This window comes from Trachemys scripta, chromosome 3 (assembly GCF_013100865.1).
Source record: "Trachemys scripta elegans isolate TJP31775 chromosome 3, CAS_Tse_1.0, whole genome shotgun sequence".
In the NCBI taxonomy this organism is placed as follows: Eukaryota; Metazoa; Chordata; order Testudines; family Emydidae; genus Trachemys; species Trachemys scripta.
Genome location: NC_048300.1, coordinates 21951501 through 22095679, shown reverse-complemented (window position 1 = coordinate 22095679; position 144179 = coordinate 21951501). Strand labels below are relative to the sequence as shown.

The 144179-nt window shown below is 40.1% G+C and overlaps 1 long non-coding RNA gene across 4 annotated transcripts; it reads left to right on the top strand.

Moving 5' to 3' along the window:
- Positions 1 to 36145: 36145 nt before the first annotated feature.
- Positions 36146 to 140828, top strand: LOC117874306. Of its 4 annotated transcripts, XR_004644936.1 has the most exons (10): positions 36146 to 36299; positions 57654 to 57727; positions 68109 to 68274; positions 70775 to 70865; positions 125567 to 125663; positions 126607 to 126667; positions 131619 to 131663; positions 136058 to 136135; positions 138249 to 138405; positions 140376 to 140828. It is a non-coding gene; the product is annotated as an uncharacterized LOC117874306 (long non-coding RNA). The 4 variants fall into 4 exon arrangements; XR_004644938.1 differs by lacking the exon at positions 70775 to 70865; XR_004644937.1 differs by lacking the exons at positions 36146 to 36299; positions 57654 to 57727 and adding an exon at positions 67021 to 67060.
- The last annotated feature ends 3351 nt before the right edge of the window (positions 140829 to 144179 follow it).

The window sequence follows — 144179 nt, the reverse complement described above, 5'->3', positions numbered from 1 at the left end:
TAAGAATAAAATTGTCAGACACATAGAAAAACATAAGCTGTTGAGCAATAGTCAACATGGTTTCTGTAAAGGGATATCATGTCTTACTAATCTATTAAAGTTCTTTGAAGGGGTCAACAAACATGTGGCCAAGGGGGATCCAGTGGACATAGTGTACTTAGATTTCCAGAAAGCCTTTGACAAGGTCCCTCACCAAAGGCTCTTAAGTAAAGTAAGTTGTCATGGAATAAAAAGGAAGGTCCTTTCATGGATTGGTTAAAAGACCAGAAACAGAGGGTAGGAATTAATGGTAAATTCTCAGAATGGAGAGGGGTAACTAGTGATGTTCCCCAAGGGTCAGTCCTTGGACCAATCCTATTCGACTTATTTGTAAATGATCTGGAGAAAGGGGTAAACAGTGAGGTGGCAACGTTTGCAGATGATACTAAACTGCTCAAGATAGTTAAGACCAAAGCAGACTGTGAAGAACTTCAAAAAGATCTCACAAAACTAAGTGATTGGGCAACAAAATGGCAAATGAAATTTAATGTGGATAAATATAAAGTAATGCACATTGGAAAAAATAACCCCAACTGTACATACAATATGATCGGGGCTAATTTAGCTAGAACAAGTCAGGAAAAAGATCTTGGAGTCATCGTGGATAGTTCTCTGAAGATGTCCGCGCAGTGTGCAGAGGCGGTCAAAAAAGCAAACAAGATGTTAGGGATCATTAAAAAGGGGATAGAGAATAAGACTGAGAATATATTATTGCCCTTATATAAATCAATGGTACGCCCACATCTCGAATACTGCATACAGATGTGGTCTCCTCATCTAAAAAAAGATACACTGGCACTAGAAAAGGTTCAGAAAAGGGCAACTAAAATGATTAGGGGTTTGGAATGGGTTCCATATGAGGAGAGATTAAAGAGGCTAGGACTTTTCAGCTTGGAAAGGAGGAGACTAAGGGGGGATATGATAGAGTTATATAAAATCATGAGTGATGTGGAGAAAGTGGATAAGGAAAAGTTATTTACTTATTCCCATAATACAAGAACTAGGGGTCACCAAATGAAATTAATGGGCAGCAGGTTTAAAACAAATACAAGGAAGTTCTTCTTCATGCAGCACACAGTCAACTTGTGGAACTCCTTACCTGAGGAGGTTGTGAAGGCTAGGACTATAACAGCGTTTAAAAGAGAACTGGATAAATTCATGGTAGTTAAGTCCATTAATGGCTATTAGCTAGGATGGGTAAGGAATGGTGTCCCTAGCCTCTGTTTGTCAGAGTATGGAGATGGATGGCAGGAGAGAGATCACTTAATCATTGCCTGTTGGTCCACTCCCTCTGGGGCACCTGGCATTGGCCACTGTCGGTAGACAGGATACTGGGCTAGATGGACCTTCGGTCTGACCCGGTACGGCCGTTCTTATGTTCTTATGTTATTATAGATGTTAACATGAAATGTCTAATTTGTTAAATAATACTTTGGCGTGATAAGGTCAAAAATGCTAAGTTAAATATATGTCAGAATCGAAAAGCTAAATTTATAACCGTCAGAGGAAAGACATTTTACTACTCTCTAAACTAGCTACAACTTGCTGTCCTGCAACTATAGTACTAGAAAATTATAATGGGATTGATTTACTTTAGTGCCTGTGCCTGTGTTTTATCAAACCCTACAGGAACATTTACAGCAATTGTACTTTGTGTAACGTAATATCTTGTGAACAGTCTGGTGAGAATGAGCTACTTTATTTGTACCAAATGTGTTGTTATGGCCCGATCCTGCTCTCATTGAAGTCAATGAGGAGTTTGCCATTAATTCCAATAGGAACAAGGATATGCACTTGATGTTATCAGAGCATGAAATACGCTAATATATAGAGAGAAAAGCATACGGAGACAGTTAATTAGCCAGTGCTGGACTTAGGACCTTCACTTAACTGTTTTCACTTTTGCAGCTGATTTCTTTTCTTCTATTTTATTTTTTTGCTGAACAGTGTTTTCAGTCAGACTGACATAATATGACTTTTATTTCACAAGCATGTGGTCCTCACCATTTGCACTACCAGGGAAGACACTAGATGAAGTGGCTAAAAAAGCAATTATCACCTTTCCCACCTTTTCACTTTTAGTTAAGTTACTTTGTTGAAGGCTCAGTTTACTACAAATGTTTAGTGGCGGGTTTTTGCAGTATCTCAGGCCTTGACAACTTTCATGAGAAGAGGTGGCACAATGTCAGCAGTAAATGAGAGTGTTATTTACATACTAATTAACGTTTGTACTAGCAGGTGATAGAATGTCATACACAATCCCCATATTCTGTTCAAATCTATTTTTAAGCTGTATATTAGGATTACGAATCTATGTAACCCATAAAGACGGTCAAAATGTTTTCTTATCTAAAAGACACTCCTATCCTGTAGTGTAGTTCTGCCCTTCAGAAGAATTATAGGATGGTTTAATGTGTCTCGGAAATCTTTTCCTGGATGACTTTTCCAGTTCATTTCAATGTTAGAAGTGTCAATTTCCAGCTACTTATCAGAAAGCAAAGTTTGCATTTTGCTAAAGCCTGGGTCGTCTTCTGATTGCTCAGAAACAAATTTCAATAGTATGTAATAAAGAGTGTTTGAATCCTAGTGTGGCATTGTTTGAGTTCACTATTAACCTCTCACTCTAGCACTTTGAGTGAGGGGGCATTTCCTTTTAGCAGCAGAAAATTACCTTGCTCAAATGCAAAGGGGAAGCTCCATAATAAACCTTTAAAAATAAAATAAAGTAAAATGAAATCATAAAAAAATCTGCTTCCCACATGGGAAGAAATAAAAATTGTTACTAGAACAGAAAGTTCTTCAAGCTGACATATGTACTGTCTAGTAACATACTCTGAATCCATATGTCTGCCATATATAGCAATCAAAGGTGTATTGCTGCTTTTTTGTAAGAGGTCACATTGTATACCTACTGTTCTTACCACTGAAGGAAACAATCAGGGACTGTGAGAACATTAGCTGTTACATAAAGAGTATGATCCATGTGGATAGTAATTAAATTAGTGACCTGGCTTCTGGCTCTTCATAAGGTTGAACTTTGTGAATATCCAAGGAGCCCATTGATTAGAGAAGTTCAGATTAACAGTAAAAGTGATCAAAAAGCAAACAAACAATAATGGTCCAGACCAGCAGTACTGCTAAGTGATCACTAGTTGCTAAGGAATGTGACTGGAATGATGCTGTAAATTACTGATTTCATTTCAGTGCATCTAGAATGGAACTGTGATTTAATTGTACTGTAATTGATGCCATTTGACAACAGTTGAAGTTTCAGGCTGATGTGTCACAAGCATCTGTATCGCTTACATTTGCATGTAGATAAAGGGATACAAAATGTGGCCAAGAAGCATTTTAGCTTAATGATTAATTTGATATATGGATGGTTCATTTCTCACTACTGTCTGTTCTATACAGGATCTTGGGCTTTAATATTTAATGGCTATTTCTGTAACCCCTACCAATGGTGTGTAGTGCTTACTCAGAGGATCAGTCCCATTCAAGTTAATGGAACCTCGGCTATATAGGCCAAACCTGCAGCTTCCCTTATGATTGTAATTAGCTACTGGAATAAGTAGACAGTGATTCCTTCCACATGACAAGGATATTAACCTATTGTAACCCTGACCCCCATCATGTGGGGTGGGGGGCTAAGAAATAAAGATCAGTCTCTTAGTAGCCCTCTTGCATGTCACATCTTTATTACAAGCATCAGTAAGGAATGATGAATCAGGCCCATAACCTTGAAAACACAACATCTCATCATAGGAGAAAGAAGTAAAACAATGTATTTTTGTGTAAACACCAGATTCACTCTGCATGGATCTTGTGAATCTGTAGTAAAGTGGCAGGTTTGATTTGCTCAGGTTCTTATGCCTGGGATATGCTTGATGTTTGAAACTGGTGACTTTTTATCCACAGAAAGGGGTTGCACTGATTTAACTACATCAGTTTTTCTATCAATTCACTGAAAATTGTGCATAGACAAGCCCCACGTTAATCCTGTGCTTAAGTGTTTTCTGGATCATTGCCAGTGTTCAGCAACTTGCAGGGTCAAGCCCTCATTGAACAAAGAAGGAGCAAAACAAAATACACTGAAGACATACTGGAATATTTTTTTTTAAATATTTCATAGAGTGTTTTGTGTCGTGTTATAGAAAATGCATACTGTATGTTTCCTTTTTATGTATCGGGGTGATGTTATTGTTTAAGATGGATAGAGCTGGTTGTGAAGATGCTCCATATTCCTGGGCCTGTTGTGGAGGATGACTTGCTCTGATTTCATGATTACAGTTGCTCATGCTTGATTTCTGAATATTTTTTTATGTATGTACCTAGGTATCTGGGGTGTACCACAGGGCATTTGGATCCTTGAGGGCCGATTTATTGGTTTTGTGCCAAGTTGAATTTTTGAAATTCTAGCAATTTATTCTCATAGGATTAAATGTGCCCCACAAGGTCTTAGGCACTACTTAAACCCCATGTTGAAGATTTAAGCAGCTCCTAGGGTCTTGTGGACATCCTCTGCCTGAGAGTACATTTCATCTATCTAGAATTCGTGAAAAGCTTCTGGTAGATTGATATTTCAAAAAGAAAGTTTGTTTGTTTTCAAATATCTTAATTTTTTTTAAATGCAGTAAAGTGCACTGGGACTTTTGAGGAACCCCCTCAAATTGTTCCTATTAATTTATGTTTATTGCTTCTATATAGCACTCACAAATGTCTATATATTTGCTTAACTAACTATACCTGCTCCCGTCTCTCTAATAATGGACAAATTCAACTATGTGGGTATTAAAATCTGTGGTTTGGGTGCATGTTGCACAAAACACTAGTAGATATTAGAGAGACAAGGTGGGTGAGGTAATATATTTTATTGGAGCAACTTTTGTTGGTGAGAGAGACAAGCTTTCAAGCCACACATAGCTCTTCTTCAGGTCTGGGAAAGGTTCTCTCACCAACAGAAGTTGGTCCAATAAAAGATATGATTTCACCCACTTTGTCTCTCTAATATCCTGGGACCTACACTGCTACAACTACACTGCATACATTAGGATAAATATTATTTTATCATGTACATATATATTATAGAATGACTTAAATTTCATCCTAAAACCCATAAATACAGCTCTTGGTCCCACTGTGGGTAACAAAGGGACCAGCAATATCATTTATTACCCTGTTGCTATTAACAAATAGAGTGTAAGAGTGTTGATTTACCCATTCACTCTTGAAAAGGTGTTGAAAAGAATTGCCCTACTTCTCTTTCCCTAAAGACCCCAGATGAAGGAGTGGGCCAGACAGTTTGCCCCTCAGGAAGCACAAACAAGCCATCATCCAAAGTTACTGGGAGGAGAAAGGTATTGCAGGCAACTAGGTCCCCAACTCAGAGGATGTCACTTGATATGGGGGGTTCCTTCTGGAAGAAAGGGAGAGCTGAATGAACCTTTTTTGAAGCTTTTTTGAACCTTTTCTGAAGCATATGAACCTTCCTCATTCTGTATAATTCTTAATAGTTTGAAAATATTTTCTTTGATTTTCATCTGCATGGATCAAAAAGGCTGAGTTTCCTCTTGATTCACCTTGAAACCCTGTGGAAATAAAAAGGTTTATGTAATTTCTGTCCCTCACTCAGACAGATTTTCTCAAAAGTGGCCCCACATTTTGCCCCCCCAAAAGCCCTTAGTGAATCTTTTTTTTTGATGGACCTGATCTGTATTTCAATTTTTAAACAAAACTCAAAACCAGAGTCGTTGCATGAGAGTTTGGGTTTCATTTTGTGAACATTTTGCACAGCATTACTTATACTGTGTTGGCTATATTACTGCATTATACTGTACTGCAAAGTAACTCCGAAACTACTACGCTGACTATTGAATCAAATCATACTGTACCAAGAACTAACAGTACAGTAATATTATACTATCAAGAACTCACTGTAATGTACTGTACTGGATATGGATATAGGGCCAAATTCTAACCTCAGTTATCCCAAAGTAAAGGTAGGAAACTGTAGTTAAATCCATGGATGAGTCATTCCTGGATTTACATTTGTGTGTAACTGATCTCAGGATCTGACACGTGTTCTCAGCTTTTACCATACCCAAAACAGATAAAACATGATAGCATATATTTGATATAGTTTATATTGCAAAATTTATAGAGCTAAATACTGCATATCTATTATCAGAATTGGCCCTTTGTTGTAACTGACTGGAACCCTACTGTCTCTAGAGAGATTTAAACTGTTCAGTAGATGGTCATCAGTGTTGTTGCATATGCAATATACATTCTTTGTACAATACCCATAATGTGATAGGGAATGCTTTTTCCTCCTTTAAAAATGTTAGAAATGGAAATTCCAGCTATTTGACACTGCAGTAACTTGCTGAGAGAGGGCTGAAGGTGTAGCTTTTTCTATAATTGTTTTGAGCAACTGTCTGGGTTGTAATATTGCAATAATTACATGATGAAGTCATAATTAAAAAGAAAAAAAAAAGAATTTGGGGCCTACATAATTTAAACAGGACCCAATTTTATCAAATGTGACCCATTAGGTTGTCTGGCCTGTGCCTTATAAGACATACCAAATTTTAAGCCGATAACTCAAATGGTTCCTGAGATATAAACTTGTGAAAAGTCACAATTTTGCATTGTGCTGAAAAGCCACCTTACAATACAGTGACTACCATAGCTCTTTAATATCCAGCGGAGTTCTCCTGCTGTGCTTTGTCAGTCGGTAGCAACATCCAAGTCTTCTTGTAAAAGTAATTCACACTTTTTTCACAACACTGTTGCTTTAATTACCACTGAACTCTGCTGTTGCTCAGACAGGCCTAGCAGGACCAAGAGAGGGTCAGCACCGCAGTCACTGCAAAAGAAGCAGATGGCTTTTTTTTCTTACTTTAATATTAACAAACCATCTTTGATTGAAATGTTCCTAGCTTCTGAGCCCTAGTCTTGTCTCTGTGCTCTCTTGGGGTATTCATTATCAAAGGATACCCACAGATGTCAATCTAGAAAAACATCAGAAATAATACCTAAAGTCCTAATCAGAAACTTCAATAAAGAAAAGACTTACATATCTTTGACATGCAAACAACTGATTGGATTTGTTGTATATGCCCACTGAATTTCTGATGGAAGTGGACAAACTAATCAACATATTGTACATTTTTAGGCTTTATAAATTATTGTTATGCATTCATATGCAATTCCTTCATTTTTCTCATATTTAGTTGATTTTTAACACCTCGTTAGAGCCAAACACTTCTATAGTAGAATAAGAAGGCACATTGCAAAGTTAAATTATAATTACAAAAAAATGTTTCATCTCTGTCCTATAGTATTGCCTAAGAAAATATCTCACATTTATGTAACTTCTTTCACCCCTAAAAGATTGTGAAGTACTTTTCAGATGTATAAGTCCCATTTTCAAACTCAGGTTCCTAATTGAGATGCCCAAATTTTGCAATTGGCCAGGTACATTAGAATGTAATTGCCTTAATGCCCATTTGGGCACCTAATTCAGGAGCCCAAGTTTGAAAATTGTCTCTCTCCCCTCTACATTTCATATAGAGGAATCAATATATTCACTGGTGAAATGCAGCAGCTTCTGTGGGGAACACAGGTGCTCTTTATCAGAGCACAGCAACATTACAGAATAGTATAGAGCAGGAAATGTGAATGAACTCCAGATCCAAATGACACTGCAGAAGAAATTTAGGTAGACAAAATTTAGATTTTAGGTTCCCAATGTTAGAACCAATACAGCACACCAACCCTCTAAAAAAATGCTGTGGGATCTTTGACAGGACCTCTGTTTCACATCTCACCTGAAAGATGGTAGTTCTAACTGAATCATGCCATTTAACTCTGTATTAGAGCACGGATCTGTTTCCGATTTGGAGCAGACTGCCACCTAAAGAATCTCCAATTAATATCACATCCTGCAGGGCTCTGGTTTTACTTGGAGACCTCTCAACCCATGAATTGACCAGGAATGATCCTGCTTAATTTATTAAATCTGACAAGTTCAAAGCTGGAGATGGCATAGCTACAATCTAGTAAAATACTCTAAAGTACAACATGCCATAATTAGGGATGAGATTTTTCAAAGGCGCAAATGGTGGTTGGGCACCCTGATCTCATTGACTTTCAATGGAAATTAGATAGAAAACCTCCCCCTAGATTGTTTGATAGGAAATAATAATAATAATTAATAAAAAAGCCAGTACAAAGATACCCCATTCACCCAACTTTAAAAAAGTTACACTAGTAGTTTTGAATAGCCAGATAACCCACCTATTTGGTACCCTAGGGGAATAATTCTAAAAATAACCTCCCTGTGTTACATTGCACCAAGCGTTTCTTTCTTTCTTTCTTTCTTTCTTTCTTTCTTTCTTTCTTTCTTTCTTTCTTTCTTTCTTTCTTTCTTTCTTTCTTTCTTTCTTTCTTTCTTTCTTTCTTTTATTATTATTCAGTACTGCACCCAAGACAGGAGGGTAGGGGGTTGTATATCCTATGGGTCTTTGTTTATGAGAACATTCGAGCTCTGAGTCTGTCCAGGGGATAAGAATTCTGGTTATCACATATTGAGTCAGTTAAGAGTAAATGTAGGCATGTGTATTATACAATGTGGTAAAATCCTCCCCTTACTGGGAGCAGCAATGAGTAGGCAGTTGCACGATCTGAACTTGACACATACAGCTGGCACAGGACAGGAAGTCTCACTATGAGTGAGCATAAAATGTGTCAGGCAGCATGTTACTGCTCCTCTCAGCAGGAACAGTGTGTATTTCTTAACCATTGCTGGCTAGCACTTGTTGCTGGTGGTAGCATAAGTGCTAACCAGTCGGGATGCTGGATATGCCCTTGCTGCTAGCCTGGTGTATCACCCACTTCATTCTATGGAGGCATCCTGCATTGCTGTTTCTGTGAAGGTATCCATCTGGCAAACATACCTCCCAGTGTGCTCTCTGGAGGTGTTCTCACCTGGCATGCTTCTGGTATTCTGCCTGGCTGTTTGTGTGGGGAAAGAAACTAACAGAAAGCAGGATTTGCCTCCTGTGTATTGGCATGGTATCGTTCCTTAGAGTATATTTTCTGCTTCCCTGTTGTCTGGGGCAGTATTTTCTAATTATGCTTTGGGCTGGCTCTAATGGAAAACATTCCTAAGCCATAATAAGTAAGGAAATTGAAATGAGTGGTTGATATATGGATTTGCAGTGGCCTGTATACATATAGCTAGATACATATAGCCAGCACACAATTTTTTTTTTTTTCACGGAAGGAGAAAGTTATCCACCAGCATTAGTAAAAAATAATCTTGCTTCTTAACATATTGCTGAATGATTCAGCCAGAACTACAATTCTCTCTTTTCTAACTCCAACTCTTTATTGCCTTCAGATTATGTACACTTTTCTGCAAGTGAGCAGCAGATTGCCTGCTCTGCAAAAAGACAGCCTCAGGTGGAATCACTTTCTACAAGTTCTTTATTTCTTATTAACTATGTAAAACTTCTTGGTCTTTTAACCATATGTGCAGCACTGTAAGAGTAACTGATCAACAATGTTCTCAATGAGTGACATTCCTGCATTAGGGTGGAGAGATTGTTTCTTAAGTTTGAATATAGCCATGCCAGTATTTATTACATTCTCTTTTCTGATTCTGTAAATTCATAGATAAGGGATGCAGTAAAAGCCAGAGCTGCCACTGCCATGAAGCCAATGAAACTTGTGTGGTTTAACCATTTAAAAAAAAAATACTTGGATTGTTTCCAATCTCATCTGTGCTGGAAAAAGTACCACAGATCACCCCCATCCTCCCCTATCTCTCCCCCAGACCTAACAGACCGCTGATGAATGTTGCCAAAATAGCCAAAAATATTCAGGTCCAAATTTATGAAAGGACTAGAAGAAGACAGTGAATCTGAGGTAGGCAAGAGCTGCTGCAAGTTATCTTACAGAGATGATGATCCAACCCCACTGGATAAACCTTGGGATCACAGATCTCATCTGGTGGTTCCCAGAGAGATGATGCACCCAGAACACAAAAAACCATTTACAACATTTTTTTTTTAAGAAAGAAAAAAAAATCTGAAGGAATTTAAATGAAATTAAAAAAAAATCAAAGCACCACTAGGATGGACAGAAAAAGAGAAAAAGAGAGCAATGTTTCAGACCATCTGGTCTGGCCAACTGATGCTCTGTGCACAACCTTAGGGGAGAGGGGACAGTAATGGCTTAAAGTCACCTTTGCACTTCCCAAATCCTAATAGCATTCATACTTGAACTTCTGCATAAACCAGAGCAACCTCAAGACTGCTCTAACTTACACTGACAGTAAAGTCACCCTAGGAGCCATTCCACATACAAGAGCCTTGGTGAATCACAAAGTACCATGCCCACTCCTTAAGCCTGTTGGGGAGATTTTGCCAGAACCTGGGACTGGATGACAAGGGATCTATCACTCGATAATTGCCCTACTCTGTTAATTCCATTTGAAGCAACTGGCACCGGCCACTGTCAGAAGACAGGATACTGGGCTAGATGGACTGTTGTTCTGACCAAGCACAGCCATTTTTATATTCTTTGTCCTTAAAAAGTGTTGGGCCCAGTTTCTGAGAAAATAGGCGTAATTCCTACTGGCACTTCTGGAAGAGATAAATAAGGAGAATTTAAAAGATCTTTAAAAGTTTTGCCAAGCTCTGTAAGAATATTGCACTTGTGAATGACCTGGGAAAGAGCTGAAGTAGAAATGTCACCAGCCAGCGGTGGAAACACCATAAGCAGGTTGAAGAATGAGGTGCTTAAGAATCCAATGGTTGTTTGGAATTTCTTTCAAAAACTAGAATTTTCTGGAGAAAGTCAAGGAAAATCTTCCATCCAAATAGCAGAAAGGTAGTAGTGACCAAATACAGAAATAGCTTATGGCCTCATCAAGTCTCAAGATCAGAGAAGTGTGAGATACAACAGTAGCTAACTGACCACCCCAAAGGACTTAATTATTTTTCCTGTGTTTTGGTCAACTGGGAGACTTTCCTGGGCAGTCATGGCAAGGGCTGGTGATAGCTGGGTCATGGGGAGAATGTGTGAGGAGGAAGGTAAAAAAAGCAGTCATAAATTTGGAGGGGGGATCTAGGCTGAGAATCTTCACCCCCATCAACATTGGAGTTACTCCATATGGCCTGACCACACTTCTGTTCTTCGGTGAGAAGCCAAGGGATATCAGAGTTTAACTGGACTATGAACAAAAACAACAAGGAGTCTGGTGGCACCTTAAAGACTAACAGATTTATTTGGGCATAAGCTTTCGTGAGTAAAAACCTCACTTCTTTGGATGCATAGAGTGAAAGTCACAGATGTAGGCATTATATACTGACACATGGAGAGCAGGGAGTTACTTCACAAGTGGAGAACCAGTGTTGACAGGGCCAATTCAATCAGGGTGAATGTAGTCCACTCCCAATAATAGATGAGGAGGTGTCAATTCCAGGAGAGGAAAAGCTGCTTCTGTAGTGAGCCAGCCACTCCCAGTCCCTATTCAAGCCCAGATTAATGGTGTTGAATTTGCAAATGAATTTTAGTTCTGCTGTTTCTCTTTGAAGTCTGTTTCTGAAGTTTTTGTGTTCAATGATAGTGACTTTTAAATCTGTAATAGAATGACCAGGGAGATTGAAGTGTTCACTTACTGGCTTATGTATGTTACCATTCCTGATGTCCGATTTGTGTCCATTTATTCTTTTGCGGAGGGACTGTCCGGTTTGGCCAATGTACATGGCAGAGGGGCATTGCTGGCACATGATGGCATATATGACATTAGTGGATGTGCAGGTGAATGAGCCCCTGATGGTGTGGCTGATGTGGTTGGGTCCTCTGATGCTGTTGCCAGAGTAGATGTGGGGACAGAGTAGGCAACGAGGTTTGCTACAGGGATAGGTTCCTGGGTTGGTGTTTCTGTGGTGTGGTGTGTAGTTGTTGGTGAGTATTTGCTTCAGGTTGGGGGGTTGTCTGTAAGCGAGGACTGGCCTGCCTCCCAAGGTCTGTGAGAGTGAGGGATCATTTTCCAGGATAGGTTGTAGATCGTGGATAATGCGCTGGAGAGGTTTTAGCTGGGGGCTGTATGTGATGGCCAGTGGTGTTCTGTTATTGTCCTTGTTGGGCCTGTCCTGTAGTAGGTGATTTCTGGGTACCCGTCTTGCTCTGTCAATCTGTTTCCTCACTTCCCCAGGTGGGTATTGTAGTTTTACGAATGCTTGATAAAGATCTTGTAGGTGTTTGTCTCTGTCTGAGGCGTTGGAGCAAATTCGGTTGTATCTTAGGGCTTGGCTGTAGACAATGGATCGTGTGATGTGTCTTGGATGGAAGCTGGAGGCATGTAGGTACGTATAGCGGTCAGTAGGTTTCCGGTATAGGGTGGTGTTTATGTGACCATCACTTATTTGTACTGTAGTGTCCAGGAAGTGGATCTCTTGTGTGGACTGGTCCAGGCTGAGGTTGATGGTGGGGTGGAAATTGTTGAAGTCCAGGTGGAATTCTTCAAGGGCCTCCTTTCCATGGGTCCATATGATGAAGATGTCATCAATGTAGCGCAAGTAGAGGAGGGGCGCTAGGGGACGAGAGCTGAGGAAGCGTTGTTCTAAGTCAGCCATAAAAATGTTGGCATACTGTGGGGCCATGCGAGTACCCATAACAATGCCACTGACTTGAAGGTATAAGTTGTCCCCAAATCTGAAGTGGTTGTGGGTGAGGACAAAGTCACAAAGCTCAGCCACCAGGCTTGCTGTGGCCTCATCAGGGATACTGTTCCTGACAGCTTGTAGTCCATCCTCATGTGGAATATTGGTATAAAGTGCTTCTACATCCATGGTGGCCAGGATGGTGTTTTCAGGAAGAACATCAATGCATTGTAGTTTCCTCAAGAAATCGGTGGTGTCTCGAAGATAGCTGGGAGTGCTGGTAGCATAGGGTCTGAGGAGAGAGTCCAAATAGCCAGATAATCCTGCTGTCAGAGTGCCAATGCCTGAGATGATGGGGCGTCCAGGGTTTCCGGGTTTATGGATCTTGGGTAGCAGATAGAATACCCCTGGTCGGGGTTCTGGGGGTGTGTTCTTGTAGATTTGTTCCCTTACTGTAGCTGGGAGTTTCTTGAGCAGATGGTGTAGTTTCTTTTGGTATTCCTCAGTGGGATCAGAGGATAGTGGCCTGTAGAATGTGGTCTTGGAGAGTTGCCTGGCAGCCTCCTGTTCATAATCTGACCTGTTCATTATGACTACAGCACCTCCTTTGTCAGCCCCTTTGATGATAATGCCTTAACTGAAAGTATTCAAGGTTCACAGAAATTCAATCCAACAGTTGAATGCTGGTTTGAAACCCCACTTAGACTATACCAGGATTGATGAGAATATGCCACGTTTCTCTCTTTCTCGTCTGGTCTTATAATCAAACCTGAACCTTCCTGAACTACACATGCCATTGGAATTCGGTTAGAGTTGGTCTCACTAATGTTTGTGGGTTAGCTTTTAATGTATACTATAGACATATATAAAACAGTATACGTTTATTCTTCAAAAAATAAAAATTAATTTATATACACACAGTGTGTTTGGGCAGCTACAAAATATATGTTCTTTCTCTTTTAAAGGGAAATACATATTGGTAAAGTGTATTGTAATGTTCTAAAAGCAAGAAGAAAACTTGATAGCTAAAACAATATAATCCTTCTGAATGTGGTAACAATTTTTAATACTCTACTATAGAATGAGGAATTCAGGCTCAGTGTTTAATAATGTGTTGTAGAACAGACAATGAATGCAGTCAGATCCACGAAAGTTCTCTATTGGCTTCATCCTGACCATCTGACCTTACTTTGCTACCACTGTACTTGACAACCATACCAACCCCACAAACAGGGAAGTATCTTAGCCTTTTCAGATTTAAGATACTGTTAAAGCTGATGAATCAGATTTCCCATATGTGGACATGACAACTATGAAAAAACTATAATTTAGGACATACAGTATTCTCTTTATCCTTTTATGTGGAATTTCACTTTAATGTGATGCAAATGATAGTAAGAAATACATTCACAGAATGTTAAAGCCTTCCTATTAAAAATTCTGTATGCATTTTATATTCTAATTCATGTACAGTCAAAAACCCTGATAAAATCACAGTCCTGATTTGACTGCTGCACTTATCGTATTAATGAGGATACTTTATGCCTTTTGAAAATTGGGATATAGTCCATTATGTGATTGTAAATGATGTGATTGTATCACATCAATTTGTTATTCAATCCGACCCCTCCCTTCAGTCAACTTTGTATATAAGAAGAGCCATTGGTGAAGGCATGCTTAGGATGGAAAAGCTAAACTTGAAATTAGTCTTTTCTTCTTTTGTCTTATTTTTACTTGTTAAAAAAAGAATATTTTTTTTCTGAATCCTAAAATTCCCTCTAACTCTAGAGGGAAATTCAAAAAGGAATTAAAAAGCACATAAAGGAGCACCAGACAAGGTTCCCTAAAGGTATGTACTTGCTTTATCATACAGCCACAACAAACTAGAGCAGCTCCATTAACTTTCTGGCTGGTCATGTAATGACTAAACCTAGGAAATCCTTCCGACCCCCCAAAACTGTAATATATTAAGGATTGAAATCTACTGTTGGTGTTGTTTGCAAAAAGGGGTTCTTTGATTGTGATGTATTTACAATTTTTAATATTTTCATTTTTCTTAATTACTGACCATCATTTATTCTGCCCTTTAGAAACACTCAGTGGGTGTAATGCATCGGAACAGCTGCAGATGTCCTTGTAGCTTTTTCTCTACTACCCTAGTTTCTGTTTTTGAATCAGTGTTGATATGCGTAACTTGGTGAAGGTCAAAAATCTGTTTTCCCCACCCTAGGCTACTATGTGGCTTGCCACTAGTAAAAGAAACTCCCTGACTGACACGATCAAGTTTTATAAACTTTCTGCAGTTTAAATCCCAACGCTGGGAAACTTTTCTAGCAATAGGGCTCCTAACTCAAAGACACACTGAATGCAGCACTATAACTAGTAAATTAAGTCTGCATTCTAGTGTTCTTTCCCCCCGGCTTCTAACCATTATGCATTTAATTCTCTCTGTAATGGGGTCTCCACCATTACCTTCTGAAGCTAGTACCACTCTTACTGAGTGTTAGTGGGTGTTCTTGGGAATGCAACCACCTTCACTCTGTTTCCCAATGGCTGCCTGTTGTTCTTTGTATAGTAAATGTTATCTTCAATTTTACTTCCCAGAGCATTTTTACATTTAATTTCTTCATAAAAAATTGTTGCCGCTGTCTTAAACTTCACTGAGGTAACATTGCTATATGCAGCAGAATATGCTCCAGTGTAGAGTTTATTAGAGATTTGAAACACAAATAATCAAATTGTTAACACACAAAGTGCAATCTCATATTTCTAACTTTTGGTCCTGTTCACCTAGGAACCTGATCTGAAGGCTTTATCAAGATATATGTTTTCCTTGAGTTTGGTTGTCATGGATGAAACTGCTGATGTTTTTTATGGTTCTGTCAATGTCATGCTGTAATATGAACAAATGTATTAGAACACTCATGCACACACACACACAGGAAATTAGCACAATGGAACATAAACATTTTTTTATTTTAAAATGACCTTTTGTGGTAAAGAGAAGGTGTTTCACTAGAATATATTTAAAGGTCATAGGAACCTTTAATAGTGGTAGATAAATTTTGCCCTATTTAAATTCAAGCCCAATAAGAACTTTATACAATCTTTTGGACAAAGCTTGCAACGTTCTAATCTCTGCAAATCCACTCTGTACCGTTCACTGCTCTTATTAATCAGTTCTACAGAGCTGTACTCTTCTCAATACTGTTACACACACTGCATTTTTATTCTTCAGCTTCAGCTTGGCCTTTTCTATATTTTTGCTTCGTCTTACATTCAATTACCCACAGCCTAGTTTGCAGAATAGGATACTACTGGCGGCTGCATTTAAGCAACAGCACATTATGTCATCTTGCTTCATATATTTCACTCCAATCTTTTCTAGGATAAAGCTCATTTGAGAAATCTTTCCTCCGCCTTTGGGGAGAAATTATTTGCCTTCTTTCATTTGGTCTGAAATTTGCCTTCTCAATGCCTTTGTTTAAAAAGAAAACTTATTTACATCTTCTTGGATCCTATTAGTTAGCTAAATTGCCTAATTGTTGCAGTTTTAGGAATACCAAGTCATTTTCTCTCTCAAATCATTGTGGCACTATTTTATGGCTTCCATAATAGCATTTAGTGGTCCAAATTCAGAGCTTACTTTCTTTAGAAGGTTTTTGTATTCATTCTAGTGTATACTGTGATATCTGAGAAGACCATATCCCTCCCATACATATGAAACTGGGATAAGCACTCTTTGAAAATAGAAGATATTACTCCAGTAAAAGATTCCCTCTGAAAATCTCCAGTGTCAGAATGAGTGCCACCTAAAGAAATTCACTGTCAGTCCTCAGAGATGGTACTTGATATTCAGTTCTAGATTAGTTTAGCATTACTGGTTCCTTTTAATTAATTTCTCTATCCAAGTTTTGATGGATCCCTCTCTCTCTCTTTTCCTGCACAGTCTTTGGTAAACAAGGGCAAGTAACCCCATTATGACATATTGCAAGAAGTCTTGCACCCTACTGAATTTTTCTAACACTTACTATGTATCAGCAGATAATAAAATAATTTTCTTTCTATGAAAGAGAAGCATACAACATGTATTAGTAACTTTCTGCATCTTTTCTTGCAACATTGATAAGCCTTGACTGATTTTGCCCAATGGCCAAATGTCACCTTAACCTAGTTAAGCACAAATCCCATTGAAGACAAAATTTCCTTTTGGGGACTGAGACAGGACTCTGTTTTTAGCATTGATGTAACCTTACTTTTCTTCCTCCTCTGATGACCCAGCATTTTGGGGTTCTGGTCACTGTCTTTCAATATTGTATCTAGAAAGTGAACCGGTTTTAACCGATCCTTTCTTTAAGAACCTGAAACAGATTCCATATGCCAGGTATACAGAGGAGGTCTCGTATATTAAAACTGTCATTTATACAAATTCTAATATCTAGGACTCCAGTTAAATAGAGACTAAAACAAGCATTGTCCAGGATTTAACGCAGTTAGTTTAAAAATAAAAAAGCAGCCAAGGGAGTGGAATTTTCAGAATAAAAAAAAAAGCAAAAAATTTTAGAAAACTTTAGGCTTCTTCACTGACATTGTACCCCAAAATGCTTAGTTGATAATAATTTAAAATATAAAATATAGTGGAGCCTGAAACTTCATTCTATCCCTTCCAAATTATTGTCTTTAATTAATATTATTATTGATCACATAATAGAAGATCCAGTCTGAGTGATATAAAGATTTGAAGATTTCAAGGCAAAGCTTTATAACTTAATTATGTTTCCCTAGGAGACTTAACATAATTCAATTTATTTTTCCCTTGTGTTTCATCAATCATTATATGAATAGAAGAGATGTCTGAGCCTCATTTCTATGTGAATTTCTGTAGATTCAAGAATTTTCAACTATATAGAGAGATTATTGGGAGAAAAAGAGCACACCTTCTATGAAGACACCAGTCTCCTAAGCCTCACCGATGATGATAGCATTGTCTTCTGTTGTTGCTCAGTCAGTAAATTTGCTGAATACAAACTGTTGAGCTTCACAGCTTTTGTAAACCAAGTTCTGCTGTGTTTAACAGGTAGAAATCAGGCCTACTTATTGTTTTTCTTCACTCTTTCTGAAAAGGCTTTATTGTACATGGAAGATGCATGGTTTTGTGTGTGCTTTTTCTCTTGCAATTTTTTTTTTTTGGACTGTTGATTTTGGCCTGTTTTCTATATAAGAACATAAGAACATAAGAACGGCCGTACTGAGTCAGACCAAAGGTCCATCTAGCCCAATATCCTGTCTACCGACAGTGGCCAATGCCAGGTGCCCCAGAGGGAGTGAACCCAACAGGCAATGATCAAGTGATCTCTCTCCTCGAATCCATTTCCACCCTCTGACAAACAGAGGCTAAGGACACCCTTTTTTACCCATCCCGGCTAATATCCATTAACGGACTTAACTTCCATGAATTTATCCAGTTCTCTTTTAAATGCTGTTATAGTCCTAGCCTTCACAACCTCCCCAGGCAAGGAGTTCCGGAAGTTGACTGTGAGCTGTGTGAAGAAGAACTTCCTTTTATTTGTTTTAAACCTGCTGCCCATTAATTTCATTTGGTGGCCTCTAGTTCTTGTATTATGAGAACAAGTAAATAACTTTTCCTTATTTACTTTCTCTACATCACTCATGATTTTATATACCTCTATCATATCCCCCTTAGGGGATGCTCTATATGATGCTCTGTTTCTGCCATAATCCATATCACAGTGTGAGACATAGGTGGTGTCAAATCCTGCAATTTCTGAACACCCAGCAGGCTCTGCATCTTCATTTGGGAAGTCACCAAGCCAATCATGATATTCATCACCTTTTATATGAGGCCTCCAAACCACTCACTGAAATGAGATGGAGTTTAATTTTAGGGCCTGTAACACTTTATTTGCTACTCCCCTTCGTATCCCAGTTAAGAAAGGTGTGAAACAAGGAGACATAGTTTCACCGAAACTCATCACTGTCTGCCTCAAAATGGTAATGAGGCAAATGAATTGGAAGGGTGGAATCAACATCAAAGGAGAACAGTTAAACCATCTCATATTTGTGGACGATATTGTGTTGATCGCTGAAAATACTATCCAACTACAGAAAATGCTGCAAAAACTCAACACAAAAAGCAGCCAAGTCAGACTGAAAATTAACCACTCCAAAATGAAATTTATGCACTCTGATACCTTGCCAAAAACCCAAATAACAATCAAGGGAGAACAAATAGAAGAAGTTGAGCAATATGTCTATTTGGGCCAAGAAATTAACATGTGCCACTATCAGGAAGGTGAACTCTCGCAAAGAAAGAAAGAAAGTTGATGCACTTTCATTTCTATCTCGGATGTCCTCCAAAGAAAAATCAACAAGGCAACATGTGCCAGCCTCTTCAACTCAACAGTACTGCTGGCTATGTTGTACAGCAGCAAAACATGGGCACTGACAAAGACAGAAGAGCAGCAACTGTCTGTCATGGAGAGGGCGATGGAAAGAAGAATTCTGGGAATTTCAATCCGCAACCACGTCCCCAATGAAGTGATCAGACAGCAGAGTGGAGTGCAGGATGTTGTTGTTGAGAGCAGGGAGAGTAAAATGCAATGGGCCAGGCATATAGCAAAGCTCACTGACAATCGATGGACTGCAGCTGTCGCTGAGTGGTATCGACGAGAACTGAAACAACCACTCGGCGACTTCTAAAGAGATGGTAAGATTTTATTGTGAAAAGACATGGTCGCACATGGAGAAGGAAGGCCAGGATATGAGAAGAATGGAAGATGCATTTTGATCGGAGCAATCTATACGAGGGCTAAAGGACCGATTGATCAAAGTGATCAAGGTGAAGGTGAAGGTGAAATCTCCAAGATGCTTTACATGTTGTCAGACATATTTTGTGAAAGGTCTTTTCTATGTTAATGAAGCACTTGTACCTCATCCTATATAGTCTTAATCATACTGATTCTCAAAGCAGAAAAATAGATGCTGTTTGGCTATGAACTAATTGCAAATGGTGATCACAGAATATCAGTGTCTGTACATTCTTAGCTGTTTAAGAGATGTCTGTCTGTGTTGGAGCTGTTTGAAGGTTGACAGTCAGGATAGCTGTTATTGAACTCAGCAGAGGGTGCTCCAGAGTTTGAGACCAACACACAGACACATGGTAGTGCAGAAATTTCATTACCTCCTCTAACAGTCTAACTTTCCTCACCTACTGTACAGTCTGGTTAGCAATGGTAGGAGGAATCAGAGATGTTCTATTGCTAGGGGGTTAGATGAAGGAGCTTTTTAAAAAATATCAAATAATTCCAGATCTGAGTCAGTGACTTTTAAAATGAAAGGTCTACTCTGTTACCGTTAATGGGCAGGCTTTCATAATTCCTTGCTATCACAGTACTAACTTCCTCTTTTCAAAGCCTTTCTGAACTTCTCATTGTCCAGCATTTGTATCCCTCACTTTAATGAGCGCTAAATAAGAATTATATAAGAATTTCAATAATTCTCACTGGACAGTTAATTAAGCAGCACTGAGTCTAAGGAGCAGTCAGCTATTACCTCCTTTTACAGACAAGTGCATCCACAGACACAAAAGGGAAGAGGTCAATTTTTTGTAAAAAATGATGTGTGGATTAGTAATTTTTCTCTGTAATAAATGACCTAGCTAACAAGCTGAAACAGTGAAATAAAATTTCACTTTTTTTGTCCCTTCATTTCTCCAATCCACTCTCTTGTGTTCCCTCAAGCTTCTTTCACACAGGAAATGAATTCCCTTTAACTTTTTAGGGCCTGAAAATGTTGAACTAAAGCTCTCCAAATTTGCTTCCCTCAGTAAATTGCATGGGGCATGGCCCTACCCAATCCTTCATTACACATTTTTTTTTAACAGCTTCTGTTTTTTCTCATATTTGATAGATCCTACCACAAACTTCAACTAGAGTGAGTGCAGAGGACCATAACACCAGTCTTACACACAAGGTATTTTATTAAGTCCAGCAGTTAAAAATGTACAAAGTTCCTAGTAATAATCCATTCATTCTGTTCTCGCCTGATTCTTGGAGTAAGCCTGCACAATTATTCAAATCCCAGCTTTTAGCTACAGCATACACCTCGCCATGGGGCTGTGCCTCTGTAATCTTGCTTTGGTCTTGCATGTCAAATGGAATTAACTCCCATAAGAAATGTATGCGAAGACAACCCAAAGTGTCTAATCCTGCTGCTGTCTTAAATTTCTGAAATTCAGACCTGTCATCTTTTTTCTATAGCTTTGTTGAAGTTCTCACTTATGCTTCAGTCCATCCAAAGATGAAGTTTAGGGAAATTTGCATTTTTATATATTTTTCAGTTGTTCACTCCTGTGGCTTTTTCATGTGTTCCCTTTGTAGGAGTGTCCCCCCTTCCTCCCCCCAGTCCTATTTTACACTTGCAGAATTTCTGATAGAGGCGGAGTCAGTTGTTTTTGTAGCTGTCAAGACACAAGTTTAAACCCAAGGAGCATTATTTGATGATTCAGAGGCCAAACCAAAACAGAAGCTAGGACTTGTGTGAGTGAGGAAATAATGATATCATTATTACCATACCTTAACAACTTAACCCAGCTAATCACAAAAACTAATTCTGCCTCAATTAAATCTCAAACTGCATTGCCTCCTTAAGGAATAAAATGCTCGCTGAAATTAGTTTTGGTTAGTCTAACTACACTGTTTGTGTGTTGTATTAAGAATAGATTAGCTAAAGAAGCAACCTTTCCAATGCTTCTGGCTTCTGCTCTTCTGTAGGGGGCATACTTTCAGATATCAGCAAAACAAGCCAGTATAGTAAATAAGGATTTTTTTTAAAAGAGAGAAAAGCATTATCATACAGAGCTTAATTTTCCACCTATTCAATCAAATATCAGCAAGATTTGATTAAACTTAGACAATTTTATATGAACTAGCCAAAATGCATTTACATAGAGGGGTCCAGTTTCAACATAAATTCAGTAAATAGCAATTACAAAATTATAGTCAAATAAAAAACTGTTTCTTCTAGCTGTCTTGAGTAAGTGAGGTTGGAAGGGTAAAACTGTAACTTATTGTAGTGGATATTTAATAAGTGGTAAGCCACAGCACTCTCCACTTGAAAGTTAATTACGGCCATCAAATGACCATACTTGTACAGAAAATATGTTAATGGTTTAACCATGGTAACAGTCACAACAAAGCCCAGCAAAATAATAATGGCTTTATGCATCATTTTCACTAATCATTACAGAAAGACTTATCTTTTAAAAAAGAGTGACCATCTCTTGTTTGTTTTCACATTTTTAGGAAGTAAGTGTATTAGCAGTTAATTTTGAGACTTCTTCACTTCACTGCAAACAGGCACTGATATTGAAATTTTGATATGTGGAGTAGGTCAAAGTGTATTCACTTATAATGAAATTATATAAATATGAACTATATTGTGCATGTCAATGCTGTATTTTCTTCATCTCTCTCTTTTTTGTTTTCTACATATGGGTTTTGAAGAAAAGACTCTTTAACTTGTAGAACTTTACCTAGTCTTTCAGATCTTTTTAATTTAGAAGTGTAATTATTGTGCGATTTTTGTTGTTGAATAATCATCCTCAAAAGTAGACAGGATAAAAGAACAGGAGTTCTTGTGACACCTTAGAGACTAACAAATTTATTTGAGCATAAGCTTTCGTGGGCTACAGCCCACTTCTTCGGATCCATGGGGAGATAGATTCAATGTTTGTAATGGCTCAACCATTCCCAGTCTCTATTCAAGCCTAAGTTGATTGTATCTAGTTTGCATATCAATTCGAGTTCAGCAGTATCTCGTTGGAGTCTGTTTTTGAAGCTTTTCTGTTGCAAAATTGCCACCCTCAGGTCTGTTATTGAGTGACCAGACAGGTTAAAGTGTTCTCCTACTGGTTTTTGAATGTTATGATTCCTGATGTCAGATTTGTGTCCATTTATTCTTTTGCATAGAGACTGTCCGGTTTGGCCAATGTACATGGCAGAGGGGCATTGCTGGCACATGATGGCATATATCACATTGGTAGATGTACAGGTGAATGAGCCCCTGATGGCATGGCTGATGTGATTAGGTCCTATGATGATGTGACTTGAATAGATATGTGGGCAGAGTTAGCATCAGGCTTTGTTGCAAGAATAGGTTCCTGGGTCAGTGTTTTTGTTCAGTGGTGCGTGGTTGCTGGTGACACTGACCCAGGAACCCATGTAAGTATTCTCACATTTCTTATCAAACTGTCTGTACTGGGCTATCTTGATTATCACTTCAAAGAGTTTTTTCTCTTACTTAATTGGCCTCTCAGAGTTGGTAAGACAACTCCCACCTTTTCATGCTCTCTGTATGTGTATATATATCTCCTCAATATATGTTCCATTCTATGCATCCGAAGAAGTGGGCTGTAGCTCACAAAAGCTTATGCTCAAATAAATTTGTTAGTCTCTAAGGTGCCACAAGTACTCCTCTTCTTTTTGCGGATACAGACTAACACGGCTGCTACTCTGAAAGTAGACAGGATATAAAATCAACTATCCTACTCAATACATAGTATTCTCAGTGGGTCAGATTCTGCAGTCCTTCCCCAGGAAAACTCCCCATTCAGGTCACTGGGACTTTTTATTGTTTTAAGGTTGAGGGATTGATTCTGTAAATTGACAAGTATCTTCAACTCCCATGGAGGCTGAGGGCACTCAGCATTTTGTAGGAAGCATGAGCCCTGAATTTAGCCCATTTTGAGTAAATAATAGATTATACAATACCTTTCGTTGATTGTATCAGAGGGGTAGCCGTGTTAGTCTGTATCCACAAAATTCCTATCACTAAAATTCATTTGCAAATTTAACACCGTTAATTTGGGCTTGAATAGGGACTGAGAGTGGCTGGCTCATTACAAAAGCAACTTTCCCTCTCTTGGTATTGACACCTCCTCATCAATTATTGTGAGTGGACCACATCCAACCTGATTGAATTGGCCCTGTCAACGCTGGTTCTACAGCGGAGGGCAATGAAAATTATTAGGGGGCTGGGACACATGATTTATGAGGATAGGCTGAGGGAACTGGGGTTATTTAGTCTGCAGAACCGAAGAGTGAGGTGGGATTTGATAGCAGCCTTCAACTGCTTGAAGGGAGGTTCCAAAGAGGATGGAGCTAGGCTGTTCTCAGTAGTGGTAGATGACAGAACAAGAAGCAATGGTCTCAAGTTGCAGTGAGGGAGGTCTAGGTTGGATATTAGGAAACACTATTTCACTAGGAGGGTGGTGAAGCACTGGAATGGGTTACATAGGAGGTGGTGGAATCTCCATCCTTAGAGACTTTTAAGGCCCAATTTGACAAAGCCTTGGCTGGGATGATTTAGTTGGTGTTGGTCCTGCTTTGAGCAGGGGGTTGGACTGGATGACCTCCCTGATGTCTCTTCCAACCCTAATGTTCTATGACTTGTGAGGTAACTCCCTTCTCTTCATGTGTCAGTATAATAATGCCTGCATCTGTAATTTTCACTCCGTGCATCTGAAGAAGTGGGTTTTTTACCCATGAATGCTTATGCCCAAATAAATTTGTTAGTCTTTAAGATGCCACCGAACTCCTCATTGTTTCTTTGATTGTTAACTCTCATTAATAATACCCTGCACTTGTGTAGCACTTTTCATTCAATGATCTTAATGTGCTTCCCACTGAAAATGCCTCAAAACATTTCTGTGAGGTACACTCTACTAGCTTGTGCATGTTTGAGTGATGAAAGTATATCAAGTAGTCAATGGACCTATGCTAATTTACACCTGCAGAGGTTCTGCCTCATAGTGTCTGTTACTCTGAAAAATAAAGGGTGAAATTATATAGATCCTAGTGGGTAGCAATAAGATAAAGTATTCATTCAGATAAAGCAAGTTATTTAGTGATTTTTGCCACTCTGTCTCTCTCCCCCCACTTTAATATGTGTTATTTACTCATATCACAATAGTCAAGAGTCTGTCAACATTTCCAACATAATCTGCCATTTTAAGGCATTCATACAAATACACATTTACCTATACAAATAAATTCTGGTTTAAAAACGTAGTATACATTTCTCTTGATGCATTCACATAGCTCTCACTATTAATAGCAATGTTATATTCATACTTCAAGGGAACAATAAATTCCATAGCTTTTTCCAGGTCAGAAATGGAACCCCCCAAAAATGTTTACACACTTGTTCCTGGCCTTCTTTCAAAGAAGAATAAGCATTTATCAATAGAGCTGACAGAATATTTTCTGACGGAATGTTTTTCCATAAGAAAATGGCTTTTGTCAAAACCAAAACTTTCCACAGGAATGTGATGAATTTGATGAAATTTCGCTTAGACACAAGGCATTTTGATTATGTCAAAATGTTCCATTTCAACATTACTGGACTGGAACATTTCTGATTTTTTTTAATTACTTTTCATTTCAAACTTTATTTTATATTACTAAAAAAAATAAAAAGTCAAAATTGAAATGAAATATTTTTATTTTATCTAAACAAAATATTTTAATTCACAGCAATGATTTTTTTAAAATTTCATTTTGTGGAAAATTTCGAAAGAAGACATATTTTGAAATTGGAGAATTTCCTAAGAAACTAAAATTCCAGTTTCCACACAGCTCTGCCTGTCATTATTAGGTATGTTTATTTCTATAACTCAAGACCACCTTTGTTTTGCTGGTTGTAATAAATGAAAATAGTCATTGCCCTTTTTGGGTTTATTTTATCAAAATGTCCAACTTCTTTTCTGATTACATTTTTTAAAGTGCTGGAGATAGCCACAATGTATCCACTGGTGGCTTGTCTACACAGTGCTTTAGTCTGTATCAAGGAAGTATAAATTTTAGTCCGCATCAGCATGTCATGTAACATGCCTGTGTGGATCATGCTAGCATGCACAAGTTTCCTAGTGTATGTTGAATGTAGTCCCATTTGAAACAATACATGCTAGTATGGACTAAAATGTACCTCTCTGGGGCCGACTAGACTTGAGAAGAGGCTGCTAGACAGACCAAATGGATGTTTCTCATATCCAGTTGTTCTTTTAAGGATTGCCTTAAAGTGCTGAACACTAACAAATTCCACTAACTTGCGGGATCAAAAACTTATTTATTATCTCAGGCTTGCTCTGTGATAAAACAAAATATATGTAATAATACTACTCACAGCTCAGTCCTTTCAGGCAACAACTACCACAATGAAACACTCAAATCTCCATGTGTGGGAATGTCCTGTTTCTTGGCTTGCAACCTTTTAACTGTCCCACACTAACAATTCTGCAAGGGTGACAAAATCAAGCATAACAAAACAAGGAGAAAAATGTCAACAGAGAATCCCTTACTTAGAGCCTAACTTTCGGCATGGGAATTAGATATGTCTTCTGTACTAGTGCTTCAAGCTACTCTCAGTGTTCACTAGCTGTCATCTCCCAATAGATACTTGTAGTTTTTTGCCCATCTGTAATAGGTTCTTAGATATTTCCTATTACTGTAAATCTTTAATGTATTTAACCCCACAACATCCCCATAAGATAGTAAGCTATTACGTCCATTTTACAACTAGAGAACGAGGCGCAGAAAGGTTAAGTGATTTGCCTTAGGTCAGATAAAGGGCCTCTGGAAACACTTGGACAGTGGTCTCCTGAGTTGAAGGTGAGACCCCTAACCAGTAGACCATTCTTCAACACGTCATCTCCTTTTCTAGAGATTTTGTCTGGCCTCAAATTCATCTCCTTTTCATTGGTGGTGTCAGCTTTTCCTTCCTGGTGGTTGGCTCACTACTGTGCTATCTCTGGACATCTTGCTACATTGCTAACACATGTGTGTAGTAACATTGTAAAGCTATATTCTCAGGGGTCCTTGGGCTATGGTAAAGGAACTTAAAGATAAGATATTGCTTAGGGTATTCATTGTTCATGGACATCATAAGTAATGAGGCCTTGTGAAGAGTTAACAGAAGATGAAAGCTACATGGCATGCTGCAGCACATGAAAACGTAATCAACTTGGCAAAGGGTAATACATATAAGTGAATGGCCAAGTTGAGGGAAAGCAGGAAAATTCTGGCTAATGTGAAGTGATCTTAAGGGAATAACTAATTGTGAAAGATTAATTAAATGTGAGAAGAGTGTAAGTGAAGATATGTATTGAGAATGTGAGAGCAATAGCAGAAAAGGAGGGGAAAGCTAGGGAGTGGCTCAGACTGTTGAAGAAAAGCCAAGAAAAGAAAAATAATGGGCAGAATTAGGAGTATATCCAGCAGGTCAAGTCTGTACAGTAAGTAAAATAGAGGCCTAGCTCCTGTATTCTCATAAATTAATACAGAATCTCTCCAGCTCAGTGAAGGGCAATGAGTGGGATCAGAAGCTTGGGCTCTGTCATAAAGCAGTTTGAGTGTGACAGGGTTGATTGAGTAAAGGTCCAATATATAGGATGAATGGCAATAGTGGAGCATGATAAGTTATAGAACAAACCCATTGCAGAACAATGAACCTATAAAACTGACCAGAATCCAAGAGGGAAGTAGCTGGACTTACATTGGCTACAGCTTTTTGGCTGCAGGCCTCTCCGTTGCACATAACTATGGAACTGATTTTAAACGTAGTGATTATTATTCAATTATGTGATGCTGTAACTGAAAGAAGGTATTTCCTCTATGGCTATCAATGTATGAGAAGAAAATACCATCTAAAGTAGAAGGATAGGCTCATGGAGTGTTGCTGGAACTGTGTCACAAGAAGCTCATACAACTATGCCAAGGTGGTGATGGAGGCTAAGAAATGTTTCTTCTCCTTTTCCATAACCTTTATAAAGTTGTGGCCAACAAACCTGTTCCAGATAGTGAACAATCTTTAACCAACATAGGTCGTCTTAGCCTAAGATCTGCTGTGAGGCACTTATGTCCTACTTCACAAAGAGGAGAACATTGCCTGTTCTGTTAAATTTGAGTCAGATAATAGAGTACCATCCCTTGGCCAAGCTTGGACCAGTCTCAGAACAGACTTCCCCCCAAATCTCTATTTCTATGATGACTTTCAGGAGCCCTGCCTCTCATGGCTGATGAAAGATAGTGGGGAGCACCTTGTTTAACTGCTAACAGAAATGGTTAATGTCTCTCTGAAGAGTGTAGACTATAGGTAACCTTTAAACACATTCCTCCTGTGGTGTTCCAGCCCTTGCTCAATAAGGTATCACTGGATGACAATAATCTAAGCAATTAATTCCTCATCTCAAACCTCCTTTACTTTGGAGAGGGTGTTCAGAAGCTGGTGCCATGCTTAACTCCAGCAATATTTTAGATCCTTTCTGGTCAGGCTTCTCTCCTGGTGGATGATTCACTTGGCAAGTGACAGAAATCTTATTTATTTCATTTAATATCTGCTAATAATGTTAGAGCAACCAATGTCCTTTGACACCACATGGACCCTGAGGTTCTACTAGCATGTCTGTTGAACCTGGAGTAGACAGAATCGTATAAATGTGACTGCATGATTTTCCCTATAAGAGATCCCAAAGAGTGGTAATGGGCAGCTGCTTATCCACTCCAAGGCTCCCAAACTGTCAGTCCTGTCACCTCTCTTATTCCACACTTATTGGAAGCAGCTGGAGGAAACCACAAGCTGTTATGGGCTACAATTTCACCAGTATGCTGATACCACGTAGCACTCTACAGTCCCTCCGGTGCCCTAGTGTCTGGGTGAAACAGAGGCACAAATGAAAAGCAGTTGGTTTAGGATTAATTAATTAATGGCAGAATAACACTGGTGCTGATTCAGTGAGAGAAATATTTTGAGAAACTGGCAGGGTCTGTGACCATCTCCTCAGCTAAGGATATCTGTCCACTGGTTATCCAAGTGATGCAATGCTGCATTTGCCTCTGCTCCTGGATAACAAACTGCCCCTTTCCAAGCTATGTCTAGCAAGATGATGATGATGCCCTTTCTGTCAGATGAATGCCTTACTTTGCCTTTCTTTACTCCAGGCTAGACTACTCTAGCTATACATCTTGAGCAGACCATGAAGAACACCCAGAAACTATGGCCTTTACAGGGTATGCTACTACAATAGACACTCATTAGTAGGGACATATCAGTGGCCTATTGCTATGTTACTCCTAAGTAGCTATTGCTGTTATGGGGAGTGTCGACAATTCACAGTAGAGAATGTGTTCCCAGGGGAAATGTTGCTCATAATGGCGGTTGCTCTTACAAGGTGTTGCTGCAAACAAGCATCTACTGTAACAAGCTAATGTAGGAAAACAAAAAATCACACAAAATATCCAATATCCTCTAAAAATACAAAAATCCTTAGTTAAACCAATTAAATTGGGGAAAATCAGAACTGAGACTCAAATAGTGTCTCCTGCTTTCCCTTCCCTGGATATTTTGAGGGTGGGATCTGGGGGTGATTTTACATAGCATTTATTCTCTATTGGACACAGACACAGTAGGGTGAGTTAAACTGAAGTTTCAGATTTTGTCCCATATTTTTGTGTATTTATGTCTCAGTTGTTCCTTCAGTGCTTTTTGAACATTGATGTCATTTAATCTATACATTCTGTATACATTCAGGCAAATCACTTTTCGCCTCAGTTCCTCATAGGGAAAATAATATTTTTCCAGGGCTTTGGAGCTGTGCTCCGGCTCCGCCTCCGCTCCAGCTCCAGGCAAAAACCTACAGCTCCACTGCTCCTGAGCTGCCCTGCGCTCCAGCTCTGGCTCCGCTCCAAAGCCCTGTTTTTCCTATCTTTGTCGCTCTTGTCCGCTTTGACTGCAAACTCATTGAAGAAGGGAATGTCTCTTATTACATGCTGATGCAATGTTTAGCACAATGAAGCTCCACTTTTGGTTGGGACCTCTGGGTGCTAGCATAGTACAAATAATAATAATAATACATGCAGCAATACATAAATATCTCAGTGTTGGAAATTTGTTTTTATTTTATTTAAGAGCACATTCAAGTAATCAGTGCCAACAGAAATCCAAAATATAGTTGAACATTTTAAGAAAATAACCCATAATAACCTTGCAAGCCAATCATCTTGGTTTTGATCCTGTCCCTGTAGCCGGTTTGAACATTCTCTGGACTTTCTCAGGAGATATCCAAAGGACACCTGAATAGCCCAGTAAGTGTTAATGGTAATTCAATAGATGACACTCTTCTCTTTGAGTCAATACTTCATAGGTGCCCCTGAATGGTGCTAGGGGGCAGTGTGCTGCTATAGATGCCTCTTTCCAGTGAAAATATTAAAATAAGGCATTGATTAGAGCTGGGCAAAAATTTTGGACAATTTTTTTTCATCCAAAAATGCAGATTTAGATTGATTGAAACATTTCACATATTCTTATCATGTTTGACTAAATTTTTTTTGTCATAAAACAAAACAAAATGCAACTAAATAAAAATATTTCACTTCTACATTTTTTAAACAAAATATTTTGATTTTATAATTCACAGTGAATTTCATTTTGAATTTTACTTCAATTTTATTTTTAATAAAATGTTAAACTCAAAATCGGGTCAAATTAAACATTTAGTTCAACCCCAAATATATATATATATTTTTTACTTTATGGTTTGCTGAAAAATTAACAGAAAAGGTGTCATTTTTTTTCAAATGTTTCAAACAATTTTCCCCTACTTTTTTCAGTTTGACCAACAAACTGAAAAATCATTTATTTGCATAGCTCTGGTCCAAATCAGTTGTATCTAGTCAATCTATTTTTTTTACATCATAGTGAGAATATCTGAATTCTACCCACCCTAACGCCCTTTGCAGTTTCAAGTGGATGCAATATGCAGCACTTCCTATCCTAAATTGTTGTGTAGTGGTGCTCTGTGTTGGCTAATGGTGGTTGCAATTTATCTTAGCAGTCGCTCCATTGCAGTGATGGAATGGGATGATCCCCCTGTAGGATTTGTATTTAGGTTAAGTCTATAAAGTGCTTTGGGATCCTTTTGGATATACTGTGCTATATAAATGTATGATGTTATGGTTATTATATCAGGATTGCCTCATTAACCCCACTGCTTACAGATCAATCCCTTTAATGGCTCCATTTTTCTTTTAGGCTGAATAATACAAAAATAGTACAACATGTTACAACAACTCAGATAAAAAAATCAAGATGTCCTGCAGCGTTATATTAAAATATTCATTTATCTTTTTAAAATCATTAAAACAAATGATTGGTAGGTTTATATTTATTTTGGTACCCCTTTTAGTGAAGAACTGAGATAACTGGAAGACAGAGAGATAGTTTGACTAACTCACCATCAAGACTACAAAAGCTTTTCCACAGTGCTAATTTAGGCTCTTGCTACTTTTAAACACTTTCCATTTCATAAATAAGTGGAAACTCTTTCTTCTTTTTGGCTGACTTCACCCTTTTTCTCCCTTTCCAGAGGGACCTATAAAGAACAGAGCTAAGGAAAGGGAAGGTGTGACAAAGCTTAGACAATAACATTATTTTAAAGTTTGACTGCAACAGCTCCCTCAAAACAGATGTTCTGCGACTTTACTGCCTGCTGTCGTGGCCCTTTCCTTCTCTCCTCTTTGATTGGCAGTGCCTTACATCAGCTTTTCACCTGTATTCTTCTGCTTTCTGGTAGAGACATTCCCAGCACAGCAATGGTAAGCAGTGGCACCAAGTAAGATATTTCTTGGGGCAAGGGGCAAATTCTGATCCCCTCTGACTGCCCAGCCCCGCAGCAGCAACCCCGTTCCAGTCTCCACTCAGCCTCCTCCCACTCCCACAGGGACCATGAGTCTTCCTCGGCTGAGGAGTCTCCCCTCTTGCTTACCACACAGTGCATGAGCTGGTGCTGCCTGGAGTCAAGTTCAGAGTGGACTCTCCTGCACTCCGTAATACACTGTCTGGACAGAGGGGTAGATGGGCTGGATTTGAGTGGTTTTGCGACCCTGTGCTCCAGGTTACAACACTGCTCCATGAAATTTGGCCAAGCCACCCTTCTGTATGGATAGATGGGTGGCCAGATCCAATTTCAGTAGTATTGCAAACAAACAGCTGGAGTGATGCTCCAGACTTCTCTGACAGCGTATTGATTTAGTACGAGACCACTGCTTAAAAGCAGTCAGGCCGTGGGCCCATGGCTCTGCAGCCTATGGAACTTTGAGCAAGTGCAAAAACTTTTTTTTTTTTTGGTGTGGGGAGGGCTAATGGTACTACTGATGGTAGGACGTCTTGCTGTACTGGAGAATAGGCTTTATTCTGCTCATAACCAATTTCTTTGTCACTTTGGGATATGTTTCCATGATAGCTTAGGGACGCATCCTGTTCAGATATCTGGATAGATAGAGCACTAGATGGAGAGCCAGAAGACCTGGGTTCTCTTTCTGACTCTACCACTGCTGTGTGACTTTGGACAAGTCACCTCACATCTCTGTGCCTGTTTCCCTTTGTCTGTCCTGTCTATTTATTTTGGAAGTGTCCTCAGCCCCTTCCATGGATTTTTCCCATCCAAGGGCATAGTCTAGACTATTATTATTTTTATGTAATCATTTAATACATAGTACCTAAAAGTATTTTAGACCCTTTCAGGACATGCAAGAAGACAGTTCTTTGCTCCAAGCCATTTAAATTCAAAGCCCCTGCTCCTGCCATCTGATGCACATGAGCAGACCCCTGCACCTGTGCTGAGTTGCACTGGCTTCAACGGGGCCCCATGAAGGCACAGGGGTTTGCCTACATACATCATACAGGAGGATTAGAGACTAACCAGACAACATACAGAAGAAGAGATGGGGAGAACTGAGAAAAAGGCTAAAAACCAAATGTTTGATGTGGGTTTTTTTATACCAAATACTTTGTCAATGTGCGGTGTTTGTTCCTTAATTCTTGTTAAGGTTGTTAACTCTTGTTAAGGTTGTTTGGCACATTATATTGTTTAGGTTTTATTTAGGGCGGGGGAGAGAAGGGATTAAAACATGCCCTCAGTTAACATTACCCTATAAACCCTATAGCTTTTCTCATTTCTTGCTTTTTGAGTCTTTAACATTACACAATTTATACTGAGGAAAGGATAATCTTAAGAGGACAGGATGTCCTTGGTTTAAGGCACAGACCTAGCAATCTGAGTGCTAATCCCAGCTCTACTCAGGCTTTCTGGGTGGCAATGGGTCAGATTTTAAAGTGGAAATAATACTTAGTATCATGGGGTGTGGATGTTGTAAGGCGGAACTCAATAAAGTTTGTAAAGTGCTTTGAGATCCTTTATTATAGCACCGTCAAGTACTATTATTGTTCTCAGTCACCTCATTCCATTTCCACCTGCCTCGCCCAAGAACATTCACTTGTTCAACACACCCTTCACAGTTATTTTCATCAGCTCCATATCATGACATCAGTGGTTACTCTAAGAAGACAACACTTTTCAAATCATATGGGCCAAGAAAACATTGTGGGCCATTATGATCCTTGATGCAAATGCTCTGAAGTCAGTGAATTTAGACAATTTTTCACTTGACCGGGATGAACTTGGCCCTACATTGTTAATGTGGTTTGTCGAGTATTTGTTTGTCATGTGAAAATACAGGACTAATCCAATGGCTTTAAAATATATGTGAAATAAACACCTTTTGCTTTGGGAGAAATTCTGCATCCATTGAAGTCAATGGCAAAACTCTCATTGACTTCAGTGAGGCTAGAATTTCACTGTGTGTGTGTGTGTTTCTAACCTGGTATATGGTATATTCCTCCACTTGAATATTATCCCATAAATACAAGGGTAGCACTTTTATAATGTCACTAGTAGCTAAAAGCCTCAGAATAGACAGACACAGCACAGATGACATCATAGTCTCTGGTATTTAATAATATTCAGAAAACGTATTGTTTCTATGTGGAGCACAGTAAACAGGTCATCACAGCTCATCTTATATAAACTGCTTTTGTAAGACAAAGAGAATCTGCCATTACATTACATCCCTAGAGCCTGTGGCTTAAAACTTATATGTTGGTCCAATAAATGGCATCAAATTATCTGTCTTATCCTTCTATTGAACGCAGAACACATGCTGCTAGGAAACAAAAAGGACATGCATTTATTTTCAAGCATAGGACTTTGGAACCACTTGGGAAGAATATTCTTGATTGAGAACCAAAACATTCCATGATGCTTAACAAACCTGCAAATTGAAAAATCAACATCTGCCCTGTGTAGCAACAATAGTAGAAGGACCTATAGCTCGAAAAATTCAAAATATTCCTTAAATTATATTTTTGTGCATTTACAAAATTACTACTCTCTGAATCAAAAGTCTCAAGCTGTTTTTATCTGAGAGCATACGTTGTGTCGATAGACAATATCTCAGCCTGTAGTCGTACATGAAAAGCCCTGCTGCATAGCATAATGGACAGTCCTGCGAACAAGAAGCTGCATCTCAGTGAATGCTCCTATAATAATATTTTAAAATAAATGATATGCATCATTAAATCACTGAGGATGACTAACTCAATTTTAGAAAAATCACAACTCCTGCAATCACAGTTACAGTTCTTATTTGAATATTTTAGCTTTTACCTGGGCAGCCAATAGAAGCTAGTGAAGCCACATTCTGCTTCATACAGATGAAGGCACTACTCTAAAAGAAACAGGAAGGAACCTGTGATTATGTAGATACAGTAGCACAGGCTAGATGGTTGTTTTTTTGTTTTTTTTTTTTGCCATTTTTCTTATTTACATATCACAGGCATTTCTTTATGAAGTTATTTTAAATAATTTATTAGATTGATCTCTTCAAAATTCTACCAAGGCTAGGGGAAAAAAATGTCTTCTAAACTTATTTAAGGTTTGTGCTCAAGCAGGGCATTTACCTGCCTCACTGCTGATGTTCTAAAAATACCTCCATGTCCATACTATTATCCATTCTTCACGTCCAATTGCTCTGTTATGGTAATAGTCAGAAGCACACCATGTAGTAATTACTTACAGCTGACTTAAGAAAAGAATATTCAACTCCCCCACTGTTCCACTAGAAGGTCTTTATGCACTATTAACTCATTCCTGTTTATTAATACTCTACTGGTAATTCTGGCTGTTGCTTTTTAGGTTTGTAATAGGGGGACTATTAAACAGCAATTATTGACCATATGGGTTGGTGAATATTTGTTGTTGGTTTTTTTTTATTAATCCTTTTAACTTCTTTTTAAGGAAGCCATATTACAACATAGTAGAAATGGCATTACATCTGCCTGGGACTAAGAACCTTGGCCATACTTGCCATTTAGAAAATGCAAACTTCATATTTCAGATATATCAGAAGAAGGTGCAGAAATACTGCAGAACAATTTAGAAAACATGAAAATCCTAAGAGGCAGGTACAGGGAAAACCTTTGTCTTTGTTTTACGGCTCTGGGCATTTTGTTTTTTGATTTTCTCTGCCTTTTATTTTTTTAAGATAAATAGACATCTGAGTTTTTTGCTCATTACATCTGTTCTAGAATTTCCAAATTTTAAACTAATAAAACCCAAGCTAGAAAAAGTGCAAATTATCAAACCTCTGGGTACTAGGCAGCAGCCTTTGTGAATGAGTCTGCCTAGTGAAAGGGTTCAGGAGGGACAAAATTATAGTAATTATGTCTCAAATAGCTGGGCTGGGGCAAGTGGGTCTTTTTTACTGCAGTTCTTGCCTTTGGCCAGTAGCAGCAGTTAGTACCCCTGTAGTTTCCAGCGGTTGCCTCTCTGTTTCTCCTGCTGCTCTTCGCTCCTTCACCTCCCGACTTTCCAGAGTTAGGGAGGCAGCCAGCTGTAGTTCAGTCAACTCTCTCACAGTTGGTGCTTCCCTCTTTTGCTGCCCCCTCAGGATGATGGAGAGGAGGAGCCAGGTGGGTTGGGAAAGGAAGTGGTAACTATAAAGAGGGTGAAGCAGAGGAAGGAGGGAAAGGGGAGCCTTAATGAGGATGGATGACAAGGGATAGGCCTACAGTGAGAGAGTGGAAGGGGGAAGCTTGAGATGAGTAGCAAGAAAGAAAGAAGGGAGATATGCCCATTAGAGGTTCCAGAGAAGAGCGCCCAACATCAAACACATTTGCTGTGGTGGGTGTTTGTGGGGAATTTGTGGGCTGTGTAAAGCCCCTACACACCACTTCTGATAAGATGGTGACATTGCAGTTGAGATTGACATTATTTAGAAGTTGAGAGAGGACATGGCAGCAGAAAATGAGGGACAGCATGGAGGAAGAAAGAGCCAGATGCAAAGGGCAAAGTACATCACCAAGCTCCCAATCTTGTAAATTGCTCTATGTGAGTGGATCCCTGTGCCCATGTGGAGCCCCACTGAAGGCAAGAAGGAAAGTCAGATTTTCAAGATGAAATCATTTCAAAGGCAATTTTCTCTATTTTTCACTCACCCTATTTTTTCTCCTAGCAGAACATTTTCTTAGGGCTTGTTTTCACTACTGGGAGATCGACGCTGCTGCAATCGATGCAGCGGGTGTCAATTTAGCAGGCCTAGTGAAGATCGGCAAAATCGATGGCAGAGCGGTCTCTGGTTGACTCTGGTACTCCAGCTCCCCAAGAACAGTAAGGTAAGTCGAGCAGAGAGCGTGTCCCATCGACGCAGCGCAGTGAAGATCCCGGGGTAATTCACATAGCTAGGTAGTGTAACTTAGCTCGACTTTACCCCAGTAGACAAGGCCATGATCTCTTAATACTATAGAGTTTGGTAGAAGTTCTCATACCTGTGTGTGTTTGGCTTGGATTATGATTCTTTGCCATATCATTCTGGTCTTCTGAGCTGATGACCAAAACCAACTCAATTTAGAAAAAAACAGAGGGCATAGTTGTTTCTGATCATCATTACATCATACATTTTCCAGTACTAAAATAACTAGTGTCAAAATAAAAAGTTTAATAGATAAAAAAATCAATTTTGAATCTGTTGTTGTTTCACTGCCAATGAGACACTCTATTGTTTTCCTATTATAAATTTGCATATGTTATTGTTTTATGAGTTAAAAATGCTTTTTTTGGTATCTCAGCTAGGTATCATACAGAATGACTTAGAAAATAAATTAGAAAAGCCTGTTAGATATGATGTCAGCTCCAAAACTGCTTCTAACCTAAATTGTAATGTAGATGAGTTAAATTGTCTACATTTACCTGTAGTCTTGTCAAGCTACAGAGATTTTTTAGTGTGATCACATAGATTTCAGGGAAGTGTGGACTTACACAAAGCTATGCTAAAAATAAATACTGGAGGTAAAAAATAGAATCTGTCCAGTCTCTATGCTATTAAAGCAGGATAAAGTATTTTATTCAGCCTGGGTCTATGATAGCAGAACAGCAACCTGTTGTTCACATTAAAAATAACAGTTATGCGAAACCTATGCATTCCTTTGTTCTCTGTTGCTGCCTGGATCTACATTGCAAAATCAGTGTGTGGCCTGAATTGTTGTTATGCCAGAAGTATTACCTCCTCAAGCAGTTATTCCTCTGAAGTGGTGTATCTCATCATAACACCAGTGTTCCATAGCATGCATTGCCTGCCTGATGGTTTCTGTGTGCAGTTTAAGGTGCTGTGTTTTGGTCTATAAAACCCTAAGTGGCTTGGACCTGCCTCTCCCCAGGTGAAATCCTGGCCACACTGAAGTCAATGCAAGATTGCTATTGACTTCAGTGGAGGTGTTGGAATTGGAGCTCCCTTGCTGTAGAAAACAGGGATCTAGCAAAAAGGTGAGGGCTTCTTGATTAGGGAACTTGCTCCACTCTGGCTCTGAAATAGCCTGGATTTGTTGGGCTTAGCAGAGTGTTTTAAACTCATCTATTTGGTAGTGCTTTTGGGGAGGGCTGAGGGTATGAGTGTAGTGGTGCATATTTTGCTATTTTGAGAGAGTCGCTAGTTAAGTGAAGTGAATGGAGCCTCTGCCATGCTGATGGGTGGTTCTTCCTTCTATAAATGGAAATCTGGAGTGAACTAGCCCATGAGGTGATCTACTGCTTCAGTAAGCCCCAGAGTGCGGGCCACATGCAAAATTTACATTCAGATTGATGTCAGAGCCTATCAAAGAGACTGCCACAGCTGCTGGGCTTAGCTGCTTAATGCCACACCTTGTAGGTTTCTGTTGCGGGGGGCCTTATTCCCAAACCCAAAACAAGATTTTGGTTCATTTCAATTAAATGGTCAGTTCCCTCCTCCCTAATTTAAACCTGGCCCAAAACATTCAAAAGTATTCTTTAAAAGCCACTGGGAAATTATATTTTTGCAAGATAAAATTACAGCAGATAAATGACCGTGTCACTGACATGTTACTTAATCTTAATACACTTTGGTAGATTAGTTGTGTTTAGTATTCTAGGTGAAACTGTAGTGTAGCACCAATCCTTGCACATGCTAAAGGGAAAATGGTGTGCTAGTGATTCAGTCGTTATGCTTGTTGCAGGGAAGAGATTAGAGTAGCGCTTCTTTGTCAGTTCATCTCCTTAACTAATAATATATTATTTATTACAAAGATTTAGTTTCTTAAACCTGTCTTCTTTTTTCTTTTAAAGATATCGCTTACTGTTTGATCTATAGTCTTTAAATATATATAGGTATGTGGGGCTGCAGCACAAGCTACATTTTTTAATGCCATCCAGTTTTATCTAAGTCTGCATTTTATGTTCACAGGGCTAGTTCAAGCACATCTGGAGTCCCCTGTAGCCCAGTGCATAAGGGGCCTTCCACTTCTGTCATCATTTATTTTTCCCTTCCCCTGTATAACCAGACATAAAGTATTAGTGTGAAATTAAAACTCTGGTCTATGTAAAAATGCTGCAGCTCACCTACACTTTTAGTATTGTGCACCCACACACACATACACACACACACACACACATACACGACTTCACCCTTACTGGGTCTGCCTACCACATAAGCCGTCTCCCTCACTGCCCTCCCCACACACAGCACCCAATCTCCCTCACTCTCAATGCACTCACTTTACAGATTACTGTCTCTGCAGGAGCGAGACCCTTTCACCCTCTTCCCACAGGACTAGGTTTGGAAGAAGAGCAGGAGCAGCCCCCGGAGATCTCCTCCTAGGTCTCCTCCTTGTATCCCAGGGTTTCTTGTCTTCCTCTTGGTCATCTGCAAGGAAAGTGCTCTTCTTTCCTGTACCTGTCCCAGGGAGTGAGGCAAGCTGGGCATTCAGCCAGCTGCCAGGGAAATAGCATTTAGTGCAGGGCCCAGATGTGTTTTTCTCCGTTCTCTTTGGGGCCCAGAGTAAATTCCTCCCTGTCAGCTTGTGACATGCTGGAGAGGGAGAAGACAGAGTGGGGAATTCAGGATATTCAGCAATGCACCCAGACAAGGACTGTGTTTCCTCCTGGCAGGTAGTGGTGGAGGCCCGACTGCAAGACAGAGTGGGGAACTTCTCTCATGTTCCTAGTATGGTGTTTTTGAAGGAGGAGGGAGAACTGGAGGAAGCTGCCACAGTGTGTTCCCAACATGCTATGTCAGGTCCACCAGCCTGTCATAAACTAGCCAATCAGAAAACAGTTTTTAATGCCAGTTATAAAATATAAGTAACTTTTTCATGGCATTTTTGTCTTCTGTATGATTTTGCATATCAGAAGCGATGTGTCCGAAGAAGCAGACAAAATAAGAACATATTTCCATCAGAAGTACAGATCAGAGTGAGTCACAGTGGGTGGAATAGGATGGGAAAGAAGGGAATTGTGTATCCTCTACAACTGCTGCCCTGTATTCTGGGCACCATGTCTGCATATTTGAATCTAGAATGGTATATTCTGTGTATATACACCTCTACCCCGATATAATGCGACCCGATATAACACGAATTCGGATATAAGGGGGTAAAGCAGTGCTCCAGGGGGCGGGGCTGCGCACTCCGGTGGATCAAAGCAAGTGCGATATAACACTTTTCCACCTATAACACGGTAAGATTTTTTGGCTCCCGAGGACAGCGTTATATCGAGGTAGAAGTGTAAGATTTTTTAACTCTAGATGTACAATGCTTTTTCATACAGTGGCACACTTATAGAGTGAGAGTGAAATAAGCACTGAGTATCTGACCCACAAGGGAAATGGAGGATTTCAGTTTATGTGGCAAAAATGGTGGAAGGAAAAAGGCACATTTTAAAATTGGTCTCCCCATCCTGTGCTAAATATCCAAATGTTCCATAGAATAACTGTAACTCCTAGTGGTGTCCTTTAAAAGATAGTCAGTATTGGATCTGTGGGTCTCCTTTAAAGATTTTTGTTTCAACAGATCTACTTCTTTCTCTCATTCCCTTGTTGTTTGACTCTGCCCTTGTCAGTGCTACTGTTCTGACAATCAACAGGGATAGCAGCATGCAACATTAAATCTGCTCATGGGAGAGCAGGCGAGACAGTGTCTTAAAACTGGGACATCTGGTGGTTCTACTGTTAAGCATAAGTGGAGAGCACTAGTTAAAATACTGGTTCAGTACTGTTCAATACTGTTTGGAAATGGCATGACTAAACAGCATTTGGTGGGTAGTAAAATGCAGTTGTAAAAAAAGTCAGTTTTATCACAAAACCACCTTCTCCCTCTTCACCCCCAGAATAACAAACTTTCAAGTAAGAAGTGAGCTCATGAAAACAGCAAAATTAAACTGGATTCCAGTTAGTAAAGGAATGTCAATGCAAGGCAGGGATAAGTTTGCGAGAGCTAGTATTATGTGTGGATTCTTGTATTTGATCATGAATATGTAGGGACATCCTTTCAATAAAAAGAAAGAGTTCTGGTAGGAAAGGTGGATTGTAAAAACAAAACAAAACAAAAATCCTCTCTCTCTCTCTCTCTCTCTCTCTCTCTCATATCGAACAAAAATACTTGATATGCAGTTTGCAATCTTGACAGCAAAACCAGCATGTCTTTGCTCAGTTCCCCTAAATGTTATCTGAGTTCATTCCATTAAAAATTAGGTTGTCTCATCACCTGAACTTGAGATAAAAAGTAATAAAGTAAATATATTAAATGAAAATGTAGCAATTAGACCAAAAGTTATGTTGTTTCATGAGTATCAGAACAGACCAATCAGTGAAAGTGCCTTTATATTTAGCTCACTGTAACTGTAAAGGCCTACTACTATGCTTTAATTTGACCAAACCATAGTATAAGGTTTGTTATAAGCACTGCATGACTTTTATTGCCTTGAAGATGAAAGTTCCTTTATAAACTGACATCCAGTTTTTGCTGACCCAATGAAATAGTATTGTACATCACATGTGCAATACGGACACCATATGTAATATTCCTCCAGATTTAGCCACTTTTGCGTGTATTAGACAGAACCTGGGACATGTTTTCATAATTTCTTTAATATACTGCTACCTCGATATGACGCCACCCGATATAACATGAATTTGGATATAACGCGGTAAAGCAGTGCTCCGGGGGGGGCGGGGCTGCGCACTTCGGTGGATCAAAGCAAGTTCAATATAACGCGGTTTCACCTATAACGCGGTAAGATTTTTTGGCTCCCAAGAACAGCGTTATATCGAGGTAGAGGTGTAGATGCTTAAGTTACTTTAATATGATTTTTTTCTGCTCTCCAAAAGTAGAATTATTTCTTTTATTAGGTCAGCATTAAGAATGGAAGTAGGACCGTATGGTTTCACCATCTTGTCTTTGCAGCAAACATTACCTTAAAAATGTTGTGCAAGGAATTAAGAAGAAACTGCACTGAGAGAAATGTTCAGTGTTTTAGCAGAGCGTAAGTGTTCCACTACTCTACATTACTCTGCAAGTTGCCTATGTCACTCTTAGTCAAGTATTAAACCTCTTTTATTTCACTGAAAGTCTTTTTTAAAACAAATGGCAAGTGTCAAATAGTGTTATCTTTTGAAATCCTGTTGCAGCAGTTCCACTATGAATTACCATGTCCATTCAAGACTTTTTCCGTTTCTTCCACACCTTTTTTCTTCTTCTGTCCTTTCTAGAGCTGAAAGAAACATGCTTGCCTTTAGTTTGCATGCATTTCGATAAACTTTTGCAGTGAGTTTTGTTTTTACAGTTTAGCAACAGCTAACCCCACACAAATGTTCAGGTTTTGAATTACAAAAAAATGGGAAGAATTTGGGCAAAATGAGTTTGGTAGAATTTGTTGCTAACTCAGTGAACTTCATCAAGCTTGTGGTAAAACTCACCATTTTCATTGATCATTTTGCTGCTTCTAAAAGCCAGAGAGAGCCCCGCCCCCCAAATATTGTCAAAAACCTTTTTTTTCTTTTTTAAGTGATATTGCTCAGAATATACTAGAGATGAAATTGTGTGTGTGTGTGTGTGTGTGTGTGTGTGTGTGTGTGTGTGTGTGTGTGTGTGTTTACCTTTGGGAACTTTTTCTTGGTAAATACATGATCATACAACCAAAACTTGGTTTGTACTATTTCCACTCTAAACCGGCAGTAGTAGAAGGGCATTTCTTTACATCAAACATATAGTTGGAAAGAGAACTGATATCAGCAGAGCTGGTGCTGAGAGTAAGGGGAAAACAAATGCTGGAGGATTAAAGGACTGCTCTGCCCTTCTTCTACAACCCTGTATGGGTGAGGGAACCTGCTGGCTTCCTCCTCTATGGCTCCTGTATGAGGAGCTAACACCTATGGTCCTCTCTTAACAAGAAGTCAGGAGACAGAGCCACAGAGTCAGCCTGATACTGGTGAGTTTACGGGGTGTGGTGCACATGGGGTTGTGTGAGCAAATAGGGGGAACACCTGAAAATGTCTCTGAGCACAGTAGTTGGGAAAATAAGTTCCTTCAGCTTAGGGCAATAAAGCACAATCTCAGGAACTATTATTTTCCTTAGGGAAATAATGTCCTCAGAGCCAGTCAGTATTTGTATTATATTAACTTTTCATGGGCTGCAGAGATCTCAGTTTTATGTAAACTCTGTACATATGTTGGGACACTAAAGTAAGTTTACAAATACTGCATTTCAAATTACACTAGAATCACTTCCAGGGGACCTGTTTTTTTTTTTTTTTTTCTAAATAGAAAGATTAGTTTATGTCTTGTGAAATGTATATATATAGTCAGAACTCTTGTGTATCACAGACCATAGAATTTCATCATGAAAGCATGTCTGTATAACTAGGTTTTATACCATGAGCAATTCTCCTCTAGCAGGATAGGAGTGAAGCCAATGGGTTTTATCCTGCAGGAGTAGGGAGGGGACTCTATTTTACAATTGGACGGATCTCTTGGCAGTGTTACAGACAAGGAGAGCTGCAAAAAGCAACTTCCAACTAAGACCAGCTTAACTCATCTCCTAATGGCTCAGTTCCTTTAGATTTGTCAGGTAGAGCTGCAGTTTAGAGATGGCTTAGTCTCAGCTGTATTAACATGGATGGTGCACATGCAGAGCCAGATGGTGTCCAGATCTCTGCTCCTCTCTCACTCTCCACATGCAAGGGAATATCAGCAACCTCTCCCTCCCCCCTTGTACTGCTGATCCACTTGCTGCCAGTGCTTGACTGAGCTAGCAAAATGCCCTCTCCTTGTCGCCACATTCACGGTGGTGATCTCTCTTAAGGGAGAACCCCAGGTTCAGACCCAGTCAACAGGATTAGCCAAAGTATATGGACAGAGATGCAGAACTCATGCAAAGGGACAACGCTTCTTCATTGATGGCTTTCTGCCAGGGGCCGAGCCTCAAAATCTCCACAGAATCTTCAGGGTTTTGGATCCAGATACAAGGTTTCTTCACCACTCTTATAACTAATGAATGCATAAGAAACTCCACAAGGGTGGAACCTAACATGGTGTTTGTCTGGCCATTACATATGTATCTACATGGTGGTGTGATTGGACCCTAGAATCTATCAGCTGCAGGCTTATTCCCTTGTCTCCAGGGTCCCCTCCCTGCTCCTGCAGGATAAAGCTCGTTGGCTTTACTCCTGTCCTGCTAGAGGAGAATTGCTCAGACACAATAGTAATGGGCATGGTATAAGAGCCTAGTTATACAGATGCTTTCATGACAAAATTCTATGGCTTGTTATATGCAAGATGTCTGACTAGATGATCTTATGGTCCCTTCTGGGTTTTGGCCTTAAAATCTATGAAATGGTCACTCCATATTTTGCTTATCTCCTCTTGACCCTCACCTGGAGTTCTTCAGATCCCGTCATCTCCCACTGAAAGAACCTTCCAAAACAGTTGCCCCTAGAGAGACACTGACAAATTCTCCAATGTTAATGTCACCACTGACCGTTACTAACTCTTCCTCTTGCTGTTCTTTAGCTTGCCTGCTTTAAATTGACTCCCCAGCAGAGGAAAGGAGGGCAGAGATTGAAATGTCTCTCAGAGGCCCTCCACTTTGTCCCTAACCAGCCTTACATTTACAACATATAACATAGAAACTCAAACATGCCTGATAGCATTGGAAAATGAACCTCGCAACATAGCCCCCATCACTTTGTTGGGCAAAACAGGCATAGTCTCCCAGAATAACTGTCGGATCTTACACCCGGACCCAGCATGGTTATATCTGACAGCCTAGATGCTGGCTGGCTGACTGACCAATATCCACCAAAAGAAGCTATTGAGCGAAATTCAGAATATTTTGCTCCAAAGTAGGAAAGCTTCAACTAGAATGACTTGTAAAGCGAAGTGGAAGAGGTTTTATATTTGAACACGTCAGCACCAGCTGCCTCCTTTGACAGCACCGATTTTAGCAGTATTGGACTTTCTACTAACTCTGAAACAACCTGGAGTTTCTATTAGTTCTGTAATGGTACATCTAACAGTGATATCTGCACATCACCCTCCTGTCCAGGGCCACACTGTATTTTCTCACTCTAGATTGCTTAAGGGCCTTATTCATGTTTTTTCTCCAGTTTGGAAGCCCCCTGCTGAATTCACAGAGTTAATGGGTGTTTGCTTTGAGCCCTTAGTAACCTGTTCCTTATACCACATGTCAATAAAGGCTGCTTTTTAGTATCCATTATGTTAGCTCGATAGCTACGGTAGATTCAGGCCCTCGTGGTGGTCCCCCTTACAAAGTGTTTCATAAGGATGGGGTTACTATCAGGGCCACATCTCAAATTCCTGCCCAGTATTGATTCAGAGTTCCAAATGAATCCATTTATTCATCTTACAGTTTTATTCTTCAAACTTTGCTCAGTTCAAGGGGAAAATAAACTTCATACACTTGATGTATTAAGGCAGGGCATTGTCATATTACCTTAAGAGAATAAAACCATTCTGGTACACACCTAGACTGTTTGTGGTCTGTGCTGATCAGGTTAAGGGTCAGACAATTTCCTCACAGAGATTATCAAATGTGGCCGCCAACAATATGATAATATGCTACGAGCTAATGAGGCTAACCACCTTAGAGCACATTGCACTAGAGCCCAGGCAACCTTTGCTGTTTGTTTGGAGAATGTCCCTATTTCTGAAATTTGTAAAGCAGTGATTTGGAGCTCAGTCCACACATTTGCAAGACACTTTTCCTTAGTAGAGGATTCCAGGCTGGATGTCCATTTTGGTAGGGTTGTCCTGCAATCATTTTTTAATTAGGACTAAGTATTCAGTTCCAAGCAAACAGAAAACTTTTTTGTTTGCATTGTTGTTCTATCCTTGTTGTTCCCATGATATGCGAGAGACAAGGTAGGTGGGGCAATATCTGTTACTGGAACAACTTCTGTCGGTGGAAGAGACAAGATTTCAAGCTTCACAGAGCTCTTCTTCAGGTCCGGAAAGGGTAATCAGAGTGTCACAGCTAAATACAAGGTGGGACAGATTGTTAAACCTAAGGGATTAACACATGATGCAAGAAACCACTTAAAATGAAGAGGGCAATTAACACCTCTGCAGTCTGAGGACAAAGGACAAATTGTTGTAATGAGCTATACAACCAGTTTATCTGTTGAGACCTGTTTCAGAGGGGTAGCCGTGTTAGTCTGTATCAGCAAAAACAACAAGGAGTCCTTGTGGCACCTTAGAGACTAACAAATGTATTTGGGCATAAAATGTCATGGGATTATAGCCCACGAAATCTTATGCCCAAATAAATTTGTTAGTCTCTAAGGTGCCACAAGGACTCCTCGTTGTTTCTGTTGAGACCATGATTTTTAGTGTGTAACCTGGTTATGAATTTAATTTTCCAGGCTCATCTTTTGGAGGTGTTGTAAAGGTTTCCTTTGAGAATGAGGACTGATAGGTCAACTATGGAATTATCATTTCTTAAAAGTGTTCACTCATGTGACAATGAGCTGCCTTTCTTCCACTACTGCGGTGTTCCACTCCTCTGGGATTCTGAAGCAACTGAGAGACAGTTGAGGCTGCTCCACTCTTTATGCCTTCGGGTCGGGACAGGGAGTGAAGATATCTGGTATCCATACAAAATCAAAATAATGCTGGCCAAAATAATTTGATGATAATCTGATTTTGCATACATGGGGTGCTTGAGAATCAGGAGTGGAATCCATGTGGACATCACAGCTCTGAGAACTACAGTTACTGTAAGGTAAATATCCATTCTTTATTGTTATTTCTTTTATCCCCTTTTTTGCCTCACAAAAGGTAATTAGGCCATAAACAGAGATCTGACAACTAATTTTATTTGCAGCAAAATTAATACATAAGCAAACAGATAATTTTAGTGGAGCAAAATTAAAATATATATATTTTAATGATGTTTTCAACACACCAAATCTCATTTCTCTCCTCCCCCTATAACTCCGTAGACTTTTCTACTTCAGTATGCATAGAAATATTTGCTAATTTTTGTAAACAAATGTTCTCTTATTGATTATTCCCGAATGTTCAGCAGGCCCTACTGGTCTCAATCCATGGTACAAAGTTGCTTTTTATTTCTTTCTTCTGTTCTCTGGCTCCCTTCAGAGAGGGAATAATCTGAGGGAAAAGACATTACCTTTCCTACAGCTAAATTTTCATTGACATTAATAGGAGTCAGGTGGCCAAATCCCTGCACACAGCTTTGAAAATTTAAGGTTTAGTGTTTTTTCTGGGCAGATTCTTACATTGCCAGAGTTCTGAATCATCTGAAAAGATATTAAATATGTAACTATACAATGTCAGCAGTGCCTAGAGAGTTTATCTCCAAAATTATCACCTGCCTTCAAAAAAACTATAACCCTAAAGTATTGATTGGTTAAAAGGTAGCTGATAAAGATTAAGCCAGCAACCCTGGCAGATTACTCTAATCAAATGAAAAGAATATTAACAGGGCTAGTCACTGTTCTGATAATGTTTTGTTTGAAATTCAGAGACCTTGTCTAAAGTTGTGTTTCATTCTTTTTGAATATTTTTGCTAGACATTAAAATAAATTGCAGGAAAGAGAGAGAAAAATATCGGAATATAAAACACATTTTAGGGAATGAATTTAGGAAGTTTCCATTTGTAGTAAAATGTGCATGGTACAGTATGGTAAACAGTTGAAACTTTTCAGAATCTTTATACAGTATGCGCAGTAGTCAGCCATTAGGGCCCTGATTCAACAATGCATATAAGTGCATGCATAACATTGAACATGTGAGTAATCCCATGCAAGTCGATGGAACTACTCGTGTGCTTAAAGTTACATGTGCATTTAAGTGTTTTGCTGAATTAGAGTCCAGGGTGGCACAAAACCCAACATTTTCATTTGCAGGAGGCTCATTTTAAATATTTTTTTTCTGTTTTTGGAAGGTCACAGCTTCAGAAAATGTGTTTGAAAAAAGCTAAAAACTCAAAGCAAAAGGCATGTGAAATCAGATTGTTTTACCTGATTGGGGTCAAACCCATTACAGTTTGGATAATTTCTTATCTGCTTATGTGGCCTTCATCACCAGAGTCCAAGTGCCTCACCAACAGTAATGAATTTATCTTCACAATGCCCCTACGAGGTAGGGAAGTATTAATATCCACATTTTGTACAGAGAGAGGAGGGAAGCACAAAAGGATTAAGGGTCAGAGTCTGATACCCTGGGCCTGGCTGGGTAACACCTTACTCCATGAGTATTCCTGTTGACTTCAGTTCGATGACTCTTGGAGTAAAACATACCACCCGATACGAGAAAGGGTATCAGAACTAACTCTAGACGGCTTGATCAAGGTCACAGAAGAAGTGTGTGACAGAGCTGTTAATTGAACCATTGGATCTCTTAAATCCAGTCCATGGCCTCAACCATAAGTCTATCCTTCCACTCAAAGCTACAACTAAAGCCTCAACTTTGCCCTAGTTTGCTCAAAAACTGGCCGAGCCTTGTTTGAAACTCCAACCAGGTTTGCTGGTTTTGACTTTTGTCAGCAACATTTTGCACAGCTCTGAAGGCCATCAACCTTATACAATATTCTGTAGAGTGAGATATTGTGAAATATCACTTGGAAAAGAACAACACTTGTGCCTGGGTCTCCAGTGTGTAACAGATAGTTTCATCCAGCCAAAGGCTGAGTTGTGGTTTATTCTATTTAGAGAATTTTCTGTTGAATTCCAGGATTGAGCTAATACACCATGTCCTAGGATATTGAAATCAGAGAGAGAGAGAGAGAGAGACTAGTACAGGATAATGGATTCATTTTCATCAGTCATGGAGGATATTATTAAATCACTAACTCTTATTGAAACAATGTGTCTTCCATTAATAATATCACTGCAACTTCATAACCTTTCCTACTTAGGAAGTCTGAAGTGGCTTGTAAAAGGCGAAGAAAAGGTTTTGGAATTGAAACTAATTGCCATGTAGTTGGTTTGTTTTTGTATTGTTTTTTAATTGCACCGAATTTTAAGGCACAGTGTATAAATGCGGGTTTAAAAGTTTTTATCAGCGCTGTAGACAAATTTGGAATTAAAATCAAGAACAATCTGAAATGTTGGGTTGCTCCACTTTTAAAAATAAGTTCCCTTCTCATTTGCAATTAAAATGTTTGGAATTTGCATAAAATGTGTGAAATTAGAGATAATTGAAATACAGTAGCTATAAATGTGTCTGCGCCATTTGAAAAATAAATAAAATGTCCACTAAAAGGGTGCTAAAGCCATACCCCCATCTCTTGTTTCTCACATTTGGCTCTCTGGTATTTTTCACACTTTTATAGCTAATTTTTATTGCAAAACAATATGTTACATTTGTAGCAGTTGTGGGAATGCAGAATAGCCCCTGGCAGCTTTGTAAAAAATGGAATGTTAGGAACACATTTAGAAGAATACAGTTTTCAATTTCATCCACAGCACTGGTGTCATGGAATCACATTAAGTGTGAGAAAGAAAGAAAGAAAGAAAGAAAGAAAGAAAGAAAGAAAGAAAGAAAGAAAGAAAGAAAGAAAGAAAGTGCAAATGTTATGGAAAATACTTTAAATAAATGTTCCATCCTCATTTTATTCCCTTTCTAATATTTTTGATGAGATCCCCCCAAATGCCCCCCGAGGGACTGCAGTAAAAGCCAGAACCCAGGTCAGAGCTGTTAAAAGCCCATGTTTAAAGTGCCACAGCTAAGAGTTAATCCTGGAAAACTTGTTTCTATTATATGGCATAAATAAAGGGTACCCCACTGGAGAATGCTACAGCACCTCTGTTTGGATGGGAGAGAGAAATCTCTGCTGAAGAACAAATTCTGCTGGTAACGCGGATTCGGCGGCATGCCTGCGGGAGGTCCGCCGGTGCTGCGCCATTGGTGTACCCGCCGCCGAATTGCCGCCGAAGCCGCGGGACCAACGGACCTCCCACAGGCACACTGCCGGAAGCTGCCTGCCTGCTGCCCTCACAGCGACCAGCAGGCCGCCCCCTGCAATTTTCTGCCCCAGGCACATGCTTGCTGCGCTGGTGCCTGAGCCGCCCCTGCTGAGCACCAGGGCATGAATGCCACAGCTATATTTTGCGTAACTCAAAGCACTGTCTCCAACGTGTACCTCAGTGGAAAGATTTTTCCTTTTCATTCTGTAGCCCAAGGCTATTTGGATCTTTTACCACCTCCAAACTGATGGCTATTTTAGCAGCTAATATAAACGTATCTTCAGTCAGACAACAGGGTGTGCTGCACATGGTGCATTCTCCCTAAGCGGCACCATCTCCTTCATATACTCCGAGTTCTGCTGGCCCAGCACGTTAACATTCATCTTTGTTGCCAGATCTTTGTTGTCTTGGCTGCAGAGCAAAATGCTTCTGATGTGCAAACAAGTTCGCGCAAGGGACTGTATCTTTCACAGATAGAACTGGAAATAAGGACCTCTATCATATTGCCAAATTACACTTTATTAGCATTTGCACTAGTGAATGCCTAACACTGGAATGTGTATGACTATCTTACCGTATATATGAATCATGCAGATATTAAAAAAAAAAAAAAACAGGAGTACTTGTGGCACCTTAGAGACTAACAAATTTATTAGAGCATAAGCTTTCGTGGGCTACAGCCCACTTCTGCATCCGAAATGGTCTGTAGCCCACGAAAGCTTATGTTCTAATAAATTTGTTAGTCTCTAAGGTGCCACAAGTGCTCCTGTTCTTTTTGCGGATACAGACTAACACGGCTGCTACTCTGAAAGCAGATATTTCTGTAACTCCAATCTTGGAACTCAAAAAATGTCATTCATTTAATGCCTCGTGCCTCTTTTTTAGTGAAGCTATACTCTGATGTCCTGTCATTTTTGATGCTGTGAGGTGTTTCTGTTACTGGGGAACACCAAATCGTTGCTTTGGTGTAGAAATGGGCAGCTATTCAAATACTCCGCATCTAAGAAAAACAACAACAACAACAAAAACAAAACCAAACACAAAAAACACCACTGCATTTTGATCTAATTCCATACAATACTGAATCAGGACACCTGGTTGAAGGTTGCTGCACCAATCTGTCAGTATTCCCAATCCTAGAATATCATTTCTGGAAAGAGTGTTTTCTGGAGGTGTTACTTGTGGAAGAAAATCATGCCAAAGAAAAAGCGTTCCCATGCAGGTACTGTACTATAGGTAAAGGAAAGAGTTATTTTAACACCTGGGCGTCCTTTAGCTGTCTACCTATTATCTGATACAGTCAGGCACAGGAACCTTGTGACACTCACAATTTGGCATTTAAATGATTTTATATATATAAATAAGATGAATGTGCTCAGAGCTCTTTTATCTCGACCCTACATCCCAGTAGCAGAGATGTTGATGTGCACTGGTCTGAATCGGGAACTTCACAACAAACCTTCCATGGTTCCTGCCTTTTGAAATAAGGCTTACTAGGGCGCGGCAGACTTTCAGCATGTTTTGTACAGCCCTGAAAATTTAAGAGCTAGATTGTACTGTCCTCAACTCACGGCAATGACTTAAAATCCACAAAGTCACCCTGCCCCATGAGGGACTGTGTTTCAGGCCGACACAATCGCTCTGGGGCCATTTTTTGTGCATGGGGCAAAACAAGGATGGGACCATGGTCACACACCCTCTTTGCCCCTCTACATCCTTTTTTAGTGTTCTCCTTAAGGGGGAGCAGAAGTGAGTAGTCCTAGTACTGTTCAGGTTGCACAACTATGACACTGTGTAAATAATAATAGCCAGCTGCCATTATATAATAACTGCTTTGGAAGGTGGGACAGAATGAGACGAGGGGGTGAAAGCCGGTGCTGAAATATTCAGTGGTTGATTAGATCAAACTCTGAAGAGACCAGTGCAGACGATAATCCTGCATTTAGTGTAGGGGGATTCATCAAGCAATCACCGTGTTCCTTTCCAACCCTATCATCTCTGAGTCAAGGTACAGGAATGCACAGGCAGTGCAGAAAGCTGAAACAGAGAACCCCAACACAGAGCTCTTCCACTGATTTCTGTGATGGTCTCCTCTCCCTCATCCATTTAATTTCTGCTCAATTTAATGTCCCACAGGGGCCAGAAGTCTGAGTGATCAAGTATAGAAACTGTCTCTCTTTCATAGATAGAAGACTAGGCTAGTCTAAACTTACTGACTGACATGCAAAATTGATCATTTCAAGAGCCTTTTGTATCACACAAAACTTCAAGCTGAGAACCCAAGGCATTTCCTTTCATCAACCTGGTTCTAATTTGATCAAAGCACTAAAAAAATTCAACCCACCTTATTTCCTGTCCAGCTCTTTTACACTTTACAGCATATTATATATCCATCTCCTCTCCCTGAATTTTAAGAAGCAACTAGTTATATAATTGGATCAACAGTTGCCAATCACTCCAGCGTAACATTACATTTTTACTGACAGCCTCTAATTTTGAAGTTATTTTTTACTATGAATGTGAATATATTATACTTGTATATACATTAAGACAATTAGAGGATTCCCTTAAGGAAAATAAGGGTTCAAATAGCACCAGCAGTATAGGTAAACCAACAGAACTGAAGGTTCACCCTTGTTGCAACCGTATGGCATGCTAGCAGAAGGAAGGCTTGGAGTACTATCAGTGTGGTGCTTCTATTAGTCCTACCAGAAAATCAGAATATTACTGCAGTAATGAAGCTGACCATATTTATGTGCTCATGCACAGTAGACACCAAATTTATTTTCTGGCCCCAAATCCTAATGGCTCAAATGAGAATTTTGTAACAAAACAAAACAAAAATTCTGCCTCAGAGCAACTCATTGTGGATACTGCATGTGCGATACACTATGCTACTTCATTATGCAATTATAATTTACATGTGTAACAACAGCAGGCACTATTTCATTTCAATAATTTATACAATTATATAGGATTGTTAAAAATGCAAATAATATTTTTCTCCCCTATGCTTGAGACGTAACAATGTTCTTTGAAAGACCTTGAATTTTGTCTGAGTAGCATCTCCATAAATAAAACTGAGTGACAACCTTTTAGAAAACGCCATGTTTTATACCATTAATTCACAGATAAGCATTGTTAGTCAAATAAGCATTTAAATCCCAATAGCCTGAATATTTCAATACCTAGCAGCAAACAAATAAATAGAATATGCACAATGGCAAGCAAATTATAGAAAATATTCCATAGAGTTGACATTTGAACTCATCACCTCTTAGGTAAAGGTGAACAACTATTAATATAATTTCATTATTACTAGGACCATTTTTTTGTTTGCATGCCATTCATTCCCCAATGTATTATCTTGAAAGAATTAAATCAGTAAAATGTAGCTTAAGCAATAATAATATAAAGAGAAAACAGTACGTTTTCTTTTGTTTATTGACCACTCCAAGCGCACGCATTGGTGGCACATACCTGTTTGCTTGACTATGTAATATAAAAAATAAACCAGTTTATCCTGAGCATTCTCATTCTTTGGCCTACTGGAAAAGCACAGGAGCAAAATATAGCTCTGAACCGTTGACTGTAATTAAAATGTTTTAACAATTTGCAGAATAAGTGAGAAAATTCAGCTGAAGGGACTTCTGAATTCAGATATGTGTGTTTGTTTTTAAGTAATCATGGATTATTTTTAGTAGTAGTAGTAGTAGTACTATTTTATTTATTCCATTCAACCTGTATTTATTTAAATAACAAATCAGGATAGGTGCCTGGCACTTCAGACAAGTGCTTGTTATACACAAGCTGATAAAATGAAGTAACTGGGTTTATCACTTTTGAAGCCTGTTTTACAGTACCACGTTTTTTTCTTTGGCAATTCATGCTGTTTTTTTTTTAAGTAATGCGATAAACCCACTTCAACATCCTCCTGTATAAAATTGATTGTTGATGAGACACATGGTCATCTTCATCTGCTGCTGTGTCCCTTTCTTTAAAACAAAACAAAACAAAACAAAAAATGAACAAAACCACAAGCAGTATGTGCAGATTGAATTTAGGATATTCTCCATGGGGGAGAAAAAAATCCATATAATCTACAAGAAAAATCCCCCCCCCTCGCAACCCCCTAAAGATGAGAGCAATATTAAAATTCACATTTTCATATCCACTACAGATTAATGTGGTTCAAGATAGATACTTAGTTCTCTGTTCGTTTCCCATGCACCTTCACAGTGAAGTTGATAGAAATTACTACAGCGGAATGCTTAAAGCAGATGTTATCCCATTAATTAGCTCTGGACCTGAGTAGGCTCAAGACTTTCCCATTTTCAGGCCGATAGGAATTGGTCCCAGTGAGCGTGCTCCATATCCACATTTAGTATCATCTCATAAACAGCAGTGAAAACACAGCAGGCCCTTGATGAAGATACATTAGCTTATTTCTAATTTAAAGTTATGTTGCTTAACCTTAATGTAATTGGTCACTGGTGACCAACTGTTTGTATAGTGAGTTGATGACCAAAGAGATGTAATAAATTATAAAACTCACTGCTTAAATGGAGGGAATGACTGTTCTGTTAAAAGCCTTGTGTGTAATAATGGTAAAATAATTGCACCTCAAACAGAATAGCTGTGAATCTGTTAATACTAACAAAGTCTTTCTCCGGGAGGTTAGTTTCATCCCTTTTTAAAGCAAGTATATGAAACACTTACATCTTTTTTTTTTCCTTTCTCCCAGTGTAATCTCTTACATTGACTGAAGAGTAAACTTTAAAAACCCAGGCTAACATTGATTAAAAATAAATTGGTAAATCAAGATAGGCTCTTATTTGGGGGTTGTGTGGATTAAAATAATCAACCAATTTCTGTGGTTAAAAGGAAACAAAATAAATTTGCACAAATCATTATATTCTGTATATCTATTAAGACCCACTGCTAGATATGTTTTAGAGAAGGGTTGATTAGCTGGTAGAATAACCAGGATAATAATCAACTATGGAGGTAAGTAATTGACACAACTTTAATGTTTAATAATGAATAGCATGCCAGGGGCAAAATAAAGGAAAATTTTCTCCTTTCTGAGAACCAATTCAGACCTAAAATTTCATAGGCCAAATATAGCAATTACTTGAAATTCCTGAACTGCTTCTCTAGTATTATAGCAAAACTAACAAGTCTAGTTAAAAGGAAAGCACACAAGTGGCTATATTAAATCAATTGGTTTCTATATGTTGCAATTTAATTTCAAACCTTGTCCCTGTTGAAGACTTAAGGGTTGATTTTAAAAATGTAGAAATGTAATGAACACACACTCTTCTGTGTCTTTTTGTAAAAAAAACCTAGATTGTACTATCTAACTGTTAATTAAATCAAGAAGAATAAGTTTATGATTTGCTTGTCTCAGAAGTGATTCTTCCTCTCTAAATATTTGCATTTAAAATTTGGGTGGCCTCCAAAAGCCCTAACTTTGCAGGAAAGGGAACAGTTTCTTTATTCTTTTTATTCTCACATTTTGTTTCTAACAAGGACCTCCCAATAATTTAAACTATTTAATGTACCTCAAAGATCATTATTTCCCCCTGATCCCTCAGAGAAATATAGGAGCATTTCTATTTACTGCTAACATTAGATTTACCTTTGAAGACTGGTTTACAAAATGGAGACATTAGCATGTGAAAGTTATTATTTTTTATACCACTGGGAATGCTAAGTTTTTGTGTTTGGTATATTAGTGTAAATATTGCCAGGTTTGTTATGGAAACTTGAAAAGCAGAGGCATGAAGGTATTTTGGTTTTAAAAACACATGTTTCTTTACCAAATAAAATATAAATACTATTTTGAGGATTGTCTTGAATTTATATTTAAAAGCAAAATAACAAAACCATGAATAAAAAATGCCCCTTTGAATTCTTAACAATCTAACAGAACTGCTCCACCAATGGAGAAGCAGGTGGGGTAATGCATCACAATTCATATAATTGAGGCTGTAAAGAAAGATGAGAGATATGTGCACTGTTTGTGTCACAGCAGTTGTGATCTGTGAAAATAACTTCTGAACAGCCTTTCTTAATAGTAAAAATGACTCTGTTGCTGTTCCAACTAAAAATCAATACAGCTCACAATTTTAATAAGGAACATGAATCTGGAAATGTGTTTAGTATCAGGTTATATAAACACACCCTAATGAGCTACTATAAAATCCATCACATTAAAGGCTGGTTTCCTACAAGGTATATTAGCTTAAAAATATTCAATATATTAGGTCAGTATACAACACTACCCATAATAAAGCAGGTCTGTCAAGATAAGATGCATGTTTTGCCCCTTAAAACTGTTATGTTTTGCACATTTTATAAGGTTCTTTGAATACATGAATAAGATAAGTTATTCCCATCCCTTTCTTAAGCAATCTCAGAAATGGCTGTGACCTGAAATTGGAAATCTTGTAAACACCCATCCGAAGAAAATGTGTGCAGTTCTGTCTTAAAGAGACGGTACATGTTTAATTATCCTAACTTCTTCTAGGAGAATACTATTAACATGCACATTAGCATCATCTCATTGGTTCCTCCTGCTGCTCCACCTTAGGGGCAGCAATAGGAGCTAATCTTATAGCTCCCATGCGCATAATAATGAAATTTTGTCTTGTCTCGAAGGCAGTGTTCTTTGGTCTAAAGTACAGCAGGAAACATTTCTTTTTTTAGAAAATTCCTGACCAACTCATTTAAAAAGATTTTAAAAATTAACGTTCTCCCTATGAGAATACCAGTGATTGCAAAATACATTGCTTTGACTTGTGAATGAAACATTAAGAAACTGTGCCAATAAATGTGCTCCATATTCTTATAGACATATACAACATAATATAGATGTTTGTGTATTTAGCTTTTTGTAAAACTGAGAGCAGTGGGTTTTGTTTTTTACAGTGTCTGTATAGGGTATTCTCAAAGAAATACCCTATACAACAACAAGATATAATTTTAATATAAAATATCTTTATTTTTTGCGTACAATATTCCACAAACTATAATAGGGAAAGAATGGAAAAAAAAACATACAAGCAAAAAAATACATGTGAATCCAAGGCTACTGAATTAAGGGAGGTTGTACCAACATTTCCCCCACTGTACATTATTTGTATTCAAGGTTTTTGAAATGACATTGTAATCTGATGATGCACCAGCCTATTATATTGTCTAGCAGGACAAATATCCTTGCGTTTTCTCTGTAGAACTAACACAATTTTTCCATGTCAGAGGTGCATAATATCCTGGCGGTCATAAGGAATGATGCTATTAATCCTCTTGGGCAATCTCCAGGTCTGATTATTAGGGAAATAAATTTGCATGCTGCATATGAGCTAGGTGAATCACCGAGAGCACAAATTATATTTCCTGACAGCAAGTTAGAGAATGGAGCCACATCGCTTTTTTATCTTTTTTTTTCCCCTCTGAAAGCTATAGAATTGCAATTCATTACATGAGATTGGTTAGAATTCAAGTCTCTTTTTAAGTTGATATTAAGTTGAGTCTGTTATCTCTGTGAAGGCTAGTGGGTTCCCCTGAGTATCCACCTAATCACTACTTAAAAAAATCGAAACGTATAGTTAGTGTCATGATTTAGGTACCAGAGCTACTTTATTTATCAGCACAGAGTGAGATAATTTCAATTTGAGGCTCTGTAGCCCTCATGAATTTAACTGTCTTGAAAGCTTCCCCCCCCCCCTCCCTTTTTTTTTTTTTTTCCATATTGTAATAATGGTTACTCTGGACACCTCTATTGCTGTGTTCCCAATGCATCTTACAGGATTGGTTGGGGTTTTTTTTTGTTTTGGTTTGGGTTTTTTTGTATTGTTGCAGACCTGATTTTTAACATGTTTAGGTAAAACATCACTCGCCTTTCAGTTAAGAAATTTGGCTGCATTTGCTATGCCAGAAGCACAGCCAGGCATGTCTGCCTTCAATATCAGTGATGAATGTATTTTTATTATTTCCACCATTTGGCATCTGAGAAACCTTTTTGCATTATTAAATCAGAACAGGGAGAATGATAGCAAATAAGAGGAGAATAAATGGCTTTATGTCCTAATGTATTAATTAAGCAGACATTTATTATAATCATGGTTTTATAGACATGTGGTAAAAATGTGTGATTTATCAGTGATATATTTACTGAGTTCTGCATATGGTAACATTCATGAGCTAATTTGGAGATTTCCACTTTTAACAGATTTCACTTTGAAATCCTACTCATTGGTGCTGTCCTGTACGTGCAGACAACAAGCATAACCAAGCCTTAGTGTGGTGAGTAACAATATAGCTGTAACCAGCATGGAGGCAAGAGAGGAATGTCTCGATTAAAGGTAAAATGTTCTATAAACCCATATAGATCAGATACAGCAGACTTGAATTGACTTTTGTGGGGATTCTGAAATGTCTTGTGTTACCTCAGTGGAGATGAGAAAAGGTTGAAGACATAGAAAATGTCTAAACTGGTAAGAATAGGAAGCATGACTGAAACAAAAAGAGACAGGTAGTATATCTGACAATGCCAAATCTAAAATGTTCTTAATCATTTACTTATTCATGGGTTACAGGCAGCAATACTGAGAGCAAAGGAGATACGTCTCAGACTTGAGGTTTCATATGCATTGTCAAATATATAGCAAAGGGGAAGGACTTTTAATAATCGTATGTAAAATCTGCTGAAGATTTGTCTATTATTGCATCAGTTTAGTTTCTTTGTTTCCTGATCAGGTCTGGTGTCATTTCTTTTTAGGACAGAGGTGGGGTTTTTTCATTTGGACTGTGATCATGCATAGGCAGGAAGTATTACACACGTTTACAAAAAGGAGATCGTATTTGAAGAACATTTAAAGAATGTCCACAGGGGAGGGACTTGCCTGCTCATAGTGTTATTTCCTATTCCTGAAGAGAAACATTGCAATCAGATAGCAGTGCAAGTAACCTTAATTTCTGGCTTGCACAAGGCATTGCTATTGGTAACACAGGGTGTTCATAGCTGTCCTGAAATAGGAAAGGGTTATAAGATGGGGAAGCTAAGAGAGATACTGCCACAGTTGAGATCAGAAGAGGGACTCAAGTTTCAGCCCACTACCCTATAAATGAGGAGGACCAGCTGAGGCAAAGCATTCTCTGTAAGGAGTTCAAGCTTCTGGAACACACTTCCCTGCGTTGGTCAATCAGAGCCCAAATTGGTTAATCTTCCAGTCATGATGGAAAGCCCATCTTTTCTTTCTGTTTTCTCAGGCTGTTGAAGAGGGAGCACAGTGGGGACTAGGTGGTTATATCCATGGACAGTCCTTCTGGGGATAGGAACCCAGAGCATAGGCTGAGCACCTACAGCTATGGTTAATATAAATTTGAATAAATAAAATAAAAGCAGCTGGCATTTTTATAAAAAAAAAAAACATAAAATATTTATTTCTTACTACAGACTGGCCATTTCTCCACAGGAGTAAAGCACAAATGATGTGTACACACCTATTAGCAAAACAGAACATTGTAGCAAGACACATGACTGAAACTCCTGAGGGCAGGAACCAAACGTCAGATAGTAAAGCTTTGCTTCAAAACTTTACACTCTACGTTCTCAGGGTAACTGATCAAAAATGCAATGAAAACACTGTCCTGGAAATATGGGAGAGCAAATCTAGATGAGAATTGAGAACCAGATGAGAAAGCAAAACTAGAATAAAGTGTAAAGAACAGAAATGTCTTCAACTGAAAAGGTTAAAAATAATTATTTCTCTGAAAAATATATGGTGAGGGGGTTGTTTTTCATTTTTTTCAGATTTCCCCTGTCTGTTAAATGTCTAGCTCTCTCTGTAGTCTTAATCCTTGTAACTAGTGGGGACTCAGCAAATGCACAAGGGAAGCCTGCTTAAATCAATTGTTTCTGTGTGTTCTGTGTTATTACACAGAATGTTATTACACCACAATGTATGTCAATGCATCGGGATTTAGTGGTGCAGATTCCAGTGCTGTAATGACTGAAACCCCACAAAAATCAGAGTGTTGTGCCAATCAGAGCTTTTAGCTTCATTATGGAGAGCTTTTCCTGAAGGTTCATAAGCTTCATGCAAATTTGTATAATACAAAGCGTGTACAGTGTTGATCCCAGGAGGGCTATTCCTCACCTCTTACTGACATGACCAACCTTTTTAACTAGTGGAATTCTAACTGGAAATTAGCTGCTTGCGTTAAGGAAAATAACTAAAATATCTGAACTCCAGTGTGTTCCATTAAACTTTTAGTAGTTAGTATGCAGTTGCTAATATTGATTTTGTTTTTAGCAGAATGAAGCCTGTGTTGTGAGTATTGGAAATATGCATAGCTTCTCTTCTGGCTTTATTTCTTGCAGTAGGTTGAAAGCACAATGGTGCATTAAGTCTAAAACAGCCTGTTCTCCTGCCCGACTCTGCTGGGACTTGAACCTTGGATGTTAACACACAGGACTCATCACTAAATCTGCAATGCTTCTTGATGCAGCCTTAAGCCCCCTGTATACTCCCCCTCCAATCTATGCCCAGAATACAACCCACAGTTAGATGTGACAGAGGGAAAAGGCTTGCTGCTTCTGTGTCACTACCTGCAGTCATATGTAGCTGAAGGCTCTGGCTTACATTCGAGGCGACCACAGTGTGCCATCAACTTCTGTGCAGTGACCTGTCATAGAATTTCACATGGCCTGAATAACTGACAGAACAGTTCACCTTTCGGGGAAATGTAATGTTTTCTGATAAGAAGCTTATGTTAGTTTTCTTAGCAAATAGCCTGAAAGCATTTCTGACTATGGCATTTCTAGATGTGATAAGTTGAAGGAAACATCCTTGACCATGACTTAACAAAGCAGGCCATTCGTTTAATGGGGTAGCTGTTTTAAGAAACGTAAATAAATGGCAACTTAAGGATGATATAAAATAAATGATCACAGAGACAGCCCAGAGCTGCATTGTCACAGAAAATACAAGGCACTATTTATGGAGCTGTAAACAGGGGAGGATGTTTACTATTGCAGCTGGAATTAAATCAGAAAGCCAGAAAACTGAAATTTGGAGCAGCGTTAGGCCTAATTTCAGAAGCTTTTTAGGCAGGTAACAGCATATACTGTATGTTTTGTTATTAAAAATATTTTGCATTAAATTACACATAAACCTTAAAGTTTAAAGAGCCAAATTCTACTGTTTGTTTCACCATGGCACCTCATTGAATCAGTGAAGTTGCAGAAGATAAACTGAGAGCACAATTTGGACCATAAAATGTGTGATTGGGAGGCGGGGGTGTGGGGGGTCTTACATGCAGATGTCAAACATTTTGTAAATGTATATTTTAACCCAAGTACTCCTTTGTAGATGGGCTGGAGTCAAATCCTTACAGCCAAAATACCCTTTTGTGGGTATTCACAGCTTGCAGCTGACCTCTCTTTATAATGGGCTGAACCAGACCCCTAGCTCTAAACTTCCAGGGTGTTCAAAAGCCCACTCTGATTCCTAATTGGGCCGATGGAGCCTATCTCTGTTCTGGTGGTTATTCTGGACTTGCTTCTGATAGTCATGCTAAGTACTACCTTATTCCTTGAGGGAATTCACTGAAACCAATGGAACAGCCTGAGGAATGAGGTACTATTCAGTATGAAACTAGCCCTTTATTATTAATTTATTATAAACTCTGCAAACCTTACCTACACTGTATATGTTAATCACAGGGAAACATGTGTGGCACATCTAAATTTAGTTTTATAAACTGCACTGCACACCCTTCAAACTGAAAATGTTTTCCTCCTCACTGTTTTACTGGTATCCCTAAACTATTACGCTGCATTTAAAAATGAATTGTGTGCAATGACATTACAGAAGGGGTTAGGCTTTCTGAGCTGCCACCAGTGACATATGACTGTAGTGACAGACAGTCAGCAGTATTCAAACTGAATTAATCTGAAAAAGGAGCAGACTTCAATGTGAAGTTTAGGGGGAGGCTGAACAGCTACATATTTACAAAAGGGATGTCACTGAACCGTCTTTCTACCCAGGGATAGCCTTTGGCTACTTAATACTTTAAAACCAGTAGTAGAAGGATTAAATACACCTGAAGTCAGGTCTTTGAGGCCATTTCTCTCTAGTGCTTTCTTTTCCTTACTTGAGTTGGACCTCACCAGATTTTTTTGAAGGCTGTGACCAGGGTTGATATTCTGATACCTTTTATTAGAATTGCACAGAAGTAAAAGAAGTCTCGCAGAGACACAGACTCCTTTTTCTGATGTCTTTGAAAAGTTAACACATCCGAGGCTACATAAGAAACAGACATCACAGAGGAGGAGGAGGAGGGATATGGTAATAAAGGTGATAGTGATACCTTCATTTAACAAATATGCAGTGTTAATTATGTAAACATGTAAGAACTCAAAAATCTTTTAATCATATGTGTCACACAACTGAAATATTTTACAGTCTTATTCAAGATCATAGGGTAATAATGTTATTTTACATTGGCTAGTTGACAAGCATAGGCCAGGGCTGTCTATCAAACAAAACTGTTGTGCCAGATTGTATCTTGGCAATAAGCACAAAAGAAGAGCCAGTCAAATTCTGTTTACATATTAATAGTCGAATCAGATTTCTGTACTACAGACATTCCCTTAACTGGATGGCTATAAAAAGAGAGGAAGGAGAAAGATGCTTGTGCTTGGGTGGGCCATATTTTAAACTAAGTGATTTTTACAGAGAACTTCTACTTCTATGAAGCTGCAGATCAGGTTTCTCAAATGCACCCAAGAGATCAGGTTCTCATTCTGAAGGAGGATTTAAGCAACAATAGCTTTTCTCTTTCTTCATTATTTAACACAGAAGACAACAAAAGGAGAATATATTTTTGAAGAATGACAAGATTCTACCACCCTGTTTCTTGCAAAACTTACAACCATTTTAGGTACATCTATGTTATAACAAAGTGGTCAGCTTGTGAGCAGCATAGGTGTAAGAACCATGGAGTGAAGAAAAGTTGGGAGATTCTGGCCCCATGCAGGGAACAAGATGATGCTTTCTTCTTTTAAGACATGCACCCAATAGTAGCTTTAATTCATTGCGACTCGTGCGGTCCCCATCTGCCTCCCCTTCCCTCCCCCCCACCAGCATTACTGCTATGAACAGAAAGGGTAAAATTCTGGCCCCGTTGAAGTGAATGGAAGTTTTGCCATTTAACGTAATGGGTCAGGATGTCACTTGGGAAGTGCAACACCAGATTAGACTGGTCCATCCAGTTCAATATCCTGTCTCTGATAGCAGCCAGTACCAGATGGACATAGGGACAAATAAGAAACCCCTGAATGCCCAAAGGGGAGATTTCTTCCCAACCTCCATCAGTTAGTACTTTGATTATGCCCTGAAGCATGAGGGTTTGCATTCCTTATAAATATCTCATCTTGGCCAAATTAACTGTTGATGTTCTCATTATCATTAAAAATGTCTAATTATTTTTTTCTGAATCATATTAAGCCCTTATTAAGCCTAAATTATATCTTGTGGCAATCTGTTCCACAGGTTAATTATGCATCACGTGAAATGCATTTTCTTCTATCTGTTTTTAAAATGTTGCATTTCAGTGTCATTGTATTATGAGACAAGGTAACTTGAAGCATGCAATTGACCTGCTGTATATCTGTCATTAACTCTCTCATGTCCTCTCTTATATGTGTTCTCCAAACTAACCAGTCTGTCCTCCTTCCACTCCTTCATTTTTGTTATGCTCTTCTATGTTGGCTTTGGTTTTTTTTAGATGGGTTGAACATAGGCTGGTGCAGCATTCCAATAAGAATGCACCATCAAGTTATTCAATGACATAATATTTTTAGCATTAATTTCTATCCTGCTCTTTCTACATTTTAACATTTTATTTTCTTCTTTGACCACTGCTGCCCATCGAGCAGCTTTATTACTGAGCTGTCCACCATGTCACCTACTTCTTTTTCTTGAGTGGGTAGTTAATTTACAACCCAGCAATTCAAATAGCATCCCAGTAGTTCAAATAATTCCTTCAAATATGCATTACCTTGCATTTGTCAACAGTGGATTTCATCTCCCATCATGCTGCACATCTGCCTAATTTTCTTAATCTTCTTTTGTCTTGATGACCCTCAATATCTTATGTCATCTGTAAATCTTGCCAGCTCCCCATTTTTTGCAGGTCACTAATAAATATATTAAATAACACTAGTCCTAATAAAGATCCTTGAAACACTCCACTGTTAGACTTTTTCCATTTTAAACAATCAACTATTTATTCTTACTCTGTTCTCTGTCAGCTTTATTGAATACACACATTTATTTTCAGAATGTTGGTATCGTTCTGCTGGAGGCACTCACTCATGTGGGCTAAAAAGTTGGAGGCTTAAGTCTCACATCAGACTTCAGGCTGATCTCCAGTGCTCACAAAGCATCCTTAGGGCTGCTGCACGGTTAAGGGTGCTGTCCTATCAAATGAGTTGTTAAACAAAGTCCCTTCTGCTCATATCTGGTGGTTCCCCGGTTAAAATGAAAGATCTTGTGGTGATTTTCTAGAATTCAGCATCCTAATCAACATTCCTTGTATCAATAAAATAGGGTTTGTTGTCCAAGATGCATGAATAATGGCTAAGCAGTCACTTCACTGCTGGAAATTAATTAATTGAGGCTAAGTTCTTTGGGATACTTTTAATATGCAAAGTTCTACATAATACCCAGCTCTGAGAACACCCACCAGTTGTAATAGAAGATTCAAGAAGGAAGACTGTAGTCAGTCAGGAATGCCCACCATTCTGAGGACTAAATGAGATGAGACCCTTTCACTAGCTTGCATCTTTTGGAGTCACTTTGGAATTCATACTACTGAGACTATGTGAGAGCTACAAGATAGCTTTCCTTCTTGTGCTGATTTATTGCAAGACTGGAAGTCTAACTTACTATGTAGGGGTCAGTAATGGTTTACAGCATAGTATACAATGGAATATTAAAGTTAGTATACCATGGTCTAGTAGAATAAGAGACACATGCAAACAACAAAGAGAACTATAGTATGAGCAAGCCAAGCCAAAGAGGATGGATAGACTGAAAGGAAAAGACAGTTTATATTTACAGTGATCTGATGAGTCCTGCATATCCATAAATGATGATGTCTACAAGTTGAGTTTCTGTCAAAGAAGCTAATGTAGATACCTGGAATGTTCAGTTATCAAGTACCATTTTTGCTTAAGCGCATTTGTGTTACATCAATGCCAGTGCTAGTGCTATGTGTGTGTACAAAGGAGCTCTTGGGTTTGAAACACTAGTAGTCCTTGGAACTAAAGGTTCAGATCTTGGCAGGACTGACTCAGTCGTCATCCTTCTGTAGCAGAAAAATTGAGTTCTGTACGATTTACTGTGTGCAAGTCTCTTAGATATAGGTTTAAGACTGAGGTGCTGTCCAGCCAGAGCAGACAGAAATATATCCCTGGGTCCTTTTTGTGAGGGTCTAGCGGGATGTCCATGGAAAAAATCTGCTCCTTACTCTGTTGTTCAGTTTGCTGTAAGACATTTGGTTGCCACCTTCCACACCAGATGTTTGCATACTAAAGGTGTTATATGTGGATAATTGTAAAGTACCTGGAGGTAAAATGTTCTGTATACAGTGATCATTATTGATTGTATTTGTTGTTAAATGGCAGCTGAAACACCAGAAGCAGTGACCTGCCTACTTTTGTTCTTCTCAACAGATGCAATTTTCCAATATCAATTATTATTATCTATGATATAACAGATAAAATATATATTATTAATATCTACCTATGGTACTTTTATGGCCCTCAATATTGTAGTGTTTGTGTGCCTCACAATCTTCATTGTATTTATCCTCACAGCACCCTATGAGGTTGGAAAGTGCAGTTATCCCCATTTTACAGACAGGGAACTGAGGCACAAAGAGACTAAGTGGCTTGCATAGAAAGCCTAGAGAGGAGCAGGGACTTGAACGCAGGTGTACCAAGTCCTAGGCTAGTGCCTAAATCAATGGGCCATCCTTACTCTCTTCCTCATTTATGCATGACCCTGAACATTTTAGAGCCATTTTAGTTCATTCGTATAGTAGCTATGATGTGTCTTCCAGACACAATAACTTACACTGCAGAGAGTCCGATGGGAGGTGGAAGAATGGGATGAAAATGTGGGAGGTTTTTTTAAGGCAATTCCCAACCCTAAACCCTCTTCTCTACATAGTTCCTGTGCATTCTCCATTTCCTGTCTCTGCTCCATTGTGTCTATTTGAATGGTAGCTCACACCTTAAAGCTGTTATTTTCAAGTTTTAATAATATTTTGCAACTCGTTTCCTGTTTCTCAGACGACAACCTTGCCAAAAGCATTCTTTGGCAGGTACTAATTTGGGTGACGACCACTTGATCTACATTTTTGGTGGGTAATTACTGAGTCAGAAGTGAGTAACTTTTTGATATCCCCTGGCATTCAGAAAGGCGGGTATTTTTACTACCCACTCATTAAAGAGTCACTGGTAGTGTAATGCCATGAATTCTGCACTGTTCTCAGAGATGAGAAAAATCTGACTTAACTCTGAAAGTTACTACTTTATCCTTATTTTGGTCGTATTTACATAGTTAGCAGTATGTTGGCATTTTCAATATTAACCCTACTAAGGATTTATCATATTGAATATTTAAATTTGCATGAGACTGAAACTTGAACAAATCATTGGTATTCAGAAAGACACACACAAGTTCACAAGCTGATCCAGAGTTCCTCTGAACTATGTGAGCCAGATTCATCACTACTCTGGCAGCTTTGCATCATTCTTGTGATATAAAGCACCTGTAGTGCAGGCCCCTTAATGAATGAGGGAGGAAACCTAGTGACAGAGGATGTGGAAAAAGCTAATGTACTCAATGCTTTTTTTGCCTCTGTCTTCACAAACAAGGTCAGCTTCCAGACTACTGCACTGGGCAGCATAGCATGGGGAGGAGGTGACCAGCCCTCTGTGGAGAAAGAAGTGGTTCGGTACTATTTTAAAAAGCTGGACAAGCACAAGTTCATGGGGCCGGATGCGCTGCATCTGAGGGTGCTAAAGGAGCTAGCGGATGTGATTGCAGAGCCATTGGCCATTATCTTTGAAAACTCATGGTGATTGGGGGAGGTCCCAGATGACTGGAAAAAGGCTAATGTAGTGCCCATCGTTAAAAAAGGGAAGAAGGCGGATCCGGAGAACTACAGGCCAGTCAGCCTCACCTCAGTCCCTGGAAAAATCATGGAGCAGGTCCTCAAGGAATCAATTCTGAAGCACTTAGAGGAGAGGAAAGTGATCAGGAACAGTCAGAATGGATTCACCAAGGGCAAGTCATTCATGACTAACCTAATTGCCTTCTATGATGAGATAACTGGCTCTGTGGATGAGAGGAAAGCAGTGGACGTATTATTCCTTGACTATAGCAAAGATTTTGATATGGTCTCCCACAGTATTCTTCTGAGCAAGTTAAAGAAATATGGGCTGGATGAATGGACTATAAGGTGGATAGAAATCTGGCTAGATCGTCGGACTCAATGGGTAGTGATAAATGGCTCCATGTCTAGCTGGCAGTCGGTATCAAGCGGAGTGCCCCAAGGGTCAGTCCTGGGGCCAGTTTTGTTCAATATCTTCATTAATGATCTGGAAGATGGCGTGGACTGCACCCTCAGCAAGTTTGCAGATGACACTAAGCTGGGAGGAGTGGTAGATATGCTGGAGGGTAGGGATAGGATACAGAGGGACCTAGACAAATTAGAGGATTGGGCCAAAATAAATCTGATGAGGTTCAACAAGGACAATTGCAGAGTCATGCACTTAGGACGGAAGAATCCCATGCTCTGCTACAGACTAGGGACCTAATAGCTAGGCATCAGTTCTGCAAAAAAGGACCTAGGGGTTACAGTGGACGAGAAGCTGGATATGAGTCAACAGTGTGCCCTTGTTGCCAAGAAGGCTAAGGACATTTTGGGCTGCATAAGTAGGAGCATTGCCAGCAGATCGAGAGATGTGATCATTCCCCTCTATTCAGCATTGTTGAGGCCTCATCTGGAGTACTTTGTCCAGTTTTGGGCCCCACACTACAAGAAGGATGTGGAAAAATTGGAAAGAGTCCAGCGGAGGGCAAGAAAAATGATTAGGGGGCTGGAGCATATGACTTATGAGGAGAGGCTGAGGGAACTGAGATTGTTTAGTCTGCAGAAGAGAAGAATGAGAGGGGATTTGATAGCTGCTTTCAACTACCTGAAAGGGGGTTCCAAAGAGGATGGATCTAGACTGTTCTCAGTGGTAGCAGAAGACAGAACAAGGAGTAATGGTCTCAAGTTGCACTGGAAGAGGTTTAGGTTGGATATTAGGAAAAACTTTTTCACTAGGAGGGTTGTGAAGCACTGGAATGGGTTACCTAGGGAGGTGGTGGAATCTCCTTCCTTAGAGATTTTTAAGGCCTGACTTTACTTTTAAGGTCAGGTTGACAAAGCCCTGGGTGGGATGTTTTAGTGGGGGATTGGTCCTGCTTTGAGCAGGGGGTTGGGCTAGATAACATCCTGGGGTCCCTTCCAACCCTGATATTCTATGATTGTATGATTCTATGTAAATGCAGCTGTGCTGGCCAGCTAATCTGTATTTATGGCTGTTTTGCATTTCCAGAGTGGCCAGAGCGTACTGGTGAATCTTGCCTTCTGAATTACTTGGGTACACAAAATTTGGCTGGACATATCATGAGAAGAGGGATCCTTCTGAGATTTTTGGCACTGCTTGCTGTCGTGAGTTATTTTGGCACTAGTTTGTGGTTCCAGGCAGAACCTGTCCAGAGGTGAGCAAAAATGAAAAATAATGTGGGAAGAAATGATCAGATTTCTTTTCAAACATCAGAAAAGTTCAGATTTTTGAGTTTTAGAAGTGTATGTCCGTGTGTGTGTGTGTGTGGGGGGGATATTTGCCATATTCTCAGCTTCCCTATCTGGCTGCTTTCCCCTCCTTCTTTCTTGGCACAGTGGTCCCTAGTGGGTTCCCCCAAATCCTGGAAGCAAACAAGCTCCCACAGCAAATGCTCCTGGGAACTAGCCAGTGTCCCACGAGTGAACAGATTTAAGATCTTTGAGAAAAACTGATCTCTGTTTTTGAACTAACAGGAAATTGTCATTGTGCTTGATTTCTCCTGTTTGGATACAAAATATTTAAAAAGCTAGTTTGAATGTGACAATATACACATACGTCTGTACTGTCTAATGCTCGGCATCTTTATCTTGGCATCATAGTGAACTAAGCCCTGCTCTTTAGCTGTGTTGCTTACAGCTTGTTCCTAGAATAATTTGAGCTGCCCCATGCTTTTAGACTGTCATTCAGCATGTCTTTGAAAAATTTCTGGCCACCTGGCTGCATTTTCCTTGTCTCAGGTGGCTCAGTATCCTTTCTGGTAGTTTCTCATCACAAACGGTCAGTGCCTCTCAACTGTAACTTTAATATCATTGCTTTGATGCTAGAGTTGATGCCAATGAATTTAATATCCAGTGTATAGCATTGCCAATTTATCTCGGGAGTGATAAGTAGGCAGCAGTGATAAAATGCATTTAGTGCCTGAATACGACTTAAATATGTAGTCTAGGGTTCACAGCCTCAAAACAGAGAGGATAAAAACTGCAGCACAGTAAACTGATGCCCAAGAATTAGGGTGCTAATGAATTGTAACTCTTAAAAACAATTAAGTCCCAGCATACTAGAATTTCCTCAATTCCAAATAGTAAAGTTGTCAAATCACCCATGGAGGATAACCTGATAGGCATCTGGTAGGAAGGTTTGTGTTGTAGAAATCTGAAGAAATACTGTTTTGTTTTGTTTTTTTTAAAAAAACCACATGCTTTAAAGAATGGAAATTCCATTGCTGACACATCTTCACTTTCTTATTGTACTAGCAAAATGCTTTCCATGCATATGAAATCAATGGGGAAATATTGATTTCTGGCTATGAATTTGCTTTCAAGGCTTAGGCTGACTGTCTAGATACAGTGAGTCTGAAAAATATCTATTCAACTGTTTATAACTATCTAACTGGCATTTTTAAAAATATTACCCTGTATTAATCTAGTGAATAGTGTTATAACTGCCAGAGTTAATGTTTATTACACTTATTAAATGGATTCTGATATCTCATATAAAATAAATGGCAGAGTTAGAAAATTAATACTTTAATTCTTCAAATTTGTGTCAGTAACTTTATCTGCTGAACATCATATGAATACTACTATATCTGAGCAAAAGCACACACAGCTCTGTAGTGTTGGCAATGTGATTATCTCTTTAATTATGTATAGATTCTTTGTTTTCTGATCAAAACAAAATAGGATGATAGGTGAAAAAAGGGTGATCCATGCAATACTGAATAAAGCATCCTTCCTAGATCCTACAAGTTGATGGAACTGTTCAAGGATAACTGCCCTCTCAGACTAGCCAATGATGAATCTGGGGCTTTTACACATTCTGTGTCCTGGAAACTAATAGACCCATTAACTTGTCAAAGAAATTAGATGCAGGATCACCATTGGTCATGGTGCAAATGATCGTTGGTGATAACTCTGGAATTGTGAATTTTATTCATGTTAAAAAATACAAATATTTTCAAGTTACTATGTGCAGTATATAAATAAATGCCTTAAATGGAATTAAACTGCTTGTACTCAAAAATACAATACAATTAAAATATTACATTTCCCCCACCCCATCTCCCAGAAGAAGATCAATGTCCAGGTTTCTAACATCCTAAAGTTTAACAGAATTCAGACCCTTTTTTGTGATTCAGCATATATTCAGTTTAAGTTGAGATTCATAGGCTTTGGGCAGTATTCAGATCTGGGCTTTTTGTTCTGCCCTTTTTAGAGACAAGGGCTTGCATGTTACAGATCCAGACGTGGATTTTGAACCTAAAATTTCAGGTTAGAGTCAAAATTTTGGTATTGCCAGTCATAAAAATAGGTGCTAGTTGCAAAACTCTGATCCAACCCTAGCTTTGGATTCGGAATGCTATCAATGATTACTGGGGTTACCATCTGGTATTTTAGTCCAGGACCATCTCTAACTGATACAGTGAAGCTATGAATAAACTGATACTAAGGAATTCATTAGTATGAACAGTTGTTCCTAGCAAAATTGCAGGTCTGACCTATATGAGACTGATCAAACATGATAAATTTGTGAGACATTGATCTGAGTGAGAGAACTCAAAATGTTTAGAAGGAAAAATGATGTGAAGACAAAAAGGATATAAAATAACACCAATGTTTTTAGTATATAATCCTTCCTCTCCCTCCTCCCCCCAGCCTCAGCACCACATTTTCACTTGCCTGAGCACATCTTGGTACAGAAAAGGGATGGAAATATTGAAATACCATGAAAAATGCTCTTCTTCAGGTATTTGATCCTCTCAAAACTAGGAAGTACCAGACATCCAACCCGTGAATGTTTATCTGAAATGGACAAAACTGCCAAACTTTTTGAGCTTCACCCATTGCTAATCATGAGTGCAACTTCCATTAATACTAATGAGAGATGTGAATATGTCATAAGAGATCAGATTCTTAAAATCGAGGAAAATATCTACAATAAATATTTTTGATTGACAAACTATGATTGTACTCTAGCTAGTGTAATAAAGCTGTTATATGAACACTAATTACAAACTATAGTTTTACATAATTTTCCACAAAAATACTACCATTGTCTTGCTATGGCATACATTCTAAGATGTGTGTTAGCATCTGCACATATGCCTTATCATTACTAGAACAACTGTACTTTAGTAGAAAAACTGTGGAAGCATTTCCACGGTTCTGTGCAAAAATCTATCAGTTCATTTTGGTATTTTGTTTTTCCCTTACACCATGCAGATATTCAGTATATGCATCTCTCTTCAGGAAAGCACTTCAGCATTCACTTAATTCCATTGAAATCAGTGGGACATATGCATGTGCTTAAGTGCTTTCCTGAATCAGGGACTTGGTGCATACTAAATGCATTGCCATTGCTTGTTACCTATTTCAAAACTCCTCGTTGGTAGGCTTTACCACAGTAGCTTTTATAAACTTTGTTATCGTTACCCTCTACAGCTGGCACAGAATTGTAACTTCACTCAGAGCGATTAAGCAGCAGCGGATGTTTTCTTGTCCCTTTTGGATAAAGTCCATTACAGACTTACTTGATGGAACTGTAGCACTCCTGTTGGCTCTCCTTCTTCCTTTATTTGTTTGTTTGTTTGTGTTTTGTTTTCTGTCTTTTTGTTAAATAAGTTGTTTCAGACACTGTATTTGCTCAGAAGGACAGAAATGACACCACACTACAGGAAATATTTCATGTTTAAACAAGTTACAAGAAGATTATTTGAAGGGTAACAGGCAGGTTATGTAACCCATAAAAGTATGAATGATTTACAAATATTTAACAAGGAAAAAACTAATTATGCCGCTCCTGTCACAGTGAGGGCAGGCTTAGAAATGGTATAATCAATATGAGAATGTTAGCTGTAATGCAGTCTGTCAGCTTTTTAACCAACCAAAAAACTTCAACAAGTCTATAAACAGAATTAACCCTCTCTTTGCTGGATTCTGCTTGTGCTGCAATGTTTTCTCATCTCATGGTCTATATTAGCAGTTGTCTGTCATGCAATCTTTTCAAGAAGCATTTGCACTGAGGTTGAGCGAGTTTGTTTCAGAGCATTGAGGCTAAGAGAATTTGTATTGAGGACCATGAGAATGTAGTTTATAGGGACCAAATTGTGCCTCGGACCCTGATCAAGCCAAAGCACATAAACATGCACTTTACTTAAGAACATACTTAAAGGTAAGTATGTGCTTTCATGCTTTGCTGGATCTTAGCTTCAGTTGCACCTCTGAAACCTCACTGACTTCTGATGTAACTAGATGCTGAATTTGTCTCAAAGAGTCTGTCTGCAGGAGTCTAGGACATTGCCACCAGATGTAATGAAGACAGAAGCTTGAACCCTTTCCACCCAAATTAAACAACTGAATCCTGAGTATGCGACATAGTGCAGGAAGTTGTTTTCTTATATGGTTCTTATGTTTTAAAAGAAGCAACATTACCATGTATTTTACACATATTTTTAAATCACTGTATAAAGTTAATGATTCAGATGTTTTGCATTATAACCTGGCATCTCAGGAGGCATGAAAATAGCATAGTAGGAAAATGTCATTGCATACTTTATAGGCAAATCTGTTAACAAATGGAAATCCTTTCATACCTAAATAAGAGTTCCATCTTTACTCCCTCCGCCTATCTCAACCTTCCACTGGACTTCTGATGTGCATAAACTGTGACTAACACATAATAGTAACAAGGCTTTTGGAGCTGCCAGAAATCTTTACTTATTAAAAAAGTAGCCTATGCTTTACAATTATTAACCATGCATGAAAATGTTTCTCCTCTAAATGACAATATCCCAAATCTGCTGTTTGCCTCAGAGAACAGGGGAGAGGACTCGTTTGAAAATGGAAACCTGCAAATTTAAAAAATTTAAGCACAGATCATAATTATATCTGCCCACAAAGTGCTGGGTGTGTATAGTTCTGTTTGATTTGTTGCTTTGTTACATTAGTTGTGGTTGTTTACGGCATTATATGTTGTAGTAACTTTATTTTATTGCTACTGTCACAACAAAGCAAAGCTGCTATTATGTTATAACAAACTAAAACCACATTTCTAAACCATCACATCTAACCAAACTACAGTGCTATAACACTTAATTTACAGTTTATTCCAATCGCATGGAGGCAGGAAACATAAAATATATAAAAAGTTGGATTTCATTGGTTTGTTCCTGCAAAAGACTTTTCAGGTTTGCTGTTTGTCACAGAGAAAGCTAAGGAAAAATGCTTTCCATAGATACTCTTTTTTTATATGATAAGTACACAACTATGCAATAGACACAGGACTGCAGTACTTTCAAGCCAGTTCACTGCATTAAGCAGGAATTCCAAGTGACAGGAACACAGGCAATAGGTCTATTTCAAATGTTTATGATTAGTACCTTTCTATTAGAGATGGACCTGAATCAGTACCCTAGAACCAATCAGCTTTCCGCATTGGAGGAGAGTGGAAGGGAACAGAAGCCAAACCTGAATCCAAATTAGTGCCTGGCCCAATTTCTGTACTGGACAAAACCAAATTTGAAGCTCAAGTGTTTTGCAGTTATAGCCTGTTTCTGACTTCATATACTGTTGAGTCTCTGTACTGCAAATCAGAACATTGAGGCAAGATACTTAAATATGCAAGTAACTTTAATCACATATCAGAGGGGTAGCCGTGTTAGTCTGGATCTGTAAAAAGCAACAGAGAGTCCTGTGGCACCTTTAAGATGTGGCACATCTGTTAGTCTTAAAGGTGCCACAGGACTCTCTGTTGCCTTTAATCACATAAGTAGCCCTATTGAAATTAAGTGTTGCTTAAATACCTTCCTGAAGTGGGGCATAAGATACTAAGGAATGGGATAGGTGCTTTGGAAAGGCACACAGTAGATACATAATGCTGCTGAGCACATCTTGGGAGGTCCCCTCAAATTCCACTGAATATACCCATTTCTAATCATTTTAGAGCATAGATGTCACATTGAATTCAATGGGATTTGATGGATCTCAACAAATTTCAGGGTGGGGCCACTAATAATAAACTCAAGTATCAGGGGGTAGCCGTGTTAGTCTATATTTACTCAGACCCTACGCTACCAGCACTCCCAGCTATCTTCGAGACACCACCGACTTCCTGAGGAAACTACAATGCATTGGTGTTCTTCCTGAAAACACCATCCTGGCCACCATGGATGTAGAAGCACTATACACCAATATTCCACATGAGGATGGACTACAAGCTGTCAGGAACAGTATCCCTGATGAGGCCACAGCACACCTGGTGGCTGAGCTTTGTGACATTTTCCTCACCCACAACCACTTCAGATTTGGGGACAACTTATACCTTCAAGTCAGTGGCACTGCTATGGGTACCCGCATGGCCCCACAGTATGCCAACATTTTTATGGCTGACTTAGAACAACGCTTCCTCAGCTCTCGTCCCCTAGTGCCCCTCCTCTACTTGCGCTACATTGATGACATCTTCATCATATGGACCCACGGAAAGGAGGCTCTTGAAGAATTCCACCTGGACTTCAACAATTTCCACCCCACCATCAACCTCAGCCTGGACCCGTCCACACAAGAGATCCACTTCCTGGACACTACAGTACAAATAAGTGATGGTCACATAAATACCACCCTATACTGGAAACCTACTGACCGCTATACATACCTACATGCCTCCAGCTTCCATCCAAGACACATCACACAATCCATTGTCTACAGCCAAGCCCTAAGATACAACCGAATTTGCTCCAACCCCTCAGACAGAGACAAACACCTACAAGATCTTTATCAAGCATTCGTAAAACTACAATACTCACCTGGGGAAGTGAGGAAACAGATTTACAGAGCAAGACGGGTACCCAGAAATCTCCTACTACAGGACAGGCCCAACAAGGACAATAACAACACCACTGGCCATCACATACAGCCCCCAGCTAAAACCTCTCCAGCACATTATCCACGATCTACAACCTATCCTGGAAAATGATCCTACACTCTCACAGACCTTGGGAGGCAGGCCAGTCCTCGCTTACAGACAACCCCCCAACCTGAAGCAAATACTCACCAGCAACTACACACCACACCACAGAAACACCAACCCAGGAACCAATCCCTGTAGCAAAGCTCGTTGCCTACTCTGTCCCCATATCTACTCTGGTGACACCATCAGAGGACCCAACCACATCAGCCATACCATCAAGGGCTCATTCACCTGCACATCTACTAATGTTATGTATGCCATCATGTGCCAGCAATGCCCCTCTGCCATGTACATTGGCCAAACCGGACAGTCCCCCCGCAAAAGAATAAATGGACACAAATCGGACATCAGGAATGGTAACATACATAAGCCAGTAAGTGAACACTTCAATCTCCCTGGTCATTCTATTACAGTTTTAAAAGTCACTATCATTGAACAAAAAAACTTCAGAAACAGACTTCAAAGAGAAACAGCAGAACTAAAATTCATTTGCAAATTTAACACCATTAATCTGGGTTTGAATAGGGACTGGGAGTGGCTGGCTCATTACAGAAGCAGTTTTTCCTCTCCTGGAATTGACACTTCCTCATCTATTATTGGGGGTGGACTACATCCACCCTGATTGAATTGGCCCTGTCAACACTGGTTCTCCACTTGCGAAGTAACTCCCTGCTCTCCATGTGTCAGTATATAATGCCTGCATCTGTAACTTTCACTCTATGCATCCGAAGAAGTGAGGTTTTTACCCATGAAAGCTTATGCCCAAATAAATCTGTTAGTCTTTAAGGTGCCACCAGACTCCTTGTTGTTGTTGTAATAATGAACCTTAGTGTTGGGTACTCCCCTGCCTACATTCCCTTCTGTTGTGCTGTACCCTTTCTCCATGTGGAACCTGAAATATATCCTTTGTTATATGTTCTGTCATGCATTAGAGCACAGACATTTGAAAAGGAGATGTTGGACCCTAGCTAGCACATAGGAAGTTTTAGTCCGGTAAGTTGGTTAAGGGTCTGTAAAACTTGTCAACTAGGTCTTAACAAAGAATTTGCAATGAATAATTTATTCTGGGGTCTTTTTTCCCATGTTTTTTTGTTTGAAAATTTAGCTTCTGAGTTACCGCCTGTGACTGTGAGGGACACCTGTGTAACTTGCTTTTCAGTTCTCTCATTTGAGGCAGTCTTAGCTAATCAGTTTGAGAAGATCTGCCATGGCATGATAGGCTGTCACCAAAAAAATCATTATGAAATCAGCACTCATGCACAAATATCAGTCTAGTCATAGGTGTGCTAGACCAGAATCAGCCCTTGGAGAAGTTTCAGATGAAAGTCACCTAGTCTTGTATCTCATGCCTGTGCTCAAAAGCAAAATTATCTGTGTTTCATATGGGTTCACTTTCATTTTCATACAGCCTCCCAGTATTACAAATTAAGTAAGTTTGAGGCCTTTGAAGCCCTTAGAACAGTGGTGGGCATCCTGTGGTGGTAATCCACTGGCGGGCCGTGAGATGGTTTGCTTACATTGACCGTCCGCAGGCACGGCTGCCTGCAGCTCCCAGTGGCTGCAGTTTGGCATTCCCAGCCCATGGGAGCTGCGGGAAGTTGAAGCCAGCTCATTCTGCTTCCCACAGCTCCCATTGGCTGGGAACAGCAAACTGTGGCCACTGGGAGCTGCGGGTGGCCGTGCCTGTGGAGGGTCAATGAAAACAAACTGTCTCACGGGCCACCAGCGGATTACTCTGACAGGCCTCATTGTTGCCCACCACTGCCTTAGAACTTCCATGCTTTTGCTTAGGCTCCAGACTGGATGTACTGTGCAGTTTATTGAATCAGGTCCTGTGACTTTCATAGATGTCATTGGCAGCATCTTCTGCAGACTCTTAGGTTTGCTGTGAATAACTCTTAAAAGTAGTAAGCACCACAGCATTTCCTGGAAAATTCAAGAAGCAGAAAGAATGTGACAAATTCGGTGGCTGAGCCATCAGGATATAGAGAACAAGTATCAAGCTGTGCCATATGTCAGTTGTGCTTGGCTTGGAAGGTCTCCTCCTGTAAAAGCATCTTGTTCCACTAGGAAGTGAAGCCAGGAGCAATAGCCTGCAAAATTAAACTATTTTTTCTTCAAAATCAGTGGATGCTTTTGTTTAATGAAACACCAGGCAAAATGTAAGTTGAGTCCCAATACAAACCTTCTCAGTTTAGGCACCATATCTTTTTCCCCCCCAGACAGAGTTACCTGTCACCAGCAAGGTGGTACTTACCATCCAGCAAAGAGATGTGAAGTTAGCACTTGGATGGAGATTGAGCACTCTGAGAATCTAGCAGAAAATATTACTGCTCCCTCTGCTGAGGGTGTCCACTCCCTTATCCTCAGGAGAAGTTCATGCATGCTGGACTCAGCTCTGGGCTGGCATGGCCTTCTTCCAACAGTGGCCAGAAAACCTTTTTTTTTTTTTTTTTTTTTAAATCTATGGCTAAACGGATTGTGCTCACTCTTTTTGGATAGAGATCTGACCGTTGTGACCCATTCTTTCTTACTTCCAGGCTGTATTCTAGTAATGTACTCTGTACCTAAGACTGACTATGGACGACACATAGAAGTTGCAGTGACCAATCTCCTGAGCAGAACAGGTACACAAAGCATATGACACTCATGTTCCACGCATTGTGCTGGCTCTTCATTCAATGAGGCCCTTCATAGGCTACAGTTGGATTCCTTTGATGCCTTTGCTCCACCATCCCAAGAGTACTGTGAGCTACAGAGATGATTCAGCTGACAGTGCCTAGGACAAAGCTTGCAGGAATTGGATACTAGGCACTTTTGATGAACAGCTACTAGCCATGGACCTCTCTTCCACAGGGGATTAGAATCAATACTCATGTCTCCCCATTTCGAGCTGAGGACAAGGTGCACCAGTTTGCCTAGTCCTTTTCGCAGTAAAGGCAGTGGCATGATGGCTGGAGAATTTTCTTTCCCCTGTAACTATTCGCCTTTGAAGAAGGCCAAGATATGAAAAATGCAAAGAGGAAAGTAGAGAGAAAGATAGTCAGAATAACAATGAGGCTTAATTCTTGTTCTCTGCTTCTGGATTTTTGATCCTGTTATTAATGGGTGCTTCTGGATTTTTGATCCTGTTATTAATGGGTGGTGATTTGTAATGGAACTTGTTTGGGCAGTCTACTCCATTATGTTATATGGTACTATTTTGGTGGATATGTTTGTTGGTGGGTGTTTCTAAGTACCGTGAAAACACCTATAGCCATGGAGAGGCATTATTTATAAATTATATATATATATAAGCCACAGTGATTGGTGCACCAGATATGTACAGACAAATAGAGTAAAGGGGAGGAGAAGCAAAGTGAGTACACTGGGATGTGCGGGCAAGACAACAGAACATGAAGGAAATCAAGAGATGGGGAAAATGGAGGGAAAAGGGAAATAGAAGGAACAAGGAATAATTATAGAGATATAGATTATAGTTGTAGCGATACTAAAAGGAAAAGGAAAACAGAGAAGGGTTATATTTTTTCAAATAAAAAAACAGGGAGAGAGGAAGAAGAAATATGAATACAAATGAAAGGGAAAATAAAAAATAGAGAGGAAAGAAAGTAAATGAAATTACAGGGTTCTATGAGAGAGGGAGAGAGAAGAGTAAATACATGTAAATTGTATGATAAATAAGCAAGACAATAAACTTTTGTTTAAACCATCAAGCTTCTGCGAGTGTGGAAACAGGGGGAAGGGGATGGCAGAACGATGTTGCTTAGGGAATGTGAGTATTGCTAGTTTGTAATGATTGGCATTATATGTTTTTTTATATGTCTTTTCTCCATGTATTTGATGGACTGTTCCATTAGCTACCAGTAGGGGGCTAGGTGTCTGGAAATAATTAAAATAATCTCAAAATGAGATTTCTCAGTTCAACAAAGTCAGATAGATTTCTCCCAAAGTAAAAGAGGCCTAACTGAGGCCTTAGGCACCCCTGCTATAAATTACAAAAAAACCCAAAACAAATAAAATTAAACAGCCAGCAGAACACAAAAGTCACCTCCTCTCCTACAAATCTAACCCCCCTTCAAAATTCACCACAACAACCCACACAAAGAGCTTTGCCTTTGAGTGTGCACTGCATACAGAGAAGGGATGGTATTTCTGACATTTTCACCAATTCTTTTATAGCCAGGCCCTTATGTGAATGTTGGATAGAGTTTAGGTTTGGAGTGTTTGCTTTTTCTGTAGAACATGGCAAGGAGGCAGTAGAATGTGTGGGAGGGGAGGAAGAGAGGGGGAGGGGAGAAGACCTTTTAATTGTAGGACCTGCATCCTAGCTGTCTTGACATAGAACATTTTACTGTCCCTGGTATTTTTCTGTCCTAAGCAATCAGGTATTGTGACTAGATGATAGAAATGACCTTGAGGTGACTATACCAACAGCTGGTCACAGGCGTTGATTTCTCTTCTTTTTATCCTCAATGTAATAAAATGTTATTTTGGTCACAGTGGAATCATCACAATTTTTAATCATGTGTAGTGGGAAAATAATGTCACGTTATTGGCTTCCCATGTGTATTGCACTGGTGGTTTCCCAATCTCACACCATAGTTGTTTCAAGGCTCATTCATTCTCATGTCTACATGGAATGAGTATCAGGAGGTCTCCAAAACAAATTGTATCTGATGAAGGAGGGAGGGAGAGAGGGGTCTAGGGCTTAGTTTGTATATTTGTGAACTACGTGATGCAACTGTGATTTCCTGTAGCTGGAAGGATAATGCTGCAGGATTTCTTTATGGCTTTAAGCACAACTGCAAAATATAATAAAGTTAGGATCTTTTCTGTCATCGATCTTGCTTTCTCCTTCATATAACATACCATGTTATGCAGGAACTTTTCTCCATGCATCTCAATTTATTTAAAGACACTGTATTCAGAAGCCTTGAAGTGAGTAGTTGCTCTAGCACGGGCTTTATGTATGTACATTTGCACACACACTCTTTAATAAACAGCCTCATCCTCAAGGTTTCCTGCATTCAAGTATTCAGACTGATCTCAATTAGTTTGAAAGATAGGCTCAAGGTACAGTTAATATTCTTAAAAAGTTAACATTTGCTGTCAGATATTACAGCTATTTCCTATTCTTACCATAGGGCGAAAATGGTAGTATCTCAGATATCACTGTGTGATAACTGCGGGCAAATGCTGATTTTTAATGACAATTGGCCACGATTGTATAGCTGCTGGTATAATATTGCAGCTGCCAGTGTGTCCAGGATCTACACTGTGTGCCTAAATCCTGCTTTTGCTGCTTGTGGCTTTAACCAGAAGGAGATATCTCTGGTGCCATTACTTGCTTCCTCCAAGTCTTTGCAGATCTTTCGCACCACCAATCAGTCCTCTCTGCTTGGGTGCCCTGTGTACTCCAGGGGGCAGTCATTCACCATTTCCAGCAAAGTGAGACTTTTCCATGTAGTTTCTGGGGTTCTGTTCTTTGAGTATCAAGACTGTGAAGGGATTTGATAATATTGGGGGGAGGGCAATTATCAGAGAGGTGGAAGATTATTTTAACAGAGACAGAGTCAGGGGGCCAGATCAGAGTAGGATACAGAGAACCAAGCTGCCAGGGTCTGGGGAATTAAAACTGATTTTCTTTACCTTGACATATGGGAATACAGACAGTATACCTTTTTCCATCCCCAAACAGGTTGTAATGGAACCTGTAATTGAAGATGTAGAATGCAATTTATAGGGTCTCAGAATTAGCACCATTGATACATATTTCAGCATGTGCCACACTAATCTGTGCAAGGATCCAGTATCTCTGTCAGTAAGCTCGTGGAAGCATTGTCTCTTTGTTGATGAACACTGTATTGTGTTCAGGATGTGTTTAAGATTTGCTGTGTCCTTTCATATATGGTCAATCTGGTCAGAAAAAAATGGCTCATTTGCTGGTACATTGGTGTGTCCTGTATTGAGATTTCTTTATCTCTGTACACTATGAAGTGCATCCTTCCCTCATGAAAGACCACAAGAAAAAAGTCAATGTGGATATGAACAAAAGTCAGACTAGAGCCCATAATGTCATTTAGCAGGTTATATTGGATATATCTGGAAAAATACACACTTACCTAGAGCTACCAAGCAAGATTTGCATGTATCACTGAGAACTGGAACTGGGGCACTCCCCCAATTATTTTACTGCATAAACAGCTAGCCACAAAAGCTAGCACTAGTGTAGTGCTTTAGAGTGATAGGAAATGTTTCCATGCTGCAGAGAAGGAAGGCCAAACATTGACATGGACTGGCTTGTACGGTGGAATCTGCCTGTGTCTTCAAAGGAACATGATAGACAGGAGAACAGCATGCTGCTGTCTGTCTTTTAAGTTTGTCAGTTCCCTTTGTTTATCTCATGGTAACATTGTCTTCACAGAGCACTGACTTATTCATGTTTTCAAAATGCAAAACAACTCTGTGCATTCCCCCTCCCCCCCCAAAAAAAACCCCTTTGATCTCCAGTATTTCAATAATTAGTAATATATATTGTCTTTATGGAATCCTGCATCTTATCTTTATTCTGTTTTGGAAGTGCAGTATTTTGTCTCATTTTACATGAGATAATAATAAAGTGAGCACACCACATATTACGTTCATCTGTATCCCTGGAAAAATTCAAAAGAACTATTTTTTGTCACTAGGAAATGACTAGCAACACCTAGGGAAAAATGAGAGTGTTACAAAAATAGATGCATTATACATAGCACTCAGTAAAACTGTAAAATTAGAAAAATTTCTAGACAGCAAACAGACATCCATTTCTTTGACTGCCACAATATAAGTCAACATACAGAATGCTGTCATTTGTTTAAAAGCATCAAATTGTTATGCAATTTAACTGCATGATTGACAAGCCAAAACTGAGTTAAAATAAGGTGTGTATACTGTTTGTCAGATTACAAGGATAATCTTTTGAAGCTAATCCTTTTACTTTTCACAGTGTTCTTTACAGAAGTCTTTTCCTTCATGTTGGCATTATCTTACATTGTTGGACGACTATATTTGTGTGTGTGTGTGTGTGTGTGTGATAAATATAATTTATAATTAACTATCCGGATTAAGACATCTGGACAGTCAGTGGAATCCTCAGATGTTGTTAATTGTTTTCTGTGGAATATGTTTCTTTTAAAGTTTTAATAATCACCAATTGAAGTTTAAGATTATTTTTTACAAGCAAGCCTTACGATTGTAATGAAATAGCTGAGCCTTTTCAAATACTTTTTAAATGGAAAGGTACAATGGTCCCAGTGTATACTACTTTTCAGGAATCTGTGTAAAAATGAGGCATTTATAATATGCTTCAGTGGTACATATGCTTACCTTTGTTTCAGAGAATCTTACAGGCCAGGATTTTTAAGAGAGATTAGCTTTGCTTTGAGCACCAGTATAGATGGCCAGATTTAAACTAGTCAGTAGGTTGGTAGCTGAGCACTTTTGAAAATCTGGCCCTTACTTAGGTGTCTACATGGGAACTGAGCTCTTTTTAAAATTTAGGCCTAAGTGTGGGTACTGAGCTCTTGAAAAGCTGCTGGTGAGGTCATTTGAAATTTTGGTCCATAATGAGAGAGCAATGTGAACAACACCAACATATAACTTAATTATGAACTGTTTAGTTATGTATGATAGAGCTCACAAATTGTAAATATGCCTGAACCAGAATTTGATACCCATACTTCACTGTAGACCCACTGAAAAAAATGAGATACTGGCGCAATAAGATACTCATGCTTAGCATGAATGAGAATGGCAGTACCTGGTCCTATGATAATACACTTCATAATTTACTTGAAAATACAAAGAAGCTTGAAATTTCTGCTCCCAAGGAAAAATATTTTCATATTACTTCCTAGTCCAGTACTGTTCCCCACACAATTTAGGGCTCTCAGGCCCCTACCCACTCTTTTGGGTATTCAGGAAGTAAGGAACCCATCTTTACCCCTCCAGGGGCTCCAGGATAACACCCATTCCTGGTGGACTTGGAGCTCTAAGGATCTGCAGAGCCTTTTTCCAGTGAAAAGGCCTTACACAGTAATATCCTTACCCTCTATTTATTAACAGTTACCAAAACAGAATACATATGCTAAGCATTCAATGCTCCCCACTCCCAATAAGGCTGACAAACCTTTCTTGATGGCCAGTCAAGATTAGATTGTCCGGGGCTCCGGCTTCTGCACAGTGTGGTCAGCAGGGTGTAGAAATCTGGCAGCTCTGATCTTGAGCAGCGTCCTGGAGTTAGGTTCCAAAGAACTTCCTTTGGACCCCAGTTTATATAGTTAAAACTTGGGTCCTGCTTAGCTATACCTTAATCAATCATTTTAAATTGGTTAAGGTATAGCTTAAAAATCATGGAGCGGATCCTCAAGGAAACCATTTTGAAGCACTTGGAGGAGAGGAAGGTGTTCAGCAACAGTCAACATGGATTCACCAAGGGCAAGTTATACCTGACCAACCTGATTGCCTTCTATGAGGAGATAACTGGCTCTGGGGATATGGGGAAAGCGGTGGACATGATATATTTTGACTTTAGCAAAGCTTTTGATATGGTGTCCAACAGTATTCTTGACAGCAAGTTAAAAAAGTATGGATTGGATTAGTGGACTATAATGTAGATAGAAAGCTGGATAGATTGTCGAGCTCAATGGGTAGTGATCAACTGCTCAATGTCTAGTTGGCAGCCGGTATCAAGCGGAGTGCCCAAGCGTCAGTCCTGGGGCCAGTTTTGTTCAACATCTTTATTAATTATCTGAACAATGGATTGCACCCTCAGCAAGTTCATGGATGACACTAAACTGGGGGGAGAGGTAGATAAGCTGGAGGGTAGGGATAGGGTCCAGAGTGTCCTAGACAAACTGGAGGATTGGGCCAAAAGAAATCTGATATGCTTCAACAAAGACAAGTGCAGAGTCCTGCACTTAGGGTGGAAGAATCCCGTGCACCACAACAGGCTGGGGACCAACTGGCTAAGCAGCAGTTCTGCAGAAAAGGACCTGGGGATTACAGTGGATGAGAAGCTGGATATGAGTCAGCAGTGTGCCCTTGTTGCCAAGAAGGCTAACGGCATCTTAGGCTGCATTAGTAGAAGCATTGCCAGCAGATCGAGGGAAGTGATTATTCCCCTCTATTCAGCACTGATGAGGCCACATCCGGAGTATTGCGTCCAGTTTTGGGCCTCCCACTACAGAAAGGATGTGAACAAATTGGAGAGAGTCCAGCGGAGGGCAATGAAAATGATCAGGGGGCTGGGGCACATGACTTATGAGGAGAGGCTGAGGGAACTGGGCTTGTTTAGTCTGCAGAAGAGAAGAGTGAGGGAGGATTTGATAGCAGCCTTCAACTACCTGAAAGGGGGATTCCAAAGAGGATGGAGCTAGGCTGTTCTCAGTGGTGGCAGATGACAGAACAAGGAGCAATGGTCTGAAGTTGCAGTGGGGGAGGTCTAGGTTGGATATTGGGAAACACTATTTCACTAGGAGGGTGATGAAGCACATGAATGGGTTACCTAGGGAAGTGGTGGAATCTCCATCCTTAGAGGTTTTTAAGGCCCGACTTGACAAAGCCCTGGCTGGGATGATATAGTTGGTATTGGTCCTGTTTTGAGCAGGGGGTTGGACTAGATGACCACCTGAGGTCTCTTCAAACCCTAATCTTCTATGATTCTATGAAACTAAAGTCCTACAAAACAGCATCCATCCATCACCCATCCTAGCCCATTACGAAACAATTCTTTAACCAATCAGACCCCACCACCTTAGTTGATTTAAATCTGGCAAAATTAGTTACTCAACAGTCAGAAACAAATAAAGAATCAGACAGAGGCCACACAGATAAACAATAGAGAAGTAGGGACCATAAAGGCAAAATAATAGAAGTATAGATTTCACAGTTGCACCTGTGGATAAGTGGTTTCTTGCCAGACAGAATGCTATCAAACAAAGTTTTCTTTAAACATCTTAAGATCATTTTTTTAATCAGGTGATTGTGATTACTATTAGGACAGGATCACCTTCTTTACAGCCTGATCTTACATTGTTTTGGTGCAATTTAGATGGAACGTGAGGATGTGACTCTCTGCAACTCAGCTCATGGCTGCTGTTTCTCACTCTGGCTGCTGCTTTTACTAAAGAAAAAGGCCTCAGACCATACAGTATGGCTAGTGGATCTACTGCCTATTGTTCGCTTTCTGGAAATTTGCAGGCCCCATCTAAGGGGTGTGTGTGTGTGTGTGTGTGTGTGTGTGTGTGTGTGTGTGTGTTGGAAAATAGTGATATTTTACCCTAGCACAAATTGTAATTTTTCATAAATTTATCCCAGGAGAAATTTCACTGCTGTTGCAGTTGAAATGTTCTGTGTCTGTTTTTGCTTTTTAATCTTTCATAGTTAGTATTACCTGGAATCCTTTGGCTTCGATCAGGCTCTTAGATATACAATGATACAGCACCTTGGAGCTCATGCAGTTGACTACAGTGAGCAAATCTGTGTTAGCTGTCTTACAATCCCAGCACCAGTGTGTATTTGGGGCCCTCTTTGAAGTCAATGAAAAGACCCCCCACTAGCTTCAAAAGGCATTCGATCAGGCTCTTGTGTAGTAGCCCAGAAATTAACCCTCATTTTTGGTACAGTTAAGGGATCCATCATGAAAGGTGCTGATTGCCTTCAGATATCATTGGAAATTGAAGTCAGGGCCTCAGCAGGATCTTTTCCTGAACAAGATTTGAGTTGAACCAGGTCTGCCTTTTGGAGAAGATTGCATAACTGAGTAAAGGGGACCAATGCACCTGTATCTCAGATCCCCCAAAAGAGAGGGATGAGAACTCAAAGACAAAAATGAAAAAAAAAAAAATCCACCAAACTTTCATGCACCTGCTGCGTAGGAACTGAAATACACATCTGTATTTCAAAAGTGTTTTTTTCTCTTCAATAAAGGTCTTCAAAGGAAAAACATGGGTTATTAAGTAATATCAAGATTATTAACATTATCTGCTTGAACCACATTAGTGGTACTGCTCAGTAATCTCTTACAAGCTGTTAGTTTTCAACACTCTCCTGTAACAAATGATAGTGAAACTTAAATATGTCTTCTCTAGGATCCAAATTCAAGAATACGTTTCAGTCCTATTTTTCATTATTCCTCAGCGTATACCTTGTTGAAAAGTGATATTCATACCCATTAGACAAACGTGATCGGAATTGTTGCAGTTATATATCACACATCAACACCTGTTTGTTTCCTTTCTTATTAAAAATGTGATATGCACTGAAATCTGGTTGCATTTGAAAGGGTGAAAATACATATCAGGACCAAATCAAAGGTTTTCTAAAAGAGCACTGGAGCATACCTTCCAGAGTATCACTTGATAAAGCTGATCTACAGAAGCTGGTCCCTAGCATGTATTTTCAAAAGAAGCCTCTTAGCATGTTGAGGCCGCTTTTCATGACCTAATGGTGATTTTAAATGGATAGATTTAACTGAGTGGTTTTTTTGCACATGACCTTTAAAGGGAAAAAAGAACAATGTTAGCATTCAACCCAAACTCTGTAGTCTGTCACTTTGTATACCGTATCATTACTGGCAAAATTTAAAGGAAAACTGCATCCATTTTGCTCAGCCCAGCACTATGGAAGTTCACAGGGTAAGAAGTACTTGTCACCATTTTTAAATTACAATTGGCATTCCTGAGAGGGCGGCCATTTTACTGAAATATGATCTGTCTATTCTATCCTATGTATCCAACCTCCCTGTCCCATTCATGTATTTTAGAGTGCATGTCACACCCCTCACTGTGATATTTGAATGCAACTGAATTATAAACACATATAATAGTCTAAAACGTACATTCTCCCCTTTGCCTGGTGGCATGCAAAGAGAGTGTGTGTGAATGAGTGTGTGGATTTTCCTAGCTTTCAGAAGATATTACACTTAGTAAAGCTAGTGAAAAGAGGTGGCTCTCACATAGGAATTGACATTGACAGGGTTGCAGTAGGCTAGCTATCTAGTGCTTTGTTTGGTGGTTGCCCTCTTGTGGTTCAGAATCTAAGCTTTTATTTAAAAATACCCCACAAAATGCAAAGTTCCTAAGCCTTATGGTTATGAAAATAACATTTCAGTTGTGAAATTGAGTGTAAATTGATGCAATGATGTCTACCTGCATACACAGAACAAGAGACAGTTCCTGCCCTGAAGAACTTATCATATAAATAGACAACGCAGACAAAGAGACATCTGACACAAAGAGGGCAGCCTCTTGAACAGCTGAAAATGAAAGAAGGCATTTCTGGCTGCTAAGGCCATTTGGATGTCCAGCAACAGTGGGCTCAGATGGACTCATCTCATCTTGGTGAAGGAAGAGCAAAGGCCCTTGCGTGAGGGCTCGTCTATATGAACATTTAGTGTGTGGAAAGGTGGGGTGTAAATCTATCACCCACTAGTCTGCTGTGCATTAACTGTCCATGTGGATCCTGCTGCCATGCATTAAAATTTCCCCAGTGCGCTTTGATCTACTCCCATGTCAAAGCAAGATAGAGCAAAGTGCACTATAAACTGTTACTGTGTGGTAGATTTCCACCCCAGCTTGTTACACACTAACTGTTTATACAGACAAGCCCTGACAGCATAGTTATGCTGTGGACAGTTTTATTTAAAGTGCTTCGGTGCTTTTAGAATTTCCAGTTGCTGACTTCTGGCTAGGGAGGTGGCTGAGCAGCTTAATGTAAATGTGAACACTGAGTGTCAACAACATATCTGGGTTTCAGAGTAGCAGCCATGTTAGTCTGTATCCGCAAAAAGAACAGGAGTACTTGTGGCACCTTAGAGACTAACAAATTTATTAGAGCATAAGCTTTCGTGGGCTACTGCCCACTTTTCTCTGAATCACCAAAAGTTTTTGGGTGGCGAGGGTCTGGAGATATGTGGCACCACTGTAACTGGTCAGTTGTGCACACAGCTAACATGATGCTGCACACATATTTGGGGTTTGCTCAAAAAAACCCACTTTCCTCCGCTGTTGGCTTTTGAACCTGCAGAAGACTGGAGTGACACCTCCACAGTTCGCCACTCACTGCCAAAATCCCAGTCATCTCCCCAGGTCGTCCACAATGTTCAGTGTAAAACAATGAATGTATCACACAGGCACCTAGTTACTCCGGGAGAAAGAGTAAGATATGAAGGGGAGAAGAAGAAAAGCGAAAAGGCAATTAAACACTAAAGGCATGAGGACAGGGAAAATTAAAAAAAAAAAAAACAGAAAAAAAGGAATGTGAAATAAGAGAAATACTGGGAATAAAACAAACATAGCAATCAAACAAATGTGCTTCAATGCTGAGGCCTGCTCACTCAGTGATAGTGGTGACTGGTAAATGTTGACAGTGAGGGGCTGTGTTGAAGGAGGAATCTATTAGATTCAAGTGCTGTCTGAGAGTGTTTTGTGCGACTCCATTAACTCAAATGATTGAATTAATGGTAACATGAGCTAGGTATGTGTATGAGAATTTAGTAACCTAATTCACCTTATGCTTTATTTTGTGGCAGGGAATTTCTGGTATCCAAGCCTACGCTTTGCATATCCTGCTGTCCTGGCCAGGGGATCAAATAACTCCTCAGGAGCTCATATTGCTTCGTGCAGTGGCATTTTCATCCATTGTGAAATGCCATTCTCCCCACCCCATTTAATTCTTTACTTGCCTAATCCTCATGTCCATGCTGTGAAGCTGCCTATGCCGTACTTGCTGTGCCTCAAAGAGAAGAGAATATGCAAGTGTCAGGGCTGTTCCATTCCTACAGGGTTCAAAATGCCACCTCATGATGTTTACAGTCTCCAGCAACCTGAGAAGTGCAAAGTTCCATCACGTTGCCTTACATCCCATATGGATATTGTACACACATTGGGGAGGAGACAAGTGCAACAGGAAAACCACTCATGTTGGGTAAACAATTATATATCCATCAAATGTCTTACTATGCAGCTATTTTAGGTAGCGCACATGTCCACATCCCCTGCTTCTATTAACCAGGGGCTGAGGAGGTGGTGTTTTGGTTTTGAAAATGAAGCCAACAGGGGTTCAGAGCTGGTTTCATTTTCTCTGAATCACCAAAAGTTTTTGGGTGGTGAGGGTCTGGCGATATGTGGCACCACTGTAACTGGTCAGTTGTGCACACAGCTAACATGATGCTGCACACAAATGGTACACATTTTTCAAAACATGGGTGCAACTACTGTACATATTTCACACAACCTATGTTTGGCTCTTTAAATCATGTTTACGCACAACAATATAAGTGGTCTGATTTTCAGAAGTTCTAAGCTCCTGCAAATCCCATTAAAATGGATGGGAGGAAAGTTCAGAACTCTTACTCCTTTTGAAAAGCAGACTGCTTTTATTTTTGTACCTATACATGGGTTTAGGAGCCAGACTTTAAACACAATCCTCAGTCCCTTTCAAAATAAAGCCATTTATATGTAGGTGCCTAAATATGAATCAGGATGCTCTGTTTATATACTCAGGTTTAAAAATGTTGGCCATGATGGTTTTGGCCAAGATATGCTTTTTATAGTAACTGAATACTGTCTGTGTCATCAGTACCCCTTCCCTCTTTCCCACACTCATCCACACAAATTCAACAAAACATTTTCTTCACCTATTCCTCTTTAATACATCCAGCTCTCAGGGCCAGTTTGGACAGTTAAGAGAGTGTTTCACAAAAGTGAGATCTTGCAAAGAATGATTGGCTCTTGCAGAGGTGCAGTATATTTGGTGGGAAGGGTCCCTACACAGGACATTGCTATTTTAAATTCACCTTGTTAGACAGCACTAAGTGCAACCTTCTGGGTATGTCTACACTGCAATAGAAGACTTGCAGCTGTCCCAGGTCAGCTGACTTGGACTGAGGGGACTGAGGCTACAAAATAGCATTGTAGACATTTGGGCTTGCAGTGGAGCCTAGGGTCTGAAACCCCATGAGGGGAAAGGGTCCCAGAGCCCAGGCTCCAGGAATAAGGACTCCCGGAACCCTCAAAGTCCCTGTGCAACCTCTGAAGACAGTGCAGAGTGTGCACCCCACCACAGGGGTTCATCATTCCTGGCTCTCCTGGAGAAGTCTGAGGCCACAGCCACATTCCCATTTGGAGAGGCCAGTGCGGCTGTGAAAGCAAGCCAGGAGTACTCGTGGCATTCCCTGAGTGTGAGCACTGCAATAGCAGCTATTCCTTTCCGCAGGGGTGTAAGGCTGCGGGAGGCCATTGTGCACCTGCCCAAAAAGCCTTCAGCCTCCTTGTTGGCAAAGGCTGACTCGGCCTTTGTGTGCTGTGCTGTTTCATAGAGACAAGTATCTGTATCGTGGGTGGGGCGATGGTTAAAATTAGAGTTGTGTGAGTCTTACAGGGTTTGCACACTGAACCATCTTCTTTAATTTACAGAGATTGGAAGCGAACCAACCCCTTCAGGTTTACTTGCACATATTTCTCCCAGCTCTCTCATTAATATTCAGACTCCCAAATGCCATCTGAATCCAGGCATTGGCTTGTGCACTCCTCTCCACTCAGCTCCAGCCTACCTGCTGCTGCTACTTCATCCTCTGCTCCCTGATGAAGTCCTAGAGGTCTATGCTTGTTGTCTTCTCTTCCTCCACATGCACCTTAGGAGCGAGGGCACCAACATAGGGAGCTGTGGGCCTGATTCCTGTGGAAGGACTGGGGGGAGGTAGGGCCTGGTATGCTGCCCCCCTCATACTTGTCCAGGAGCTTCTCATCCCCAGTACCTACATAGCCGGTGACAGGTGTTGCTTGGGAAAGTGACATGTGTGTGTGTGTGAGAGAGAGACCCCTTTGAGATAGAAGGGGGGGAAACGGCACTGGTTCTTGACAAGGTGAAAAAGAACCATGTAGGGCTGGGTCAACTGAATGCTTAAATATGACAAATATCAGCTAATAGTAATTGACTTTGACTATTAAATATGTCAACAGCTTTTTTTATTCAGCTCACTGATCCTTGCTAAAAGATTCAACCCCATGCTCTAATATATAGTAAATTTCAGATGATTCTGGTTAAAATCTGGCTAAATATTTGAACTCTGTCACATTTTAGCAGAACCTAAACTCTGGGGCTTGTATGTTTTGACTCTCAAAAAGCAAGAATTTTACGGTGCCTAACTCCTTTAAACTACTTTGAAAATCCCAGCGTTAAGGAATAGTCCAAATGCATGCTGTACCCTTCTTAAGATACTTTGCAATCATTCTGTGCACCACATGCAGATATGAAACTGGTAGCATTTGAGTGATTATGATAAAGCTAAGAATATTTTAGTTTAGATGAATTACAAACACCCAAACCCTATGGAACAATGCAGGAACGTGGTCATTAGTTACTTTGCTCTTGCCCACAGCATTCTTTCATGTTTTGAAACAGAAGTTGAGCAGTGGTTAATTTATGTTCATCCATGTGTCCCAGTTCTTTAGGGGTCTGAAGAATCTCTTTCTAGATGGTTTTAGTTATGTAAACCTTGAAGTCATGTCTCTGCTGTGCTCTAGATATCTGCTGCCAGAATCAGCACCAACTTTAAGGGCCAAACATGTAAGTGATGTACCTAGTGGTGTGAGTTACATGTTAGAAAATCAGATCAGGCTGGGGAAAGATGACATGATTTACACACTTGGCTGAAGGAAAGGTGGAAGGAGATCAAGAGGGGAGTATAAAATAAAGCATATGGTGCCCAGTAAGGTGACGTCCTTCTTACACCCTCCTGTTGGATGGTTTTCTTGCTACAACCCAACTTCTTGATTTGGTGAGGATGTAAATTACATGGGTTTGCACTAACTGACACCAATCCACATTCAACTACATCAAATCACCCATCCCTGACTTAATCACCATCATTCACAACATCTCTGTGCCTGGCCCTGCGATTTCAGATTTGTCTGTTGGTTGCTGTAGCTCACTCTATAAGTTCTTTGGCTGTCTTTGTGGCCCATGATTTATGGCTGGGTTAGGAGATTCAAGACAATACCAGTGCTACATGATATTTGGGTACTCAAGCAATAAGACACCTGTGACTCTTCTCTGGAGACACAGCTCTATGTCATCTTTGAATTTTGGGGGGCTGAATCCGTTCTGCAGGCTCTTTTGTAGCCATCTTTAGCTCAGTTGGCTATGTTTTAGTATTAAATTTTAACTCATAGGGATTTAGAAATTGCTCTGGACAGTGTTGTTTTAGCAGGGTTTTGAACTCTGAATGGGAAAGATCAACAATGTGTCTTGTATGCATTTTATAAGAGATGACAGACTACAGCAAGTTACTAGGAGTCTATATTAGGGAGAAATCTTGCATGTAGCTTGGATGGGGATAAGAAAAAACATAGAGAAGGATATGGGGTATTTTTGTTCTGCAACAAGATATCTTATGGTCAGTTTATTAAACAGGTCAGCCGGAAAGGACAGCAGCTTAGTGAGTTGTGTTTAGCTGCAAGACATGCCTGGACTAAACAGAAATGTTCATTCCTGCTTAAGCCAGACAATATCACAACTATCAGCTGTGAGCTACACCATGGACAACTGCTAGCCTATCCCTGCATTAGGGACATGTTGATACTAGTCTGTTCTGACACCTTTTATCAGCTCCAAAAAGTAGCCTTGTTCTCCTCAGTGTATCATTTCTTCTCTGCTGGGTTTTGATAGGGTACGGTTTAAGACATGTGCCTTGAACGTACAGCAATTTACTGGAGTCTGTTCACATGTTGACCCCTGGACACTGAAACAGGGGGATGGCAGTGTAGCCTCATAACTTGAATTCCACTCCACGTTTGACTGTCATCAACATGCCTGCCGTAAACGAATGTCATTGTAATGCAGAAGTGGACTCAGCCTCTGGTTGAAGGCAATTCTTGGCTGATTGTATTCGGAAGCCACATTTGAAAAGAGAAATCTGTGTTTTGCTGATGACGGGGAGGGACCAGCGTAACTGGCAGGTGATGTGGTGTCTGTCTGCAACTTCAGTAAGTCAGTGGAGGAATCAGGCTCCTTCCTTTAGTAGTGTAGCGTCTGTGCACTTGCAGCACTGTCTCCCCGATGGGGCTGGTGACATCTGCACTAAACAGGGAGGCTGAATTTGATTGGTATTATTAACTATGGTGTTGCAACACTTTTCAGTTTCCACTGGGCATTATTTTGAATGGTACAGGTGAGAGCACAACCTTTTTCCTCTCCTGACATGAACAGATTCACTTAAATATGTTTCTTTTCCCTTTCCCCCAACTTTTTTTTTCAGAGCCTCTTGACATGAAATAAACTCTTGCTGTTGTAAAATCAGTGAATGGAGTCATGAATATATTTCTTGTCCTTGACAGCAAACTGAATAGCTGCTTAACTCTGTGAGGGTACTCAGAGCCCTTGCATCCCTCTTTGCATTAACTTTGGAGAAAGTGTTTTGATTTCAGGAAGGAGGGAAGAACAGAACTGAGACGCAGAAGAGGAGGGAGGATGACTCCACGGATTCCCTCCTGCTCCTCAGCGCCAAGCCAGTCTGCTACCTCCTTGCCTGTGCTGAAGTATCCTATATGAAATGCTGTGCAGAGCAGCAACGAAACGGGTTTCAGATAAAATAAGAACCGACTATTGGAGACTCTTTAGGGGCAGCATTGTCTCCCTTGTGATGAGTTAGATACAGTGTGAACCCTACCCACCACTGTAAATTGGCTCTCTCAGCATTCGTTTGTGTAGTTTTTACCTACCTGCTTTCAGATGTCACCAACAGAAAGCAACCGGAATCTTAACTTAGAGCTTGAACCAAACCCAAGGCTGTTTTGCTATTTTCAGAGATGCAACTTGTTTTAAATGTACTCCTGCCCCTCCACGTTTTGGCTTAGTGGATGCACTGAAATACTGAGAGAATGGATTGTTGCTTTCATGGTATTTCTAATCCATGCAAAATCAGCAAAGAGTGGATATATTTCCTATCTAGTGAGCTTTCCAGTCCTGGAAGATTTGCATAAGTTAGGAGAAGTATCCAACAAGGATCAGGACTTCAGCATGCTACCTGAACAGAACGACAAATTTTCTTTAAATTCACCTGGCACAAATTTAGAAAAAAAAACCCTCAGAATTGTACTCAGATTAAAGCTGCTAAAAATAGCACCAATTTGATTAGTATCTCTGCACAAAAGTCACATTTACAGGGTTAGTCTGTGGACACCTCCCCCCCCATCATTATTTATTTATCACATTATTTGTAAATTAATGTTAAAAGCTGCAGATGAAGCTCCAAACTGCTGAGGCTTCACTCCCGCTTCTTCACCTTCAGTTTAGTCCTTGTTCTTGGGCCAAATAAGAGAGGAACCTGAGATCTGTGTATAAAACGCAGGAGCACATAATTTCTGGTATTGTGCATACAATTGATTGCAAAGCCAGTGTCTAACTTCATGCTGTGATTTGGCCATGCAATTGTGGTAACTATACACACAAATGACTCACACCATTGCACAAACTACTTGGGCCTCTTCGGTAAACATTTGTGTGTTTTGTCTGTTTTTGCTTGTACTCCAGTAAGGTTAAAAAGTGCTCTGTCTTCTTTTGCCAGACATCCAGGACTCATCCCCTGTTGAATCTCCATAGGCAGGATACATCGCTCCCTGAATAAACAACATAAGGGACCAATGTTAAAAGGGAAGGCCCTTTGTGTAGAGAACTGATTGTGTCCTGTATGTACCAAATCAGACGTGTTCTCTTCAGGACCCAGGGACTTCCCAATGGAATGGGAAAAGACAGCGTTTCAGTGCCAGTAGTGAGGAAGGCCTGGCAGCATTGCAGAACTGTCCAGCAGGCTTCTAGAGAGCTCAGGTGTCTCCAGGCATGCACATGGCAGCCCTAGTTATCTGGCAGCAAAGAGGTCATGTGCATTTCCTAGTAAAAACCACTCCTGAATTCAGTGTGTCAATGCAAAAAATTATGCTTGCTTGTATAAGGGCTTTATTAAATAGGTCTGTGAAAAATAGTGTTTTGTTTGTGCACTATCACTGATCTCTGCATTCATAATTAAGGATGCAACTTACTGTGTCCTTTGCATTCAGATTCAGATATCAAGGAGCTCTTTCTTTTTATTCTGATATATCAGTTTACATCTGTTTTAATTTTTTGTTGTCATTGCATATATATGTCAGTCTAACCCTCACATTGTTTCCAAACAGAGTACATTTACCCCCCAAAACAATTTGATTTCTGGGGAGCTAGAGACTCCTATTCTTGAGCTGGAATAGCTGAGAACTGTGACAAGAATCTGACTAGCATGGCTGTGTGTATGGTCCCAGTGATAGGCTGGCTTTACTTGCTCTGTGTTCTTCATGTTGTTTAGAGGTCTGTTGCAAAATGACAGCTTTCACAATGACAGCTACTCCTTTAACAAGCAGTCATGCTCAACAGTCATTGCTTGATTGCCAATATTTACCTTGCTTTATTACATTACTGTAAATTTTGGTTGGCTAGCACAGCCAATAGATGACTCTGACAATCTGGAACCTGAAGGGCGCTGATGAAATTAAACACCACCTTTGCGTGCCATCTGAGCCTCTGGACAGGCAAGTGAAAATAAATGTTCCAAAGGTTGTACTTTATATAGCCATAGACTTGACCTCTAAGTGCCTTAAAAGGGCTCACATACTTAAAGGTGCATTACTAGGCCTTACACTAATTCACTGTGATAGCTAAAGTGCTTTGTGTATACCACAGGAGACCAGAAGCCCTTGAGGATCCTTTAGAGCAGAGCGTTTGGGCAGTTAGCATTATTCAGCTTGAATTTTGTATTTGTAGCCAGTCATGAGTGAAAGTAGGGGTAGACCATTTGCATATTGTTTTGGTATAAAGCTAGAAAAATGCTTCCATATGGGTAAGTCATGTAACTTCGCCCTGTGTATGTTTTTCAGATACCTGAAAAACCCTAAACAAGACAAGGCCCATTTTTTGTTTTCCTAGGAGCATTCATCCCTCCTTGTGTTTAAGTTTGCAGGTCTAAGCAAGAATACTTGAGACTGATTTTAATTCTTAACTAGATGGACATGATTTATTAATTCACATTTGAAGTAACAATTGCAGTCGGGAAGAATCAGCGGAAAGCTTTAATTACACTGGAAAATATGCAAGGATGTAGCATGTCCCCATCCAGATTTCACAATACATAACTATCACAATTTTTTAATTTTTTTTTTTTTTTTTTTGAAAAATGATGATGGAGAACAGAATCCACTGGCTACCCACTCTACTTCAAAGCAGCATCTAAATCAGATTTGAAACTTTAAATAGATCATTTTCTAACTTGCTTGTTAGTGCCCAGCCATATATATATCTATATATACACACTCACTGTGAAGGGTCTTGCCTAACCCAGCTATTATTTTTACATCTGAGCCAACTTGCAGTTTCTGTGCCCAACTCAAAGAAAAAAGATGTTAAACGGTGAGTGTGCACTGGCACGTGAGCTGTGATTAGGTAATTTGGGATCACTCCACAGAAATCACATATGGGCTTTTGGGACTGGGAATTCATTCCTGTTCAAACAATGATCAGATGGGGAAGGGAAGATCAGGGAAAAAAAATCATAGTTCCTGAAAAGCAAAATCGCACCATTGAACAAGAAAGTAAAAGCAAACAAACAAACATCTTCCTCTCCTTAATCTGAAAGAAAAAAAAAAAAAAAGAAATTCCAGGACAAAGAAATACTGTAGCACATATTGAACCAAAATGAGGTTACATTAACACATAAGCACCTGTAGTTATGGCTGCAATCCAACTGTGGCCATAACCCCCTGTTTTCTGTCATTTGTAACCCCTGAAGTATTTTCCCCTAGTCTGAGAGTTTCCATGCCTGGTCTCAGTTCCAAAGTGAATTTCTGCCCTTTTTTTCTTTCATTTTATTTTCATGCTTATTCTATTTTATACCTCTTTAATTCCCCTAATCCTCAGCTATCCTTTTTTTATCTGTATTCCCTCACCCCTCCTCTATCAATTGGGGTTAACTGCCCATTAAACCTGTGTTGAGATTATTATAAAACTGGTGGCTGTTAATGCTAACCTTTGCAAAGTCAAATTGTTGTAGCCTGGGGAATTTTTGATTTCTGAGCATAAATAACTCCAAAATATGTGCAAAGTTCAGACCTAGACTTCAAAAAACTCCAGACCTGAGTATGTCCAGATCTAGGGTTGTTGTTTGACCCATTATGAAGAACTAAAGGGGTAGCTGTGAAATTCCGATTCTAATGAAGATTACAATTCTCATAGCAAGCCCCAAAGTTAAGGGGTTCTGGATCCATTGTTCTGTGGAAGGCCTATCTATAGGCAAAAACTGCTTCAGAGCTCATATATGGCCTCACTGAGGGAAACAAGTGCTTTAGCACTACAGAATTCTAAGGGATTGAATTGTGGGCACTTGACATTAGCCACCCAGCATGCAGAATTGTGTGCAGTGTGGGTGTACTCGTGCACCCACTCTGCAGTGCAGTTTTCAAATGATAACCAGAGAGAGGGAAATTATTCTTTTTCCTGAATATTGTGAAAGTCACTGATAAGTAATAGTTTCATATTCAGGTCTGGAAATGATGGGGTTCTAGAGTGATGAGCTAATTTGTGCCGCTCTAGCGCCGCTTGGTGATCTGTGAGCTGCTGGGCAATCCTTGAATCTTATGGGAGGAGAAGTTTGTTCCTCTTTCACCTCCTACTCCACACATACACACAACCGCACACACAGTCCCAATGGGGAGGAGACATGAAGAAAGTGGTGGAGGATCTCCTGCTTTAGGAGAGGATGTGGGAGTGCGAGATAGACCTAAAACTAATTAAAAGATATTGAAAGAGATCCCAGCTCAGCCCCACTACCTTGGCTTGAATAGAGAGGGGAAGATCCTGATGACCCATCCCCTATAGGGCAGGGGGGGAGAGAGAGGAGAGTCCCAAAGTGGTAGCTGGGTGGCCATCTCCCCAAGACTAGAGAAGAGAGAGTGAAGGATAAAGGAAAGCAGTTACGGGGCAATCATTGAAAGGGTAGTATATGCTAACCAATGCACAGTTATGGTTATTTCTTGTTCTAAATATAGGTCGTTTCAGATATCACTGTGTGGTGCTGGCACATGCTAACTTTTTATTGGCAACTACTGTTCTTTAGATGGGGTATTTGGGGTAGCAGACACAAAAAGGTGAAGTGACTTACTGAAAGTCACACAGCAGGTCAGAGGCAGAGCTAGGACTAGAATCCATGGGCTTAATTCTCTGCTCATGTAAATTGACCCAGCTCCATTGAAATCTCTAAAGCTATGCAAATTTATGCCAATGAAGAATGTGGACCCACATCCCCAGCTCCTAGTCCACTGACCCAATCCACTGGAACCAAACTACCTCTCATAAAGCAGGACAGCTCACAGCCAGTTCTCCAGAACTGTACTGCTCTCTGAATTTGGATCTCACTACGTGTGTGCCTATACAAAAAGAGAGCAGCTAGTTTCCCACAATGCCCACTGATGTGCAATGTGTTTTGGTGGGCAGACTGGTGTGTGCATTTGAGAGCAGTTCATTTACCACTTGGGGGAAAAGGAGGTTAACAAGCAATGGAAACAAACAAACACTTTTTTCCTCACAAAGTATTTTATTCTGTACTTCTTCTAAATTAAAGTATTTGAATATTATCAATGAAATTGCAGACACAAACTCTGAGAATTGGGCTTGAAATCTAAAGTTGCAGGTGTCATTTTACCCACACATGACATTGGTAAGTTACATTAAAAGCTTTTGGATCTTCTCTCAAAACCTGATGAAACTTCGTACCCCAGTACAAATGCAGAAGTACACTTCTGAAGTAAAACATGCTACAACTTCTTAAGATAGCATCAAGACAGTATAGAGAAGGATCCTGTTCACTTTCTTAAACCTTCCTTCAGAAATATGTAACTTTTACAGGGCAACAGTGTGGTGTAAAGCCCATTGTGCTCACAGCACATGTACTTATTGTTCTCACCTGACATGGTAAATCAACTTCTTCTTTCAAATGAGAGAGGAAAATAGCGTTGTTTAGATAGCTATGCTCCTTCTTGCCAGTACCTGCTAAGGGTGGACCTCACGCTATGGAACATCAAGCCTTCCTGCTACAGCAGAGCAAACCTTGTTAACGATAGCGTCAGTCTGTTCAATAGAAGTCTTCTACCTCCTTTTCCTCATCCATCCAAGGCAGGATCTATTTTTGTTGCCTGGATGAGAGTAGCATAACAGTCAAGCCAAAATTGGGAGTGGTCAGCCAGACAATCGCACGCAGTGCCTAATCAGACATAAAGCAGTGTGTTACTAGAGATCCCTTAGAACTCACAAACAGGCTTCTCCCCTTCATGTGACTTGAAAAGAAGGGAGTTTTTAAAGGTTCTCTGAATGTTTATGGGTAAACAAACAAGAGGGCTAGGAGGCTATCCATGTCTGTAAATCCTCCCCCACTCCAGCGCACCAACTGAATAGCTGTAAATAAGGCAAATGCAAGACTGTACTTGAAAATAAAAGAGCAAAAGAAAGCTCTCTTCTCTGCCTGGCATGGTTTCTGACTGTGTTTGCTGTCTGACAGTGTCACTGTGAATTACAGTACATTGGGTCGTTATTACATATGTGGTGGCACAGACAGCAAGAGCAACACAGGAAATCTTATGTATTTCTTTTTTTGTCACCGAATAAGTGTTGTCCTTTTCTCCGTTGCTTTTAGATCACTATAAATCCAGCTACAGATGTTTGGAATTACATTTAAGATGTCTGACTAACTTAACCCAGCGATGTTACCATGTACCATGTACCAGACCCATCAGCTGTCTACTTGAAAAAATGACACCCACCAGTCTCAATGGATGGGGAGCTTGGTGGGGCTGGAGGCACTGAGACAACTCCAGTTGAACAGAGGAGGAGAATGCACTGAAAGCTCATGGGGGGGCCCTCCCCTTCAGAGTCTCTAGCCACTCATTGGCTAGAGGTGATTGGTCCCTTGCCCTTCCCTTTCATTAATTTAAACCCTAGCCTGGATGGCACATAGAGTTTCTTTTTGCTCTGTCCCAGCAGCCCCATGCTCCCCACACCATAATGGTAGCCTCAGAGCTGTATTTTGCAGATGTGGCAGGTCTGACCAATCCCCTGTTTTGTCATCAGGAAAGAATTTTTTTCTTTCCAAATTGACAGAGACCTGGGGAGTTTGTCACCTTTTTCACAGCATCCAGGAGATGTAGTTAAATAGGAATATGATTTAATAATTAATTATAGAACTTGGTAAGGATGTTAGTTTGTCACAACTTGTGGCTGGTTTCCAATGCCTGGGTTTTACTGATGGACCTTGTGCTCATATGATAAGAAAAGACCTTGAGGCCTTCATGGGTCAAGGGTCCCCTTTTAGTACCCTCTTTCCCCCTCAGGGAAAGCAGGTGATTGGTAGGACTCAACATTGAACTGAGGGGTAAGGCTGAGGAGAATATACCCCAATGTATGGGTTATATAGTAGGAGTCCTGTGATTCCACAGTGGAACCACTTAAAATGCATGATAGGTGAGACTCTGGATGACCAGGTGGGTAGCACCCCTTCCCTGTGTTAAGTTTAATAAAGTTGTGGCCTGCTGCTTAAAACCCATTCCTGTGTTTGTCCTCACTCACCGCTGTGTCCACACTGAGTAGGACAGGACTCCAGGCACGCTGGGACAAAGGAACAAAATCCAGCTCGATCTCTGGGGATAATGCAGACTCAGCAAGCAATACAGCTCTTCCATTTGGAAAAGGAAGAATTATAAAAGCAGAGAGAATAATTACTTTAAAACCTGATGTTGTTATGAGTGTTAGAGTACTTACTGAAGGATAATGTAATTCCTAGAGCTGATGAAGAGAATTGCTAGCACAAAATCATATATTTATCTGGCCCCCTGCTCTGCAGTGTCTGACTACTTCCCAAGTATTTATCCTCATCACACCCCCACAACCCCGGTCAGGTAAAGAAGTATTATTATTCCCATTTTACAGATGGGACACTGAGACCAATGGAAGTTACTATCAAAAGTGCTCAGCACCAGCAGTTGGGATTAGATATTCAGAAAAGCTCAGTATATTCCAGGTAATGAGCCCCTCTGAAAATCTGGACATAAAAGTCCCAAAGGGAGCAGAATGCTTTTTGAAAATCGAGCCCCTTTGATTTATGTGCTGAAGGGGATCTGCAAATCTGACCCTAATTATGGGTGCTGAACACTTGAAAATCCTCTAGAGTGTCACAACTACAAGGACTAGAATGCCAGTCTTCATGCCTCCCAGCCCAGTCCCTTAATTACAAGACCAGCCTTCCTCTGACCTGGTCTCTGCCATGGTCCCATATACCTAAATTTATTTTATGAGTTAATAAGTGCATTAAACAGCATTTTTGCCTTGATACCTATTTTTATCCTTCCCATCTCTCAACCTGAGATTTTCTGTAGTATTTTCCTTCCACGAGGTGTAGAAGAGGAGCCATATGTGGATTCCCTCTGATGATATTTTTCCAGAAGACCTTGTAAACTGACATTAATTATTTTGACTGCATGCATGTATTCATTACTGCAGACTGCTGTTCTACTGTTTTGGCTTTTTTATAAAAAAAGGTGGTGGGCGGGGGATAGGGAATCTTGTGCTATGTTCAAATATTGTTTCAGAAAGAGCTCAGTGGAAACATGTTCAGTTCTGCAAAGATCTCCAACAACTCAGAAGTCCTTCTGCAAACCGTGGCCAAAGATCAGAGTTGTTTGGTAGTTGTTTCACTATAAGAAATACATTTAATATTTAGTGGATTATTACTTGGGCACAGATGGGACCCAGCCCTGCTATGTTATTAAAATTAGAAGCTGTCCTGATGCCTCTTCATTATGGGGTAGGTTGGCTTTAGAAGATTTGAACACATTATCTTCAAAGTTATCTCTGTTGATATGTGAGTTGTTGACCTGCAGCAGGCAGGAGCTCAAATCAGTGTTGTACTTTTCTTTTTCCAACAAAGCCATGGAAATCTGATGGACTTTCTGGGCAATATTAAATCCCAAGCAAAAGCTTTATAAAAGCTACTTCAGAACACTATCAAATTATTAGTATGCTTTCTCATAATACAGATGGCTTCTCATTTTATTGAGAGAGAGACAGAGAGAAAGAGAGAGAGATTTTTTCCAGCCCTCTTGGGAATGATTTTATTGAAAGTATCAAAACTGGGAAGATGACTGCATCATTTCTCTGATGCCAGGGGTCAGAATCTTTGACTGGTTTGTAGTAATGTAACATATAAAAATTCACTCAGCTCTCATTCTCTGCCTTTTATTTAATGTACAATCCAGCTAGAGCCACTTTCATTTTTCACATTACTGTCCCTAACACTGAATGTTTGCCTTTGGTGTTTTAAATATTTCCGATCATGGATCCTGAGACAGGGAAAACCTTAGGAAAATTGCCATTGGCCTAATATGCATGAATGTATAGTTGCCAATAAAACAGCATTTTGTTATTCTACCTGAATAACTGACATTGAATAAACATGTACTGCATCTCTTGTTGGAAGGTGTTGCTTGAAATGTGGTTCTGCTCTGTAAAGTGTCTATATAAAATTGGCATCTTCTAACTAGTTCCCTGGGAGTCACATCTGCATACTTTAGTGATTAAAATAAGTGGTTAATACTTTAACTTCTGGTAATACTGAATAGCAAATACAGCTAAAAGACAGCAGATGTAATAAACTGTAAACAGATGGCTTCTACTCCTTCTTGTGCACTGCCCTCAACTAGGTTTTCGGAGTTTCGGTAATGGCGCCAATCAGTTACACCTGTGCAACCTTACTCAAGGTTTAACCTTTCCCAGGGCATAATTTGAAGACAATGTTCTGAAGGCATGAAAAAATATCTAGCACATTCATTCTCCCTGCCATGCGTGGCTGGGGCCTTGGAGTACAGGTCTTTTGCATTGCAATACTAACATATAAAATGTTGACCGCCAAACCAAACTCACAGTGTTGAAGTTTGAATTGACATGTTGAAAGAGGGCTGGTTAAAGTAGGTTCTGATTTCCTTTAGAACTGTTCAGCTAGCCCCACAGTGTGACCATGGTGAAATATCCACCTTGGTTAATTATAAATAAATGTTAGAAGGCCTGTATGGAGTTAGTTAGAGGTTCCAATCCAGTTCCTGTGGGTCAAGAGTTATAAAAGCCACCAGCCATTTAATTCAGGGTTGAGGAACATTGATGAAATAACACAGAGAAGCTTACTGTCCAGGATTGCTCTATGCATGTGACCCCTGTGTTCCAGGATCGTCTTTGTTTGCAAGGAGAAACGAACCCCAACAAGCCTTTTGTAAGTACCTCAACTTCCCAACCCCCAGTGCTGATCCACTATTCATAACTAGCTCTCTTAACGCATCCTGCCCCGAGTCCCTTTCCCAAACATCCTACTTCAAAATGGGCAGGTTACTGAAGTCTGCCTGAGTGTCCCAGACATCATAGGGCCCAAGAAAACCAAGGACCAGGACTTATTGCTCTGCTTCAGTCTATGCCTTCTCTATTCTGTGAATAAATTTAGTGGTGAGTGTAATCCTACACATTTCCCAAGCAATAAACTCACTTAAAATATTATCAACAAATAAATGCTACCAGTATCTTTCTGACATCTGATTTGGTAGCTAATTCACAAACGATTGACTACCCAGTTGTGAGAGCATAGGGAACCTCTGTGAGCAATTGTCAACACTAGAATAGTAGAAAAACCAATTGTTAAGAACTGAAAATTATAGCAAAGAAGAAAGTCCTTGAAGGAATAGGGCAGAGAGTCTGCTCTAAGGATGAATTTATGAAAATGCTTGGCCAAAACAAAAGAAGATGGCAGCATCATTTCACATATGTGCTCCTCATGGTTGGCTATTATTATTCCAATTTTTGACACTTGAATGAAATGTGCTATAATTGGGCTTCATAGCCACTGCTTCAGGCAACATCAATTGCCTTTTTTAAAAATGATGATGGCATTGAGGGAGACTTTTTTTTTTCCTTTTATTTTTTGAATTTGCTGTACTCTCAGTGCCACTTGCACAATACATGGAAGGGGCATTGTACTCCTGGGAGGGCCTGCAATGCTGGGGGACTGATCCTGTGAAGAAATACGAGATGGAGAAGAAAAGGATACTGTAGGACGTTACACTACAGCTAGTCCCATGATATTCCTCCCACTGGTCTCTCTCTAGCCTTTTCTTTCCTGTAGCTCAGACATTTCCCCTCACTTTCCTGCTAAATCCTCTGAGCAAAGAGAATACTGTCCCCTGCCTTTTTAAACTTTGATTCAAGTTTGAATTCTGTCAAGTTTGAAGGACTTGAAGCTGCCAAGAAAGGAAAACCATTTCCTAAACTGTTCACTTCTACCATAAAAACACCTCTTGTTTATTTTTATTTGTGTGCTGCATGTTTGGTTGGTTTTGTTTGATTTTGGGAGGTGAGGCTGCAATTTAATGCAAAAGAGAGACTGAAGCTTGTAAGTTTTAAAGGTTCTCTGAGCAGGAACAGGAAAGATTTGTCTATGTTTTGATTTTGCAGTAGGAATTATTTGTTTCAAGGTGAACATGGAAGTTTTCAAAAATAAAGCTGAAAGTGCCAGAGAATAACAGAAAAGAATGAACATACTGAGGGGTGAATCTTCAGGGGTCTGTGCCGGAGGCTGAGTTCTGCTCCATGCAGCTGAGAAGCGGGGATTAAAAGGTGCTGGTATGCTACCTACTTCTCCCCAATCCAGGGGCTGCTTCTGCCCTGGCACAATTTATAGTTGTTGCCCTACCAACCACCTGCTTAAAATTTCAGTAGCCCCAAAGGGACCATCCACTGATCAGATCACCAGAGTACAGCAGCATTCCAGCCACAACCCCAACACCAAGGCTCTTCACCACCTGGGAATTCCCTTGCTTTAGGAGAATTCCAGCCAGCTGGTTAAACCTGTTTATTTAAGCTTTGCACTGTCATTGGAATGGCTGGTGGAACAGGGAACCAGGATTTGGCCCTGTATATATAGATTAAATAAACAAATCCTGAACCCAAGCACTCCCATTTGCAGCTCTAGCACTATAATAGGCCAGAGTGAAACATTGCCAAAGGATGGAACCATTCAGAGCCCAATCCAGACATCAGTTCCTCAGGCCTATTACTTCTTCATCTACTTACCAGGCAGATTCTGAGTTCAGGATTCCCTGTTTCCGCTGTGACAGCTGGTAAGATTGCAAATACCTGAAGCAGAGCTCAAAGCTGCCTGTATGTCTTCAGCTGTAGCAGGGCAAAGACACAACCCTGATCCTGGCAGGTAACAAAGGGGAAACTTTTTTCAAATGCATGGCTTTAAAATGGAAACCTCTGTGCAATTTTTAAGTGTAGACTTTTAACTAGTAATGATTTAGGATCTTAAACAATTTTTAAACATTCTTTTTAACCAAACCTTTGCAGTTAACCTTTAACAGCTTCCAGTTTATGGAATCTTTTACAAGAAGGGGCAGGAAATCAATAACTCTAAGCAAAGCAAAAGCATTACAGCAATAGCATCAGCATGGTCCATATCGTACTGGTGTGCCAGCACTAGCGATCACTTAGAGCAAGCAGGAACCTGGAAGCAAAACAGCTATGTTCTCTGTCTGGTTTACTTTTGAATTTTAAATTGGTTCACCATTAAGAGAAGGGAGAGTGAAGCGCACTGAGTCACTATCAGCTAGGGAAGAAACACGGAGTGAAAGATGTTTGTATGTAGAGTATGGCCTAAATCCATTGATTTAAAAGAGATCATTAGTTTGTGTATTGCAAGCAGGATTTAGACCTGTATTTGGTCTTGATGTATTTGTATTTGGTCAAGGCTTTTGTTGTAGTTTTATAGAATTTAAGGAGCACAAGCCAGAGAGAGACTTAATGTCGGCCTAGCCATCTGTCCGTCTCATCTTCTCTCTCTATGCAAAAAATCCTCATCTTTCAGTAAGTTCAGCTCTCCAATGCTTGTCTCACATGTTAAAGAGTAGGATGTGAGGTCAGGCACTAACCGTTTCATGTGGACAGAGTAAGTCAGTCCAGATCTTCTTTTCCTCCCCTGAATTCCTCTGAACATCCTACTATGGAAACAGCCTCCTTTGTGGCAATGGGGGCTTTCTTTGTAAACAGCACACTGCTCAAATGTGGCAAAAAGCAATCTGGGGACTTCCATGAGACTGCTATGAATACATTAGGTGTATGTGTGAGGATTGATTGTGTTCAATCTTGAATTCTTCTCCCCATAACCAGCACTGAATCCTTTTTTGATCTTGGGAAAATCACTTTAACCTCTTTGCCTCAGTTTTCCCATCTGTAAAAATGGGCCAATGATATTCACCAGGGTGTTGTGAGAATGAATGAGGTAATATGTGTAAAATACTTTGAGAGGGAAATCTCTTCACTTTATAGCAGGCTCAGCATTGTTATTATTTATTATTCTAAGGGACTCATTGCTCTCAGCACACTTCTGCCAAAAGATGCACTGAAAGTTATATAAGTGGCACAGAATCTAGGTTCCATAATTTTGTTTGTGTGGTGGTTTGGGGTTTTATTTGGGAGGGGGTGGGTGTGAGTGGGAGGACAGGGCAGGGGAGAAGATGGTGTTGAGTTGTTCTTTTAAAGATGGAACCAGGGACAAGAATCTCCAGGATAACATCCATAATGCAGCATTAACAATATGAACTCGGAAGAAATGCACAGTTGTACTTACTGTGTAAACTAGTCCCCCAAACATCAATATACAGCTCTCTATCCTTTGGATTTCTTTCTGTGTTCTCTCTCTCTCTCTCCCTTTCAGCTTTAACAAACATAAAAGTGAACGTAAAAGACAAAGATAGATGCATTATGCTGATATAGGCACAAATATTATGCATAAATGCTATGTATGATGCAGTGGCTATGTACCAGATTTGCTCCAATCTCACCCTCCAGTTACAGCGACTTTCCATATGGTGCAGTTTGCACTGTACACTCCCTCAGGTTCATGTGAAAACTACTGTGAAAGCAGAGTCATTGATTTTTGTGGGTTTAGTGCCAGAGCAATTTTAGATGGTACGAGGCTGATTTCTTTGACTTTTGCTTTCCTGCTCTTGATACTGCTGTGTCAAACTCAACACCTTTCACAACACTATCCTCCTCCTCAGAATAACAAAGCATTCATCACCTCCCCCTCCTCACTAGCATTGTCAGCATCAGTGGCGGGAGGGTGCTACAGGCAGCTGTATTTGTTTTGACAGTGCCAACTTTAGAAAGAATCTGCTGGGTTCGATGTGCGTGCATACATATATATATTGTGTGTCTTCTTTTGCAAAGGAGGAACAGTAAGGCTGCAGCCTCTGGGCTTTAGACTCCTCATGCTATGCTAGTCATTGTGTTGATACGGTACATATCTCAGATTGCAGACAACTATTTAGATGGAGGGAGTTTTTCAAGTCTTCCAATTAGTCTGTGATAATGGTATAGGTAGTAAAGATTTTGTTTTTCCATTCCACTTTAAAATATATACTGAAAGCTCAGTTTAATCGTAGGGACATGGCCGTATAGCACAATATATTGTCTAAAACCAGTTACTGTTCATGCCTAAGTGTATGAGATCAGGATCAGAGCATAAAGTTCAGCCAACAAGGATCTCAAAAATTCTGTACACAGAGATGCTCAGTGTCCAGCATGTAGAAAGAGCTCTTGCTTTAGTTCTAGTATATTGTTATAGAGGATTTCTCATTTTTTCCCCCTCAAAGAATTAGTCCCACAAGATCTACTGCCAGGAATGAAAATTTTGTGTTAGAAACACTGATTGATTGGCTCAATCCTAAGGCATCGGTGCATAGAAGGTATTTTGATCCCAGACATTCACTAATACTTAGTAAGCAGGGAATGAAACATTTGAGAATGAAGATAAGACTTTTGTGTATTTTTTAATGTCAAGTTTTGTCCAAAGAGCACATTGCAGTTATTCCCTCTGAGAAATTAGAAAAGTTCTTTGAAATCAAGTGTATTATTTTTAGCATCTTACAAACACATGTCAAAATTATTAATTTAACTGAAGTTTAAATCTTGTCAAAATGAGAATAGGTTTGTATCTCTACAGTTATACTGGAGAAACGACTAACTTTGGTTTTGATCCTCCAAATAGTTATGCACATGCTTCACTTTACACGTGATCAACCCTGCTGAAGTCAATCTGATTGTTACAAAGATATTTGTCAATATGTCTTTTATAAGATTTTAACTAAAACCTATCCCTCCTGATTTTTTCCCCTTCTATCTCACCATGTGCAGAGCACACAAATACATCTTTGGCATATTTGTTTATTTTTGGGCTCAAGAGTACATTCTGTTATGCTGTTAGCATGGATATATATATAAAAGAATAAAGAACAATGAAGCATTTCTTTGCCGGGGGGAGTTACATTTAGAAATAAACTTAACCAAACTGAAGAAAAAAAGAGACTTCCAAGATATAGTGGGCTTGGGTTCCAAATTTCAGCCTCATCTGTGTGCACATTCCCTGTATACTCAAACTTCTGTGTGTGAATTTTTCATTCACTGACACCTGCTGCTGATAGGCTGCATGGATACGATTTTTAAAGTGCTTGATCCACAGATGCGTCTGTTGTTTAAAAAGTCTGGACACTTCACTTGATTTAAGGGTTAACATTTTCAAAAGTTCCTAAGTGCCAGATTTTTAACTGTAATTAGGTGCCTACAGATGAAGATAGGTGCCTAGTGGTATTTTCAAAAAGCCTCTAGGTGCTTAAGTGGGAGTTAGGCATGTAGGTACTTTTGAAAATCCCACAAGGGGCCAGATTTTTAAAGGTATTTAGGCACCTTTTTGGTATCTAATTAGGTAGGTACCTAATTACCATTAAAATCTTTTAAAGGTCTCTTTTGTAAATGGGACTTTGGTTCCTAAGTCACTTGGGTGCTTTTGAAAAGTACTTGGGAGCCTATTTTAGAGCTGAGGTCTTTTGGAAAGCTGGCCATTTAGCTAGGTGACTAAATAAGAGCTACTTGGTGCTGAACTTTTTTGAAAATCTCACATTACAATGCACCAAATGCATTTGCACAAAAGTCTTTTGCAGGGGTAAATTCTATAATTCTTGCACAGAAGTGATAGGAACTTTACTGAAAAAATGGAGGTTCTGTTGAGGGCTCTTTGAAAATGGAGATTTGTATCATAAACAATGATTTTCAAGCTTTTTCATACATGACACTGTTTCTTTTTACCTCATAGCATGCATGCTCAATGCACATTACTTTTTTTTCCTTTGCTTCCAAAATATGGGAGATACAGTGAAATTAGCTTTGAAGCTATAAATCATGTCCTGCCCAGTGAGGCGGGGGGAAATCCTGCTTTCACAGTACAAATTATTACCCTGCCCTTGGATGAGATAGGAACATAGAGAGATAGAGAATATATCTGTGAATGCATTGCTCGTGCTTCTACACCAAAGGAACACGACATTATCTTTGAATTTCAGAACATTTCTTTGGATAATTAAAATTTCTACCCAAGAATGTGCCATGGTTTATAACATACATCTGCAACGGAACCTATGTTCAGTCTGCATATGTCCTGTTAACCAGAGACAAATCCTGCTGTTGTCTGACCATAAGCTCTTTGCCAGCAGAACCAGGGCATTTCTGCAGCATGGGGAATAATAAAGGGGAGGACTGCACAACACAGGGGCCTGTGGGCTGCAGCATGCAGGATTCAGAGCATGGGCAGGGCTGAAGGATATACTACTGTCCAGATCTTACCACCCTCCTTGCCAGGGTGGGTGGCCACATAATCTATTCTAGTTATGCATCTGGAGTAGTCTTCCTTCCACCTTCCCCACTCCTGTGTATTTGCCCAGTGTCCGGACTAACAACCTGTGTGAAGCTTCTGGGGAGAGCTACACTTAGGGGGCATACATTTTTGCTTACCCTTTTGTGCCCTGGGAGAACATTGTTTTCAAAGTCCTCCTGTAAAACAACAGTTTTGGAGAGTCTTTTACAAACAGAAAAAAAAAAAAAAAAAAAAAAAACTTTGCATACAATTTTATTCTTAGTGATGAAAAATAATGTTTCTTCAATTAAGTTCCTTAAAGTCCCTATTTTTCTGAGAATGATGGTCTGGGAGACAGAAATTCTGTGGTCTATTTCCAGCTGTGCCATATACTCACTGAGTCTCCTTGTACTACTTAACCGCTCTGTGCCTCTGTTTTCCCATCTATGGAAGGAGACTACTGCTTACTTGCCTCCCACAAGTGTTGTGGGATATAATTCATTCATATTTCTAAGGCATTTTGAGCCCCTCAGTCGGAAGGTGAAATATAAGTGTCAAGTATTACAGTATTATTGATTAATATATAATTTTTGAAGTTAGAGAGGCCTGCTCAAATGCTGCTTTGTGGCAACAAATTCATGCCTTGTGTACACAAAATCAGATGCACCTATGCACACATTTTTGTGAGTATTAAAAGCTTCTACTTTAAAAAAAGTGGGTCCCCTGAGGTGGTCTTTGTTGCAATGCTCTAGGGAGGGGGCTTCAGTGGAAAATATGTATGGAGAAATTTGAAGGAGGGGAAGAGCTGGCTCAAATAAGTAATGCACTTTATTTTTCTTCCACATTTCAGTTATATTTACTCTCCTTAGCTCAGATTCAGCATGAAGTTTTCACCGTGGTCTTGCTTAAGACATGAGCTGTTTGAGGTAGATACAGGAAAAGTGACTTTGGTCACATAAAAAGAACTATAACATGGAATACTGCTAGCTCCTTTGTTTTAACATTAAACTACATAGCCTTGACCTCAACCCACAGGTAGCTTTAACATCCCTGTCTATTGTCAGATAGCTGTATGAATGTGTTATAAAATTAAATAATGTTGCATTGTGTTGTATGACTAGCACTTACGTGCTAAATTATCACAGCTTTTCCTGACCTTGGCAGCATTATAGGGTTCATATTTTCACATCGATGAATTGTTCTTAAAACAATTTCTGCAATGTTTTAAGCACACACTTTTCTCTAACCTTATAGAAACACAGTTTCTGCCTCCTTGTATTATTATTATTTTTCAAAGACCAGGCTCAATACAATGCCTATTGAAGTCAGTCAATGCCTACTGAAATCAGTAAATGTATTACCCATTGAGCCCAAACTTGAACTCCTTACTCAGACTCAAACTATGGGATTTTGGCCTGAGAAAGGACAACAGGATCAGGTCTATAGCTTTTATGTACTTCAAAGGAAAATCCTCTTATTAAAGTTTCAAAATCCTCTAACATTCTCTTTTAATATCTAAGACCAGTGATGCATTATACAATGGTTCACATTCAAAATTGAATCCATCGACAAACTTGTGTTTGTTTAAAGATGCCAAGGTAAAATCTATTCAGGCATTGGAATTGACACCATTAGGAGCATCAATATTAGGAGAGTAGAATGCATTGAGGTAGTTATGCTAATTATTTCCCATGAATCCAAGTTGTAGTTGTTGACTGTCCATCAACTGAGGCCTTGTTCTTATGATGAATATTGTATTTTTTGAATATTTTTGGCAGAACATTGTATAAACTGAAAACTGCATATTATGGCTTGTTTTATCCATTTATTGGATCCAAACGTGGCATTTGCATAGCACATTTGAAATTCACATTTAAATATTCCTTGTGCTGTGCTTCTCCCACATGGGATAGCCATGTTCTTTTGACAGAGTAGTTTGCAGTCAATGCTGCATAGGGAATCCACAGGAACCAAAAGAAAGAATGGGCCAAGGCTGGGGACTGGATGGTTCAAGGAACTGGTCATGCATTAAAAAGTTTTTCTTCTGTAGGTCATCTGTTCATATCTAATCCATCTTTTCATAGATTCCTAGATTCCAGAAGGGACCATTATGATCATCTAGTCCAGGGATCGGCAACCTCTGGCATGCGGCTTGCCAGGGTAAGCACCCTGGCAGGCCGGGCCAGTTTGTTTACCTGCCGCGTCTCCTGGTTCGGCCGATCGTGGCTCCCACTGGCCACAGTTCACCGCTCCAGGCCAATGGGGGCTGCAGGAAGTGGCGGGGGCCAAGAGATGTGCTGGCCGCAGCTTCCCGCTGCCCCCATTGGCCTGGAGCGGCGAACCACGGCCAGTGGGAGCCGCTATCGGTCGAACCTGCGGACGCAACAGGTAAACAAACTGGTCCTGCCCGCCACGGTACTTACCCTGGCGAGCCACATGCCAGAGGTTGCCGACCCCTGATCTAGTCGGTCCTTTTGTACAAACCAGAATACAGAAATTCCTGGAAAAAAATCCTTTTGAACTAGAGCATATTTGTTAGCAGCTGAAAGTCATGAGTGTGTAAGAGCTGTTCAATGACTTCGCTGGTAAGTTTAGTGATCTCAGTCCATTTCTGCACTGGCATCCACTGGCAACAATAAAGACTACCACACATGACACTAATTGTCTCCCATGTCAGCAGTCTCAGCAGAGAATCCTAGGATTGAATGGGCATGGAATGGTCCCCTTCAGGGTCACCAAGGGTATTGGCAAAGCAGCGTGGGAACAGTGCTTTGCACTGATTGTGCTGTGCCATGGCTCCCAGGGGACCCAGATGGGGTAAGGAGGCTGAGGCTGCAGCTGGGGGTGGGTCTGGGGCCAGAGCTGTGACCGGAACCCTGACCAGGGGCCTGAGGCTGAGGGTGGGAACCAAGGCCCTGGCTCAAGGAGGGAAGAGCAGAGCTGGGGGTGGGGCAGGACTGGGTGGCACTCCCTCAGGGCCCCTCCGCGCCCCCCAAATGTTGCTCCATGCTCCTAGCAGGCACGCCCCACAGTTTGGACCTCTGCTGTAGATAAACAGAGAACTGCAGGATCTGAACTTTCAACTTTTAAAACTGATACTTTTTTTACTGTTTGCAAAAATAGCATGTGGAACTCCCTGCTACAAGAGATAATTGATGTTAAGAGTTTAGCAGAATAAAAAAATGATTGGCAATTTCTAGGGTTAATGAGAACATCTACAGGTATATTCATTTTTTTTTAATTAAGGGATATTAAACCTTCATGCTTAGGGCATAAGCCAACCACTACATTCCTGGTGTTAGTTAGGAAGTTACTCTCCCTATCAAAGCTTATTTTGTAATTATCCATTACAGGGTGTCTTGCATCTTCCTCTGAAGCATCTATTACTGGCCACTGTGTAAAATAGGATGGATTGCTGGTCTGATCCAGCATGGCAATCCCTAGGTTTCTATCATTGTTAATTAAAAACTGTTTTCAGTTGGTTATCCTGAAAAAAAGAGCGGGGGGGGGGGGGGGAAGAAGAATCAAATCATTTCAACACATTATTAATGCAACATTAAAATGAGAGAAAGGAAGAAAGCGAAAACTAAAGATGTGGTTGTAGTCTTTTGTTATAGATAGTTCTCCAGTACAGTGCCACATAAACAGATTAACTACAGTGTTTATTCAGTGTGAAAAAGCAGTTCCAAGAGCCCCAGGTGCTTGCCAAGTCCATAATTGTACCTCCTTAAATACTTTCATTACTTGGAAGTACAATAAGGGAAGCAGGGACACATGCTTTCCATTTTCTTGTCAACAAAACACCTCCAAGAAATTAAACTCTATTTTCTCTAGAAATTTTCAGCGAGTGTTTTTCTTTTTCCTTTCTTGGAGAGGCAGGAGGAACACCTTAGAGGGGATTGCAAAATGACTCCCCAAATAAAGGGCTTTCAGCATGCAAGAAGAAAAGGATTGAGCTAAAAGGGTAAGATTTACTTTTATTAAAGTTTCATTAAATTAAGGAGCCCGTCGGAGCATGCAGCATTTAAACAAGGACTCTACATTCTCAACAGATGGAAAACTAAAGAGGTGAAGCTTTGTATAGAGTTAGGTCCTGTCTATATTTCCATCATCTCATCAGTACTAGATCAGCCAGTGAGTGCTTCTAGCAACAGCTGTGTTTAAGCATGTATTCCCCATAGACCAATGCTGGCTAGGTCATAGGTACCATAAGAACATGTGATGGCCAGCTTCCTGGGACCTTGGTCTGGCTTGCTCCTTGCTACAAAATTTTACTGTATTTAAGTTTGTCAGCAATGGTGTTAGATGCCATGATGCTGAACATGTTTTCTCCTGGCTTACACTTATCACTAAACCACCAGCAGCAGCATGTCAGCTAATGTGATAGCCAGCAACCATGCTCAGACATGGCAGAATTTTGTTGTGTAGACCAGGCCTCAGTAAAAGGTTATCCCTCTCTTGACCTTGCTTTGCTATCCCTTGCCCCAACTGATAAAGGGACAAGAACTTGTTCTGCCCCTACAGTCAGAGGCAAGTCCCTTCCCTCAGCTTTGCTTTAACATTCCAGTGAGAAACAATCCTCTGGAGACAGTAATATGTCCTCCTCTCCTACTGAGAAAGAGAAACATCAGCTGGCAGGTGTTGTGCAAATGCTATTTGAGTCTTCTAAATGTAAAAGGCTAGACACAACTGAAAGCACACAGACCATTTGTGGATGGCCCAGGATGTGATCTGCATCCTAAGGCAGTCAGTCCACCCTTCTCCCGAGGATGGACAAGATTTTGTTTTATTTTGTTTTTTGAGAACTGCACCAGCCAAGCAAAGCTGTAGTCATTCTCCCCTGCACAGCCTCTGTACCCCACCCATGTATTTACCTAGACATTACACTCTAACACAGTTCTGCTAGCAGAACCTGTGTTGAAACAGAGCTGTAGCTAGCACAGTTCTGCTCTCAGGGTGGGCAAGACCTTAGTATAACATGAGAGTCTTGAGGAGCTCATGGTCTGAAAGTTTTTAAGTTGTATCCTTTAAAAAAGCATGTATTAAAATTAATTGTTCTCATTCCCTGGCATAGCTAGAGCCACTGGTTACACATTGGAAAGAAGTCTCTCATCCTATTCCAAAAGAGAAGCATTATTATATCTCTATGCCACGCTGGACTGTGCTAACCAGAAATCATGCTTTATTAGAACTTCAGTGGCAAGCAAAAGAGTGATATGTATCTGATGATTATTGTATTATTTCGTGAAGCTGGGGGAGACATCTCACACCACACTACAGAACTGAGGTCTTAGAATACCACCTGGCCTGTTGGAAGAGAACTGTGGTCAGTGGACAACCCTGCCAGACAGCTGGGATGTTAAGGTTCTGGGACAGTACACTTGTATGGACGTTGGAGTATCTTGTTCCCTGATATCCTTGGAGTTTGTCATGTATGCTTCAGTCACTGACCGGGGAAGATAAAGTGTGAGAAGATATTTGCCAGCTTTATTTCCATGAATCCAGCCATCCTTTGTAATGGTAGAAGAATGTCTGTTCTCCCAGATCAATTTAATAGTTTTTCTGTAGATCACATCCTTTTTTATCACAAAGAAATCATTTTATCCTGCTGTGTAATTAATGCACATGTACAGTGTCGCAAACATTTTCCTGTAGACTGCTTATTTTGCCTGTAAATTACAGGAAATCCTATACAATACACCAGGGAGCCCTGCAGTTTGAAATTAGAATACAAACTGTCCCTCAACTCCTCCTACTTGGCCTGTGTATGGTTCAGATTTTGAATATCTTTTTCTAGACATGTAATAAGCTCTGATGATGACATATTCATTTACTTCTCCTTAGCTTAAAATTAATACAGGTTTTAATTCTAAAATAAAAACAGCTTATGGCCCATTGAATTATTGCAAAGGAATGAAAGTGCAAAGAGGTTTCCAGCTACAGATTTCATTCAGACACACATGCAACATACAAATTTATAACAAAAGTGGGTTACCCGTAAAGTCTATGGCCAAGACTTAGTTCTGTGTGATGTCACATCTATATGATCCCAGAGATAGCATTAAACTGGCAACAGCTGTTTCTTGTTGTAGGAATATAGACTTCTTAAAGGGAGGCTACATATTTTCCTTTTTTCTGATGGGTGTTCTGTGAATGTCAAGAACAAAAGAACCCTTTAAGAAAATGATCAGTGCAGTCTGACTGGGTACAGTAACTGTCAGTCTTTATTAGTTTGGCATAGACTAACTGCAGTGTGTTTCTTTTATTTATTTATTTATTTATTTTGTGTTGGAAAAGGATTTCCTGCCAGCATGGGCTGCAGAAAATATCGACATCCTCTTGTTGATTGTTTGTTAGCTTTGTGCTACAAAACATGCACTTTTTGTTGACTTGCTGAATGGATATTCCAGTTCAGGAAGGGTACTGTAGTTTTGGGGAAAGATATCTTGTAGCTCTCCAGAACACTGCAGGCTCCTGACAGCTGCAGTGAGAGCGCCTTCCCCAGAGCACTCTGGCAGTCATAATCACATCCCTGCAGGTGAGAGAGGTAATTCAGTCTCTATGAAGCTCTTTCCTGGCCCTAACTCCCTCTTAAACAGGGAATGACAATTGCATCATCTTATTAGAGAGCATCTGAGACTCGCAAATTCATTTCACTAATTAGATCTGTTTACTTTAACAGTAATGGGCCAAATACTGTTCTCAGGGTACATCCAGTTGTGTTATCCTAAATTTAGATTGATGTAGTTGAGAGCTAATTTGACCAGGTGGCTTCACAAATGACCTTTTCATCAAATTGTTACTCCAGTAGTTTTTCTATTCTGCATGGCAGTGGATGGAGCAGTCCCAGTGGGAATCTATAAGTAGATGTTGCTAGCTGGATCTTTGGAGGAAGCAGCTGGAGAGAGGTAGGGAAAAAAAGCATTGCCAGGTGAACCCAGACTCTGTCTCCCTTTTGCTGTATTCCTAATTTCCCTCGTCAAGGTACCCTTCCAGGCCAGGACACCTTTTATAAGGTGTTATTCACCAGGTTGGACTAGCAGTTTGTAAACACATCAGAACTCATTGGAATTGCAAGGTCTAAACTTCAAGGTTTAAGCTTTATTGGTGTATCTGTTGAGAAATTTAGAAATACCCAGTGTTGATGGTTTGTAAGGCTTTTAAAGCACTGATGTCATTAGGTGCTTTTCCTTTAAAGCCATGATGTGGCTGTATAGAAATATGATGTCAGGGCTGTAAAAGAAATAATAAAATAAAACTTGCTAAATACCTGCTTCACATTTGGAAGTGTATGTTTTACACCGAACAGCAAATACTCTGTTCTCTTCCCTCTGACCTTCACTTTCATTACAAGTACCCCTGCCAAGAACACTAGGGTTAGGCAGGAGCCACCATTCCCTTTCTCCCTGTGGGAATATAGCTACTTTTTATTACCATAACTTGTTCTTTCTTTAATGGTTTTTCATTAAAATTTAAGGGGGGAAAAGAAGAAAAAGAATAAAGTGGCATTTTTTAAACTACTACAAGAGGCATTAAATAGCCAGCCTCCCTCTGGAATCGCTATACGCTTTTCATTAAGCAGGATAGAATTTTTTTTTCTTTTTTTATTGGAACTTCACAGTAGGACTACAAAAGTTTGTATCCATTGATTGTTTTCATTTAATAAGAGTCAAGGCTTTCAGCCCCACCCCTCTGCTGCGTCGTATTGCTCCTTACATTTCCCCAGGGACTTGGTACTAAGTTTTCCTAAAATCATTCCTATGAGTATGCTCTCATCTCACAAGTGACTGATCCTCCAGGATGCTGAGTACTCTCAAGTTCTACTGAAGTCAGTGGAAGTCGAGGGCATGCAGCTCTTTGCAGGATTTGCTCACAAAGTCATGGGTGAGTCATGTGTACTCTGTGCATTTTATATGGCCAGAAACTGTGAGATCAAAACAGAGATTGAATCAAGTCAAAACTAGGATCACCCAAGGGCCAGGAGAATTTGCATCTGTGGTGTTGATTTGGACCAATATAAACATAGAGGATATCTGCAGAAGTAGATGCAGGTCCTGATTCATGTTTCAACAACCCCTCCTCAAAATGGGGTGTTTGGATTTGAGGTTCTGCTTTGAATTAATCCCTCTACTTATCAATGGGTCTCACTAGGGTGAGCAAAGCAGTTTGGAAAATAAGAACTGACTCAAACTCAGTTTGAACCTGAACCAAACCTTTTTTTGAAGGTTTAAAAAGATCATTTGATTTTTCCCCCTCTCATTTTCATTCCTGCCCAGCTGTTTGCCATTGAGTTCAGGCCAGGGCTGGAAGCAGAAGTAGTGGTATACCATGAGAAATGTAGGAGAAGTTGGAATTATAAGACAGCAGATTTGCATGAAATTTCCAGGTCTGTTTTGCAGCACCAGCTTCCAAACTTTAAGTGCTTACCTGAACCCGACTTTTTGTCTTTTTCCCATCACTAATTCTCAAGTTCTCCTTGTAAGCCCTAAAGTGAGGCATGATTTAGGAATTCCAGGTCTTATTCACAGTTTTCCTTAGCTTATTTTCTCTATTCTGTGGCTCACTCAAAATTTAGACTTGAAATAACCCTTTTGGGGTGATATGGAGTCCTGATCTGAATTTTGTGACATAAGCCCATCTCAAAGCTTTATTCAATCCACATATAAAATATTCTTCATCCTGCATTCAGTGAAAACCCCCTTATGCAACTATTCAAGAGAACAACAAAAACTGGTTCCTTAACAGAATTATTCTTCTAATAAAGATGGAGGATAATTTTTCACACTACATTTGAGAACACTCTGTGGGAGTCTCTCAAGCCATCTCCCAAGCCCCTTGTTTTTTGTCAGATTCTCTGAAGGACTGACCACTTCAGGAGCAGTATTGCTAGATGTCTATTACTGATACCTTGAGTTTAATTCTCAATGATGTGCTCTTTCTTTCTCTTACACTCCTTTTCTACCTGGTGTTGCTGGGGAGATATCTTGCTTAGCCTCTGTTATAACAGAATACTTTTCTGTCTTCAGCAGTGACACCCTTGTAGTTGAAGTAGGAGATGCATTTATGCTCCCCAAATGAAGACATTCATCATTAGAGGCCAAGGGAAGTCACCAGTGGCCTAGTCCAGTTTCATTGAAATGAAGAGTCTTTCAATGCATTTCATTGGACATTGAATCTGGTCCCAAGTCCGAGTTGCTGTCAGAGAAGGCCTGGAGTAGGTGTGTCCAGGTGAGAGAGGAGTAGGAAGTCTCCTTTGTTAAGGTGTTCTTGACTCCTTGGTAATCCTTTCTCTCATGCTATTTAGTGGGCAGTGTTTTTAGGCAGGAACTCTTGAATGATGCTATAGACACTTTAGATGACAAAGGAAGAGTAAAACAAATATTTTTCTATGTTTTCCTGGTTAGATTATCTTGTTTAAAATCATACTTTCATCATCTAGTTATTTTTTTAACCAGCCTGGAAATGCCAGAGGCACAGCAAGCTTGGTAGTTCTTTTGGTAGGTGAACTGATCATGATATGAGTGGGTATTCCCAACCTCACACAACACTAATTAAGAGTAATTCTCAGTAATGGACGTTAGCTGCAGGCTAAATAAATAGTATTCCTGAATATTTTCCTTAAATCGCACAGAAATGTGTTAATTGAAAGTCTCACATCTTCTTCTAAATTGAATCCAACCCCATGTTCTTTGATTTATGTCTTTTCATGTCTGCTGTTAAAGCCATGTCTGCTAATACCACGGTTGTTAAAGATCGGTTGGTATTTCAGTACAGATTCTGGGTTTGGGGTGGGGCGTCAGTTAATTACTAGCCCACAAACATTTGCTATGAGCGGAAGCACAGCATGTACACCCTCACTCCATAATTATATCTTTGTTTTACAAATTAAAAAAGAAATGGCTGACCCTTTTCAAGGCGATGGGCAGGGCTGTGGGTGCAAATGGACAGTGGAACCGCATTCATTTTTCCTCGGTACACCGTTTGTAGCCACATTTGAAAATTTGGGGCCAGATCCTGGTCTCAACAGTCTGCCTTTTTTGTGCTGCTCTGGCACTGCGAACCCAGCAAAGAGGTGGCTTGCATAGCCAGCTAGGGGTTTCTTTAGCATAGAGCAACCCCCTGGTCTCCTATAACTAGCTTTGCCAGCTCTACTCCACCCTAGTATAAAGAGTGTGTCATTGGGAAGCCAGCCAATGCAACCTAGAGCACACCTGAGGCTGCTCTAAGTTATACTTGGGTCAAGAAATCCTTGCTTTGCTCCTGGATTGCCTAGCCCTTCCCTAGCAGTGCTGAGTTCAGCTCAGCTGCAGCAGAATAGTGTGTGCTTGACCCTTAATGTTAAGGCTGAAAAACTCCCATTTATTCCCGAACAGCACTGCGGGAGCTATAGAACAAAAAAGAGCTCTCATATAGATGCCTGAGTACCCAAGCACAATAAGGGGGAATTAAGGATAATGTCTGAGTCTTAACTTGAAACCTCCTTGCATTAGTGAATTTCAGCCAAACCTGGATTTGTATCTCATCATTTTTCTGTTGTTGTTTTTTGTATGTTTTTTTTTAAATTCGGTTTAATTATATTGAAATGATAGTGGGGGTTCAGTAACCAGTGGCTTGAAAATTAACTGTATTATGAAAGCTGAAATGTTGCTAGCAGCATCAGTTAATGACAAGGTCGCCACCACTGTCATATTCAAAAGAAATGTCACACTTGAATGAGGCTGAGATGGCTGCGTTGTCCCAGGGTTCCAGGTAGAGAAAATGAAGCAAGGGCTCCTTGGGTACTGTTTTATCCCATGTCTGAATCTAATGCATTCTTTTTTCAGCTCATTTTGGTTCTGCTGTGTTCCCACAACATATGGAGTCCCCAGATATTCTGCTGTAACATGGAAACTTTGGGGGGCTGGGAATAACAGATCATGAATAGATTGAAAAGTCCCACTAAATGTCCCCCTGGGTAGTCGGTGAAAAGATTCCATTCTGTGTTTCTGTCTTTCACAACAATCCAATGAGCCTAGAATTATTTTTCTCTAACACACTATATTTTTGATCAGAATTCTAGCATGCCTCCAAAACCAGCTAGCAAACGAAGACAGGTGACTATCCTTCCTGCCTCAGTCCTGTCATCTGGTGTGGAAAACCTCTTGTTAATTGAATAGAGAAAGTTTAGGAGACCCAATCAGAGAAAACAAACTAAAGTCCCTTTATGTTTGCATAGGATGTTACTTGCTGAGACATTTTCATAGCCCAAGTTTTCTTGTTTGGTGCGGGGATGTTGGTGTAAACCAAACTAGAAGATAAATGACATTGAGCTTGATTATCTCCCATTGAAATCAATGGCACTTTTGGCATGGACTTCAGCTGGAGCAGGATCAAGCCCGTTATGCCTGACTAACAACCTAGTAACTAAAGGAGGTGATTATAGATTGTATCTTTCCATGTGTGAATTCACTACTTTAGCTGGATAAAAAGGTTGAAATTATACAGTACTAAAAGTTGTTTACTGTGCCCTGATGGCCTAACAGGTTTAGAAAAATCAGAACTTCCCCATGACCCAGCCCAAATCTTGAATGAAAAAAAGGACCCCCCCAAATTTGTTTAGACTGGAGAAAGTTTGTGTAAATAGCCTCCTTTCCCCAACTCCAAGAACAAACCTCTTTACCTGAAATCCTTGTGATGACTGCAATTCTGACAATCTCTACTAAACCTGCTGCTATATTCCAAGCTCACAGCCTTCCCAGGATGAGGGAGAGCAATCCTGCCATGGGCTGAGGGAATCTGCAGAGTGAGTGAAGTTTTTCTAGTCTCAGGAAGGAAAGTAAGAGTCAGGGAGGATGGGTTAAGGGTGAGGTAGCAAGTGAAAAGATGCATGAGGATGGGAGAGCACTAGGGGAAATTTTACTAGACTTTTTTAGATTTTTTCCACTGCTCTCTATTGGTTTCTACTAGCCTCTGTTATTTTAAGTAAGAGGACCAGAAAGAGCAGACCAATAGACCTATTGCTCTAGTCCAGTGGCGGGTAACCTGCGGCCCGTGGGCCGGATGCGGCCCATCAGGGTAATTTGATTGCAGGCAGCGAGAGATTTTGCTGACGATCATCCGCAGACATGGCCCCCCACAGGTCCCAATGGCCACGGTTCGCCGTTCCCAGCCAATGTGAGCTGCAGGAAGTGGTGGGCTGCATGGCTGCTGCTTCCTGCTCCTGCAGCTCCCATTGGCCGGAATGGGATCCGCAGCCACTGGGAGCTGGGAGGTGGGAGGGGGGCCGTGTCTGCGGATGGTCAACATCAGCAAAATGTCTCACAACCCGCACTCAGATTACCCTAATGGGCCACAGGTTGCCCACCACTGCTCTAGTCCATAACTAAGCTGGAACCAACAGAAAAATTTCAACTGGAAATTCCTCCAGTGAGGAGTGGTGACTGGCATGAAGGTTCCGCCAGGGGAGAATGCTTCTTTTAACATAAACAACATTAATTGAAATGGGGGAGTATTTATCTTCGTTAATACTAAACTTTCCCTACATTGGTGCTGATCTAGCAAGCACAGCTAGGATGATACGATAACTTTTCTTAGAATCACTTCCTGTAGATAAAAACAACAAGGAGTCTGGTGGCACCTTAAAGACTAACAGATTTATTTGGGCATGAGCTTTTATGAGTAAAAACCTCACTTCTTCGGATGCATCCTGTAGATGTACCTCCTCCTCAATGCTTATTTCTTATGCCCGTCATGCACATTTTCCTAACACTGCAGTGTTGGGGTTTGAATGAGGAGTACTCTAGGTCAGTTGGCCTCAACCTTTTCCATACCATGAACCAATTTTCCACAGTGTGACCCCTTCAGAACACCTCTGTCATTTAGTAACAAGGAAAGGGCGACAGGATAGTTGTGACCCAATAACACCTGTTCATGATTCCACTCAGTCATGATCACCCCCAGGATGAGAACTCTTGCTGTAGATAAAGCAGCTGGACAACTTAATGGAACAGCAATTAATTTAAATGATAATCATCATAGTAATGTATAACAATTATGTATTTGCTAGAAAAATCACATTATTGCAGGATATTTAAATCTTAATAAAACACTTTATTTCATTTACTGTTGACATAAACTAACCTATTTATGTCACTATTTACTAGTGCATCATACAGGTATGAATATTTTGGTCATATGGACTAGAAAACACACATTGTTTTTATTCCAATTATAATTAGAACATAGAACAGTAAAGGACCAGTATTTACTTCAGGCTTTGCAGATCTAACATTTACACAATGCAACAATTGTTTTCCTCAGACAAATACATTTAAAATCTTTGCTATATTTTCTGTAGCCACCACTGGGGTGGGAGGTGGGGGTTAAAATGTGGTTAAGTCACAACGTGAAATGTGATAGGTGAACTTGAGTTAAACTATATATAGGACTTTTGTATCTGGCAAATGCCAAATACCTCAGAGAGTCCTGTTTGCTTTACATCAGCTCTCTTTGCTTATCAGTGGAAAGGGGTAACTAGAAATCATGGTGAGAACCTCTTTCACTCCCACCTTTTAATGGACAGTCTATCCATAATTAACCCTAAGATTTAGTCAAGGATATTTTTGGTAAAAGTCATGGACAGGTCACGGGCAATAAATAAAAATTCACCGCCCATGACCTGTCCATGACTTTTGCCAAAAATACCCATGACCAAATCTTTACTTCTGGGGTCCCTCTGCTCCAGGGTCCCTGCTTCAGTGCTGGGGGTTCACTGCCCTCCAGCCGCTGCTCCCATGGACCGCTTTCTGGACGGCCTCCGGGCACCTCTGGGGCCAATGCTCCAGCTGCTCTGGGACTTCTGCTGCTCGGGTGGCCCCCACGCTCCCCTCAGGACTGCTGTTCAAGTGCTCCACGGAGCCAGCTGCACCAGTTGTTGCTTGTACGGTCCCTGGAGCCAGCTGCCTGGGGCCACCCAAGGAATGGTTGGTGTGGCAGGCCGCTGCTTGGGTGGTCCCTGGGGCCACTGCTTGGTGAGCAGTGGCCCCGCCTGAGCAGTGGCTGGTGCAGGTGGCTCTGGGGCGATCCCCGGGACTGCTGCTCTGGCACTCCCCAGGGCTGCCCCCAGGACCGCTGTTCAGGCGGTCCTCACCGCACTGGCCGCTGCTCAGGCCGTCCCTGGAGCCAGCTACCCGGGGTCTCCCGAGCTGCAACTGGTGTGGCTGGCCTCGGGGACCACCAGAGAAGCTGGCCCCAGGTCACTCCAGCAGCAGCCAGAAGTCAGCCACACCCACTGCTGTGGAAGTCACAGAGGTTGCGAGAAGTTACACAATCTGTGACTTCTGTGACCTCTGTGAAAGAATTGCAGCCTTAGCCATGTGCGCTTATGTCTTTTCACAGCACCTAGCACCATGGGCCCATCCTCCTGACTCAGGAGTCTCAGCTGTTCCTCCAATATAAATATATAATGAATGAATGATTGGGGCTTGATCAAGCTCTGCTCAAAGGTTTGGGCTTCCAGTATATTTGGGTCCCAGTGCTGCATTTCTTGTGCTCCTGAGACTCCCCTTGAACTAAATGGGAAACGTGGGTGAACTAGATCAGAGCCCTAGGCTGCAGATACCACAGCCATATAGAACCTCCATTGAGTCCTCTACTTTCCACAAACACTAAATTCATTGCTACTTTTTTAAAAAAGTGAGGTACTTCAGCTTCTTTTCAAAATAGAAACAATAGACCACAGTGTAGCAACTTCTAAGTCTTTAATCTTTCTACAGATTCAACCACAGTATTGATTCTTTATTGACCTAAACTGTCCTAAGTATGGCTGTGGTTTTTTCTCATATAGTCTATGGGAGAGTTAAAGCAGCTACTACTTTAATATTGATTTTTGTGAAAAAGGTGCAGGAAAGGGGGCAATTTGTGTCTGCAGTTGCTCTTCACTATAAAAGATACTATTGTTAGGAGCTTATAGCATTATATCAAGGGTCTTAATCTGTAGCAATCTTTTTTTACAACTTAGAAATAGGCTTGGGCAAATGTGTTATTGGTGTTAATGATATTTTGAAGTGAGGAAAATTTGTCAGCCTTTCTAAGTGAAATGCTCAACTTAACCATTTGAGAGCTTGACAGGTTTGCTACATCTGTTTGCAGAAATTATGTCCTTTGTTCCTTCAGAAAAGAACGTCCATTTGAATAAACAGCGATGAGAATATCTGAATAAATCTTTAACAAATTGAAATTATTACCATGGGCTTAAATAAGCAAGAAGTTTTGACAAGAAGGGCATTATCATCTAATTAGATTTACTTTAAGAAAAAGAGGGGCAAGGGCCAACCTGTGAGCCGTCTAAAATATAACAATGGAATGATATCCAGGACAAGGAAGGATCCATGTGACAACAATACAGTACATTTAAAATAGCAACCGGATCCCTGGTTCACTTATATATGCTATTTTAATTGTAAGATGGAAGCTATCAGGGAAATATAATGAGTGTGCTCGAGTTTTTGCCTCAGAACAGACCTAACTAAATAGAGAAGATAATTCTGTGCCAGCTATTTTACAGCATTCCTGAAGATTATTTTAATTATCAGTCAATATTAATATTATATATTACTTACCTGTTGGATAAGTGGTCTGTATAAAGATCTATATTTTTGTTTCCAAACAGGTGTCAAGATATAACTGATATGAAAATTCTTCTTCTTCCTGTGGCCAACTCGTTTGCTAAAACACTTAAGAAATCTGATAAAACACCTGTTGTTCAGGTTAGTGGTATGTTGCTCATGTGTTCTGCTCTTAGTATGATCAATTGTGTTGAATAATAAAGAGCTGTACCACCATTTCTGGAGGGTGGTGAAGCACTGGAATGGGTTACCTCGGGAGGTGGTGGAATCTCCTTCCTTAGAGGTTTTTAAGGTCAGGTTTGACAAAGCTCTGGCTGAGATGATTTAATTGGGGACTGGTCCTGCTTTGAGCAGGGGGTTGAACTAGTTGACCTCCTGAGGTCCCTTCCAACCCTGATATTCTATGATGCCGTGATTCTATGATTACATGCAAATCAGCATAAAATAAGGTATCCTAAATATGGTAATGTGGGGGTGCTCTGCAAAGAAGGGGGAATCACATATATACATGCTATTGCTAGTGAACAAAGGATTTTTTTTGTATTTGATATCTACTATTTTTTCCTCTCTACTGGGTGCTGGTAAACAGAACAGATCACTGTCCATTGATGTTCATAATCTACTTTAATGTTTTAAATAGTTTGGCAAACAAGTTTGACTGGTTTAAAACCTCTATAGCTGTGTTTATTTCACAGAAGAGAAGTCTTTATTTATTAATTATCTGACAGATTTGACAAAGTTGCAGAAATCTTGGTCTGTGTGGATGAACTATTAGATTTGGAAATACAATCTCCACAATTCAAGTAGTGATTGTGTGTATGTGTGTGTGTGTGTGTGAGAGAGAGAGAGAGATTCAAGGAGTGTGTGAATGTATACATGTATGTATGTGTTCTGTATAGATAATATTTCAGACAAAAACTATGTTTAAAGAACATTATTAAGAATACAAATTCAAGCATTCAAAGATAGGAAATGCCACAGTTAAGGTTGCCTGCCCAACCTTAATTCCATCCACTTAGGCATGTACATTATGATAGAGTTTTTAATTACCAGAACATGATCACATATAATTATTTTTCCACAGGACCTCTGCCTCATTCAGTGCACCAGATGGACCTGCTCACAGGATGAATCAGGGATGTGTGGTAAAGGAAACTATTGTCTGTAGGACTCCTGCCTCATAATTATTTTGTGTATGGTTTCCTAGGGTTTTTAAAAAACAAACTGAAAAATGAAACAGTAATTCCATCATGTGGTAATACACTGACACCACCTGTTTCATCAGCAGGGTTGGAACCTTTAGATCCACTGCGCAGACCTCTGCAACTTCAGCTTATAGAGTAACTGACAGCAATAGTAGTTTGTTATCCTCTATGTAGACTGGTATAGAGGGGGAAGAGAACCACACTTTGCCAGTGGGTTTCACAGATATTTTCTGGCAGCAGTGGAATGGTGAGACTCAGAAATCTTGGGTTACACACCAGGCTCTGAAAGGGAGCATGTTCTAGTGGGCACAGCTTGACCCTTTCTGCCCAGTCCCTCCAACCTGTCCCAGTCTTGTCTCTTCCCTAAACCTGGCTCCTTGTTCCAGTCCTGTTCTCCTTGCCCACCCAGTCCCAGTCTCCATTACTCAGGCTTCTCATCTCAGTCTCCTTGCCCAGCCAATCCAGTCTACTCCTCCAGGCTAACTGTCCCTATCTCCCCCCACTCTGCCACTCATAGTTTTTGCCCTCGCCTCCTCCCCCGCACCCACCCACCCACCCATTGCCAGTTTTAGTCTCCTTGTTCGACCAGCCCCAGTTCTTTCCTCCTGGTTCCTCATTTGATCTGTCGCAGAATGGTGTGGGGTAAGGTGAGTTGGTAGAATATTTTACTGGAATGGGTTTGGGAAACCACAATACTCACAAGTGGCAAAGTGTGTGCGTGTATGTGTGTGTGTTTTTTCCCATTCTCTTCATTCTCAAATATGTGTGAGCTTTTTTTGATCATGTTAAGGCAAGAATCACAGCTGGAAAATTCATCTCAGAAGATGAATGTTTGATAAAATTATAAACAATAAGATCCCTTGAAATGGAGACTTTCAGGCAACCTTAACTCCAGCTATTAGGCAACCTTGCATGCAGCATGTAAAAGTGGTGCTTTTTAGTGGCCCTTTATGTTTATTTTCTCATTTTGTACATAATTCTATATAAGCAAAAAACTTGCCAGCACTTGCAAATGTTAAAATTTCAGGCCTTTATCACTTACCCAACATGTAGGATGAGGATACAGTAAATCAACTGAAGATCACTCAAGTTAAAAATATGAAAAGTCCACAAGAAGCAAGAGCATTTTAGGACATAGGCCAGGAAATGATCTAAACAACGAGGAGAATGTTCAGAGCACAAAAATATTCCCCCTCGACGTGTGCACATATAGATAAAAATGGACACAGAGAGAAGGATTTATTTACAGAGCTCTGCACAGATACAAAATTTATATCCGCAGATGTGGATATCCACGGGTATAAATCAGTATCCACAGAACTGCAGGGGTCTACCGGGAACTGCAGAGGCAAAAACAGCAGCCTGTTGGGCTGCCACTCCCAGGAGCCAACACCTCGTGCCAGCAACTCTGCCAATGTGGCTGTACTGCCCCCAGCCCCACCCACTATGGGCACCTGGCTCACTGGCAGCTGTCCCTCGTTGCCCTAGTGCAGTGGACAGTGCTGGGGGCAGGGCTGGGGTGGTACAGCCATGCTGGAGGAGCTGCTGGCATGGGGCACTGGCTCCTGGGAATGGTGGCCTGGCAGGCTGCTGCTTTTGCCACTGTGGTATCCACAGATCCAAAGATCCAGATTTATATCCACGGATATCTGCATCCACAGATATATATACCACAGAACTTGGAAATAACATTTACACGGATTCTATTCTGTTCAGCATTGTTGGTATACATTCATTATTGTTAATGCTGCTACATGAATCAATTAAAAAAACAAACCACTCTGCATGCCAGTCAGGACCATTTTCTCACTGTAGGTAAATTAATCTACAAGACTGGCACATAGGGTAATTGGTTTCAGTATCTGTTACTGCATATTTTGTATTTAGGTAAAATACATTATAGACTGAGGTTTTCTAAGAGGTTAAAGAGATTTAGGCACATATTCTCTATTCATTTTAATATAAGATGTTTCTAAACTGCTTTGAGAACCTCAAGGTTTGTGAGGATTCTGGAGTCTGTTAACGCCATGTTGCAGATGAACAATATACTTCATAAATGTTATTCCAGCTTCTAATGGCTGAATTAATCCTGTAGTTGCCAAGTATTTTGTCCTAGAATTATTTCTTTTCTTGACAAATGAGTAGTGTTGTTAGTGAATGAGGTGGTTGGGGAAGGTGCCAAATAGCCAGCCCTGAAAATGGAAGCCAGCCATTTATCCACAGAGGAGATAAAAGCTCAGGATGCAGTAATGCAATAATCTCCATTCTGTTACCTACAAACTAGCTGTTGCTCATGCGTTAGTACTAGTCAGAAAATGGGCTTTTTCCGGTTGAAAAAAAAATCAAAATTTTCCATAGAAAAGTGTCACTTTTTTGTGAAAAATCAAAATATTTCAAAAACAGAAATATTTCAATTCAGGAATGCTGCTATGGTGCCTTATGGGAGTTGTAATCATGTGCCTCATGCTTCCATTCTCCTCCATAGGACAGGATCTGTGGTCAGATTCCAACTCCCATGAAACACCATGGTTTCTCCTGCTGGTGAGGGGAGGCAGTTGCATCGTAAGAGTCCCTGGCCTTGGTGCACCATGAATGTTGCAGTTTAGCTGGGTAACCTGGCTCATAGAGGAGAATGGGGACCTGAGGAAACTGAACTGCAGCTCCCATAAGGCACTATGACAGAACATCTGAATCTTAATATTTTGTTTTTTGGGGGATTTGGTTTTTAGACAAAAAGATTGAAATTTTCAGCAGAAAGCAGAAACTTTTCATGAAAAAATGGTGTTCAGTTAAAATTCCAATTCTCTGTCAAAAATGGTTTTAACAGAAAAATTTCAACCATCCCTAGCATTCATTCATATCACAAATCCCAAACTACCATCAGATGGCAGCAATTTTTAGTCATCACCATCACTGCAGGCTTTGAATGAATGATCTAGAGGCAGTGAAATCTATTGCCAGTTCCCTAATCTGTCCAATCCTCTATTTATTTAAAAAAAAAAAAGTGGTAATTAATTGGATGCTAGACTTTTCTTCATACATTTGGGGGAGTTCACATGTTGTTTGGAGATGGGGGTGTATTTTCATTTCTATACCCGATTTTTGCTGTTTTCCCTAGGATTCCATTCTTACTGCTTATTATTTTTCTAAACAAAAAAGTGATTTTTGATTACAACATTTAAGATATACAAGGATGCCAAGTGTTAAGAATGTGCAGAAAGGTGTGATGTCTACAAATAGAGCCAACCTACAAAACGGTGAGTAACTAAAAATGGAGAAGATAAACAAGACACTGTTTAGGCTAACTTAGCCCCCCCTTCTCCCCTCAAATGTGGGTTTATATATGTCACCAGAACTAAGTTAACCTTAACTGTGTCATGTTTAATTTGGCCATTTAAATGGCTAACCCTTTTTGTAACTTGGCTCTGTTTGTAGTTGTCACACCTTTCAATTACTGACCTTCTCTTGTCTAACTTGTTTTTAAATACATATTTGAATATTTTTGTTCATATTTCATTTCCTTGTTGTTTTTTTCTGTAGCAAATATTACAGAAAATATTTCTTATGATAGGAAGACTCATTTTTAATGAGACAATTTCTCAACTTCTCAATACCAATAGTTTAGTCTCTGTGCAAAAAGATTGTGATGGAAAAACTCATTGAAATAAAGGCATTGCCTTTTTCATAAATGTGACTGAAAGTTACTGTAAAGATGCAAATTCGTTGCAATTCTCAGACAAAACTGAGTTAAGCTGTTGTGAGATTGTGATTTAATAAACAAACATTTTCTCCAATTTTCTCTTCATGATTTTGTTTGTTAAAATGGGGTTTAAAAGTTATGACTGCAAACCTCTGAAATTTTGAGACGACAATGTGCTTCTACATCTTGAAATTAGAGTATTGAAAATGTGTACCAGATAGCATTGGTTTTTGTGACCGTTTTATACATGCATGTGTCCATTATTTGTAAATGCTATCATTTCTGGTTAATGGAGAGTTGTTGCATGTATTGTAGATTTACTAGCTTTATGTCTAATGTCATCTGTATAATTTGTGGCACATGGAATCTTTGTGGACCAGATCCAGTTCCCATAAAATTCAATGGAAGGCCCTCCATTGACTTAATTGTATCAAAACTTTAATAAAGAGAGTGGGAATTATTTTCACTATCACATATGTCTCTTCAGGAATTATGGAGTGGTGAAAGTTAGTAGTTCTTGTAGTTAAGTTTGCAACTGAGTTTCTGTAATAAACTGATTTTGGCTCCCATGCTAACCACCACAGAAATGTTGTACTAGTACGTAGTTTTGTTATCCTGTATGTGAGACGGGTTTGATGGTCTCAGAACAATTCGCACCAAAGAAGGGTGCATGTTCCAAAATCCACTACATCTGGTATTAATTGACAACTTTACTGGCAGTCTCTGCTCAGTAACTCACCACTATCTGTTTGTATACCTGTTTTGCAAATCCCCAAACATCCAGTCTTGTGTGCACAATAAAAGTAACGTTATCATGGTGCTCACAAAAGTCATGTATTTTGTGATTCTGCATCTTTTTCTTGAGCTTTATTGTTACCTCTCCTTCCCTACAACATCCTATCTATGATGAAAAAGTGTCCTTGACATGGGGGAACATACTTTCACATATACAACCTCGCAGCGAGTGTATGTATCCTTGCCAGTGGTATGTGCTGGTTATTTTCCTGTTTCAGGCTGGTGACTAATGGGCAAAGTGCTGAGTCTCTGACAGAACCATTGGCTATGGGGCATATTGTTTGTCATTGTTGTTGTTTTTTTTTCTGGTTTGGACCTTATCTATAACCAATTTGCACATTGTGGGTTTGCAGTTATTCTTTTAATTAATATTTTTTATCTTCTCTCCTCATCCAGGTTTTCATGGTCTCTGGAATTTTGCAGTACTTTTGCCATAGTCCAGTAAGACATTTTTCTTTATTTTCTGATGGTAGATTTTGCCATTTAGTGATTTCCCCTCTATCCTCTATCACTGGCTGTTGTGTTTGCTGTATGGTAGGGGTCATTCCTTTAAGTTTTGCATCATTTGCCTGATTCAGTGGCCTTATCATAATACAGATATAGACAGTTTCTTTCACTTATCATTTAGACTTCAATTTTTCTGAAGGTTCCATTATTGGTTTAATTTGTTCTAGTTTCCTTCATGATCTGTTGCTAAAGCTTTCTTTCCTAGCAGTGATAGCTGCCTGAATCTTCACTGAAGCCAGCTGTGCACTCATGGTTGCTTTTCTTATGCTCTGTGATGTTTTTTGGAGGTATCATTAGCATATTTAACCTACAAAGAGTCCTGTGGCACCTTTAAGACTAACAGATGTATTGGAGCATAAGCTTTCGTGGGTGAATACCCACTTCGTCAGACGCATGTAATGGAAATATCCAGAGGCAGGTATAAATATGCAGGCAAGAATCAGTCTGGAGATAACGAGGTTAGTTCAATCAAGGAGGGTGAGGTCCTCTGCTAGCAGTTGAGGTGTGAACACCAAGGGAGGAGAAACTGCTTTTGTAGTTGGCTAGCCATTCACAGTCTTTGTTTAATCCTGATCTGATGCCGTCAAATTTGCAAATGAATTGAAGCTCAGCAGTTTCTCTTTGGAGTCTGGTCCTGAAGTTTTTTTGCTGTAAGATGGCTACCTTTACATCTGCTATTGTGTGTCCAGGGAGGTTGAAGTGTTCTCCTACAAGTTTTTGTATATTGCCATTCCTGATATATGACTTGTGTCCATTTATCCTTTTATATAGTGACTGTCCAGTTTGGCCAATGTACATAGCAGAGGGGCATTGCTGGCACATGATGGCGTATATAACATTGGTGGACGTGCAGGTGAATGAACCGGTGATGATGTAGCTGATCTGGTCCTGTGATGGTGTTGCTGGTGTAGATATGTGGGCAGAGTTGGCATCGAGGTTTGTTGCATGGATTGGTTCCTGAGTTAGAGTTGTTATGGTGCGGTGTGTGGTTGCTGGTGAGAATATGCTTAATGTTGGCGGGTTGTCTGTGGGCGAGGACTGGCCTGCCTCCCAAGGTCTGTGAAAGCGAGGGATCATTGTCCAGGATGGGTTGTAGATCACTGATGATGCGTTGGACAGGTTTAAGCTGAGGACTGTAGGTGATGGCCAGTGGAGTTCTGTTGGTTTCTTTCTTGGGCTTGTCTTGTAGCAGGAGGCCTCTAGGTACACGTCTGGCTTTATTGATTTGTTTCCTTATTTACTTGTGCGGATATCGTAGTTTTGAGAATGGTTGGTGAAGATTTGTAGGTGTTGGTCTCTGTCTGAGGGGTTGGAGCAGATGCGGTTGTACCTTAGTGCTTGGTTGTAGACGATGGATCGCGTGGTGTGTCCGGGGTGGAAGCTGGAGGCATGAAGGTAGGCATAGTGGTCGATGTGTTTTCGGTATAGGGTGGTGTTAACGTGACCATCACATATTTGTACGGTGGTGTCTAGGATTGGTCCAGGCTGAGGTTGATGCCAGGGTGGAAGCTGTTGAAATCGTGGTGTAATTCTTCCAGAGTCTCCTTCACATGTGTCCAGATGATGAAGATGTCATCAATGTAGCGTAGGCAGAGAAGGGGCGTGAGTGGACGAGAGCTGAGGAAGCGTTGTTCCAGGTCAGCCATAAAAATGTTGGCATATTGTGGGGCCATGCGGGTGCCCATGGCGGTGCCACTGGTTTGGAGGTATATATTGTCACCAAATTTGAAATAATTGTGCGTGAGGATAAAGTCACAGAGCTCAGCAACAAGTTGTGCTGTGTCATCATCAGGGATACTGTTCCTGACACCTTGTATTCCATCTGTATGTGGGATGTTTGTGTAGAGAGCCTCCACATCCATGGTGGCTAGGATGATGTTTTCTGGGAGAATAACCCCGGTCTACTACCTAAGATCCACAAACCTGGAAATCCTGGACGCCCCATCGTCTCTGGAATTGGCACACTCACTGAAGGACTATCCGGATATGTGGACTCTCCGCTCAGACCCTATGCCACCAGCACTCGCAGTTATCTCTGTGACACCACTGATTTCCTGAGAAAGCTACAATGCATTGGTGATCTCCCAGAAAACACCAAGGAAATAAGGAAACAAATCAACAGAGCCAGACGTATATCCAGAAGCCTCCTGCTACAAGACAAGCCCAAGAAAGAAACCAACAGAACTCCACTGGCCATCACCTACAGTCCTCAGCTTAAACCTGTCCAACGCATCATCAGTGATCTACAACCCATCCTGGACAATGATCCCTCGCTTTCACAGATCTTGGGAGGCAGGCCAGTCCTCGCCCACAGACAACCCGCCAACATTAAGCATATTCTCACCAGCAACCACACACCGCACCATAACAACTCTAACTCAGGAACCAATCCATGCAACAAACCTCGATGCCAACTCTGCCCACATATCTACACCAGCAACACCATCACAGGACCAGATCAGCTACATCATCACCGGTTCATTCACCTGCACGTCCACCAATGTTATATATGCCATCATGTGCCAGCAATGCCCCTCTGCTATGTACATTGGCCAAACTGGATAGTCACTACGTAAAAGGATAAATGGACACAAGTCATATATCAGGAATGGCAATATACAAAAACCTGTAGGAGAACACTTTAGCCTCCCTGGACACACAATAGCAGATGTAAAGGTAGCCATCTTACAGCAAAGAAACTTCAGGACCAGACTCCAAAGAGAAACTGCTGAGCTTCAGTTCATTTGCAAATTTGACGGCATCAGATCAGGATTAAAAAAAGACTGTGAATGGCTAGCCAACTACAAAAGCAGTTTCTCCTCCCTTGATGTTCACACCTCAACTGCTAGCAGAGGACCTCACCCTCCCAGATTGAACTAACCTCATTATCTCCAGACTGATTCTTGCCTGCATATTTATACCTGCCTCTGGATATTTCCATTACATGCGTCTGACGAAGTGGGTATTCACCCACGAAAGCTTATGCTCCAATACATCTGTTAGTCTTAAAGGTGCCACAGGGCTCTCTGTTGCTTTTTACAGATCCAGACTAACACAGCTATCCCTCTGATATTTAACCTACTAATTTCTACCTTGTTCTCATATGGTTCTGATTATCTATTCTAGGTCTCCAGTCCAATTTATTACATTTGTGTATAGTTCTTTCATCATTTATAAAGCACTAATCGTTCACTAAGCCTTTTGCTATTGAGATCATGATATTGAAAAGTGAAGGAGCATTAGAATGTGTAAGCTGCAGGTAAATTTCCACCTAAATACCTATTTTGTTGGCATTGTGGAAAAGGCTAGAATTCTAAGGAATATACAACAGCTACCGTCTTTTCTTTTCGATACATGTTTGATTATAAGAATATCCAAAAAGAAAAGTTCATCATTTTTCTCCAATTCTTATATTGTTTAATTAATTGGGAGGCAAGATGGGCTGATGGGTTAAGCAGAAAACCAGGAGTCAGGACTCTTGGATTTTATTCCCAGCTCTGCCGCTGACTCATTGCATGAGTTTGTCACTTTGACATTTCTATGCTACAATTTCCCTGCTTGAAAGAAGGTATAAGAATACCTACTATCACACAGTAGGCCTGATCCTGCACCATTAAAGTTAAATGGAGTTGTACCATTGATGTCAATGGGAGCAGGGTGTGGGTCACTGTGAGACTTACTTAATGAAGTACTGTGAATTTCTTGATAAAAGTGCAAAATATCATTATTAATAAATAGCTTCAGTGCTTTAAAAAATTGCAAGACTGATTCAAGATTCTTGAAAATAAAGACTGATAGAGATTTTCCTTAAGGATCTCCCCCATGGTTTTGGCTAGATGGATTTCTAATGAGTAAGTCTTTTATTTCTGGGACATTCTGTCTCTCTCTGCCACAATTATTCATGTTCAAGTCCTAGAGCCAAATTTTGCTCTGAGATGCATATTTGTTGTTCCCGTTGGCTTTGCTGGAAGCTGCAGGCTCTTATTCTAAACTATCACTTGGCTCCCATTATTGCTGTGGTCATATTTGCTTGTCTAAAATGACTGTGTTTCTCCATTTAAAATCTTGTAATATTTAATCTTTACTGAGATACTACTGTATTTTTTCTTTCATTACTAACATCCTATTGTAATATTGATTTTTTTGTTTTGTTTTGTTAAATGGGACTACATTGGTAATTTTGGCTGGCAGCTTGTTTTTGTTTTCTTTTGTATACTTTTGAGTGGCATAGAACATTCGATACAGTGTATTGTAGTTGACTTCCTTGATATGACCTATACGTTTTGTCTGTCTAAAGTAATTTAATGTTATCTAATTTTTCTGTGCAGCTCCCAATCACCATGGTATTTAGATTCTAAATTAAAACCCTCTTCTGAGCCTTGTAATGATGCTGACTTCCTGTTTGAGTGAGTGACCTATTCATTGTCATTCTTTCTTTTATAAACTGTTTTTCTTTACATATTGATTTTGTTCTAAACATTAGTGACCACGCACTGGTTCAGATCAGGAAAGAGAGTAATTTTTATACCCACAAATGTACACACAGTCACATGCACCTGTAGTGGACAATTGCTTCAGCGATTGAATTCTAGTCAAGAGACATTGCTACAGGCCAGATCCTGGAGTCTGGTTGACTTGCACGTGGACTCAATCATGGAGATGTGTATGTGTTTCAAAAGTGTGCCTTTGAATTCTCTGAGTCCAGGGAATACTGAGGTGTGGGGCTGGTCCTCTGTGACAGGTTAAAATGGCCTTTGGGCTGCTTCAGTTTACACTGGCCACCAAAGGCCCAAAACCACAGCTAGGAATCCAATATACGTGCGACCTGTCATACCCCTTCACAGGCAGCAGGTGCGGGTGACATAGGAGCCTTTACATTAGCTTTATGCCACCTGAGTATACACTGCAGAGATCCTCCAGGGGTCATATTCATCAGCTGTCTGACCAGAAAATTGCCAGTGATGCAGTTCAAAATGACCACTCTGTACTGACTCTCTGTAGGTCTTCCTCCAGTCCCATTATTGGGAAACATTTTCAAAAGTTCCCAAGTGATAGGAACCTCAATCCCATTAACTTGAACTCTTTAATCCATGATTTGTAACTCATGATTCAGTAACTCAAGCAGAAGTTAGGGGTCTATTACAGGAGTGGGTGGGCAAGGTTCTGTGGCCTGCAATGTGCAGAAGGTTAGACTAGATGCTTACGATGGACCCTTCTTATCTTAAAGTATATGAGTCTATGAGTTTATGAGTCTCTGGTGCTGCATCACCTTGCCCATTGCTTGAGGAATGAGCACCAGCTGATGTGCAGTCCTAAAGGGAAAATCAGGTCACTGATTTAGTCACCTGAATAAGAATTTCAGAGTCTAACTTTAGGCACATGTTTTTGAATCTTGGCTGTAAACTTTAAGATTCTTATCTGCACTGAAGTGAGCTTCTCCAGCGAGGCTATGAACCTCTTTTTCAGTGCCCCCCAAGTCATTAATGTTCTGAAAAAATGCCATTTTCACAGGGAAAAACTCCACCTGGGGAAAAAATTGCCTTCCATTTTTGTAGAAAAATGTTGAGGCAAAACAACAAAATACTTGTTTGCTCGGCACACAACTGATAAAATTAAAATTCTATTGGCTGCTTTTGTTGCATCTATGTTACCACTTAGCACAGAGCTACTTGTAATGACAGACAAAAAATAGTGTCCATGCTCCTGCCTGAAAAGGAACATCACTGACTTAGCAGGCGAACCACTTTCTCTGCTGTAGCGCCAAGAGAAAAGGACAAGACTCTCTTAAAACTGAGCAGTGTCAACTCCCTTAACGCCCACCAAGAGCACTACTTCCTTCCCATCCCCCTTCCCTCCCCTCCCCATTGTAGAGATGAGGTCATTGCCTCCACAACAACCATACCAAGCTATGACAGATAGTGCTGTGTGCAGGATGGCTTGCATATACCATCAAACCATGGTACCATACTCTTCTCTTTGTGAACAGAACTGTAGGAGAAAGCGATTCACAAACTATGAATTTGTTGTCAATTTTATTATACTTAAGGCAGGCAGTAATTTCAGTTTTCACTGCCATTAGATAATAATAGTAATTAATTAGTAAGTCACACTGTTGGGATCTAGAGGTGAACTAACATGGAAAATGTAAATTAAAAAAAAAGCCACTAATACCTCAGTTTTCTGCTACAATTGAGGGTTTATGTCTGTTTGTCTCTCCAGAATGAATTGCTGCTCTTAACAGCAACTTTATATTGCCCTCAGCACTGTCTGTGAAATATTTGCTGCAAAGAGAGGTGCTGCACCAAAAATAGCGATAGAGGGGCCAGGAAATTAAGGGAAAAGCTACCAAGGATTGTGCTTGTTCTAACATTAATGACCTCTGTGCTCCCTCAGATCAGCCCTCACATAAATTTTCCATAGTGCTATATTTGCCATCAATGATAGAAATATTTGAATTCTCTCTCACAGGGAAGTGTTGACTAAATCAAATCTACATTCATGTTATTCCTTCCCTTTCAGATGCTGACACCAGTGATAGGACAGGCTTTTTCTCCAGCATTTTACATCATCACCTTTGAGGCAATATTGGACACAGTCAAAGGAAGCAGTAGGACATGTACAGAGCTTTCAATTCAAGGTCATTCTGAACCCTCTAACCCGTAAAAAATAAAAATAGGTAAATAAAATTGGGAATTATCCTGAGTCATTTTAACTATGAATTGTTCGCAGCTGTCAGAGTCAGAGCCACATAGTTCACTGTGGTTCAATTTCCTTTTCAATTGAACAAACATATTATAGCAGATTTCCTATTTTGTTTTAAATAACCTCGTAGGGGATCTGCATGCCCAATATATATATATAAAAGTTTATATTAGCTTAGGCTATTTATAGAACTTCAAAGAGGGTTGAAAGATAGTAAAAAAATTAATTGATCCCATCAAGCAACAGACACTAAAACTCAATGTTTGAAATGCCTTCCTCCACCGAATCAATTCATAGCAAGAGTGGTTCTGATTTACAGGATGGCTAAACTCATTTCCACATCTTCCGATGCCACGTAGCAGAATTCAGAGCTCCGTGGTTTGGACGGGTACATCAGTAATTCACCCTGAGTGAAAGAAAGATTAAAGATAATATTCCTGGCTGGGGCATTCAAAGACACCTAAAGGAGTTAGGCATCCAACTCCCAATGAAACCAAGTGAGTTAGTCACCCAACTCTTGTAGACACCTTTGAAAACCTCAGCCATTGGGTACCAAGCCCTGTGATCTGAAAGCAAACTGCAAACAGCATTTCTCTCAACCTCTCCCAGTCAAAATGTGGGATTCAATGATTCAGTCATGTAAATGGCTCTTCCTACAACCTCCATTTTATGACTTTTTATTTCTTATTTTAATAATTTCCAACAATAAGAGTGAGGGGGCATCAAATTTACATGGAAAATAGGAAACTTTGGGACTGAAATGAGGAACATTTGCAAACAGCAAGCATGGCACTGGGTACAGCCAGCACAGGATCCACCTTGGATGAGTGAAGGCCCCTCAGCCCCAAGGGAGATGTCATGACAAGATCCAAGGGGAGAGGAGGGCAGGCAGTGGATGGAGAGATTTCATTTTGACTTGGTCAATGTGCATAGCCCATATACCTGACTCTTCAGGGGCAACATTATTTTTGTGATGTTTGGGTGAATCTAGGTCCAATATAGCTTTAGATCATGCTTTTTAGAAGAAGGTGGCATAAGAACATGGGAATCTTCCAGAACCAGACTTACCCATGGGTAGGACAGGAATTTGATGGGGAAAAAAGAGCAATAGCTAAGGCCAGGTAGGGGAATTCAATATCTGGTCAAGTCTATTACTGATAGACTTCAATGCATAGCTTTGCTTAGCAACATATAGTTTCCTTAGGAAGAATTCATTATTTATATTTTTATGGCAGAGCATCTATATTCCAAATCTAGGGTTACATTTTTGTATGTCTCAGAAGTACTGGTAACAACAAAGCTAGATTTGCACAGGCTTCAAAACAGCCACCTCAGATGGATGCAGTATTTGGTGTGGCTTAATTTGGGCTTGAACTCTGTGGGGCAGAAGGGTGGAATAAAGATTAGCCAGATCAGAGCTTTGAGTCACAGATCATGCATTAAATAGCTCTAATTCTAAAATAGTGGAAGGGTCTCATAAGCTATCTGTTTCAAGTGCAAACTCTTTCCCATCTCTGACCATTGCAACTGGACCTCCCAAGTTCTTAAAAAAAGAGTCTGCAAATGAAAATCCTTAGGACACCCCATAAATACAATCATCTAGCATTAGTATATCAATGACAACATGCATTCTTAAGGAGGCACCACCAGGAACACACACACTTTCATTCAACGAAGTTGCATATTTTATTTTTGTAGGTACCATCAAATGGTTTTAATGCTGGAAAAAAGACTTTTTTCCCATTCAGATATATTCATGGGATCACACAGATTTAGAAAGACTGGATTTAAATGAAATTATTATCAGCTGGGTTTCAGAAAAATCAGTTATTGTGTCATAAGAAACTGATGGTTTGATTTTCAAGGTGAATATTATCTAAAAGTGAAATACTGGCTAATTCAATATTTTCTGCTATACTGATCATTTTGTTCTGTTTTCTTTAGAGAGAACTGCCTTCCAGGCCTGGCTTTTTCCACTGCTCTGGATTCTGTCCTTAATGAAATCTTAAAATAATGAGGCATAACTTTTATTATAAACATTATTAAAAAACAGTTTCTAAAACTTCAGTGCTATGCAGCTGGTTTATAGTAGGTTACATGGCATAAATATTTTTCAATAATAACATAAATATAATATTAAGTTTATGTGGATCTATGTATTCTGAACTAAAATAGAGGATTACTGAGAACTTTGCCCACATGACCTTGGAACTATGACCTTTCCTTTTCTGTGATTTTTTTCCCCCCTTCTGGTTTATTTTTAGTCTGAAGTGAGCTATGGTCTAGGAAGCCAGCATGGCTTGGGATATTGTGTCCAACATAGGTTAAAAAAACAACAACCCCATGGCAGTATGAGATGTGGGACATTAAAAATAAATACATAAATAAAGTAAACATGTGAACTGTTACACTAAAGAGAGATTGTCCTGGTATCTTTGGGATGTAGTGGCTCTGCTTTCCTGTGTTCTTGTGAGGTAGCTGGTATGCGGGACTAAACCGGTACCTGTTTTGATACCATAAAAAAACTCAGACACAAAAATCCACCAAGAACTTACCTGCCTTATGTATCATCTCCTCAGACAATAATTTTCCAGTCAGTGCCTCCCCTCCTCACAATTATTCATTCAGCTGCTGAGAGAGTTGAGGATGATTTGTGACATTTCGGAATTACAATAATGGTCCAAAAAGTTGTTCATTTTCTCTCAGACAATCCAAAACTAAAGCAGTTAAATTAACCCATTAGCTGCTCAAATACCTGTTCTCCAGCTTTCTGTTCTATTTTTCATTTACAACCAGATCACACAATGTGTATTCACATTAGTGAACACTTACTCATGCAAGTAGTTCCAGTGAAGACAAATAATTCCTGTGCCAATTGCACTACCACTTTGTACAAGGATTGGACTATCAGGGTCTTCTCTAACAGAGACAAACTTAACAAGGAGTCTTTTCCACATGTTAAATTAAAGATGACTGCCCTGTTGTTTCTAGCAGTTGGAGTAATTTGAGCTCTGACTGATTTGGGGACTGAAATGCATGGGCCAAATTCTGCTTTCACTTCCGTTGGTGTAATTCCATTGAACACTCTAGATTTACACCACTGTAACAGAGAGTTGTAGCCCATTGGGTATAATTTTGGGGCTCACTCTTTGGGTGGTGTAAGGGCCACTGGAATTTCAAAGTCAAGTTGAAGAGTGAGCCAGAGGATTAAAGTTCAATGAAGTGTCCAGCTTTGAAATCTCCAGCAGAAAACCCTGATATGGTCCTGGCTCCAATACAGGAATGCACTTAAGCATGTGCTTAACTTTAAGTAAGTGAATAGTCCAGCTGAAGGCACTGGGACCACTCATGTACTTAAGTGTGTTACTGGATCAGGGCCAGAGTACTCAGTGCCTTATAGGATCAAGCCCCTAGAAGAGCTAGATTGTAGCTTCTCAGCTAGCACCTGCTGCAGGGGGAGTGGAGTGGAGCCTCACTGCTCCCAGAGGAGTACTGGAGAGATGGTGCCTCTGGCAGACACAGGCTCTCCAAGACTGCTCCATGGTAAATGGCTGGGGGGTGAGCTCTCTGCTTCATCTCCTAGGCTGCAGATGGGGTCCATGCCAAGAGGCCATCTCCTCCCCCCACGCCCTGTCCCTGTTTGGTTGTGGGGGAGCAGTGGCGCAGGAGTGAGCAGTCTCTATTGTCGCTGTCCAGAGCACAGGTTGCTATTCCAGCCATGCGAGGAGGTACAGGCTGCTCGTGTGCCCCTCCACACCAGCGTGGCTGAGCAAAGGCCTCTGACAATCTGGACCATAATGTATTGAAAAGGTAATGCCAATGACTCATTTTATAACCAAGTTAGCATTTATCCTACTAACAAAATCTGTTCAACCCTGGTTATACAGGTTATATAGTAATAAAAGTTCAAGTTTCCATAAAAGTGCCGTTGAACTGTAAATTAATGTGAGGTAAAGCAGTTGCCCAAGGGAATAACCAAGCTTCCGAAAGGTGTGTCCTAAATTAATTAATGCTGAGTTCCTCACTGACTGAGAAAAGAATGAATCTATCACAGGCTTTCATTGTTGATCACTGAAGGTTTGCTTCAAAGAGCCATTGTCGCTTACATTGCCATTATGTCTCCATTTTGCTTTGAACAAGGCTTTGTTAACTAAAAATGGTAAATTCATGACTGGGATGTTGTTGTTTTTTAGTTACTGCCACGCCCCTCTATATTTGCAAAGCAAAATCATTTCTCTGACAGGTCATGTGACTCACAATCCACAGTGGTGTGTAGCTCTGTTGCTCATGAAACCCCTTATATTTGCAATTCTTGTTTTCCAGCCTCCATCCCCTCCTCTGCAAGTAACAGACTGGTTTCCCTTCTTTTATTTCACCTTTAAAAGCTTTGTTTGCTCTTTACCATACAGTTATAAAGCCCTGTGTGATCCTGTGTGTTAAGAACATTACATACAAATTAAACAATTGTTCTCTGATTCATAGGAGTCTACTACTTTTAAAATGCAGTGGGAATATAAACATACAGACATTTATCCTTTCGGGGTGTCCACAGGTGCACATTACAGCATAACCTTCAAAAATTATCTTCTGTATCTGTGCACACATGTATAGTGCATTATTTTACCAGGTATGGGGGCTGATCCATCACCCATTGAAGTCACTTGGAGTCTTTTTATTAACTTCATTGGTCATTGTATCAGGCACGCATAGTAGTGGGTGTATGCCAAGGTATCAGAGTACAGGGCTGAATCTGCAGATAATACATTATATTTTTAATACTATAGGGTCCTGGTCTAGGACAGGGGCTCTTAGGTGCTATGATAATAAAAATATATAATAATAATTAATTCTTGTTTCTAAGCATGCAGAAAATATGCTGTGACTGAAATGACAGTCCTCCCTCCCCCTGAGTATGAGGACTCATGGACAGACTCGTGTGATAAAATAATATACCGAAGGAATAAATTTTGCTTTTTTATATTTAGTCAAAACTTGTCTTATTAAATACCTATCCTAAAAGTTTTAATGCTAATTTTCTTAGCATTGATTTTAGTAGAGAGCTGGGCCCAACCAAATACTCAGATCGAAACACCTCTGGTTTCTGGAGAAGTTTGGATCTAGTTCCATATCCAACTACTGTGGCGGGTCCCTATGAAACTGAACTAAAAAATCACATCTCTAATACACAAGAACTTTGGAAAGTTTAGATTTGGATTTAAAATATGGAGTTTAGGCCTAGCTCCAAATTTTAATACAAGAGTCACATTTCTAACTACTCTAGAGATTTAGTTCAAGGCCATGCTTAAAACTACTGAGTATTTATGTTCAAGTTGTTGTTTTTTTTAAACAAACTGAACATTGTCCAGTGAGAGACCAGTGGAAAGGCATTCCACACGTTGCAGCACTAGCTCACCCCAAATACCCGCTCTGTTGTTTAGTGTTCATTATGTCTGCATTATAAATCTAAACAAAATCAGCAAGGGAGAAATTAAGACCTACAGGGCTAAGGAGAGGGAGGAAAATAGGTGATTGGCCCAGAGCACTGTTTGAGTGATAACTAGCTGTGAGATCAGTTAGACTGTGGAAATGATGGCAACTTCATTTCCTGGATCACTTAAAATGGGAAAATGCATGAGAAAGCATTATGGGCCAGATCCTCGCGTTGGCCTGGCTGATTTGTGCCACTCCAGCTGTGTAAAACGGGCTTAACGGGCCCCTGGAGGATTCCACCAGCATGTCTGGAAAGAA